Source organism: Lytechinus variegatus, chromosome 19, assembly GCF_018143015.1.
Source record: "Lytechinus variegatus isolate NC3 chromosome 19, Lvar_3.0, whole genome shotgun sequence".
Classification (NCBI taxonomy): Eukaryota; Metazoa; Echinodermata; class Echinoidea; order Temnopleuroida; family Toxopneustidae; genus Lytechinus; species Lytechinus variegatus.
This window is the reverse complement of record NC_054758.1, coordinates 13,785,523-13,929,701: the sequence shown is the minus strand read 5'-3', so window position 1 is coordinate 13,929,701 and position 144,179 is coordinate 13,785,523. Positions and strand designations below refer to the sequence as shown.

Sequence of the window (144,179 nt, the reverse complement as noted above, 5' to 3'; positions counted from 1 at the left end):
CCTCTGCTCCTTCCTTACCACAGCCGCTCCCGTAGCTGGGCAATCCAGAGCTGCTGGGGACTGAGGGCCATTTCTTTCTTTGTGCTGCCATAGTCTTGAGGGGGTGTGGCCTTGACTCACCATGCTGGCCACAGTTGCATGTTTAGATGTGTAGAGAGGTACAATTAACTGTGCTTTGGGGGAGGGAGTTCCAAAGTCTTATCGAATCTGGGAAGAAGCTCCTCTGGTTGACAAGTGTTCTGGCAAAGGGAACAAGGATCTTCTGAGAATGACCTCTATGCATAGATGTGGATGGAGTGAGGAAAGTAGGTGGGATGTCAATGAGTGAGTTGGTAATACAGTAGATCTTGGCCTGTGCCCTACGCTCTTGTAAAGTTGGCCATTTGAGCTGGTTCAACATGGCTGCAACACTGCTTGTCCTACGGTGATCATTACAGACAAAGCGTGCATAGCGTCGCTGCACCATTTCAAGCTTTTTTATATTTGCTTGCGTGTGAGGGTCCCATATTATGCTGGCATACTCCATGATTGGTTGCAGGAGAGCTTTGTAGCACAGTTCCTTGACCTTTCTTGGACATGGCCGGATATTTCTCTGGAGGAAGGCACGCGTGGAGTTGGCCTTTTTGGTTACAGCATTTATATGTTGATTCCAGCTGAGGTTTCTCTGCAGCTCAACTCCAAGATACTTTGCTGTATTTTTATCAGATATAGTCTGTCCATGGATGAAGTAAGGCTTGATGATAGGTTTGCGCTTATTTGTGACATGAAGTACTTGACACTTCTGTGGATTGAATTCCATCAGCCAATCTTGCTCCCATCGTTGCAATGAGTCGAGGTCCTCTTGGAGACGAATGGCATCTTCCTCTGTCTTGATGTTGGCATAAACCATGCAATCATCAGCAAAGAGCCTTACTGTTGAGTTGTTGAAGAGATACTCTGGTAGGTCATTTATGAAGATGAGAAAGAGCATTGGCCCAAGGACACTGCCTTGCGGAACGCCTGATGTTACTTGGCTGGTATTGGAGATGGATCCGTCCAGTACAACGCGTTGGGTCCTATTACTCAGAAAGTCAGCTATCCAATGGTGAGTGTGATCTCGGATTCCATAAAATTGAAGCTTGTGTAACAGGCGTCCATGCGGTACTTTGTCAAATGCTTTAGAGAAGTCAAGGAGTATCATATCCAGTTGACCCTTGTCATCAATGGTTCTAGCAAGATCTTGGACGGCAAGAATCAGCTGAGAAACACAACAACGTTTCTTGCGAAAACCGTGTTGAGCATCAGACAATACATTGTGTTCTTCAAGGTGGGTCATGACGTCACTTAGAACGATGTGCTCTAGAATCTTACAGGTCACAGATGTCAGAGAGATAGGCCTGTAGTTCTCTGGTTTACTACGGTCGCCTTTCTTGAAGATGGGGACAATGTTTGCCGTCTTCCATTCAGCAGGGATAATACCTTGATCTAGGGAGGCTTGAAACGCAAGTTAATATGCCGAAATAAACTGTTTTTTTATTTGACTTTGTTTAGAAAATCTGATACGATAGGCATCTTATTTATATATGACATGATATGTTGTTAATTCAGTTTATATAATCATTGTTTATTCTGCATTAAATTGCAGATTGAACAAGTCGCATTGTGCACACAACACACTGGACTCGGTCTAATTCTTGGGTTTTGTTTATTTTTTTGACGTGCATATATTTTAATCAAAAACGTATAGATTCAATTGCCTTGGGGTCACTGTGATATCCGGAAGAACTTTCCCGTGTTCTGTCAAGCCCCCCCCCCAAAAAAAAAGAATAGGGCCTACAAAAAAATAAATGAAAAGAGGTTACACTTTAACGTAACAAAATATTGTGACAAGCGAAAAAGGGTCATCGAATTTCGATCGGGGGCCGTACGCTTTCGCCTCCTTCAGAAACGCAAGTTAATATGCCGAAATAAACTTTTTTTTTATTTGATTCTGATGTCAAATCTCTATTTGGCTCCTACCATAAGCACAGTCTGTTTGAATGATTAAAAACAAGTTCATATTGTCTACACCTCTATCTAATTAAGTTAGGATCCGTCTAAAATCCAACCCAAAATCCAGGAGATCTTGATTCTTGAATTTGACATTGCAAGGCATAGGAGGGGGGGACGTTCTCATTCGGATATAGTCTGTTTCATTTCCGACATCGGGACCTCCATTCTGTCTGGTAATTTATACTAAAACGTGGATTAACATCTGCCCTTTGTGATCTTTGGATGTGATTATGAGAGGCATGAATATGAGCTGATGTGTGCACGCGCGCTATGGTGTGTGTGCGTGCGTGTGTAGGCGGGACGGTGGGTGAGAGTGTGTGGGGGGGAGGGGGATCATTCGAGAGGGAGAGGCTTTTCCTCTATTTATGAGCTGCTGTGTAAACGCGCACTTAAATGCGTGTGCGAGGATGTGTGTGTGGGTGTGGGTGAGGGAGGGTGTGTGTGTGTGTAGATATGAGGGTGTGTGTGTGGAGGGGTCATTCGAGAGGGTGCCGCTTTTCCTCTATTTTGGATTCTTACTTCAAGATTAATATTCTTCATTGTTTAATTTTTTTTACATTTTCTTCTACAAAATAAATTTCGAGGCTTGGCGATCTTGAATCATATGACTAGAATAACAGTTGCACCCACCTGACTCTATTAACTAGTCATTTTGGCCGATTTATTTTTCGAGTGTGGGAAGAAATTTTTTGTGTGGCGTTGCTTACATTCCATTACATAAAACCTGATACACGCAATAAATGAGAGTAGACATTGTCATTCATGGAATAATCTTTCGCGACCAGCGAGAAATCCGTGCTTTCAAATTAGGCGCTGTGTGGAACGATATATCGTGATCGTCGCACAAAACGATTATGATGTACTTTTTCTTTCCCGCCTTTCTACCGGGCATTTTTAAATATGTAATTGCAAGTTTGTATAACAGAATGAAAAAAAAAACAGTAAATGTATTGAAAATGTCCGTCAAATTGACAACGAACAGCTCGAAGGTTTTTGTTTTCGGAGCTGACGAAAAAGTTTCCAATATGTCTTTTGTCCAGAGCCCAGGACTAAAATACTGTTTTGTTTCATCATATTCGACAGTCTGCCCTTTGTTATGAAGAGCACTGATTGACAATACATTTTCTAGGTTTTCCAAAGCGTTCGGCGTCGCGATGCAGAAACTCCATATTTTTTAAAGTCAGGTTTGTTTCTTCCAAAGATTGAAGAGGATTAGGGTAGGGGGTATGAGGGGTGTACAGTAAATCGTTTTCAGATGCAAAAAGATATCCGTGGTCGTTGTATCGCCGACTCTTGTGTTCGCTTGGCCGATCGTCGAGCGGTACATTGGGGGTTCGATTACGCTCTTGAGGAATCGATTGCATGCGAGGTGGATGCGAAAACCAAGAGAAGGGCTTTTTGAAGTCATCTTTTCGCCTCTCGAATTTTTTATATTTGATCGATCGGGATTTGTAGTCGTCATTCCGTAGGCAAAGTCACGATTAGGGTAAGCCCGGGTGGATTTTGGAAATATGGGATGCATCGAGCTGTGAGGAAAATAGAGAATGAAGTTCCATGATCGAGTGAGACAAAAATAGGATGAAAGAGGGAGAAAATGGAGGAAATGACGGAGAGCTCCTTGAAAGTCGACATTCTAGTGATATCTAGCAAAACATGAGAGGGAGAAAACAGAGAATGAATAAACCTTGACAGGTGTGGGCCCAATAAATTACCGAAAGATCTCTGAAATTTCTTTCCCTACTTTTTAGCGTTTTTTTTTTTATTATTATTTTGTTAGATTGAAAATGTATACAGTACAAAAGATAAAGTGTTAAATTCAGTACTTTATGGGCTTGTGTCATGTTTTTTATGGGCTTGGCGGGGGAGGGTGGGGGTTGGATGGGGGATTTAAAAACGTATTTATCTTTTTTTGCCCTATACCTTTTTTTTTGCGGCCACAAATGCCCCATGCGATATTTTTAGCACCCAAGGTGCCTCGTTGTGCAGTAACTTTACAAGCTCCTGCAAATCTTCGTGATGCATTGAACCTTTTAACACCTGGGTGGGGAGTGGCAAGATTGAAATATTGCCGAATGATGTTGGAGTTCACCTACGATGTTCAAGGGGGGGGGGGGGTGGTCATCTATACCCCGTCAACCCTTCCAAAATGTCTCTCATTTGTCAATTCTCTGCAAACTCTCTATTCTTTCTTCCCTTTCAATACTACAATCTTCTCGTTTGCATAAAAAAACCCCAATCCTTGCTTGTCATATTTAAACTATTTATTAAAGAAACTTTTTAATACCAGGATGGAGAGAGGCAAGATTGAACTTTTGCTTAAAGGATGATCATTTATCAAGTTTCGATAGACTTTTGCTTGTCGACACCTGGGTGGAGGGCGGTAAGAAGGAAATATTACCAGGTATCCTGAACTTCCGATGCAATGTGTATTTTTTTTGGGGGGGGGGAGTCGGGCATCCACACCCCTCTACCCTCTTTCAAATCTCTCCCCACTCATATGACAAGTCTCTGCCGACTCCCAATCGATTCGCTATCCCTTTCCTTTGAATATTTTTCGTCTCGTTTACATAAAGTACGCCGTCGCGAACAGCGCTCGCGTAGCAGGTGTTAAAACAGCCCGGAAATTTGGCGAATTCTGGAAGTATTTTTGGAGAAGAGGGGGGCTCGGGTTGCAATCATTATTCCTAGTTTGTGATGAAAGGAGTGGATCAGTTTTGTTCTTTGATATCCGAAGTGGACAGGGACGAAGGATGAATGACTGGTGAGGAGAGGGGGGGGGGGTTGAGATGGAGCTAGTTAAAGATGAAGTTCAAGAGAAGTAGATTAATAGGCGTAATTCATGATCGAAGTAATAAATCATGATAATAAATCTAACGATTGTATTAATTTCTTTGCCTTCATTTTCTAGAAATTGCTTTTATTATAAATCTGAAATTGTATACTCCATTTCTTATATGGAAAGTTAAACATGTCCAGCAAAAAATCGAGTGCCCTAGATTTGTGTTTATTTTTCATTTCGGCATAAATCACACGAAACCTTATAGAAAATGTTTTTAATACAAATCTGAATTTTATACTCCATTTCTCGTATAGAAAATTAAACATATCCAGCAAAAAATCTAGTGCTCTAGATTTTTGTTTATTTTTCAGTTCGGCATAAATCACACGATACCTTCAGTGTCAAATCTTCGTTCATTAGTTCCGGGTATGCTATACACACACACACCCACGCACACACACACACACACGTTATATTTAACGTCCGCGTCTGTGTCACGGTGTCCGAATATAACAATAATAGTGTTTTTGCTCCACTACTGACGACAGATTCAAGATCGTAGAAAATGTATTGTTAAATGCCCGTCATGACAATCAAGAAGGCTTTGTCAAAAATTAGCATTTTCTTCTTGGACTATGGACAAACGACATAATTGCAATTTTTGTCACTTCCGATACTTAGGGCGATCACTATTTTCCGACTCACGGTATTTGGACAAAGACCTCCCAACTGTTCATTGTCGTTTGACGGGCATTTTCACTATATTTACTATGTTCCTGAATCTGTCTCGCGTGTCGGTGCGAAAACCCGGTAAAGTGACGTTAAAGAGATGCTTCCGGCTGAAGACTTTCATATCTCACTAAATAGAGTAAAACTCACAAAGCAAAATGCTGAAAATAAGATCAAAATTGGATAACAAAGTGGAGGTGCCGTGGCCGAGTGGTCTAAGACGCCTGGATATAAATGGAAAGTCCGGGTGTCGATTCCCGGCCGCGGCACCTATGCCCTATGCCCTTTAGCAAGGCATGTAATATACAATGCTCTTTTATTCTGCTTTTAAATAAATGGAAATGCTAATTCATTAAGTAAGGTAAGTGTGCACTTGTTGATTTAAAAAGAAATGTTATTGAATTTTAAATATTTTTATTATTCCTGTGAAACATTTTTATTCATGTCTTCATGAATATTACTTAATGAGTAAACTAATGATGTGATATCACCACTTGTTATTTTGTACTTTATTATATGAAATCAGGTTTGTTCAAAAATTTTCTATCAAGAACGAAAACAATCGACAACTCATTACGTGCATTAGTTACTTATTGCTGCAACCTATTTCATTATAATGGGGACACATCATATACACGTGTATGAAAAAATGAAACAATTATGATTACATATATTAACATAAGAAAAAGGAAAGTGGGGATGTGACATCATCAGCCCACCTAATGAATATTCATGATGACGTGCGTATAACTGTTTTCACAAAATATTGCTAAATTTTAAATTTCAATAACTTTGTTATTTCATATCCGATTTTGATGAAATATTCAGCATTTTGCTCTGTGAACTTTATTTATTATAGATATAAATATCTTCAGCCCGGAGCATCCCTTTAAGAAACACCACAGATCGACATTAGGATTTTACGTATTCATGTCCACTTAACAATCCTAACCAGAAAAGTTCGTGGTTTTCGAGGCATTGCCCTGAAAACTCAAATAAAGAAAACCACATTCCTTCGTACTTTTAGATTATTTTCTTTAAAAAATCCCGTGAATCTATTTGATGTTTATTTGACGGTTTCAAGTGGCACCGAACGCTTAAAACGGGAGAATATTAACTGAATATCCCAGTTTCTCCCCTATAAACATTTCTGTTATAAAATCTTCAGTCGGTGGAATAATAATGAAACATTTTTGTAGAGCGCAAAATACATATGCAAAATTGCGTGTCTCTAAGACAGATTACTGGATTCATAATAATTTACAAAATGCAAAATAAACACGTTTTCATACTCTTAAAATGAATTATAGAATTATAAGCTTAGGTTTTCAATTCAGGCAATGTATTCAGAGTACAATTTTCGGGCCCACTTTATAAAGAGCTATAACTATTATTGCAACTACCATGGCAACCTTGATCGTGATTGGCCGCTGAGCCATGTTGCCATGGTATTTGTCATAATGATAATGACAAAGTGACGATAGTTGTAACTCGTTATGAATCGATATGTCATGGATTTCACAAAAATCCAAATTGCAAATGCAAATCCAATGTTCGACTGGCCACTATCCACTTTCTCTGATATTTCATTGCTGGAAATGATATTGTATTCCAATTTAAAATATATACCTATATATAAATCGTATATCGTTGGCATGAATGACAATCATAACGGTGGTCTTTAATTTCATGCTATTTGTGGCATTTCTAAGGGAAATTCAGTGCGATTTCTTCCTGAAATTTTACATATTGATAAATGTCTTGATCATCATAGCATTCATTCAGTCTACATCTACGATGTCCACTGTAGGTTTCTCCATTGGCGTTCTACAAGGCTCTGCCCTTTCCACTTTCCTGTTTATTACGGTGGTCACTATTATTCCTTTTACGAGGAAGATGACTGATAACTTAATTTCTTTCTTTGTTATGTCTTTTTCATCACTATTTCTTTTTGTTCTATTTTTCACGGTCATCTTTCTTTCATTTTCATTTCATTTTATTCCTTCACTTCTATCATTCAAACCTTCTTTTATCTGACTATACGCATTTCCTTTCCACAGTCCCATATTCAGTATAATTCCTACCTTTCCGATTACCCTTTTCTATATCCATCTTCTACGCATTCTTATATCTGATATATTCTCTGTCAATTAGTTTTATAAACGGCTGTTATTCTATTCACCCATGAGGTCCTTTGTTTACTTTAAATTATCTGCACCCCCCTCTCTCTTTCTGTATACCCTCTCCTTCCTATCCACTAATATCTCTCTCCCGCACACAAACTCCATTGACTCATTTTTCTTTTTTTATCTTCATCTCTCCTCTCCCTCCCCCTCTCTCTCGCACACACACACATACGCACACCCACCCACTTACGCACACACACACACCCTCACCCAACCACATCCTAACACATTTATCTCGTCTCTGTTCATTATCCCCCATCTCTTCCTCTCGCCCCTGTCCCTCTAACCCATTTCCTCCCTCACCCAGCCCCTTCTCCCAACCGATCGCCATGATCGCGCTGAAAAATATCCTTCTTATGACAAGACAACCATAAAGACATATTGTTCACTACTTTTGAAGTATTACATTCATACATGTAAATTTAAGAATAATCCCCCAAGTTTTGCTCTTTTTAAAACAGTTGTTAAAAAACAACAGGACTTGGAATAAAAAAATAAGTTGCCCGCTCATTTTAAGAAATGGCGATTCACCTTATAATTTGGTTTTCAAAAATGTCAGCAGGTTACATGATAACTAACAATGTATATTTTGTATAACAGGCTTAGTGCCCCATTTTTTAAATAATACTGCACTGTATTGGTTATAAGGTTGTAGACATCAGATCCCATTATTTCAGGCAACTTGTATCTCAGTTTCCTTGATATACTTGTTCGTTTAAAAACCTCCATAATTACGTCGTCTTGGATAACCAGTTTTTTTTAAATCCTATCAATAGTTGTTTGGAAACCACTTCATAATCATAGCTTCTATATTTTGCTTTGTCTACTTTATTTACCAAATCACCTATCTTTGTTCAGATAACACTGATTTTAAGTCATCACTTTGCCACATTCCTATTTTGGGGGTGGGGGATAAGTGGGTAGGTTTTTTTTTTATTATAATGGTTGTTATTTTGTCTTTTTTGTGTAACTAACTTGTGTTTATGTGATTTGCAATCACCTAATAATCATTCGTAAATTTTGTGATTTATTTTATTTTGCTATAATAAAAACATAAATAAAAAAAGAAGAAATATTGTTCACCGAACTGTTTTTTAAAATTGAAGAATACAGGACCTGCATATAAGTAATCGTGATATAAGTAATATCATATTGACTGAGAAAAAATGAAAATGATGACAATTTTCATGCATTTTTGTGTAAGCAACACCTGTCAAATTAGGCCACGGTTAATAGCTTCCGAGTAGTTTCATCTTGAAAAAGCAATTTTCCCATAAACCAAACCATTTCGATTTTCAAACTTAGATAAAAGAACCCCGGGGCAATGCGCATGCTTACAAATGAAGCAGAAAGATCACGAGCGAAGGCAGCCGATTAGGTTTGACTAAAATATTACTGAACTGCGTCAGAAGTATTGTGAAAAAGTATGAAAAGAGGAATGGACGATGGGAAGACATAAAAGAGTGGGGGGGAGGATAGGTAAGGACACGTGTTTGTATGCTTGAGAGGGAAAGGGAGGATGTGTTTATGAGATAGAGTGTGTTAGAGAAAATGAGGAGGGGGGGGGGTGAGCAACAAGAGAAAAAAAGAGAGGGGGGGGGGAGGGGGAGAGGTAGCCTGCTGTGCAAACCATTCACTCGAGTTAAGGGTCTGAAATGGGAAGCCTACTCATGCCTTGTGTACTGAGGCCCTCTCGCAGCAAGTTTTGTATGTGCTAGTCTTTGCGTGGAGACACACTTGCTGATTAAAGTTTCAATCAGGGTCTGTGCCTGCAGACTAGGAGATAGGGTGGGATGGTTACAAATGTAAACCTGCCAATGATTGTGTTTTAAGTAGGCAAATAAAAACTAAAAAACTCGGTATCAATTGCAACAGGTTGTGATGTTTCAATAACACAGATAAATTTGATCACTTTCCTGTGGTTATGTCGTTTGTAAAACAAGCTTTGTTTTGTGAATTTGGAATATAGATTGTCGTCATTATCGGTCATTAGATAGTGTGATGATCATCATGATTGTGATTAATGTGAGTGTTAAGTACCTTCTCTCTATTTCTGTTTTTATTTCTATTTCATTCTCTCTTTCTCATCTCAGTCTCAATGGGTTTCCGTCTCTCTTGCTTTCTCTGTCTTTATTTCTCCATCCTTTTCCCTCGTTGTCTCTCTTTATAGACTACCACTTGAATTGGTGAATACTTGATACGCCCATATCTTGCTCATATATCTCCGTATTAGATTACATGTACGCCTACACAATGATCTTAATGTCATAATAAACTATAATAGTTGATAACTATTTGATGGCCGAAACAATGAGAGGAAACCCCCGACAATGGCTCATTAAATTTCAGAGCTATCAGGTTGAACAATGTCGGAGAATCGACGGAAATTTATCGGATATATTCTCGCTTGCCATGTAGATTTATTTGAAGGCCTGAGTATAGCATAGAAAATGTGATCAAGGATTGTATTATTCAAAGTAAATAATCTAAATACGTTTTCATCATGATCGTACTATTTTTATTTGATTGATTTTATTTGTCAGGTAAAATATAACTAGTATATGAATAATATGTAGTATTAAACAAATATCTTGACAGGATAGCCCATGAAAGCCGAGATGGCTTATTTTCAATGGAGTCCAAACATACTACATCAATTAAGTCTAGACCGCTAATTCAACAAGATGAATTGTAAAACCTAATATATGAAAAGACAAAAACAAATAAGTGTGACATCAAAACTTTCAAGCAATCGACAGAAGATAAGGAAAATAATTGTAAACAAGTTGATTGAAAGCATATAACTCCATAGTTATTTACAAGAATAAAATAATTATATTGATTATGTTTTTCATTAATGGATTAGCCGATTGTTGTTTGGTTTATCCCTTGTTTTCAAAGTTCATACTTTGGCAATAATGACCGCTCTTAAATAAAATACATTTTACGATCGCCACGGGCTAATTATATGATTAACGGACATCGTGCGATCCCCTTACGATTTCCAATGACAATAACTTTACCGTAATTGGCCTTTCGCCTATATGACCAACACATGAGATCCTACGATGGTCGTAAACAATGTGAACATAAAACATAGTATCCCGTAGTTTAAGCGATGCCCCCAAAATGACAATGATAATGACAATAATAAAAAATGAATAAATAAATGAATAAACAATTGAATGAATAAATAGATCGTGGACTTATGCATATGATGACCGTAGCACATGAAACCTCGGGTTGCCAAACCTATTTGTGCAATGATTTGCTGGGTAAAAAAATATTTCTTCGGAGGATGTTGTTGTATTGATTGATTTTTTTTAATTAATCGGGTTTTAACTACTTATCGATTATGCAATTGACCCTTTCAATTGATTGTTCATTGAAAAGGCTGCTGGTTTATCAGCCTTTCGAGTTTCATAATTTTGGCACAAGTCGCCGCCCATTTACAGGCTTTGCCATTAAACTTCAAGTGTCGCTCCGCTGCACGGGGTAGAATGGAAAGCAGCCCGTCTGACGTTCAGACAATACTGGTTTTCTTTTAATCAAGTCATGTCTCGCCTCTCATCTTAAAATGTGTTTTTATGGTCTAGTTTCCAAGGGGGAAAGGTTAAATGTCTTTAGAAAAGCGTGATGGGGAATACTGCACATCTGGTGAGAAAGAGGAGAGTGTTATGAAGGGCGTAGATTAGCATGCTAAGATGCGAAGAAGAGTTGTGCAAGGTGGACGGGGGGGGGGTTAAATTTCCCCCACTCATTCTGTTATTCTTTCTTTTACTTCCATTATTTTCTTCCTTCTGCCTTCTCTATCTTATTCGTGCTTTCTTTGTTTTAAGTCGGTCCGCTTTTCTTATTTTTTTTTGTTGAATTCTTTCTTGCTATTTGTCATTGTTTCTTGATTTCTTTCTTTTTTCTTTCTTTCTTTCTTCTTTCTTTCTTCCCTTCTTTCCTTTCCTTTTCTTTCTTTCTTTCCTTCCACTCTTCCTTTCTTTCTTTCTTCCTTCCTTTCTTTCTTTCTTTCTTTCTTCCCTTCTTTCTTTCTTTCTTTCTTTCTTTCTTTCTTTCTTCCCTTCCTTCCTTCCTTCCTTCCTTTCTTTCTTTCTTTCTCCTGGACCAGTGAGGAGGGGTGGAGACGGTATGGCCCCTTTGGCACCCTCTGGTTTCGCCGTGGAGCGCCGATATATACGAACATATTTTCCTAGTTATCCCTGGTGTTGCTTTAACCTTTACCAATGCAAGACATTTGTCAATAATTATGTTCGAATCTTGTTTAGATCTTGGCCTTATCTCCAAGACACATCTCTCATTTGCAAAACAGTAGAAAACGACGTGGCGCATAAACATTAAGAATTCCCAGTAGAACATTTTGAGTTGAGATTTTTCCCTACGGAGAAGTCAGATTGTGGGGAATTATTAGATTTTGCAACGTATCGATTCAATTCTGTCTGCCTGTTTTTCCAACTTGGAAAACAAGAAGAATGGCAACTATGCAAAGGTCACAAAAATCCCAAAACGTTTTAGGTAAGTTCATATCTTATGACGAAGTGAATATTCTAGATTCTAGTATCTGAATGTTATTACAAGAAATAAACGATTTCGTCTAGTGGTGAAAATTTGACGTTTTGAGTGTGGGAGGGGTCGGACAGTTATGTCAACGTCCCAATCTGTTTAAAAGTCGAATGAGTAAAAATCGTTCTTGTTTGAGCGAGCGAGGCGAGTGTTCTAAAAATTGTTGATAAACACAAATAATGAGTCAAAAAATTGCCAAACTTTCCCATCCAAAATAGGCTCGTAGTTTACAAAATATTACAGTGATTGGTATAAAATTGGGCTTCTGATTTTAAGATCATACTATTGGAATTCGAAGGAGTCGCCCTCGAAGAAAAAAAATGCCCCCCCCCCATGCTGGGATTGTCACCTATATATGGCTTCTTGAACTAAGGCTAGCCCAAAGTGCAAGGTGAAGTGACTATATGAAAGTGCAGACGCCATGAAACCAGTTGATTGGAAAATCATGTAATATTGATATTAATGCCTGTACCACGACAATCGGTACAACCACGTAGTCTCGTAATGCAGACCGTTAGTGATGGAATCACCCTCGACAATCTGTATGGCCTTTAGTACTTGGTCGGATCGTTAGAGGTAAAACAAATGATTGAATTTTTTTACCGGTTGAAAGGGCGGTTTGTTTCAATGTAATGTCACTTTGGATGTTCATTATATTTGGGATTAGAAGATGATTCCTTTTTTTCGGGGGCGGCGCTAAGGATTGAAAATGAAAATAAGTTAAACACAATTCGTACATTTCTAATGTCTCAGGATTGGAATGAATGTAAGAAACAATATCATTCGGCAAGAGCTTCATCTGATTGGTAGAACTCGAATAAAACGCTTGCAGAAACGAGTACACTGCAAAACCCCGGTGCTGATTTAACACCAGCCCGGAATCTATATATGTCCACACTAGAGAAGTATTAAAACAACACCAGTTTGGAATCAAACCGATGCTGTTTAATACTAATTGGTGTTGTAAAATCACCTTTCTGGTGTTAGATCAAAACGAAACTAGTGTTGTTCAACACTTCTCTGATGTGGACATATATAGATTCCGGGCTGGTGTTAAATTAGCACTGGAGTTTTTGCAGTGTAGGCGTAAGATCACAAGGTAAATAAAAAATGATTGTGAAAAGGAAAAAGATGAAAAGACCTGACAAATTATTTTTCGAACAACATGGCCCGCCTTGTTTTTACACTTTCCTGGTACTTGAAAAATTCCCGACAGTCTGATTTCGAAGCCTAGTCGCTACGGTTGAACGGGTAATGAACCCAATATTGCCCCCTTGCGACGGGCTTATTAATTTGCAGCACACGTAATCGCGGTAATACTCGTTATGAAAATTAATGTGCGCGTGGTGCCTTTATTGAGGGCCAAGAGCCTACGATTAAAAAATGCAACATTAATATAGCACCAAATAAAATGTTAAAAAGCACTGCCTACTATTGCCTTTGAATGTCCACCAAAATGAATCATGAAATATTCCCCCCCCCCCCCCAAAAAAAAATACAAACATCTCATGGAACAAATAAATACCAAACTTTCATGTAACGTAGAAATGAGCTGAAAATGGCAATAATCACCACCAATGTAGTTCGGCGGTTGATATATATTTAAATATATGTAATTTTAATTCAGGGGCCACAGAACGATTTTGAACGTGTGTGTGTGGGGGGGGTGGATTGGTGGGGCTGATGAACATGCGTGAGATCACAATTTGACATGTTTGATGGCAATTTTACGTTTCGATACACATTTACTGAAAAAGGTGGGAATAAGAGGGATGGAGGTCCCCCTCCCTCGCTTCGCCCATGAGAAATTTTTGTGCATTGCAGATATTTTGCAAATGCATATACTGTAGGCCTATATTATTAATGTTATTTGGAAGGAAGGAGTTCCTTCTCCCCGGATCGACAACCCCGGAAAGCACTGTACTTTCGAACGTATAGGTCTCAAGATTTTCTTCTTATATTAGAAACCATTTTCTTTAAAAAGCACTTATCTATTTTGGAGGCAATACCACTATTCATCATTTTCCAAGTCAGACAATATTTTGACGGGGCTTTGGGGAAGCATCTATGGACGGGAACAATTTGTTTCGGTACATTAAAGCTTGGTGATCACAAATCTATATCTGTATGTTTTGCTCCATTAGAATCGTCTATTCCATTTGCCATTTAGGACGGGGAAATACATCATGTGGGACTACGTGATATACCGTGAAAGAGAAACGGAGAAAGGGAGAGGGAGGGGGAGTGATGAGTGTGTGGGTGTGTGATTGAGACTGAAAGACGGAGAGCATGTGTGTGTGTGTGTGTGTGTGTGTACGCCCTAGTGTATGAGAGAGGGGGGGGGGGGGTGAGAGGGAAAAAGGAGGGGGGGAATAAAAGACTTAGACTTAGTTAAATTATGAGCATTTGTAAGAGAAATTACGAATGTGCTGAAGAGGAGACCATTGATTGATTTGAGGACCAGGATTAGAAGAGGATGACGAGGAAGAAAAAGGAGGAAAAGAAAGAGTAGAAGTAGCAGTATTAGGTGTAGTAGAAGAAGAGAAAGAAGAAGAAGAAGGGGGAGGAGACGAAGGAGAGGAAAAGAGGAAGAAGTAGGAGGATGAGGAAAAGAGGAAGAAGTAGCAGCATTAGTAGTAGGAGTAGTTGTAGTATAAGACGAAGAAAAAGAAGAAGAAGAAGAAGCAAAAAGAAAAAAAGAAAGAAAGAAAAAGAAGCAAAAGAAGAAAGGGGAGAAGACAAAGAAAATAGAAAGCAGATGAGAAAAGAACAAACGGACATATATATATATATATATATATTATATATATATATGTATAGAGAGAGAGAGAGAAAGAAATATGAGGCAAGGTATGCGTATAGGTGATGAGAAGGTCACGTCACCAACAAGCCATCTCGAAGATTTCATTTGCAAGAAAACGTCTCGTTTTACAAGCTCGTCTTTGAGGGTCCGAATATAACAGTGAACCGAGTAAATTAGATTGGATTTCAAGTTAGCCAGCGCGTAATTTGAAAAGAAAACACACCGTACCAACTGATGACACAGCGAAATCTGATTGCATGGCGAGATTGATATAAATACCTTGTATAGGAAATACCGATGATGGATAGATAGACGGTCGTGGCGCCGGCTACGACCGGTGTCACCGGTCACGGAGTGCGTTGGCATTTTTAAAGTGCGAAATAAAGCTTTTTTTATCTTCTTGTTAGATTCACGAGCATTGATAGAGATGTTTTACGCCTTTCGATATAAGTTTTATTATGTACGCGTTTTTTTAATTGTCATTTAGGGATAGGTGATTATGTCGGCAAAGAGATCTTCTTTAAGATAGTGCCCCTTCAAATCATGCTAATGCGGATTACGCCCAAGGGTAGATTCAGGGATTTCATTTTTTTTGGAAGTTTCCAAATTTCTTAAATAAAGTTCTTTGAAAGACTCGTAAGCAGAAGAGAGAAGAAATGTGTATCTCCGGGGGTTATGCGTTCTGGCAACGAAAAGCTCCCTTACAATCGGCATCTGCACTCTAAAAATTCAAAAGTTAAATCAACATTTGAAAGGTTGGAGGAGTGACAACCTTTTCCAAATGTTACATCCAACCTTGTATAAAGCTGAATCCAACATTTTAAGTGTTGGGTAGAACCATTTAAAGTGGTAAATGCAACATTTAGAAAATGTTGTGACTCCTCCAACCTTTCAAATGTTTAGTTAACATTTCTTTTTTTAGAGTGTATTAAAAAGAATTGAAATTATGCAGAATATTAGAGCATGGGCGGTAAATTCCCTTATCAATCCAGCTCCTACCCAGTACTACTTACCATCCCGCCAACCGGGATATTTCTCATTGAAGTCCATCTCGATCTTTCAAGAGTTCCGGATGGGCATTAACGAGTCAAGGGTGTACCCCAAGGTTACCCTCGCTCTCCCGAAGCTTATATCAGACATCGCCAATTAATCGATCTGTCAATAGCGGAAAGGTCGTGCGTGGCATGCACTGCCATCTTCGAGGCAGCAGTGAGTGTGCACGGAGCTATAACCCCCATATTGTGTGTGTGTATTTGAAGAAGATAGCTAATTTGATAGCGTTCTCGAACAAGATTGAAGCATGGAACTGCGACATCTGTAGTAGGTCCATGATTAAATTACTCGAGTAGTCGTAATATTGGCAACAATTTCGCAAGGAAGTCGTTAAACATGTTAAAGCAATCTAGGTTAATTGTAGATTATACTCACATGATTCAATTTTGACTAGTGTAACTGAACTAAGCGTTGTGGAGTAATGGGGAAAACTACTGTTTGTAAAACAGACTACACCCTGTACATCTTATAATTACCAGTGTTTCCATGATTTGAAGAAAATTATCGGCTTCTTGAAAGAAACTCGAGTAGTCGCGTTGGGCAAATTTTTTTTCTCTTTAAACCTCTTTCGAGGGACTTTATTTACATGTCTATAATACAATTTACAAATCACAAATTATATACAGTAATCAAATTAATCAATCAATAAATGAGTTCCAGCTTCGCGTTGGGCAATGATTTCTCCATGCAGACAGTCGTTGAAACAATCGAGGTTAATTTCATATCCTAGATCTATAAACATAAATAATTTCTGGCATGTTTAAGCTAAACAAAGCGCTGCGAAATAACTGTTCTTAAAACAGGGGTTCACTGAAAATTAATAAAGGGAGAATTACACATCGACGTTTTAGAATATTCCCGTTCACCTCAGTGGCCGGTATTTCCATAAAAACCTAGGGTTAACCCTATTCTAAACTATAATTTTTAACCACACTTCTATAGAATGCTGACCTTCATGATATTTTTTCCTATATCCGTGGCAATGATGATATGTTTCAATTCATTGATAAAAATTCACGATATTTATGTATTTTCCTATTCTTCTCATTTCACATCTCACTTGATTAAATAATAAGAAGAAACTTTTAAACTTTTTTTACAACAAAAGAATAAGATTAATTTAAATTGGTGAATGGGTTGACAACTGGCGCTCCAAAATGTTTGGTTCAAGTTTACCCAGGTTTAACTAAACCATTTGCTATCGGAATACCACCCAGTGGTTTTAGCTAACTTCTACCGAGTCTTGAGGAATACGTTAACGGATGGCAAGGCAATATCTCATTTTAATTCCATTCTTAATGTCAAGAATCCCGTTTTCTTTTGTTGGAACAAAAAATATCAAGAAATTGTTTATTTACCAAAAGGCAATTCCAAATAGTAAGAAATTGGATTAGATGAAAAGTAATTTTTCAACACCATTTCGTTATTTTGAATGGCGTGCCGGTGATTGCTTTAGACATGTTAGAGTCGGGTTCGTTGATGTCATTGTGGCATAGGACTTGCATTGGGCCGCAGTCACAACGAAGAAATCGGTTCCTGACCGATCAAAGCTATTACCTTACTTTGAATGGCGCACCGTCGGTCTGTTCGGAGTCGGTTTCCGTGGTGTGACTTCAGCTTAAGTAGAGGGGATGATAACGGGATGAGTTAACGATGAGGCCCCGGGGTACGATGGGATCAAGATTTCATCGTTACCCTCGAGATGAGCCAACATGGGCGCCATCTACCTGTCAATGTATGAAAGGTCATAGGGATTAATAACCTGTCAGGGAAGCGTTAAAGTGCGTGTAGTTTACCTCCCTTCACCCTGGGCGTTGGCGGGGGGGGGGGGGGGGGTGACAAGGTATGGTGGAGTTACCCTCTCAAAATAGGACGAAAAAATATTAGGTCGCATATCACACGACGATATTCATGCCTCTTTGCAGAAAGGAGGCAAGAAAATTGAGGCGCAGGAGAAGGCGATGATGGGAATAATTTAAAAAAAAGTGCGAGTGAGCAAAGGGAGAGAATAAAAAGTAACCTTCTTGAAATGGAACTCTATTTTTGACAGGTTGTTACATTTTAATGCAATATTCTACCCGTTCATTTCATTTCCTTCGTTCGTTTTACCTTATTATTATGTACGTCTTCTTATTGTGGGGATGGAGGGGGGGGGGGGGATGGCCCAAGTCCCCATTTGTATACCAGTGTTTTCTTCGTTATTATGTGTATGAACCCACAGTGTACGGAAAACAAAATTGTTATTATGTGACAAGGAGTGCTATATTCAGTTCAAAAAGAGGAATATGATCAGAAAAATTCTTTTTTACGGGGTAGGAGGGGTGGATGATGGGTTTGACTGAATGATTTTTTTTGTTTACCTTGCGTCTCAAAATAACATTACACTTTGAACATGTTGAAATGGCTGCTATATATATATATATATATATATTATAAAAAAAGGTTGAGAGGGATAATTGCTGGAGAATCAGTGACATTTTCGACGGTCCTCTCATCGGAGGGGAGGAGGAGGGGGGGGGGGGGGTGGGGGTGGAGGAGGCAACGGAAAGTGGTCCGGTCGCAAGGGCTCGTTAGAGAGAATAGTTTCAATGAAGTCGAAATAAACCAAATATTATAATTTCAGGGCAAAGTAGGCAGGTGCGTGGTACTGCCCCAAGGAGACAATATTGATTTAGGAGGGTTGTCTAATCTGTAAACGGTCATAGAGAGTTTGTATTCTAGAATTTTTAGGACGGCTGCATGCTCGAGGGATTCTACTTCCATCTAAAAATGATTAAAGGGAATTCACTGGCGTGCAGGTATGAGTGGCTAAGCACAATAAAAAAAAAATGAGAAAGGGAAATACAAGAAAAAATGTGAAATATGGTATGTCATTATGTCAAAGTCTCTGACAGTTGACAAGATAAGAATTTCATTCTGTAAAATCGATGTTTTTTTTTTACTTCACTTTTTAAAAGTTTAAAAGTGCCCACTCAAAATTAGTTGCTCATTACGCCACAGGGGAAATGTACAACGCACATTTTTTTTAAAGAAAATAATAGTCGTGCATGGTATATTGTTTATAGGCCACAGACTGTCTAGTTGCTTATTACATGGTGAATACTACTGCCCAATTTTATGGCCAACGCTACTGTTTCAGGAACTTCAGGCCTGGTCACACCGCCCGAGCGTTGTTGGAGCGGTCGTGGAGCGGAGAGAAAAAATCATCACCGCTCGGTACCGTTCACCATTTTCGATTTCGATTGTTTTTTTTTTCGATTTTTCCCCCAATTTTGTGAGCGAAATTCGACACTCTCTCTCTACCGCTCCACGACCACTCCAACAAGGCTTGGACTGTGTGACCAGGCCTTTTAATTTCGCTCATAAAATTGGGGGAAAAAATCGCAAAAAAAACAAAAAAACAATCGAAATCGAAAATGGTGAACGGTAGCGAGTTGGATTGGATTAATTCGGACAATTAATCCAACTCGCTACCCACTTCACAAGGGTTGAGCGATGCTGAACAAGGAATTCGAAACCATGACCCTTGGTTTTAAAATGCGAGAGCCAGAACGTATACTGGACCACGACGCTTGCAACATTATGCATCATTATTTAATTTTTCATTTTGTTTTAAGAAGCATTATAGAGTTACATATTGCCCTCAGACAATAGGCCTACGATAGTTCAAAGATCACAAATGATCCATGAAGGAACGTCGAACGTCGCAAGTGTTTCAGCGTGTTATAACAATTTATATTCCACAGGTGACAAGTAGCGACTAGAGTATATCCCACACTCAATGGACTTGGTATTTACGAAGTACCCCGAAAGCATGTCGAACTACCTTCCCAGCCCAATGACAATTGGGACCTTTCGCAATCATCACGGACGCTAGTATTAGGGTCCCCTAACACAAAAGTTAACGCTTAATCATACACTTGATTTTTTAAGATTGATTGTGCATTACAGTCAATAGAATCAAACGTAGAAAACTGCTCTACGATCAATGCTAAGCTTTGTGTAACAGGGGGGTTACAGGCCCTACAAATCTGCTTTTCGTGTGCAAAATCCCTTTCCGCGACACCCGTACCGCATACATGCATGTATATTACGACTGATGGCTGGAGATATTCAAAATGCAGGACCTAAAATAGATTTATGACATGGAGAAGAAAGTGGTTTTTCAAACAAATCGAGAACATATTGAGTGAGGAAAACTTACTGAATGAAGGCTTAAATATAGATCATTACAGTCCATCGAATCGATATTACATTTAATGTGGATTATTGGTGGATCACTGGCAATTGATTTCATGGATAAGATCAACCTCTCCAGCCGAACATTTCGCATGCGTTTATATATACACATCATATGCGATACCTTTGAACTCGTTTCCTTTTGTTTATTTTGTTTCTTTGTTTCTTTTGTTTACTCCTTATACACAAACGATATGCCTCTCGCGCACGATGTGAGGGGCATTATGTTTTACATTCCCAGAAATGGGGATTAGATTCAAATTCCGGGGGGACCACTTCCATTGATGAGTGGATACCAGGCACGACCATGGGGTTTCGAAAAGTACCCTAAACATGCTAAACAAGGGAAGCAATTCTTTTCCAGATTATGAAAATGCATCTCTTAACAAGTATTTGGCATGTGAAACCCTACAAGTATTGAATATATATCCCTTATTTCAGCATTTTAAACATCGTTTTGACACCCTTATAACGTTACATAGGCCTATATACGTAACGTACCTGCCCACTCTGTCCCCTTTTACGGGTGGTCGCTACTGGTATCCACTAATCAATGGAAGTGGGCCCCCCGGGCGGCCTCTCGAGCTCTAGGAGGAGTCAAATGTGGCTTTGGAAAGTCGTCCTCAATCGGATAAATCGCTGTTACCATAGTAGCAACCAGAATTTTGCACACGAAGCGCTTATTGAATGTTTCCGTCGCAGATGCGAAACGAAAAAAAAATCTCATGTCACATAATTTGCATTGCAGGACTGAGTTTTACGACCATGATGACGGGCCCAAAAAGTCCCTTCCAAAGTCAACGACCGTTGTAAATAAGCGTCCGCGTCCTCAAACGAAAGGTCGGGAATAACACAGACAGGAGAGCGCGGTATTTTCGGAACGTTTGTAGAAACCTTTTTAGCGGGTGATCTATTGGGAGTTGGTTAAGATCAAACAGGATAGCAGGTACATCGAGAGATGACGGGATGTCAGTTCTCTCTCTTCAATTTAAAAATGGGTCTTGCCTGAGAAAAAGGTCTTCCGCATGGACGCGTAGGCGTACTCTCACTGTTAACATAACTAAAAAAAGAGAGTGGTGCTCAAATTTTAAGTGTATAGAAAAGGCGCTACGTGAGTGCGAAAGATAGGGTATGCACCACTCTTCTTTACGACGCGTTCAAGCGGAACGCGGCCGTGCGAAGAGAACAATCTACTCCTGTTTTCTTCGCGCTCCAGAATGCAGGACAACGCCAAACGGCTTAAAACGCTGCTTTTCAAAAACATGTCAGAGATCTATGTAAAGTGATGAATCTAGACACTAGATGATCTTCTTTTCTTGCGCTCAATCAACCCGGGTTTTGCAGAAATGAGAGCACAAGATCGATCGAAAGAAAAGGTCGGAAGGATTTATTTGAGATATGCAAGTAAACTGGAATGAGAACTCGGCCAAGTAGACTCGACTCCGGTTTGTTTGGTATTAGTCAGATGAGCTCCTACCCGCATTGATTTGTAGGTTTGGGGACGGGGTGGGTTGGCTTGAACTACTTCCCATTTATGTTCCGATCCTACATTTGGTGTTTTTCATGAATTTTCAAGTGTGAAAATTCGCAAGGGATTCGCGCCCTCTCTTCACCCTTCATTGTGATAGGCACCGTGCAACTCCGGTGATGCCAAGTAGATCAGTTGGAAAAATAAAACACGCTTTTCGGTTTATTTACTTTTTGTCAGATTCTGGTTCGATGATAGACACTTTCTTTATATCCTCCTTTGTCCTGAAAACTGATTAGAAAAAAGTAGCAAGTCAACTGTTACTTAATCTGTCCGTTTCGTATTTTCTTTTTCTCTCTTTTGCTATAATGTTTTTTGTTCTCCCCCCCCCCCTTCTCCGTCTATCACTCTCTCGCACACTTCGTGTTGACAGTAGACAGTCAGTCAAGGGTATGAACTCTTCTAGGTCCTTTCCGACCGAAGACGGAACTTCAAGAGCCGTGGCCCATACAGCGTATTTCCAGCCAACTCTTAGTCAGCTTTCCACTTATAAAGATCCATCCTGAAATTGTCCAAGATTCCTTGAGAGATATGATCATTTATCATTTCCTTCCTCTTTTCCCTTGTACCGCCTATGAACTTGAAAGTGCGACCCTTTCATGAGAAGTTTCAACTTCACCATGTTAACGCAGGCCATTGACGTTTCACGACGACAAAACGAATAGCCAAGAAAAAAACATATGCATTGGAAAATTGACAATCATTATTCCTGGCCTGGGAAGAATTCTGAAGAATAAAAAGCAATTCAAGAATAAAAATATCAAGAACATGTTTTTTTTTTAAATCATGTATATAAATATCACATTCACCACAAAAAAACGTGTACTTGGGACCGTATAACGTGTGCCGTCCAAAAAAAAATTATCTGAAATCTTTCTTGTTTCTCAAAAAAAAATCGTTTTCATGAATTACCTGTCGTCTAGCCTATGCATACGTTTACAAAAGTGTAGCCCACTCAAACGATAGATTGTTTCAGATTTAAATGTATAAAATGAAACCAATCAAGTAGGACTATGAAAACGAAAATTTGTTCAACTTTCAAATGCAATCATTTGACTCATCCTTTTAATTTTACCACGAGCTAGACATCTTCATCCACTTTAAAATCGGATATTGCATGGCGGGCATAATGCAGACTTTACGAGGTCTAACCATCAACAAGGAAGCTTAATTGATGCATTTTCTTTATCTTAAAATAACCTTAACATCAGCTTTGGCGAGGGGAGTACTTAAGATTTCATGATTTGGAGATGAAAATCACTTTCATTTGGCGACAAAGTGCTAAACGTATTCAAAAGGACTTCGATATTCGTTAAAAGTTGTAACACTCCACATCCTGAAGTAGTTTATTTGCATCAACACAATACACGCAGATCGCACAAAGCTGCAATTTTTCGCATATTAAGTCGTCTAGATTTGGATGGAGAGCCTTAAATTTTGGACAGTGGAAATACGGGACACTTTGATTTCAGATCAGCGGCGCAGAAAGGCCAAACGGAAGAAGGAGGAGGAGAAGAAGAAGAAGATGAAGAAGGAGGAGGAGGAAAAGAGGAAGAAATAGAAGTAGCAGTATTAGTAGTAGTAGTAGTAGGTGGAGTAGTAGTAGTAGTAGTAGTAGTAGTAGTAGTAGTAGTAGAAGGAAGAAGAAGAAAAAGAAGGTGTTTAAAAACACGGGACACTTTGATCAGCGGCGTAATAGGCCGAACGTTTTTTGTTTTTGTAAAATTTATAATGTAGTATATCTCATTTCAATTCCAAAATTGACATTTGTAAAAGACGTTGATATACTAGATGTAGACAAACTATCATTTTACATTATTTCTGAGTATTGATATGAATTTTTTTTTTCGAATATTCTCACATTAATGTGTTCGGGACATATTGCCGAATTGCGGGATTCTCCCTTAAAATCGGGGACGTCTGGTCACCCGGGTGAGCCCTCAGAACGAGTTGGAGTTTGATATTGGAATAAGGCAAGGGGACAGGTTTCGTTACGTACTACCTCTGCATATATAAGTACGGGCAAATAACTTCATTTGACACAAGGATCATAACTCATATAGCGCAAGACAAGAAAATTATTGTATCACGTGACTAACGCAGGAAGGATATGACGTAGTGAAGGACAGTTTCCGCCTATAAATGTTTGTAAATTCTTGTTTTAGTTTTTTACTGGCATAGTAATCGTTTCCTTATTTTGATTGAAAATATTGTGAGCTATCATATAAAATGTTTATAAACGCCAAATAGACCTACTAGAGCTGTAACTTTAGCACACAGCAAAAACTGTGGTGTTAACTGGTGTACATAGAGGACCACACCAGTTATTTTACACCGGTGTTAAAATGGTGGTGTTAGTTTTACACCTATAGGTGTTATTACAACACCTTTTGTTGTTACAGATACACTCTTTGGTGTTACGTTTAATTTCTAGGGTGCAATTTTAGCACCCCAGGGTGTGGTCCTCTATTAACACCAATTGGTGTCAGTTTTAACACCACAGTTTTTACAATGCATGATTATCCTAATCATGCTGATCGGGCGCTCGAACATTCGAAGAATTCCTTATTCTCGTATGTGTCGGGTACCCATGTACACACCAGGGTGGAGAGTGACAGATTCAAATAAATGCATTGGCAAAGGACGCGAGTGCTGCAATGGGATTTGAACCCCGGACCCTATCATATTTCATCCTTTTCATTACCCTTTTCGCTCTTTCTTTATCCTTCCAGTTTTCTTGGTCACCCTAAGTTTGGGGTACAGTCCCCCAAGCTCACCCCAATCAACATGTATATATATCGCCAACAATCGCTGACATTATGAACGATTATCATAGACGAAGGAGAGCTATCATTTTATCACCTTGTGGTACACCTAATGTATTTTAGGAATGCGTGTGGTTTGTTTGGCGATAATGAACGATAAATGTCAGTATTCATGATAATGGCGAAATAAGATCGACATAGATTAATCTCGAAAGGGAAAGGGAGAGAGAGAATGGCAGATAGAGATACTTAAGGGTGAGAGGGGGAGAAGGAGAGAGAGAGAGGGAAGGGGTGGAGTACACTCAGGCCCGAGTGAAGGAGCGAAGGCGTGAGGGGGGGTAATCAAGGAACGGAGGGAGATCGAATGAGGGTGCTGGTAGCATTAGGGAAAATGGACGGGAAAAAAGAGAGAAGAGATGAAAGATAGAGGGTGAGAGGGAAAATGAAAGATGAACAGACATTAGATGGCGCAAGAGCGATGGGGGGGGGGGGGCGTTATCTCTCTCCCTGCTTTATATCGCTAAACCATGGCTAAACCAACAAACCCTCTTGCTCGCTCAGCTCAGTCGAGCGCACGCCACGGTCATGAACAGTAATACCGTGCCAGACGTTCCTCCAATTGAGCAGAAATAAGTCACAATTTATATCAACGCTTCTCCTTTTTCCTATTTTCTCCGCAGATGAGGCAGACCTACTCCCCTGGATTTATACCTAGTGATTAATTCACGCGTGGAGCATACGGAATAGCTATCTATATTTTCTCTCTGTACCGGTAAGTGTTTTTCCTTTCTTTCCCCCCGTTTTCTTTCAATTTTCGAAACGAGATAAAAGCCCCATTAGTAATCTGAAGTTCGATAATGTAAGTGCGTGCGTGCCGTATGCACTTTATTTGTTCGGATCTTTCGGTGCATGACCCGTGCATTATGGGACATTAAACTCATGGTCATGTCCGAATGTACAGAAGAGAGAGATAGAGAGACTGGACAATGTGCTTGGCATGATGATGGATGCATTAAAAACAAAATAGTCGTTGTTCGTTATTTTTCAAAGAAATTCCAATTGACCAGCCTTTTCTGCAGGTACATGCACTATTAATGCAATCCGCCGGAACATTGATATTTCGATTGAATATATATATATATATATATATATATATATATATATATATATATATATACCGATGATTTTCATGTCTTTGATTGTAATACTTATTCATTTTTTCTTTGTTTTTGTATCAAAATATTCATACATTAATGAATGGAGTTACTGAATAAAAATACAATTTTAATGTACACCGAAAATCGACAAAAAGCATTCAAAACGATGATTCAATATCAATATCAAAGTTCAATATTTTGACTGTTCAAAATTGTTTACTTGTAATTTAATGTACATGTATGTAATTAAATGTACGTGTAACTACTGTGGTTTTGTCATGTTTGATTATGTCCTACCACTCAGGTATTGAGATTTTGTAAAGTCTTATATTTGTATTTCCTCAAGCCAAGTTTACTCGAGTAAAAAGTCTCTGCAGTCATCATACAATACATATACAAACATCTAACTTGAAAGCTGCAAGGAAAAATATACAAGACATTTATAGATTTAATCAAACTTTGTTGAAGTACTCAGTTGCGTTATACATCATTAATAGAGCCATTAATATGACAAGCCTGGATTGATAGTCAGACCTGGGGCCAGTATTACAAAGAGTTGCGATTGATCCGATCAATCGCAACTCTGGAAAGCCAGGGAAGTCAACATATAAAATACATGTTGGTTCAAACAAATTTCTAGATATGATGTATATTCATTAATTCATCATTCTTTTTTTTACAATTTGGTGTGTTCCCCTTTGTTTACAAAGGACGTTTTTGCAAAACTCTTGTAGACAAAAATTATGGTATGGATGGATTTCCATTGGATTAATCGTAACTCTTTGTGTAAGACGCGGCCCTGGATATGGTAACTAATTATAATCTTTAGAAATATGATAAAACTCATCGTGTGGTGTACAAGTAGGCGGTTCCTGCATGATTAACAATGAATAATTATAGACTCTAAACTAATTCAGTTTCATGTCATTTTTGTCTCATTTTATTGATTTACTACTTCTTTGTCATCCGATACAAGTGCTGGAAAATGATATAGGAATTTCGGAAGCGAAACAGTACGAGTTCAACGCAATTTGAACACAGAAATATGTTTTCATACCGTATTTCCTTCAAGTTGTTTCCCCCTAGCAAGAGATTTCTCAAGTAATGACATGTATAGTACGATTTCGAAACGAATTCTGACAGAATTATCGAAAATTATTAATACCTATGTAAATGAAGCCAGATAATGTACTGATGATTGTGATGATCATGATTAATTAATACCAAGTTTTTTTTTCGCAATAAATGAATAACAGTAAAGAGAAATGTGAATAATTATAGAGAGAGAGGGAGGGGGGTGAGAGAAAGAGTGAGATAGGAAGAGAGCGGGGGCTGGGGGTCTCCCTAAATTATACTTATATTGCACGCATCAAATTGATTTGCCCCCCCCCCCACTCCAGAGGCCAGTGGACGATATTTGAAAACGGGTGCTGAATCTCGCTCCAAAACGAAGTTGATTTGGGGTAAAATGCCTACATTTTATCATATACCAACCTGATTTCCAGGGGGTTCTGCCTATATAACATAACATACGCAGTACCCCCGCTTCCCAGGGACATGCCCCCCTCCAAGCCCCCTCCCCCCTCTTCCTCGAAGATACCCCGTAATACTTTTCGGGCGGGAGCTATATACGCCGCCAGCGACATCGTGTATTGATTTTGAGGATGTTTGATCAGGATGTCGTGGCCATACATATATAGACAAGATAAGATCAACGACCCATTATGACCATGACCGAGTATCTTTAAATATTGAATCAATAATCATCTCATGTCCATTGGGACTTATATTATTTTTTCTCTCTCTCGAGATAGATATACTTGAAAATGTCTTGTGATATCTAAATATGTTTTGGTTATAATGATAATACTGGCGATGTAACTTTTACTTGCGTGGGAAAAGACATTTTCTAAATGATTAAACTTTGTTTATTATAATGCCAGGAATATCAGCTTCCATTATGTCAGAAGGATGCACAGTATATAAGCATGTATAATAAATACGAAAAATTTGTCGTTTTAAAATGAAAAAAAAATCAACGTAATATTCAGATAAATATACAAATCATCATGTCTTTCCCTCCCATATTTCATCATCTCCTTTTTCCCACTTTCTCTTTTTTGTGTGTGTGTGTGTGTGTGTGTGTGTGTGTGTGTGTGTGTGGGGGGGGGGTGTTCAGAATTGGGGGTCCAGCGCCCCAGGCCCCTCCCCATCTATAAGCCAATCAATAGATTATAAAAGCACTGTTCATAGAGTTCAACTAACTTCCCCTGATTATGTGTATGCTATCCGCTCCTCAGGTTGTTCAATTTTAATCGGAATATTTCTATGTTCATATTATAACACGAAGCAAGGACTAGAATACAGATGGTGTTTCATGAAAGTTGTCAGCACTGACTAAATTGTCGGTGCTGACAATTTCAGTGAAATCCTTGGTTTTGATTGGCTGTGAGGCACTTGCCCCTGACTGTTACTATGGTAACTGTCTGAGAAAGCCAACTTGTCAGTGCTGACAACTTTCATGAAACGCTCCCCAGGGGTATTTCAAAAATTTCAATAAAATCTTGATGAAACGGAGAAAATTTAAGTTATATAACCATAAAGTTCACGTATTCAAACTGCGAAAATTATGTCATACTATTTAAGCTTATGCCTTTCAATAGGATTTAGTGAAATTAATTCCAAGGTTACTCAGAATAAATCGTAAAATAAAACTTTAATTTCACAGCAGAATACATTCTAATCAAATAAAAAGTGTTCATATATTGCGTTGGATTTAAACAATACATAATAACATTGACCGTCGTCAGCTTATTGATTTTTTCTTTGCTCATGTTTGATAGATTTGTCTTTAATCCATTTAACATTATACAAGGGAATGCCCCTAATATTACACAATTTTAAAACATTTTATTTCAGGGCTTTTGGGAAATTTGTAAATCTCAATTGTTACTTTGTCTTCCATTTGGTACGAATGCAGATAACCGAGGACAGTGCAAAGCGAATATTTTATCAAACACTTACTTATACCATAGAGCTATTACTGTAATAGCTCTATGCTTATACTTACTTTTATTAATATCTTTATGTTGAACACGACATTGTAAGTAAACATACCGATAAACCTTCCTTATGGATATGAATAGTTATATCTATGATGTGAACTTGTGAAGACATTTTATTTTTTCAGGTTTGATGGGAGATGCTTTTACAAGAAAACAAAAGACAAAAAAATCCTACTTGTCTCAACTATTTGCTTTCATCCTGTTTATTTCGTGCCTTCGATTAGGAGCTTCGTTACAAGCATGAAGAAAATTATACGAATTTTGATTCATTAGTCAGAAATTAGTGTATTAAGATTCTTATCTGGCCAAACTATTCCGTAATCATGGTAATATTTCAGATTATCAATTTGACTCTTTGATTCATCCCAAATTTGGTCACATAATTTAGGGAATTTTTCGTCGATGTTTCATTGGAAAATTGGATCTCACAATGGTATGACAGATTGAATTTGGGGGCTAAATCGTGTAAATGCCATCTAATCTAATGGCGAGGTAATTCGGGCCTGTGTCGCAGGGATAGGCAGGGGTGACTGTCTACCCCTATAGTTGAAAAGTAGTAAAATTGAAAGGGAAGGACGGGGAAGCGGAAAGAATATCATACGGGAAATGTTATAGATGGAAGATAGAATTAGGATAAAAAACAGAAGAATTATATACGGTTAAGTCTCGAAAAGATAAATACGAATTTGATACCGTAACTATGCTGATGATTTAACAGAAAAGAAAAAATGATTCACTTTCTGAACGCCGTTAATGACGACAGCAACAATTACAAGTATATCACTAAAAGGCTCGTATTTCTTTTTCATTGAGAACTTAGTCACGTTTAACCCACTACCCAACCCCACCTTTTCAAAGCACCCTGGCGCCGCACTGGGCTAATTGTCTTTTTCTTCTTTTTTTTTTCATTCACTAATTACTATGATGACCGTAATTACCCTTGAGTGTGAGGACGGGTTGTTTGTAAGATCAAGGTTGGACAAAGTCGCACGATTCTCTCACCATTCCACCCTCTTTTATCCCAACATGAGATAATTTGATTACATTTCAGGATGCTGTTTGCATTGTTCTTTGCCGTCGTGTCAGATCGTTGTTTGTTTAGAAGTTGCCTTTGTTCTCCCTCGTGCATGTGAAAACCAGCAATTCTACTCATTCCAATACATTGATGTGCTGCTCTGCTACCAATACTAAAAGGGAGTATTCGCATGCGACGCATGACGCTTTCACGAACATAGAAAATAGATTGTCCAATGTCCTACATCAGAGAGAGCAGCTAAAAATGATAATAATAATAACAACACATGGAATTCATATAGCGCTTAATACATGGTCTTTCTATGCACTTTACAGAACGATTAAGTAGCATACATTGATATAATTGAACACTTTAACAAACAAGAAAAGGAAAATGTACAGTGCAGTGTTAAGTATTTTCATATTGCAAATTATAAACTAGCTAAGAAAACGGTCTACTCAAGTTAGGAATTCTTTGTCGAAAACAGGTGAATCAAACAGCAATTTCGTTCTGGACTCTTGACAAACGACCTCTATGCCATTGTTCGTCAGCTCCGAAACTTAGGATGAAAACTGCTGTTCTGGTTCACCAATTTTCGACAAAGACCTCCCAGCTGTTCATTGCATTTAACTTCATTTTCAATACATTTGCCGTGTTGTTGAATTCGTTCTGCTTCACGGAAAACTCACTATCAATGTATTTTTGCAATCACTGCACAGACGCTTCCTACAACGCAGAAATTCCTTTGAAATGCAATGTCGAATCACGATGGACAGTAGAGAGGGTTTTGTCGAGAGTTGGTGGACCGGGGCAGCAGTTCGTCCGAAGATTCGGAGAGGACGAGAAATTGTAAATATGCCGTTAGTCCACAATCCATGCAGGACGACACTGCTGTTTTGATCCACCGATTTTCGACAAAGATTGTTTTCTTTATGAATGACTTTTGACAAAAGATTACCTGCATATAGTGATTGCGAAAATGCCCTACTGGTGTAAGTCACACCAACGATACCGACTCCAGACCGATCACAGATATATCACGTTATTTCGTATGGCATTGGACTATTGTCGATCGGATTGGAGTCCGTTCCGTTGATGTGACTGTAGTAAAGCGTTGCTTCTCTACCCCCCCCCCCCTCCCCTTTGTTCTCCTCGCTCCTAAATGATGTATTTCACTTAGTTATGAAAATTGGACAGCAATTTTGGTTGATTGCCGATAAATCATTTGGAGAGGGGATGGGAGAGAATGAAAGTGGGATAGAAAAGAAAGAGAAGAGAGAGATACAGAGGTGAGAAGATGAGAGAGGGGGAGGAGAAAAAGGAAGGGGAAAGGGTGCAGGTACAGAGAGAAGGAACATGTTTTAAAAGTACCTTAAAAAGAATATACAATTTCAATCTTCCAAAAAGACAGATGACACATTATATCTGCTTGAATGCACTGTGTTCAACGTAGACCCAAGCTAGGGTAAGTCCCACCCATTCACTTTGATGTCAGTGGCAGTACATTCTGTGAAAGGGCAATTTTACATCCAATGTCATATTGGGGCTTTGGGGCTTAGATAATAAATGCCTCAAACGGTGTATTAATACAATAATTGATGTACTCTTTCTAAATTGACTCTTCTCGTCGCTTCCCGAATTTTATGGCTTTTGTCCTCGCCGCGGAGCAATATTGTCTGATACTGTAGTTAATCATATTTCTCATTAAAGCCCGCCGTTGCTCAGCGATATTATAAAAACATCATTTATTTTGCTATCAAACATTTCACATCTCACCGCTAACATGTCAGATATGATTTAGTTACAGTTATGTCAATATTTGATTCTAACGATGAAAAATAGGGATGTAGAAATACATGTAAATTTAGAACTGTTTGCACTTTCCATAAGTTTTTCATACAAAGACATTGTCGCAGATTTCGATTGACTTGGGATTTTGTGTGGAACTTGGTTAACTAGAATTTACATGAACGTTTTTTTTATTATTATAATGCAGCATTGTAGAAATGTATGAGAAAAAAACATAAGCACGATGATGAATTATATTTCCGTATTTAATATTATTTTTGGCTGATTTTGGAATTATTACTTCCTTTCACTTATTCATTTTGTTTCATTTTCTGTATTGCTATTCCCAATTTAATTTATTGATTTATTTTTTCCATTCACTTTTTTAATAGTAGTAGTAAGATTAGTAGTTACAATGTTATTATCATTTATGCCTTTAGAGAAATATCCTACTGCAACTATATATCATCAAGTTTTAGAAATAAAGGCGTGATGTGAGGTGGGGATATAAACGCATTTGCTTTTGATAATATTTGATAGGTTGAGCCTGTTACCATGACAACCACGGACTAGCACGACATGGATTATCCAAATATAGACTAGATGAAATCTTGAGATGGTTTAGCTTTTATGAAAAATTAGGAATTTAAATTGAATATTTATGAGAAATTTTTTGCACAATCGCCCTCGAAAATTGCCCGAATTCGCGTGTTTTGTTGTCTAAACTCATGATTATAGCGTGACTTTCTTATATGCTTTCATTCGAGATTATTCATTGAAAGTGGAACACCAACTCGCTGTTGGATGTAAGTGGAATAACATTAGAGGCATGCAGTGAACATTCGGAGAGCATTTCTCACAATCTGATATGACTTGGGCGGGGAAGTCGAGGGGTTGGAAAATCTGAAGCCCGAAATCTAATTTTAATTTAATACAATGAGAACCGTACCTAAAAGCGGTGTAAACTGGGGGAGGGATAAATAGAAAAGAGGGATTTATACAAATTTGAAATATTGTCGCTTCGGTCGCACAAAGGAAAGGATTTTATTCAGTAATTTTCCATTGTTTCATCAGTGTTAGCGAAATCATCTGGTTTGTGATGTACAGATTTGTGAGTAACGATTTCTTACGACCTCACTAAAGCTCAAAGCCGACCGGGTGGGGGGGGGGGGGGTCAAGACAATCTGAATTGTATACCGGGGGATAATGAACGTGCTTTTCATTATTTTTCCGGATAGCCTATATTAGTCATGATACCAGTGCACGGTTATCAATGGATAATTGCACCATTATGAGTTCCATAGGCCTTGGTAACGTGGTGCCCATTCATTTCATAATCTCGGATCCAACAAGAATTTTCTGTCTAAAACCTCGGTTTAATCAAGTAGTCTCCCGATTGCAGACCTGATTCCACTGTTTCATGAAGGCTGATACATCTAGGTAGTAGGTACAGGTTTGATGGTGGCGTTATTCCATGAGGAGGTGGTAGTCTTCAAGCACAGACTTAACTTTGACACTTTCACAAATAATACCATGCCTGCTGTGGAGACTTAAAGGGGAAGTTCACCCTGACAAAAAGTTTATTGTAAAAATAGCAGCAAAAAATAATGAAAAATATTGCCGAAGGTTTGAGAAAAATTCATCAAATAATTAAAAAGTTATTAGAATTTCAATTATTTGATTTGTGACGTCATATGCGAGCAGCATTCCTACATAGCGAATGGTAAAAAATCAATGAAATTTCATTTTCTCAGAAAATTGAAAATGGTTTTCACTGTAACTTTTGTATATCAATAGACAAATCATTTCATACCCGATCATGAAAAGAAAACAAAATCAAGTCATCAGGAACCATATAAAATTTGAAATTCATGCGTTTTATGTTACATAACACATGGGGCAGCTGCTCGTTTATGATGTCACAAATCCAAAACTTTGAACTCTAATAACTTTCTTACTCTTTAACGGGTTTTCCTCAAACCTTCACCAATATTTTTTACTATTTTTTCTGCTATTTTTACAACAAAGTCTTCTTCAGGGTGAACTTCCCCTTTAACTCCAAATCCAAGCAGCCATAGTACATGATTAAAACTAGTCTCACAAATACAGACTTTACCTTTTCGAAAAACAACATAAGGTCTGTACCCTTAAAGTAAGGAAGTTGAGGGGGGGGCAGGATAGCACCCCTCCGTCGCTTTCTCAATCTTTACCCAAAAGGGGTTTTGGGTAAAAAATAGCAAATAATTGCTGATTGCAAAACATGTGCCATACATGCAGTGCTGTGACCTTAGCAAAATCGCAAGATGGGGCAAAAATTCTTTAACAACCCCCCCCCAAACATGCATAAAATAACAAAAATATGCCATTTCTATTTCGGGAAGTATTTTCAGTCAAAATGTCCTTAGAAGTAAAGACCCCCCCCCAAAAAAAAGTAATAAAATAAAATAAAATAAATAGATAAATAAAATAATAATAAATAAATAATAATGAATAAATAATGTTAATTAAATAAGTCAATCAATCATTCAAAACTAAATAAATAAATAATAAAATGAAATAAAATAAAATAATAGGTCTTCAAACATCTGTCGGAGGACACTCTTACCCGACCCCTCCCCCCTCCATCCGCGGATACGCCAGTTGCAGACATGTAAACTTTATGGATATGTGACCATGCATGTAGACAACAATGACCGTGTGAAGTCCTACGCAAGGTCATGGTTTAGTCTTTAGACAAGGTGAAATATAAAAGAATATTTCGTCGTTTTCTTTTTTATATAAAATCTCCAACGGGAAGTCGTCCTTCCTCTGAACTTTCAAGGAATTCGTCTATATACACGAACCTTGAAGTTCAGAATAAAAGCAAAAAGTACCCAGAATAAAATATACAGTATACACATGCCATTTCATTTTATTTTTGTTTTGGGTTGCTTTGTTTCTCTGTTTCGTGTTTTCATTGATCAACCAAATAACTATATACAAAACCATATTCTCAATCTTAAAAATGACATACATGTTATTTGTCAAATTATATGTTAAATGATATTAACACAGGAAGTGGCCAAAAAAAGCTTGTGTGATTTTTTACTAAATATCTAAGTATTGACCAAAAGATCAATTTTACTTCAATTTATTTATTACGTTAAAAATCACACTGTCCCTTCAGTGTCCCATGCTAGCTTGTTTAAAACAAAGGATACAACTCCAGCGTTTTTCCATTGCCTATCATTAATGAAATATTGCGCATATTTTAACTGTTGATTAATCACGGATATTTTCAACAATTAGGAAATAGGAAGTGGATTTGTTTTTCTATAGCATTAACCAGGATATAATTCAGGACAGTGTTAACTTCAGCGTAACCCCCATATTTTACAATGGCTGAATAATTAAATTTACTACACATAGTCAATTGTTCATTAAAGGGGTGGTCCAGGCTGAAAGTATTTATAGCTTAATAAATAGAGCAGAATTCACTAAGAAAAATGCCGAAAATTCACACAAGTATAAAATAATGAAAGAAAATATGATTTTATGTAATAACATAAGAAAACGGAAAGTGGAGATGTGACATCATCAGCTCTCCTAATGAATATTCATGATTAACGTTTTCACAAAATATTGCTAAACTTTAAACTTCAATAACTTTATTATTTGTCATCCGATTTTGATGAAATTTTCAGCGTTTTGCTCAGTGAATTCTACTCTGTGTATTAAGCTATAAGTATTTTCAGCTTGGACCACCCCTTTAATGAGAGTGAACTTAATTGACAGTAAGGAAGTGGAATATTTTACATTAAAGCAGGAACTTCGTAAGGAAAATGTTTATTAGCAGTGTAAATACCGTCTTTTACATTATATTGTATTATATCATATTATATTACATTATATATAAAAATGATATCTGCACAACGATTTCCAGAAAAAAGAGTTACAGATTGATGAGCAAAAATATCACAAAAAGTTACTGAAAAATACCCCTCCGTTTATAGTTTTGTCCCACTTTTTTTTCCTGAGTGTGTAAGCTCTACCAGTAAAATCACGCGTGGTAGTGAAGTGAATGTAATTTCAAGTAAGCCGGAATTATTTGAAGTGTATTTTTTTCTTCTCAACTTCACATTAAACAAGGATCTAAGTCGTTCTTTTTTATACTGGCAACATGATAAGTGTATTACTCCTCTTTCCAGTGGGCGCGGAACAGTTTGGAATTGTGGGGGTATATTGCCAATTCGTCCACCACCACATGGTCTACCTTCATTTAGTCTAATGCCATTCCGTCCATCAACTTTTCTTCTAACAACCATTTGGTCCATTAACCATTCCGTCTATGACCATTTCGTCTCATAACCAATAGGTCTAATATCCATTTCATTTTCATTCATTTTGCACATTTAACACTGAGTCGAATTAGACCAAATGCTATATGGACTAAATGGCTATTTGACCAACTGGTTATTAGACGGAATAGCATTAGACTGAATGGAAATAGACCATGTGGTCAGTGGACGAAGTGATGGTAGACCATGTGGTCAGTGGACGAACTGATGGTAGACCAAATGATAGTAGACGTGTGACAGTTGGACGATTTGGCATTAGACAAATTGGAAATAAACCGTACCCGGTTTCCCGAATCCTGTTTTTAAACAGCGTTTATTATGACACATTATTCTATGATTGATGAAATGACTTTAATTTGATAATAGGAAAAATACCTGACCAAACATTAAACCAGGAGCCAAATCGGTACACCGTCTACAATCAGTCTAACTTTAATCTCGATTAATAACCCTGTAAGAACACACTCAAGGGTTAAGCTGTCGGCAGCCTTCTTAGGCATCCATGTCGTCTGTGTTTTTATCGATGTGGACTGTCTTACTTTCTCTGATCGATATAGATCGATAGCAGTCCTGATGATATCTCGATCAAAATATGATTTTGGAACAAGTAGAAGTCTAGGTACGACGTAACTACACAGAAAAACTTTCATATTTTCTAAAACCCCCCCCGCCCGTAAACTACGCTCATTATTTGAAAATCAGTATGGGTGTTCTAATGGCTGTTCTTGCCAAAAAGAATGATAACATCACATGATTAATGATAATATAGTGATAGCACAATGATAACACAAGTTCACATAATGACAACAATGAAAAGTTCATTGAACTTTTCAAATATATACTTGGCTGACTGGTTCCCTATAGCTTTGTGTCTAGTGAATGTGATTTGAACATAATATGGCACGGTGTTCTCATAAAGACATAATTTACAGTACCTCAATTGAACCGTGGAAATAATCATTGAGAGTTCCTGCTGGAAATAAGAGAGTATCTTACAGCGTGGCACTCAGTGTGTTCACAGTGTGGAACGCAAAGACAACTCATCTTCACACTGTTAAATGTAAATACATTGTGAACATACTAGGTAAACACATTGTGAACACACTAAAGTAAATACATTGTGAACACACTAGGTAAACACATTGTGAACACACTTGGTGAATATATTGTGAACACACTAAAGTAAATACATTGTGAACATACTATAGGTAAACACATTGTGAACACACTAAAGTAAATACATTGTGAACACACTTGGTGAATATATTGTGAACACACTAAAGTAAATACATTGTGAACACACTATAGGTAAACACATTGTGAACACACTTGGTGAATACATTGTGAACACACTAAAGTAAATACATTGTGAACACACTATAGGTAAACACATTGTGAACACACTTGGTGAATACATTGTGAACATACTAGGTAAACACATTGTGAACACACTAAAGTAAATACATTGTAAACACACTATAGGTAAACACATTGTGAACGCACTTGGTGAATACATTGTGAACACACTAAAGTAAATACATTGTGAACACACTAGGTAAACACATTGTGAACACACTTGGTGAATACATTGTGAACACACTTGGTAAATATATTGTGAACACACTAAAGTAAATACATTGTGAACATACTAGGTAAACACATTGTGAACACACTAAAGTAAATACATTGTGAACACACTAGGTAAACACATTGTGAACACACTTGGTGAATATATTGTGAACACACTAAAGTAAATACATTGTGAACATACTATAGGTAAACACATTGTGAACACACTAAAGTAAATACATTGTGAACACACTAGGTAAACACATTGTGAACACACTTGGTGAATACATTGTGAACACACTTGGTGAATACATTGTGAACACACTAAAGTAAATACATTTTGAACATACTATATGAACACATTGTGAATTAACACACAGTGAACACACTGTGAACACTAGGTGAACACATTGTAAACACAAGTTTATTACAACGTACCAGATCTAGATCTATGATAATATTGTGGCAATTAACCTTGGTTTTAAAGACTTTCTCAATGAATAACACAAACTAGGTGAACACACTAGGTAAACACATTGTGAACACACTAGCTGAATACATTGTAGACACATATGTACCCACTTGTACACATGAACACGCTGTGAACACACTTAACACACTAATACCCTTTTTACACAGGCTAAAATTTCCTTAACCCCGTACTATAGGTGGGGCTAAATTGACATTTAGCCCCACCTATAGTACGGGGTTAAGCTTAGCCCACTTTCTTTTTACACAGCATTTTTGCAAAATGGGCTAACCCCACTTTTAGTACGGGATTATTTGGCCCTGCAAAAAGCAGGGTTATCCCAGCAATTGCGGTGCTAAGAGCGATAGTACGGGGTTAAGATCGCTAGTGTAAAACGAAAGTGGGCTAAGCTTAACCCCGTACTATAGGTAGGGCTAAATGGCAATTTAGCCCTACCTACAGTACGGGGTTAAGGAAATTTTAGCGTGTGTAAAAAGGTACGAGTGAAGTACTTGTACTACGAATGATCGACAAAAACCACTATAGTCCGGGGTTAGCGAGTTTCGTGTGTGAAAAGCAAGCATTCCTTATCCGGGGTTAGCAATAACAATTTGGCATGTGTGAAAAGTATAAAAAAAATAGTACGGGGTTAAGGATAGTACGGGGTTAGCGATAGTCCGGGGCTAAGAAAATCCTGTGTAAAAAGGGTATATGTGAATACAATGTGAACACACTAGATATCGTGTATCGTGTTTCCTTTTCTCACATTCCCATGTTCTCTAAAGCTTTTAGACACGGAGGGGGGGGGGTGCGTCTAGGTGAGAATGTTCTTAAGCATAGTTTGATGTCATTTTTTTGCAGCATGCATGAGATCGAATATTTCCCCCACAGAAACAAATTAAAAAAACCGACTGACTATAATGACACTCCTCTCGTTACTTTGGATTTTCCTCTTTTTTTTTTTTAATTTTCCTCATTTTTACCAGACATAGATATCCAGATTATCGAGAATAAGATTGGGGAGCATGCCCCACCCCCACACACAAACATGTACACCCCTCCTCCCGAACATGCTGAACCCCTTATGATTTGATACCACAACTCAAATGCTTTTAATGTCTGGTCCACTTGACTGACAAAAAGGGAATAAAATCTATTTCGAGCATAGTGCAAGTGGTCATGATATAGCCATATGCTATATCGATAATTTCGTACCCGACGAAAATTGCCCACTTTTCCCGATGTTCTTTTCGACACGCAAGCTCTCAAATCGAGCCAATTTTAGCCTCGATCATGTTTCCAGACGCTTTAAAGTGGCGTACTTTTTAAAGGTAGAAGTCAGGCATGGAGTTGATTTCACGCAGGAAGGATAGGAGCGGATCAGTGAAATTTGATATCGATTCCGATTGCAAAGTGAGAAGTTATGAGTTTTAACTTATATTAAGAAAGCGAGTGATCAACCATTTGACAAGAACTTTTCAATTCACAGTGACATCAATTTCCATCCTCAGAATAAACGAAAGTTAGAAGTAGTCACGGTTAATTTCAATTTAGTCAAATGCCAATTCGTCCATTGCCAACTCGTCTACTATCACTTGGTCTAGCATCAGTTCGTCCAATATCCACATATTTTCATTGCCATTTCGTCCACTCACCATTTCGTTTAATATCCAGTTGGTCCAATAGCCATGTCGACCATATGCCATTCGAGATTAAGTGTTGATTGGGCAAACTGAATGAAATTAAAACGAATATTAGACCAACTGGTTATTAGATTAAATGACCATAGACGAACTTGTGATTAGACGAAGTGATAATTGGACCAAATGGTTGTTGATGGACGGAATGGCATTAAAGTAAATAATGGTAGACCAAGTGATGAGTGTGACGAGTTGGCCTTGGACGAAGTGGCAATTTACCGTAGTTACTATACAATAATATAAACAATTCAAAGAAAAACGTGTCATTATAGATTATGCACGGTCACACCAACGAACAAGACTCTAAACCGGCCGATTATTTTTTTTCATTGTAAATAATGCAATAGCTTTGATTGGTCTGGAGTTGTTTTCCGTGACTGCAGCAAAATAATCGGTCACACCACTATAACCGATTCCAAACCGACCGATGGTATGTCATTGGTAATAACGTAATAGCTTGTAATCGGTTTGTGGTCGGTTTCCGTGACTGCAGCAAAATATACCGGTCACCGACATAACCGTCTCCAAACCGACCGATGGTATGTCATTGTAAATAAACGTAATATCTTTTATTGGTTTGTCATGTTTGTAGTCGGTTTCCGTGACTGCAGCAAAATATATCGGTCACACCAACATAACTGATTCCAAACCGACCGATGGTATGTCATTGGTAATGACGTAATAGCTTTGATCGGTCTGGAGTTGGTTTCGTTGGTGTGAATGATCATCGGGGATGGAAAGTGGGGAATTGGTCGGAATGAGTAAAAGAAGAGATAGAAAGAGGAAGGCCGTCATAATCAATACAATCTGTATCTGAATTTGCACTCAGGGGCGGTAACCGGGGGGGGGGGTTGCACGTTTTTTAAACACAGCAAAGAGCAGGAGAGTATTTCATGTCTGTTCCGACGATGTGGCTTTTTTAAAGAAGAGGGATGGAGAAAAAAAAATTTCCCCTGTACTTTAATTAAAGAAAAAAAATAGTCGATTTCCCCTTCCACCACCCCCCCCCATGAAAATACTCTGGCCCCACCCCGCATGTAATTAATACATTAGATAAATAAAAGTAAAACTAAGGGTAAATGAAATAGTAGAGATATGGAGTGAGAGTGTGAGAGAGAGAGAGAGAGGGGGGGGGGGGGGGGAGGGAGAAAATGGGAAAGAGGGGATAACAATAACATTAAAGTTCATCCATATTTTTTGCTCTGACTCACGTATAACCTTCAAGACCAGTCTGTACTTTTATCATGCGAGATTTCAATCGGAAAAGGACTATGGAAAGCAATATGAGTCATAACTGTAATTCACTTTTCTTTTACATTTCCCCCAAGAAGCACAATAGGAAATATTCGGTAGCGATCATCCAATATTTCCATCATGAACACATTTAGACTTTTGACTTCCACCATTAAATGCACTTCGATAAAAGTGCTCGGCTATTTCATTCAAAATGGAACAAAAATGGTTCTGACAATGACGAGTCGTTCTCCTGATCAACATGACTCAGTGTTGAAATATATTTTCCTCACCACTGTATATTTTCGCTGACAACGATTCCTTTTTCTTCACAAATATTTAATTGTTGATGGTACACTAGCGAACAAAAGCTGAAGCGCGGTGGCAAAATATGAATTAACTATCTAACCTTCGTGGAGAATAAAAATGACACAATTAAAAGAAGACCGCGTTGTTACTTTTGACCGCACTGTCGTTTGTCACAAAAGAACCATTCATCGTTGAAATATGACAAGTGTGGTTCCTCGCACTTCTGGATTTTTTTTGCCGTATGAGATGTTATTATACAAAAGCCCCATTAGTCAAAATCAGAGGTGGGGAAGAACTTCATGAGAGCATATCATTGATATTACGAATAAAACTACAACCTGCATTCCCAAGTTCATACTCACGATATATTAATCATGATAATTATCACAACATTTCAATATCATGTTGAACTTTTGTGATTATCTGATAGCTTAATACAGTGGCGTACCGTGGGTCACGGCATTGGGGGCACCAGCAAAAACTTTGAGTCACCTAGTGAGCGCGCAAAGTGCGCTCAGTTGCTAATTATGCTGACCTAATTTTTAAGGACAATGTCATTAAACGGATATGTATGTCACTGATCACATAATGCGAGCGCGAAGCGCGAGCTGAAATTTTTTTATATTCAGACCTAAAAGGGGAAATTATAAGCAAATTTTTGTAATCATGGTATGTACCTGTTTCGCTAAACAAACAATGCGAGCGCGAAGCGCGAGCTGGAATTTTTGTATATATTGATCCCAATCTCACCATAGTATTCTAATGCAAGTGCCAAGCGCTTGCTCATTTTGTTAGAATTATATGCATCCAAACACATACAGTTTTGTAAAGCAATTGTCATTGTAATTATGATTAAAATGCGCATCTCACTAATCAAATATTGCGAGCGCGAAGCGCGAGCTAAAAATTTAGGAAATTCAGACCTGAAGAGGGACATTTTAAGGCTTTTTTGTAGGAATTCACGACGACCCTACGTATTTCATAAACCAAATGAAGCGAGCGCGAAGCGCGAGCTGAAATTTTTGTATATATTGACCCCAAACATGGATATTTTAAGGACTATTTTTAAAAGAATCCATTAAGAGTACACATATCTCACCATAGTTATCTAATGCGAGTGCCAAGCGCATGCTGATTTTGTTAGAATTACACCTAAAGACATACTTTTTGTAGTCATTGTAGTCATGATTATCATACGCATCTCACTAGTCAAATATTGCGAGCGCGAGCTGAAAATTTTGGAAATTCACACCTAAAGAGGGGCATTCTAAGGCTTGTTTGTAGGAATTCACGTAGACCACTAACCAAATGATGCGAGCGCAAGCTGAAATCTTTGATATTCAGATTTAAAAAAAATTGACATTTTAAGGACTGATTTTAGGAAATCATGAAGAGCAGACATATTATCTCACTAATCCACTAATGCGAACGTAAGCACGGACGGGAAATGTTTTATATTAAGACCTTAAAATGATATGGCACTACATAAAACAATAATAATTCGAAGTGCGAGGAGATATATTTGGTGTATATTGACTTGAAAACGGGAGGTTTTAGTACAACAGGATTATATATCTCGTTAAACAGACAATGCGAGTATCAGGAACAATGAAGACATAGGCCCTGAGCAAATTATGTTTCGTAAAGTTATATATATTTTTTTATTTTTTATGTAATATAACATAACATGATTATAATATAATATAACATAATTAACAATAATTTCCTCTTTCCCACTATGTTTCTTTCACTTTCTCCCTCTTTTTTCTTTTTCCCCGTTTTTTTTTTGCCAGCCGATTGGGGGGGGGCACGTGCCCCCATGCCCCCGTAGTTACGCCACTGGCTTAATATATGCAAGGTCCTGTTAAAGATTAAATTAGCATTTTAGTTGTAAGAAAACATCAACAAAATCAAACAAACATCACAATCCAAACAAAATAAGTGTACGCGGCTATCTCTATATAGGGTATGATGGCAAGCGACGATGTGGTGAGGGGGGGGGGGGCACCCTTTAGCTTCAAATGGACATTGCGACCCCCCCCCCCCCCCGATACGTATCATCCTCTTTTGGTTTTGTTGATCTGTTTTTCTTTAATGTTTTCTTGCTCGTTAGAAAATTCTTCATAAATCGACTCATCTGTTGCGTGTTTTGGAGTGGTATATCATTTCTTCTTTTTTGGGGGGGGGGTGGATGGTGTTGGGGGCGTTACTAACCGCTACTTAAACAATTATTTAGCTTCCCCTTCCCCTCTCCTTTCACAATATCTCCGATCCACCTCTGCCTCAGTTAGGTAAAATGCACGTGTTTAAATTCCAATGACACCCCGATTGTCATGATTGTATGCAAATCGTACACTCATACACCCTGAGGTACAGAATAACTTCATCATATTCACGTGTGCTTCATCATGTTCATTTGACTTGGAGATCCGAATCGGAATCTTCCCTTACAAGCTCTCGTTTTTTTAATAAAAAAATAAAACTACTTTCATTCGTTTATCCCAAATTTGTATTTAAGAAATAGATTTTCTTTTTCGTCTTTGAGATGTTAGGCAAAAATCCTTGCTTTGTATGAATAACTGGTAAATAGTCGTCAGACACTGTCATCAGTATTGCTGTTTTGCGAAGCCTATTCTGTCAGCATTAAAGAGAAAACGAATTATTATGGTTGTAAAGATGAAAACATTAATTGTGTCCGTGGCATGCTAAGATTTGAATCATTCGGTCATCATAATCATGAAAGTGATTCTTGGCTATCTGCTAGGTAAGTTCGAATACTTGTTTGTAAGCAGCCAGGGAACCTACGGCTTTGGGTCTTCTATGAACGACGCGTTCCATTTTGGAATAGTACGCTTGTAGTCTTCCAGTTCCCTGGTAAATATTTACAAAGAGCTGCCATTAACATGATTAAACTCTGCAATCATGATTTAATTTGATATTGATGCTATTGTATTATTGGTCTGCAGTTGATTTGTAATTATATTTGATTTCTATTTTTTTGTGATGGAAAGGAACTAATTTCTTCTTGATTTCTTCACCATTCATCGCCATTGAAACGTTGAAGTATTGAAAAGGCCTGCAATATGTGTTCTACATTTTCCACAAACTGATTTCTTACTATTCAGTAGTGTTTTTAACGGATCTTCAAATCGACTTCAATGTGTCGATGTACATCGTTTGCTATGAAAATATTGTCTCCATTAATGATATTCACATCAGAAATATTTATTTGATCAGAAATGAGGATTTAACGAACGATAAACTCCGGATTAACTGTATAATGGAAAATTAATTAGATGATATGAAGATATCGGCATCCTTTCTAAATATCTCAAATAAATTCAGGCTTAATATTCAATTACACGTTTGTGAAATCGAAAAAAATGAGGATATCTCAAAGGGAGGGCTCAATCTGAAATCAAGATGGTTTTAAGACACGATGATAAATAGAGAAATACTAGCACCAAGAAGGGTCGGCACAAATGCATTCTTAGCGCCTCCATTTTGTGACGTCACATGCGATCAGCCGCCCCATGCATCATGTAAAAGAAATTTATATACCGCACATGAACACAAATAAGTTAGGGTGCCCCTAAAAACAAATATTTCGGCCTAATCACTGAAACTGAGCCTTTATTAAGAGGTGACACTGCTATGGGACGAATGTGTAACAGAAAATATCGCATTGAGACTGGGAGAAGTGACTTTGAAAAATGTCACAACTGGAAGTCCTGGATTCCTATCCCATAATATCAACGCTCATAACGACTTGGTGCAGTATTGAATATCGTATAGCGTTTTCCCCGCGGGCGATATCTTATAATATACACCGATAACGATCAACTAATCAATACGATTTTTTCTTCATTCGAGGATAGGGACTCGATGTTTTCGCTGTGTAAAGATTGTATAACAACATGCTTTCTTTCCGCAAGTGAAGAATAGGGGTCATTTTATGACACAGATTATGGTTCTTACCCCAAAAAGGTTATCAGCTACTGATATTCTTGCCTCTGATTGGCTGAGAACAATTTAGCCGGTGAAGAACACTGGCAAGAAGCTTCATTAAACATGTTCCAGGTATTGACTACGTGATGTAAATACGAAATAATAATGATTATATTGCACTTGTGTGGTGGTATGTTCCAAGTCCTCAGAGCTTGAAAAGGGCGTATGGATTAGGTTCAATGTCATTATTCTAATGTATTTAGACTTATAAAGAGAAAAAAAATCCATCCATATTTTATTGTTCGAAATAGGCATGAAATGAAATACCCGGAAAATACGCTTTAACTATTAAAAACCAATGTTTGAAAGTAGGAAATGGAAGAGGATTTTTTTTTATTTGAGTTAACATCGGTAAATTCTAAACACCTTACTTGATACTTGATGTAATGTTCCCTTTGGCCATGTTGGCAGCTCATACAGGAAGTTATACTGGATGATACAGTACTACAGATCGTTTAATGTTATTAGTGTGTAATCCATTTCGTATTCAATATCCTGCAGACAATATTACCAATTCCTTTGGTTTTTATTACCTTTTGCAAGTTTTAATTAAATGTCAAAGTGAAATTACGTACTTTTCTATTACCTATCATGGTTTAATACTCGTCTGAGAGGATGCATGTAACTTATCTACTTAAGACACGTTTTGAATTCGAAAGCCTATATAGGAGAAACCTATGTAAAGGAAATAGATCGAAGAGAATCTTCGCTGATCTTATTAAGGGCACTCCAAGAAACAATGCTAGAGTCATGTTGCAAAGTACCCGTTTCAAGATCTTGAATGATCATGTAGCGAATGCCACATTTTGTCTTATATTTTTATGTGATGATTTATTCTACTGCCATGTTTGCCTAGTTTTGAAGGGATTGGAAAATGTCTATGTTCCTTTTACTCTCTACCATATTTAGGATCAATTGACACGTTTTTTCATCGAAATTCAAAATGTATTTTAAGGCCTGGTCACACCGCCCAAGCGTTGTTGGAGCGGTCGTGGAGCGGAGAGAAAAAAAATCATCACCACTTGCTACCGTTCACCATTTTCGATTTCGGTTGTTATTTTAGTTTTTCGAAATTTGTTTTCGATTTTTTCCCCAATTTTGTGAACGAAATTCGACCCTGTCTCCCTACCGCTCCACGACCGTTCCCCGGGACCGCTCCAACAACGCTCGGGCGTTGTGACCATTAAATTGCTATATCAGTGTTATCAAAAGTATGTGGTCGGTGATCGACATGGTGAAGATAACGTGGCTTGGTTGCCTATGTAACGCACCTGATGACAACAAACATGAAGGTCCGGGATTCGAATCCATCCCCGGCACTCATGCTTTTGAGGAAGGCCTGTTATTTACAGGTTCGGCTGGTGTCATTCACGGTCGATCCCAAAACGAAAGAAATCATATCGAATTGATACTCTCCTGTGTGCAAGAAAAACTTTAACACATCAGGGGCCCGTTGCAGAAAGAGTTGCGTTCAAACGCTAGCCAAAAAATCAATCGCAAGTCCGAAATAGGCGCTGTTGATTGGTTGAAAATCAAGTTGCGCATGATTTTTAGAGTTGCGATTGATTGCAACTCTTTCTGCAACGGGCCCCAGCCCGTATTCTGAAATCGGGTTCAATCTAAACTCTGGTTAACAGCTGAGGTTTGACTATGGAATGAATAGTGGCATATATATAGTAGAATTCTAATGTATCAGCTCATGAATTCTCTCAAATCATTCTTAACTGTTTGACCATGGTCTCACTTAAACCTGACTTCAGAATACAAGCCATTGGGTTTGTGGATACAGACTAACTTTTCTGTACATGAGCCCAGTTGGTGATCACCTCCTGTGTGACTGAACTCCTTCGAGGAGACTCGGGTGCAATTTCAAATAAGTAACCTATCTCGCACAAAATGAAGGTCGTGCCTCTTATTATTCATGCTTCGCTTTATATACACCTTTGAAAATTCATGGAAACCTTAAGACGATACTACACCTTTAACAGGGTCGTATATCTCCCTTCGGTTGTCTTCACCATTCATTTGAATTGTTGAATATTCATGGGCAAGGAGACGTCCTCAAGTGGGGTATCAAGTGGGTGGAGAACGCCTCAGACATTACCAGGAAGGAGATAAAAGAGAGGAAACAATAGATCACGAGAGATCGCCACTTAAGACACCTAAGATTGTCATCATGCTTGCACAAACTGAGTCTATCTGCCTCCAGAGACAGGAGAGGGAGATCGAAGGATGCGCTGGGAATAGGGGGATTGTGAGGGGGGGGGGGGGGTGTTCCTACTGTAAAGACACAGTGTGTTCACAGTGTGGAACATTGATTGGAGCATTTTAATGGTCCGAATCCCTGTCAACCGGTCAATCCGGTCAACCCTGTGAGCACGCTTTGAACACACTGTGAAAAAATTGGGCAATATTTTACCCAATATTTTGCCCAACGTTGGGCCGATAGTCAATCCTACCAACTACTGGGCAATATTTTACCCAACGTTGTTGGGGCATTAATGTGCCCAACTGTTGGGTAATATTTTGAACTACATTTTGGGGGACATTAATTTGCCCAACTTTTTAATAAAGTTATTAACCCAACATCTGGGCAAGGCCTACACTCACTTCGTGTACCTGGTCCGTGTCGATCCGGAGACCTTATCCGAAAGTGCTTTGCATGCACAATAACGCTGCATACAAGTGCAAGTGCATATCTCAAGTGAGTGAAGCAAAAACAAAACAGCGTCAGATATATGTCATGTATGTAGGCCTATTCTGACAAATTCCTTACAAATTATGCTTAACGTAAAGTCCAAAATAAAAAAATTAAAAAAACGTTTAAGCAACTCATCTATGAAAGATTCAGCGAGGCTCCCCAGCCCCCAGTCATCTAGAAGCTCCTCCATATCTTATCGACCGTGTGTAGCATGCTGCAAGCGCAACTCGTGATCGTAAAGTTTCGCAACATTTACCACTCAGCAGGACAATTACTAGCCCAACAATTGGACATCTGTATTTTGGCAGCGGCAGAGTAAAAATTTGCCTAAGTATTGGGCACATAATGCCCAACCAAACAATAACCAACGTATATATTACCCAACAAAAAAATGACCAACGTAAATTTACTCTTTTTTTTCACAGTGCAGTCACACTGTCGAGGTGAGTGTGAAAATATTTTAACACTGTTGGATTTGAGCATATTAACAGTGTGGATGATATTTTCAGAGAGTTCACTATATTAATACACTGTGAAGCACTATGTTCTTTCCAGCAAGGGGGGAGGGGTGGGTCCAAAATTATTGCGCAATGCCGAGAACCTTCACTTTTCCAGTTAAATGTTTCATATGCCAAATATACTTACGCGATTTCCTGTTTTCACAGTTTTTTTTTACACCTTCATAAAAATCCGAGATGCAGGACACCAGATTGTAACAGAATAAGATAATGAACTGAGCCACTGGGGACTCAACGTCCTAAAGATTTATCTTGCCATTCATGCTCTGTAGGCATTGAGTAATTGACCGGAATTCCCAGACGACTTTTTTTTCTGTCATGGAATCCAGCTTTATTTAAGGATCCCGCAGGACCATTTAACTGAATTTATTCAATCATAATATGCATTGATGGTGACAAACTTTTGAAAAGTTTTATCATAATTTTATTAACGACTATTAGTCTATCCATGTGAACAAAACTTATATGCCGCGAACATAGTATTTCTTGCAAATATTCATTCGACCATACAAAGGAGGGGAATCTAAATTCTGTATGCGGAATGACAAGCTACCTGTATGTCTCGACAGAGTTACATTTTGTGTCCTTTCCTAGTCTCCGTTTTTTCCTTTTTTACACTTTCCTATTTATGCTGATCAGTTCTGTGACTTTCCTGTTCAACCTGTTTGATGGACTATGTAGTTTCCTTCATATATTTTTGTCATTGAAATTATGAATTAATTTCCACAGTCTCTATTTTTTTCTGATAAATGTCACCTTTTCACCATCGCCGTCATGGCCACCAGAAACACATCTCTGCGTTACCATGGCAACGGGATGGCATCTGCAAAACTCCCCGCCCGCATACTCGGTATTATACTCAAGAGAGATATCCAGAGGATCTTATTACAAAAGATGATACACAAAACGTGGTTACGATGCACCAGCGGCTTCTCAGAAACTTCCAACCTTTTCCATCTCTGCTTACGGTAACTTACACCACTACCCCACCCCAGACCTAGCAAAGGTGTGCATCACTGCAACATAATACACGATACTAAAGGCTACAGGGGCTTGGCTAGTCTCACTTGTGCTTTTTAGCCAGCGTATGCAGAAGTATGTATGGCAAGTTGGCAACTCGTTTTCTAATTTATTATTTTTTTCGTGGTATCAAGCATTTATTTCTGTTGAAGAAGGATGGCAATTTGTTAAAAACACAAATATATGTATAAAAAAACAATTATTAATGATTAAAAATCAATTTATACTGTTAATGGCATGTCCCTTAAACTGCGGGTGAACGGAGCCGTAAGCAGGAGGGCACCAGTGCAAAGATCATACCAGAAACCAAATATATTTTGGTGTTTTTAACATTCTTGGTGTCATAGGATATGACTGGTTGTGAAAACGTCTTGCCAATAACACAATAAATTGAATATTCTTCATATGAAAAAAAATCATTTTGTGGATAAACAAATTGTAATTGCTTGTATTCTGAATTATAATTAAATGGAAAAATTGTGTCATACTTGAGACGTGAGAGTCCCTTACAGGAAGACGTCTTCTGCTTGCAACAAATCCCCGTTTGCATCTTTTGTATGTCTGCCTTGTATAATATGGTAAAGAAATGCTTCATCATGTTCATCAAGGTAGCTCTCTGAATAATTCAGCGAAACTCAAGTCATTTTGATACCCTCCACTGGGTATAAAACTTGTGAAGTGAAAATTGGCGCCAAACAGAAACCGCCAAGTTCATGGGGCGCATCATATTACGAAAAGCTACTAGAATCATTAAAGTATAGCAAGCTCATTAAGATTTTTAATTGCTCTCATCTTGAATCAAATTTTAATTTCATGTCTAATATGATCTTTACTGATCTGTACCTTTTTTGCTAACTCTTTTTTCCCTTTATACTGCAAAGTAAGGAAGAATTTATTGGGAATATTTAAAATACATTCACACTTTGTTAGGAAAAGAAAAAAAAGAGAATATGAAAACACAGAAAATTGAAAGACAGGAAAAGAACAGATATCGAAGACCATATAGTCTCCCTCAGCACTTAACATCCTTGTTGCTTCCATTATGCAAAAGTCTTAGGGACAGCTTGATCAGTTGAAATATCCACTATAAGTCTGTTTCATGGAGCGTTGCGTTTAAACGCAACTTGAAAAGTCAAACTCAAATCCCGAATGCGCGCTTCTGATTGGCTGAAATCCAGTTGGGTTTAATTCTCTGGGAGATGCGTTTGATTATAACTCTTTCTGTAACATGTTATTAGGGAATTTTTGCACCGCGATTCAGAGCGGATTAAAGAACATAGAAAATGTATTGTCAAATGTCTTTCATGACAGAGGACAACTAAGAAGTCTTTGTCGAAAATTGATGAATCAAAATAAAACTTTCGTCCTGGACAAACGATATACATGCGTGAGTTTGAATTTGAATTTATTAACAAACTTCATTCATTTGACAGGAACATATAGTTTTAAAATATATACAATGATAACATAAACAAAAATATTCATAACTGTATGTCGTATAAATCAGTTATACATCAATACGTTTCCATAGATTTCCAATTATTATTATTCAGATATACATTGATATACAAAGGGAAATGACGAATTGAAATTCAACATAGAGAAGGTATAGCATAATGAAATATAATGAATTATCACCCGTATCAGACATCTGAGCTGGTCATTTACAAATCCGTATTGCCCTACATTTTCTGAATATCGGGAAGGGAAGGTATATTGTTTGTATTTTCCTCGGTCTCAATGCGCGTATTTACTTTGTACGCAGAGACGACGCAAAATATACCTTTGTATTTTCCCTGGTCTCACATCCGGGCATTTGAAGATGCGTATAAAGAGATACGCTTCATAAGGATCCGCGCACCAACAATATATGTCATAATAAAGACAACGCTGGATCCGAGCGCTTGCAAGTACGTCATAATGGTAAAGTGCAGAGCCTATAGACCGATATTAACATGACACAATAGAACTCTATTTTTAAAAGAAATATCCCCATTATCATGATTTTTGCTCTAGATATCTGATTTGGATGATAATAAAAATATTGACTAGCTCTTCTTTCGGGGAACATCAAATATATTGCCCTTAAATGACCCATATTGCCCTCGTCTAAAGACTCGGGCCAATATGATTCATTTGCTGGCAATATATTTGATGTTCCCCTCAAGGCCAGTCAATATTATATAAATATAATATATAAGTTATCGATTTATCGAACACAGATCAGAAAGTAATAACTAAATGTATTTATATATTGTCAGAGATATATCTTTGATGTACATTGGATTTTAGATGCTTCACTCTAAAAACAAGAAATTTTAACTTAACATTTCAAAGGTTGGAGGAGTGACAACATTTTCTAAATGTTGCATTTACCACTTTAAATGGTTCTACTAAACACTTACACTTAAAATGTTGGATTCAGCTTTATACAAGGTTGGATGTAACATTTGGAAAAGGTTGTCACTCCTCCAACCTTTCAAATGTTGATTTAACATTCGAATTTTTAGAGTGTAATTGAATAACAGAAAAAACGTGTAGTTGATGTGAACTTTTAAACTATTCGTAAACTTAGGACGAAATGGCTGTTCTGGTTCACCAATTTTCGACAAAGACCTCCGAGCTTTTTGTTTGTCATTTGACGTACATTTTCACTAAATGTACCGTGTTTTTATTTAATCCATTGTGCATCGCACTTCGAACACTCATGTGGCCCGTAACACAAAGCTTAGCAATGATCGTAGACACATTTTTCTAAGATTGATTCCACTGACTACAATGCACAATCAATCGTGAAAATCAAGCGTACAATTAATCGCTAACCTTTGTGTTACGGGCCCCTGATTGCATTGTTACCATGGTTACCTACAGTATTAACCTGGTAAACCGATTTATTTCTTACAGCCGAACACAAGTGATATCCTGAATTATGTATTTTCGCTTCGTTATTCGCAGATTAATTTTCCCCACAGGAAAGACTTTGGTATTATGCCACACCATTTGATATCCCCCATGACCAAATCTTAACATGCATTAAAGGTATTGCTTAACTTTGTGAGCAGGCGATTAAAAAAATTCTCAAACCAAGATGAAACATGTGTACAGGAGCATGTATTAGAACTAATAAACCCTGAAAACAACCATTATTGAGAATGAAAAGCTAAAACTACAAGGCAAACCCCGACTTTGTAAATAGGCGTCTTGTAGACACCTAACTAGTACACATAAGTGTACGGGATGAAATTAAGATGGTGTTTCCGGTCACTTGATATTTCAATTTTTGAAGCACTAAATAATCATTTTCGAACGCAATTTTTTCTGGGCTTCATTCATTTTTGGAACATATCACAGACACATGTGATATGTGTGACCTTCTAGCTCAGATTTTTTAAAAGTCAAACCAATGTTAACCAATCACTTTAAGTGATGTTCCGGGCTGAAATTAATCTGATTTAAACATTTAAAGAAAAATCGGACAAACAAAACACTGATAATTTGGTCAAATTCGGACAAGGAATAACAAAGTTAAGGCATTTTAAAGAGTTGCATTATTCCGGTAAAACAATTCTTGGCCTGTCTTCATGAATATTCAATGAGCAACTTGATGATTTCATATCCCCACTTGTTCTTTTGTATTTTATTATATGACATTAGTTTTATTCAATTTTTTCTACCAAGAACTGAAGAAAAAAAATCGACTGAGAACTAGTTAAGAGCAATGGATATGCATTGCTGCAACTTATTTCATTATAAAGGGGATATATGCATTATTCACACATGTATGGAAAAATGAAACAATTATGATTTCATGTAATAACATAAGAAAAGGGAAAGTGGTGATGAGACATCATCAGCCCATCTAATGAATATATACGTCTAGGCCTAAACATAATTATGTCATGACTTTTGTCAATTGTGAAACGAGTTGAATACTTTTAGTAGGGCTATTCTTCAAGCGATAAAAGAAAGCTTGAAGCAACCTGAGCGCACCTCCATTATTCTAATCAGCCACGGTCGAGGTGAATAATTATGTGAATTATTTATCAAAAACTAGTTTGTGATACCCCCTTTGGGTACAGCGCAGCTCTGTGGCGTTGTCTAACAACTTGAAAAGGCGCCTTCAACATGTAGCTTTGATCACGTGATCAAGCTCAAAGGCGTTACATCCGCATGCACCGGGCCCCGTAACACAAACGTTAGCGATTGATCGTACGCCTGCTTTTTACGATTGATTGCACGTTATGGTCAATGCAATCAATCGTAAAGATATCCTTCTACGATGATTGCTAAGCTTTGTGTTACGGGCCCCTGGTCCTTTGGGATGTAAGGTGTACATTGATACCGCTTTGAACTGGGCCAGTGTTACGGTTTAATAGTTACCTATGCTATAGCCACACCAACGAAACCGACTCCAGACCGATCAAATCGATCACGTTATTTCGAATGGCATGTCATCGATCTGTTTGGAGTCGATTCCGATGGTGTTACTGGGCGTTAAAGGAAGTGGTATACCTTTCCTTGCTATGTTCATCCTTGTATGGTGGAGGGAAAACAAGCACGATGATGAGAAAATTCTGAAAAAGGGATGTTTCTTCTAGAGTAAGAGACATTTAGATTGACCCTTCTTCAGATTACATCCGTTTGCTTTTTATGAAATTGGTTTGAGGTGATCTCTTTCAGGGTGAACATGTTTGTAGTAGGTTTCATTAGGAATCGAAGTAGGTGTTGATGGGAATGGAAGGATAGTGGGAAGACGAGAGACAAAATGGAACAAAAAATGTGCTGACAAGAATATAAAAGAAGAAGCCGGAGGACGCAAATGACGACAAAAGCAACAACATTGCGAAGAATAGTATTAAACGATTACTTGATTACTTTAACAACTACGACGTGCACTATGACAAGAGAGGAAGATATAGAGTATGAAGATGTACTGCCGAAGAAAAAATGAATTCGGGAACAAAAACAGCAACATCAATTTTGGTAGAAAATGATGGAGATGACATCGACGACACCGACGATTGTAAATGTAAAGGGAGTAAAGCGAAAATCTGGAAGATGGTATCCGGAAGAACGAGTATAAAATGGAAAACTCGATAATGTGACCATTAGAAAATGTTAATAAAGTATAATGGAAAGTTTATAGCAAAGCAAAAACGAAAAAAAAAAACAAGGAGGGAAAATGGAACAGATAATAACATATACATAAAAAAACATGACTTATACTTCTACAAAAATAACAACGTTCGAATGCCCCACTTGTTGATATTTCCCTTATATTTGTTCGACAAACAGGTTACAATCATCTGATCATTGTTTGGTTTTCCTCTTCAAACAGTCGTGTTGACCTAGCACTTGATAACCGGTCGACGAATGTCAACATTTACTAAATGTAAGCTGATCGGCATACATAATCTCCCTAACTATATTGTTTCAAATTTATTAACTTCTAGTAATATTTGTTATTCCAGGGTGCTGAATGTAGAACATCTCCTAAGCATCGAGAAAAGTATTCGTTATATCTCACACGGTATGGGGAGCATTTCATAAAAGGGTATCCCAACAAAGTATGTTTTATCCGACAGTAGTGACAGTGAGATACTGTCGCTTCTCAGCCAATCAAAGCCAACAGTTGTCAGATCCGACAATGTTTCAGATGACATAACTCATAAAACACTCTCCTGACATGCCTGATGGATATCGTTCCTCATTTTTTCATTAATTCATTTTGTCTACATTCGTTAGTGGTTTTCTTGGTGATGATAGCCATTAACAGTGATTTAGGTATCACAAAATTACTATTATTATGTTTTACCTGCTAAACTTACTTTACAATAATGCATATTAATTGCGATTAGATGAAAATTTTCGTCGTTTTTATTAATTTTTTTTTATTTTCATTTTTTTCATTTTACTTATTCATTCATTTATTTATTTATCCTTTTTAGGGGGGGGGGTAAACTTATAAACTATAATGCTGTCAAATATTTGGTAAAACCTAGGTCTATTGTCTTTTCAGTATCTTGTAGATCATTATTTTTTTTATCGAGAACGAGTACTTTTACCACATATTTTATCCAAAATTATTGACGAAATTTGCCTGTTCTAGCCATTTAGGCCTTTTACAATGATCTCTGATCAAGTATACTAAAAGAAATCCTGAGAAGTGTATTGAAGACATCTATGTGTAATGTATATACGAAAATGATAGAGGCAATGGTATCCCTAAGAACACTGACCAAGGTGGTAAACGAATTTGTGGTCTGGTAAATAAATCGAGTAAGGAGCAAGCTCTTGTTCTCCTTGTCTGGGCTTGACTCATGCGGAATGTACGGAGCTACATCTATATTGGATTAATCACATTTCACCCTGCTCTCTTTCCTTTTCTTTTCTTGGCCGTGATATTATTTTATTCATTTTTTATTTTATTTTGTTTTATTTTACTTTTATTTTCATTTTTTTTTTTTGGGGGGGGGCAAGCGCCCCAAGCCCCCCTTATCTGTTTCATAAATAGGAGTCATAATTATGATAGAACAGGTGCTAGTCAACCCCTTCGAAGCAGTAAAAACATATCAATAAAGATTTAGCGGAAAATACAAAATAAAAATCGACATTGACATGTCAAAGTGTTTTTGCGACGTCACGTGAAATCAGTTTCCCATAAAGATATTCTAGCAAGTGTCATTTTCTCAGATCTTTATAACGTGAATGATAATTTGCTTTTTATATATTACTTTGTTTTACTTATGAAAAAATATCAAACATGTACCTACCACAATTTATATTGTTTGTATAAGTTTCATTTGTAAATGTCTTTATGATTATTTACGACCATTTTCTTTTGTCCTGTTTAAAATGAAATGAAGCAAATTTGAAATTTCTCCACCGTTCTCAGAAAGTTCAAAACCACTGTAGTCAAGATATCACCAAACATTCATTTTCCATGTAAGAATATATGATCATTAATCATGAACCAGATTAAGGAATTGCAATGACTTTAACATCAAGGAACTGCTCGCATCTGACGTCACAACATCAACCTTGCGTTTCTTCGTTAGATTTCTTCAAACCTTTATCTGTAGAAAAGGGCCAATGCGCGCGTTAGTTGTATTTATATTTACAAGGTCAAATATCGTTTCATGGTTAGACTTTTCGATCGCATCGTTTAAAAGTTACACAACCATTAGTTCTTTTTAATACACAACTGATTTTTCATTGACCAATAAGGCTGTATTGGACATGTTGTGGAGACCTTTGACGTATTAGTAAAGATTTTGAGATCCAAGACATGAAGAAGATCTTTTCTCGTCTCCTTGGGTGTGACTCATGTTGGTAGCATATCGTAGTGAAGTTGAACTACCTTTGTTCGTCTGACGTATCAGTCAATAATATGTGCTATCGCATGATTGATGATAGTATCTGCTAACACCGTATGGGTTAAGCATTAATACAGCGCCGGTATTCGCGTTACTGTTTAACAGTAGGCATGGTAGGAAGAAAATGAAGGATGACCACGTGTTCAGATATCTTGCACACATTGTGGTTTTAATTTAAAGGGATATCATAATCATAAGCTCTAAGGAAAAAAGTCACAACAGCGCAACCGATTCCAGACCGACCGATGACTTGTCATTCGAAATAAGATAGATGTGATCGGTCTTGAGTCGGTTTCGTTAAGGTGACCGGAAGGACCAAAACATTTTGTGATAAATCTAATGGGGTGTTCGAGCATAACGAACGTTACATTCAAACAGTTCCAACACTGCAAAAACTCTGGTGTTGATTTAACACCAGCCCTGAATCTATATATACATGTATATGTCCACACCAGAGAAGTATTAAACAACACCGGATTGGTATTGGTCTAACACCAGATAGGTCTTTATACAACACCAATTAGTATTAAAACGGCATCGGTTTGATTCCAAACTGGTGTTGTTTCAATACTTCTCTGGTGTAGACATATATATAGATGCCGGGCTGGTGTTAAATAAACACTGGAGTTTTTGCAGTGAAAGCATCGCAAATTTCCAGTTTTCAAACAGTTCCTGTTAAGGTTATCGGACGCATTGAATATTCAGTTAAAGTTGTAGAAAAAATATGTACTTGGTGTTAGTGTAACGGACTTGACATGAATATGTCTGAAATGTCGTATCCGTTTCTCTCACAAGTATTACAGTTCGATAAAATTTAGTGCGTGCTTTTGTGTGTGTGTGAAATAGATTGTTTAATGTGTCTCCTTGACCTAGTAAGAACTGTTTGAATACTGTAAATCTTAATTTTGCCCTGTTTAAAAAAAAAACCGTCTGAATACCATATACGTAACGCAACTACCCGGAGACACACGAAGCAGCCTGTTCCAACGCGGAAACTACTAGAGTTGACATGCATTGTTATCTTCGCTTGAACGAAATGAAATTATGTTTAAAAAATGTTTATCCTGCGATGTTGGATAAGTGATTGAAAATGTTGGTATAAGCATCATACAAGAAGTTCAATTTTTGCCTAAAAAAATTACTGAGCAAGGCAATGGGTGTTTTCAGAGATTTCAAAATGTAAGTATGATATATCAATTTGATCACGGGAACGGAATCTTCACACGTCAAACTTTACGTAAGAAAGTGTGAACAAGATTTACGGGTTGTTGGGCATACAACTTGCGTGACGCGTGAGTTTTAGTGTAAAATTGGGGCTCTTCAATAACTTGTGTGTACTCATGTAACTGCATACATTCTTCTGCGTCATATTCGTCAAATGATTTTTAATATTTATCCTGTCCTTTCCGGAAAAACAAGACTGCCTTTACTAAACATATCAAAAACCATGCACATCCTATAAGCTCTGAGCACTAAACTATAACATGTATAACCGATGTTACACCGAGCCATTCGAGACGATTATCTAGAGCAAATTTGCACCAGATGATATCGCTGGCCTTTAAGGCAATTAATTTGTGAAGCTAATTGCCTGCCCTCCAGTTATCTGCTATGTCAATTTTATGTCACGCGTTCCGAAGTGTCGCGCTGTCGTGCTCCCGCCCGAAGACGTGAAATATCTCTTTACGACCGACCTAACACCGCGGAGACTCGCGTTTTGGATAGTCTTGCGCGCTTTGCAATTTTGGCGCACAGGTGATTTCGCTTGAACACGAGTACAGTAGTATGTAGTGTTTCGCCTGGAGGCACATGCGACCTTTTACCTATCCTGCCGTCAACATGGTAACCCGTTTCATGGGAGAGTAGCGAGAAGGAATTAACTTTGTTTTCAATCATGTAACGATTAATGTGTCCATTCCACCATGATTTTGCTTGGAGGCAAAAATGATTTTACCAGCTTACAAATGCCAAGGGGAGTAGCATGAAATTGGAACGAAGTTTTTGAGAAATATGTATTATGTACGTCATCTTTTGAGTGTTCGTTTCTGTGTTGGCACAATGAAAGACATGTTCTTTACTTGCTTTCGAGTTTTAGGGTCTACGTTACTTTGTTTCAGCGACTGTAGCCTTCTTCCCAACCAGTATATCTCTATTAGTTGACTGCTGAAAGGAAATAAAAGGCGAGTTGTGGAATACAGAAGATCGTGAGAATGACAAAGTTTTGGATGTTTGAAGGTTTGCACGGTGGCATGTACAATATTGACAAAGTTTTGTTTTAATATTAGAACATGAAATCATGTAAGGAACCTGGTAACAGATTTGTGAATCAAGGAGCCAGCTAGTGTCTGCGGATATCATTGGATCAAATACTGCGAAATTAGGATTACCTGAAAACCAGCAAAAAATTCGAAAAGTTATACATGTGACACTGCATTAAACAAACCTTTTTGGTCAAGTTCAACCAGTATCCGTGGACTACTTCTAGGAGGTAAAGTTGCAGAAGTCGATTTTCTATCTTATAAGTCGAATATTCGCCCAAGTCGAAGTCAATTTTTAGACAAGGTTATGCAAAAAAAGTGTTACATGATTATTCTTCTTCATGAGTCTAAGTTCTCGAAGAGATTATTATCTGTTGTCCCTACAGATTCGACTTGGATAATGTTTGGACAATGTATATAAATCTGACCAGCATTAATTGGGTCGTATGTTATAGCATATATGACCCAATGCTGGTCAGACTTGGTTTGAACATTTTACAAACTATTCTAAGAGAAACTATCTTCTGAAAAGAACGCAGTTTACCACAGTGTGTTCGTTTACTTCGTTCACATGCCGGTCGATGGGGGGAGATCTCCTTCACACGGTTAAATTCTTTATTTTGACAATGTAAAAATAATTTCACAGTGTGGGCTCGTCTACAATGTGAGTGTTCGCACTGTGGACATGTCTCCACAGAGATGAAAATGAAAGTGTTTTTCACACTGTTAAAACGCCCAAATATATCAGTGTTAAGATAATATGGACACGTTTCCAGTGTGAATTTTCACAGTGTGTTGACAACTTCGCATAGTGGTATCTGTGAAATGTAGTTCACACTGTTAAAATGCTCAATCTAAATTGAGCATGTGATTTCACACTGTGCACACAGAGTGTGACACTGTTTTACATGCTGTGATCACAGCGTGCCACACTGATTTCCACTCTGTGGGTACAGTGTGTGACACTGTTTTTTGTCAACACAGTATATGACATAATTACACTGTTTTCTACACCTTGATCACAGCCTGTCACACTTTTCCACTCTGTGAACCTAGTGTGTGACACGGTTTTCCACACTGTGCACACAGTGTATGACACTTTTGACACTGTTAACACAGTGTGTTACACTGTTTTCCACACTGTGGAAACATTGCGTGTGACACTGTTTTCCACAATGTTAACACAGTGTATGAGACACTGTTTTACACACTGTGAGCACAGTATGTGACGCACTGTTTTCCACACAGACTAAACACACTCTGTTCTTTCCAATTTTCCGTTAATAGCGGCAAGGACTGGGATCAATGACCAACAGGTCCCAACAACTCTTGAAATAACCATCATCTCAGAAATTCCGAGATTCCATGTCTCCCTTTTGGCATGTGCAATACTTCAAAAAACATATCACTTGCCCTGTCATCGCTCAAAGCGAGGGAACATCGCCCAAAGCGCGGGAACGATATTTTCTCTTATCACGCTAAACGCATGACGTTTTGAGCGATCAGATTGTAATCGTAATCGCTTCGATGTCAGTTTCGATCTCTCCTATGAGCATTGGATAACGCCAATGCCTGTGTTTAAGGCTGCAGTCACACCAACGAAACCGACTCCAGACCGATCAAAGCTGTTACGTTATTCCCAATGACATTTACCATCGGTCGGTTTAGAGTCGGTTAAGTTGATGTGACCGTATTTTGTGCTGCAGTCACATACGGAAACCGACTCCAGACCGATAAAAGTTATTACGTTATGTCCAATGGGATACAATCGGTCTGTTTGGAGTGAGTGATAGTTGGTATGACTGTTCCTTTACACTGGAATGATTTATTTCATTTCTCTGGTGTTGACAACATAGGGGCATGTCCTGTCAACTTAGATTTAAGCTGTCAAAACTTAACTGATGTAAACGATTTTGAATTGAGATTTATAACGCTTCTTCTAACATCGTGAGATTTAATTACCGCCTGTAGTTGTATACAGTACGATGTTTGTCCAATATGAAACTAATGGAGCAAAATATGTAAGTTTTACGTTACGAAGTAGAAGATAACCAGAGCATGAAGCATTTTACAGGTATGGTCTGTCAACAATATATCCAAATTGAATGGTTGTTTAAATGATTCAACGACTGAAGGTGAAGAAAGCAATTAATACAACTGAATGTGAAAAAAGCATTAGTTAAGACATGCTACATGTACACGAAAATATGTTCAAACTCGCCAGCTCCCATCCGTTAGTTGTCATCACCTCAGGTAATCTGGCTACTACATACTTACTTTATCTATTGTGATATTTATTCCAGGTATTCTCTTCTGTATGCAAACTGCTTTACAAGAGAGCCCCTCACAATATGGAAATAAAATCATATTTCTGCCGAGTCCTGTCGAGTTCCTGTCACTTTTTCTATCGAAATACATTAACCACCCCGCGGGGGTGCATGAGAGTATGAGCCAGTTGACCAATAATTCTAGGTACCTTTAAAGAGAAATTCCAGTAGTTGCAGTAAACACTGATTTCATGAAAAAGCCTGTAAAACAAGGCTTAATTGTCAGTATATCATCGAGGATCTAGATCTGGTACAGTGACATTAACTGAATTTTGTGAAATCTTGAAATCTACGCTGAAAAATGTTCACACCGAAAATCCCCAACACAGATAAGCGCACGTGGGACAATGTATAATTATTGCTTAGGGCGTCGGGCACGACGCTCTACCCGAATCCTGTGCTTATTTGCTGATTTCTCAGCAATTACACAATTTCTTCAAGAATCCTTTGGCACATGCGTTTTATTTAATACAAACAGACACTTTGGTGGTCATTTCATTGGATTCTGTACGAACTCATTTTGACATCGTTACCAAAACTAGCATTTACCTTTAAAGACACTGGGACGTGCACTTTCAGTCAAGCCATCGAAGGTAAATGTCAGTCCCCTGAAATACTGAACGTATTTCTAAGTGGACAGTTATCCTGTATCGCAGTTCCTTGGTTGGTAGGACGGTAAATTGCCAATTCGTCTACTGCCAACTCGTCCACTTACCACATGGTCTGCCTTCACTTAGTGTAATGCCATTCCGTCCATCAACATTTCGTCTAACAATCATTTGGTCCATTAAGCGTTTGGTCCAATCATCATTTCGTCTAATCACTATTTCGTCTATGACCATTTTGTCTCATAACCATTTGGTCTAAATATCCATTTCATTTTCATTCATTTTGCACAATTTAACACTTAGTCCCATTAGGCCAAATGATGTAAGGACCAAATTGTTTTTAGACCAGCTGGTTATTAGACGGAATGGCATTATATAGACTTGATGAAAATAGACCATGTGGTGAATGGACGAACTGATGGTAGACCAAATTCTAGACGAGTTGGCAATTGGACGAATTGGCATTAGACGAATCCATTGAACTGTTGAAGGACCCTTAAGTTTCTATGGGGATTCGATTTTTTTGGGTACTTATCATGCTTATCCATCATCCAAGAAGGGAGTTTTAATTCAAGAAACGAATTCATACCTTAATGCACTCGACCCAAGTGGAGGAAATGATTCAGGAAGGGGTCCGCAATAACACATTTTTTAGCACCTACATCAGTTGCCTAAGTTATAGCTCAGCCGGGATGACCCCAAATGCCCGATTTTTAAAGTGAAAAATAACTGATGTATCTTCGCTAAACTTTGCTAATTTCTATAAGGATCGGCAAAGTCTAACCCCCCCCCCGTGGAAACTGGAGATAATGTGTATCTAATTTGACAAACTTCGTCTTAGCAGGTCGGAAACGCCATTTTGCACTTGCATGCATGTCAGGCTATTTAATTCTCATGATAGTTGTGCTGCATATCAATACTACCCTTATTTCATCATATATAAACCACAATTTTTTTATAAACCACAGCAGCCATACGTCCTGTATTTTGTATTTATATCATAGTCTCTGTGTCCTCGGCTCTGAGCACGTGGCCTTTAAGGCAACGAATACCGCCACCGTCACCCGATCGATCATTGCCTAGACTTGTTTCCCCAAGAGTTCGACTTGGTAATGAAGGTGTAACGATTATGGCGCTTTCCTTGGCTGCATATCCCGCGGTCTTCTCAGCCAGGGAGAATCTCATGTCATCATCGCTCGTGAACTTGTATCCGTCATCCGCAGTCTTCGGAGACGCTCGGCTTCCTGAGTTGGGAAAAGGAATATCCGAGCGTTTTCAAACGGCTTGCAGGGGAAATGGTGGAAAATGAGTTGACATCTAACCAAGATGTCTTCCAACATACGTAACCTCTGAAGGTTAACACATATAACTGTGAAATATCATGAAAGCTCAGTCGGTCTTCTCAGCCGAGGAGAACTCATGTCATCGTTGGTCGCGTTGTATCAGCAATCGGCAGTCTTCGGAGATACTCGGCTTCCTGTGTCGGGAAAAGAACTGTCCCCGGGTTTGCATATGGATTGCAGTTAAAACTGGGAAAAACTTTATTTGAAATTCTGCAAAGTGTCCAAAATGCCAATTACCACATCTATGAAATCTTACTTTATTTAAGAATTGGCTTAGGTCTCTAGGACACAACTAAAGAGCTTTTTAGCTCATTCGGTAGAGGGGAGGTGGGATGGACCTGGCAATCTAGTATTCCCGGGTTCGATTTCCAATTGGTACACTATTGCTTCGGTATGCCTTGTAGACCTACCCTCATTGCCATGTCCCTCGGAGGGTAACATAAGCCGTAACAATATCTCAGAAATGAAAAAGAATATGAAGGAATAGTTCATCTCGAAATAGTCTTGGTAAATTGTTTTTTTAAGCAAAGTTGATTTACTACATTAATATTTCAATATGTAACATACTATTTTGTTTTAGAAAAAAAAAATATGTTGCATGATAAAACAATGAAGCATAAATGGAATTGTATGTCTGGAAGAAAACATAAGACGAAGGAAGACAATTTTGTAAGGATGAAAAGGCGAAAATACTCATTAAAACGCGTGTTACTTAATTTGAAATATAAACAGTTTCAAAGATACCTGATTAATGTCGGATCGTCTCGACGATAAGGCCTATTTGCTTTTGCATATAATGCAGTCTAGACTTATAGTATAGTGGTCTCCGTCTCGTCGCTTGACCTTGTCGGAAGTCTTCTGGAAGGCTTGTTTTTTAATCAGGATCATGTAAAAAAATTGTTAGAGATTGGGGAATCATTAACCTGTACAATATAAACTACAGTGTTAATTCAATGGGTTTAATAGACCCTCACACCTACGCACTCACATACGTGCATTCCCCTCTCTCTCTCTCTCTCTCTATCTATCTATCCATCCATCCATTGGTCGGTCTGTCTGTCTGTCCATCCATCCGTCCATCCGTCTGTCTGTCTATCCATCCATCCATCTATCTATCTTTCACTCACACACACACCCACTCCGCGAATCCATAGCATGGTGGGCACCCCCCCCCCTTGAGGATGTATATTTTTTATCTCAAGATTTTTTTTCACAGTGGTGACAACCTTTCATTTTTGCTTGTCATTCCTTTTTTCAAGTGCCACCCCTTCCTTGGCAAATCCTGGAATACCCCTAGCTGCCTAGATGAATTGGGGGTCGTTTATAAAGCTGTTCGTAAGTTAAGAGCGACTTTAAGAACGACTGGCGATCCTTTCTTACGCGTTAAACCATCGCAAATGAATATACCATTTACCACGAGAAAGGATCACAAGTCGTTCTTAAAGTCGCTCTTAACGAACAGCTTTATGAAACACCCACCAGGCGTTTTTATGTGTATATGATATTGAAAATTTCCCTCAGCAAGCATGACGGGTGGGGGATCTTTGAAAGACTTTTCAGGGTCCCGTAACACAAAGATTAGCAATTAATCGTACGCTTGATATTTACGATTGATTGTACATTGAAGCCAATGGAATCAATCGTAGAAAAAATGTTCTACGATCATTGCTAAGCTTTGTGTTCCGGGCCGCTGGTCCGTTTGAGGAGGAGAACGTATAGAGAAAGATATAACGTCGTGCAGGGAGAAGGCTAAGTAACCTTTGGCAATGGACGAAAGGAAATCGATAGGGGAAATGACGCGAGGGCTACCCACTCATTGGGCTAAAACCGGGCTTTTCTCGCCCACATTTTGAGCGAAACATCAGGGTTGTAAACATGACCAAATACATCAACCGAGACAGAGACGCAGAGATTACATCCCCCTGAACATAACAACGAAATTAAAGGTAAATGCCAGTTTTGGTAACGAATGACGAAATCAAAATGAGTTTGTACAGAATCCAATGAAATGACCACCAAAGTGTCTGTTTGTATAAATAAAACGTATGTGCCAAAGGATTCTGGAAGAAATTGTGTAATTGCTGAGAAATTCGCAAATGAGCACAGGATTCGGGTCAAGCGTCGGGCACGACATTCAAAGCAATAATAATACACTGTCCCGCGTGTGCTTATCTGTGTTGGTGATCTTCAGTGTGAATATTTTTCAGCGTAGATTTCAAGATTTCACAAAGTTCAGTTTATGTGACTGTACCAGATCTAGATCCTCGATGATATACTGACAATTGAGCCTGGTTTTACAGACTTTCTCACGAAATCAGTGTTTACTGCAACTACTGGCATTTCTCTTTAACATGAAACTAAGTGTCGTAGAAGTGAGGGTTTTTATTATTTTGAGAGTGCGAGAAGAAATAAATGACAATAATAGAGTTGCACCTTACTTCTCAGTGTTGAATAATAATGAAGGGGAACTTCATCTTTATTGTGGATACATTGGTTCTTATAAGGCATGGAAATAGAGAGAAATATGAGTAAAGGTTTCATGAAATACGTCAAAGAATAATGAAGTTACGTTTTTGTAAAGTTTCAATTCCGTGACGTCAGAGATACGTCCTGTGATATATAATTATGGAGGAGTTGCTCGTGTAATCATTAGGTCGTCACAAAATAAAATTGTAAGAATTCATATAGGCCTAACTGTATGCCTAACCCTAACGTTGACAGATGTTATCAAACCTTCACCATCTAACTCATAACGCCTCCCTAGCTAGCATAAACATATGCACGGTGTATGGACAAGGCGCATTGGAGCCTGGAAGAAAAGGCACGATAGAGGTGTGAGAGGGTGAAAGTGAGGGTGACCGAGTGCGTGACTATGGTGTCGTGTAAGTAAAATTTCCCATTTCGTTAGAGATCGCTGCCGAATGCATGTTCCTGAAATTCGTAGTAAGGTTCATGCTGAAATAATGTTAATAATCATTACATCATCAAAATCTACTGATATATTTGAGAAACTTTTGTACTTATGCATTTGTAGTGTAATTATATTATGTAATTATCGTTGGTAAGCACTGTGATATAGTCAACTAAGGTCAAGTAAGGACTATTATTTTATTTATTATCATCATTATTATTATATTTATTATCATTATTAGTATTGTTATTATTATTGTTATTTTTTATTTACACTATTGAACTGCTTGAATGTAACAGTGTGGAGGTAACTTCAGATTACGTTCTACAAGGTAACCACACTGTGATCACACTTCCATGGGACACACTGTAGGACGCTATGTTCTCTCCAGCTTTTGTCATATCTCATATACCATTTCTTTCACTTTGTTCCCTTTTGTTCGAAATGTTTATGATATAATCCCAGCCATGGCGTAATTTCCTATGTTCTCTCCAGCTTTTGTCATATCTCATATACCATTTCTTTCAGTTTGTTCCCTTTTGTTCGAAATGTTTATGATTTATAAATTTGGCAAATGCCCCATTTCGCTTTGTTTTGACGGAAACAAAGAGTTTTATTTTGGCAAACGTTTTCTAAAGATATACATTTGTTTTGAACTGATACTTGACCAGTACAAGCGGACAGGGATGATGAAAAATAAGTTGTACAGATGTGATTAATGACGGGAAGTAAATAGTATTCCGTTATTGTATAGTATGATTAGTAATAATTACTCGTTTATCCGTGTTATCAGTAAATCAGTATTTCAATCATGAATAATCATCACAATTATGACAATTCGATGCCAGGACAGTCTAAAAATACATCTTCTATAAAACATGGGTCCATTTGAACCATATGATCAGGGATCATTTGTGTAATAAGATATTTCAATAATGAAAAAAATAATAATTACACACACTGCCATAATTTCATAAGAGGACAACATTTTGTTTTTTTTAAAGCAACATACAGAGCTTTGATTATGATTTTAATATTTTCATTAATTCTATTTCATTGCAAATACCAAGCTATATATTTGAAATTCATTATCAATCACTGTTGCAATTAAATTATTGCATAATTAGCAGCTGGAGCTACAGCCGGGGTAATATTCAGCGCGACATTGAATAGACAACTAGATAAATCGGCGTCTCATAAATGCTATATGTTATTATTATCATAATTAATTGAATAATTGTGTTCGAGCCATTCATTTTCACATTACTCATATTTCCGATATATATGTTCTTCCCCACGAATGTATTTGGTTGGCGTCTTGTACTTTTGAAACCAATATACACTTTAATTAGCAAATCTCTTACTTTTCGATCAGTCCACTAATCATGGTGATATGTTGTAAGTCAATATACTCTAAAAAAAATGTTAACTCAACATTTGAAAGGTTGGAGGAGTGACAACATTTTCTAAATGTTGCATTTACCACTTTAAATGGTTTTACTCAACACTTAAAATGTTGGATTCAGCTTTATACAAGGTTGGATGTAACATTTGGAAAAGGTTGTCACTCCTCCAACCTTTCAAATGTTGATTTAACATTCGAATTTTCAGAGTATATGGAAGTGTATTATATTTCATGGAAGTGTATTTTCTATTTTCATAAATTAATGTATGTAAATTGAATACACTTCCGTTTCATTCCTTGGCTGCAATATTTGTATTTGTATCGGCTATGTTTTAAACTAGATAAACTACGTATATCCAAATATATGTCGATAAAGATCAGATTCCCAACTATAACATGTTTTATCTGTTTACCCAAACCCATTATGCATTTCCTCGGAATTTAATAGCTTGATTGATCAATTGAATCTTTCCTTTTCTTCTTTCTTTTCCAGGCGATCCCAGAAATGCACCTAATCCTCTCTAAATAGGATATAATTAGGTATACAATCGGATAACCTCAAGGAGGACTAGTTAATCATGCTTCAGTGATATTCGAGGTAGGATGATAAAAGTTCAATCTCTCTTTGCAACATAAATTGGGGGATTTTGAGACGTTGATTTTCTCAAATTGGAAGCATTCTCATGCTGAAGCTTTAATACTACACCTTTAAAATATGGAGAATGTACCCATGCATGCTCGTGAAAAGTGTATTCTGACGAATCTTCAAAATTGACATCTTTAGAAACTATCGTTAACTTCAAGGGGTATTTCACAAAGATTTAAATCCATACCTAAAAGCCAACACGCACATAATATTAAAAGGGGTACTCCAGGCTGTAAATGATATGATTTGAACAGATTAAGAAAAATCTAACAACGAAAACACTGATTTTTTAAATCAAAATCGGACAATGAACAACAAAGTTAAGGCATTTTAGAGATCTGCATTATTCCGGTGAAACAGTTCTAGGCATGTCTTCATGAATATTCAATGAGCAAACTGATGATGTCATATTCCCACTTGTTCTTTTGGATTTTACTACATACAATTAGATTTATTCATTTTTCTGAAAGAAATTGGAATAACAACTGATTAAGTACATTAGATATTCATTGCTGCAATTTATCTCATTACAAGTGAGACATATCATTTACACATGTATGAAAAACTGAAGCAATTATGATTTATAACATAAGAAAAGGAAAGTGGAGACGGGACATCATCAGTTCATCTTGTGAATACTAGTAGTCATGACGACGTGCATATATTCTGTTTTCACAATGATAACTTCGCTATTTGTTATCAGATTTTGATGAATTTTTCAGCATTTTGCTTTGTTAATTTTTACTCTATTTATTTACCTATAAATACTTTCAGCCCGGAGCATCCCTTTAACTCGGCGCCATTTAACATGGCTGGGGTTCAAAGTGTAGCTAAGTACGCTGATACATTAAGCAGTTAAGTCATGTTAAGTTGCAAATGAACTCCCAGTGTTGCATTGGAATGGTGCAAAACCGTTTTTTGTTAGTGCATATGCCAGGTTACATGTTTTCCGTCGAAATGTCGCTTCATCACACACTCCAGGGGCTGTACACACAGAACCACTGTCCCATGTCTGGACAGTATTAGGTCCACTATTCTGCAGCTAAAGGTGGTCAATGGGAACCAATTAACTTCCTATTGCGCATTAATGTGCATCCGGGCAAGGGCAATTGGGAAAATAAAGTTCCCTGATCCGGCGATAATCTTCAATAAACATCTTTCATGCATGTCTCTTGGAAACATACACAGCCCTTGGCGATGTCTGAAATATGACAATGTTATATCAGCAATATGTTCATGTTGTTTGAACTCCATGTAAACATGCAATCTTATTTCGTGTTTAATTTTCTGACGAGTTAAAATGTGGCATTAGTTAACGCCTACCTACCATGATAGAAATATATTGATACCTGTCGGTTGCCAAATTGAATAAAAAGATTAATGCCCTGAAGAAGAAAAAGAAGAAAAAAAAAGAAGAAAAGGGGGGGAGGAGGAGGAGAAGAAGAAGAAAAGAAGAGTAATAAGAAGACGGAGAGAAATTAGAAGAAGAAGAAAATGAAGAAGAAGGAAAAGAATTGGAAGAAGAAGAAAAAGAAGGCAACGTAAAGGAGAGGGAATGGAGAGAACAGGAAACAAAATGAATAGGAGACATATGAAACGTCACATGGATTGGCTATTAGGTGACCAAAAATGTATTTTATCTTTTTTTTTAAAGAGAATTTAAAACGATTGACATGATTGAATTTCCTTTTAAGGTCATAATTTTTTATTGGTATATTGAGTGACTATTCGGTTTTAACAAATGCTGTAACACACTGTAATTCTCTTTGTGCATGGCAGGGTTTTTATATTCGGTTGTCATATTCCAATCCAAAAATATATATCCCTGAAGACAATATTGCCATCAAAATACCCCCAAACTATACCTACACAAGAAACAATTCCCTACCGCAACGATACAGATACCATTCACTAGCAATTCCAGAGCATTTGAATGGTGTTCAATATCTTCTCAAGATGTAGAAGTACACTTGTCCGCGCACACAGCCGTGACTGGAAAGTAACGGAGATGGGGTGGATGTCACTCTTTGTGTTTCACCACTTCCACGATATAAGGTGGGAAATGAAACCGCAATGTTTTGAAGTATATGGTTACTTCTTTTTAAACAATATATTATGTAGAAAGAGTATAACCACAGCGACCTGTTCTGTGTTTTTCTTTCAATCCTCAATAAAGTCTTTTTTCAGGAACTGAGAGGAACCGAAAGTTATATCAAGAGAAATAATACTGATATTGTTCATATTTACCACCCTGCTTAAACTTGCATAAAACTTTATCACTTACTATATCAGAAGTCTCAAAGTGTTCACAACAGTAAGAAAATGCAGCTTAAGTACCCTAATTTTAGCAGAGCATCTGTTACGCTCACTGCACTACTAGCAATTCCTGACAGGTCTCCGTCTACCACACCTGGGCTAAGTGCAGCACAATATGGATGAATTCATTGTTGACGAAAATTAATGCTTTGAATTGGACTTGAACACAAGACCTTCTAACTAAGCAACTGGTGTCAACCACTACACCATCGCACTGCCATTGCTGTTAATGCTCCGATTATTCTTTTTGTTCAAGTGGTCACAAATGTTTTTAAGAACTTAAAAGCTACAAAAGGAGAAAATTAAAGGACAGTAAATTATTCCGCGTTTTCTTTTTTCACTGGTCACTTTATTATACAAGAAAACTATGTAAAAGAATATAGGAAAAGAAAATGAATCCAAAGATTGTTTCCGTTGTTTCCTCAACCTCTCGCTACATTTGTAGTGCACCCTTTAATCAGGGTTTATCATTCCATACCTCTTGTCCTACTTGACATGTTGACTCTCTCTATACATCCTGTAGATCGATATCGCTTTGTTCTAGTTTGCTCATAAGTGTTTTTCTACTGCTAATGAAATAGGTTGACGTCTTGATAATTGCCTATAATTGGCAGTCCGCGAATAAAAAAAAAGAATTCGATTTCATGTAGAAAAGATTAGTGGGGGTACCGCAATTTTTTCCTTTAAAATCTTTAGTATGATTAGAGGACAAGTAATTTTCTAGTGAATGTGTGCCGTCTGTCTTGTCTGTTCGTTGAATACTTTACACTCTAAAAGTAAGTAAGATGAACAGTTATTTAAGCGGGCTGTTGTACATCATCAAACAGTTTAATATTTTACTGTCGATGTTAATTACAAACCCAATTATTGGTATATTTTTGTCCAACTACCATTCTACACTCTAGATTCACTTTCTTTTCCTATATTATTTTAGTTTTACTGTACAATAAAGTGACCAATGGAAAAAGAAAACACGGACTAATTTACTGCCCTTTAATTTTCTCTCCATGTGGCATGTATATGTCGCACTTGATAATTCGTAGTCAGTAGGTGAATGTATTGCGTGGACAAGATTCTGTCATGTACTCCATATGTATTATATTTAGGCAAATATTACTTCAGCCATAAACCCTATAGAGAATAGAGCAGATGTCGCCGACAGACATTTTTTTGTACGAAGACGAGGTGACTGACCATTCGGTCTTTTCTATTTCTTTTGATTTATTACGTTAATATATCAAATCTTACCATCACATCCACTCTAAATCTCCCTCTATCCACGTTTTACTACTTCAATCTTCTGATCTATTTCAATCAATCTGGTTACTTTCCAAAATTTATCGTATTTGACAAATCAAATGAAATATTTTTTGTATATATACTAATCTGTCCCATTCCTGAAACTCGTCTTCCATCTACTTTATTCCACGTCACGATTGCTTATCATCGTCCTGCCCATATTTGATCTCCCCCTCTCTTTCTCTCTCACACACACTCTCTCTCTCTGTTCATCATTTGGGAACCCAGAAATGCCCCCCCCCCGGCTCTCTCTTAAAGTTCAGCATTTGGTCACCCAAGACCATGAAGACTGCCCCCAATCTCCATTGCTCTCTATCTCTCCCTCTCTGTAAAGGTCGTTCGTGTTATGAAGACGGATCGTCTCATAACGCGACCAGGCTTTGGTGTTTCCGTTTGGGCATTTATTTTGGGCGAGTACAATCCGTTCCTCACCAGCCAAAGGAAAGGACGTACTTCCACTCCAGCTTTATTCTTACCCTAACCATCCCTAAGTCGGTCGAAGCATGGACCCCAGGGTCCATGGTCGGAGCCTCTAAGGTAACATGAAGGGTTTTTTTCCCAGTTTTTTTTAACTCGTTCCCTCGACTTATAGCTGGTATAAGTCGAGGTGGCGAGTCTTCAGCCGACGGAAGTAGCTTGTAACTAGAGGGAACGAATAATAAATCGAGGGGGAGTTATTAACTAGAGCGAAAGAGTTATAAGTGAGTCGAAGGAAAAAGTTATTAACTCGAATAATGATCAATAATGATAATGACGGCATATTTACCCAAACTGGCCACTTCAGTTCCGAAAACTGTTCTCCCAGCGGGCCCTGCTATTATCATTACCCCGGCCTCAGCATGGCTACCTTGATCGGGCGCTCGAGCATTCGAGGAATACCGGGTACCCATCCACCTCACCTGGGTCGAGTGCGGACAAAGTGGATACATTTCTTGCCGAAGGAAATTACGCTATGGCTGGGATTCGAACCCACGGCCCTCTGTTTCCAAGTCCGGAGACTAATCCACTGGGCCACAACGCTCGAAGGAAAGAGTTATAAGTAAATCGAAGAAACAAATTTGCAACTCTAGGAAAAGAGTTATAAGGAAGTCGAAGGAACAAGTTACAGGTCGAGGGAACGAGTAAGTCGGGGTAAAGAGCAGTAAGTCCAGGGAAAGTCTTTGAAACGAGGTACGGGGGGGGGGGGTGGATGCACGTCATAAACTAATTTCAGATTATGCGAGGATTCAGAATGTTTGACACGATGCGAATTTTCATGGTTGTATACGAATAATCCCGAGCCGCTCCGAATGCCTTGTCGGGCTGTGTCCGAAGAGTGCCGAGCTACGGTATAAAGGCTCAACTCCCTCGTAACTAATCTTAGTGTGGGCAGGGATTCAGAATGTGAAGTATGTGGGGCGCGATACTCGTTGACACAATGAAAGTCGATATTGGAGCGACGACCGATGGAGTGGAGGTCTTCTTGAGTTCTGGATATCAAAGCGGACGAGAACTTGAGACGAAGACCCATAAAATTGTATCGATCTCCCATCCAAATCGAGATCGAGTTGGTCTGAAAGTAGTTTAGCTTCAAGGCGTCTATAAGGAAGATGGGGAAAAGGGTTCCCCTTTGTTAAAAAAAATGAGAAAATACTGAGACGTGCAGACATTACTACTAGTATACTGAATTTTATGATTCGGAATTCAGGTGAATGCGACAAAATTGATAAAAACACCGGTAAAATAAAGACTATGTTTTACAGCGTCTAGAATCATTACATGTATTAAACACTGCAAAAACTCCGGTGTTGATGTACCACCAGCCCGGAATCAATTATGTCCACACCAGAGAAGCAATGAAGCAACACCAGATTGGTTTTGAGCTAACACCAGATATAGGTGTTTATCCAACACCAATTAGTTTTAAAACAGCATCGGTTTGATTCCAAACTGGTGTTGTTTCAATACTTCTCTGGTGTGGACATGTATAGTTTCCGGGCTGGTGGTAAATCAACACCGGAGTTTTTGCAGTTACACCTCTGGTGGAAAGTAATGTGTCACCCGGTGTGTTCACCTTGTGTTAACAACCTCACATAGTGGAGTATGTGAAAATATTATTTACACTGTAAAAACGCTCTTTTTATTTTACACTCTGTTGAACACATTGTGAGTTTTACTGTGGGACACTGTGGGTTTTTTTCCAGTAAGGACAGTTTTACTGTTTTACTCCTACACTTGCTTGAGAGTAATATCTGCTTTCTAAACTTACATTCTTTAAATCTCTGGTATACCATGAATGGACCCGAAGAGTAAAAACGGCGAATTATTTCAGCCTTGGTGTTAGGCTAAGCCTGCTGAGAAATAGTGAAGAGTTCGATGGGTGAAAGAATGGGAATGATTTGAGTGGTTAAATGATGGTGGTAGGTGGGATATAGCCCGTGTTATCGATTGATACCAATATAGATACACATGTTCTCAATGTAAATGGATTGTCATTTATTTGCGCGTCCATACGTTGTTTTATCCACCCCAAATAAATGAATAAATTGAAAATAAATAAGTAGATAAATGAATAAAAAATAACAAATGAATTTAATTAATTGATAATCATGCAAATAAGCCGTGCAATGGGTAAGTGTCACGTCACCACACCACTCCATTTAAAAAAGTATGTGTTTTAAGAAAAGTTTTTTTTTATAACGCATAGTCAATGAGACAAGGCAGTGTTGGGCAGTTAGCAAACACTTTTGCCCGTATTCTGAAGTCGAGTTTAACTTAAACTCAGGTTTAAAGTTGTGGTTTAAGTATGGGAAGCCAAAAGTATCACATTTTTTATTAATTTGTATGTTTCTTATGTTTACTGTGCTCTTTCCTGATTCATCGATGGTGAAGACAATCATCTATTTATACTTCCTACACAATTATGAATGATTTGAGAGCCGAATGAGCTGAGGCATGATATTCTCTACTGTTAGTGATTATGTAACAATTGGCTGTCCATACTTTTACCTTTAAACCTGCGTTTAAGTTAAACCCGACTTCAGAATACGGGCCTTTAACATTATCTTGATTTGGAGTCGATCCCTGACTTTGTCGGGCCAAGTTAATTCATGACCACATAGCCTAACCCTGTCCTCGAGGCAAAGGAATCTATTCGATTATAATTACGCGAAATAAAAGGAGCTTACAGCGAGATCAATTGCCCTGCCTGTGGTCCCATATACCTAAGATTGTGTCACCTTCCATTACATCCCTGTCCGTGTGCCGTTAACACCTCGTCTCATCATTGGAAGAAGTGGGGATCATTGGAATCTAATTTTGCTCGCTCGGTTGATTCGATTTAAAGATAGAGTTCAATCCAGTTCATGTAACTTCAAAAGAAGCAGGTCGGGGAATGAGACATTTTGTGTCCATGTACCTTACGACTTTAGACCTTTCAAAGAGGAAGTTCACCCTGACGCAAAGTATATGGTAAAACTTGCAATAATATAATAAAAAAACTAACAGTGAAGGTGTGAGAAAAGCAATACAAGATAAAAAAAATATTATAATTTTTGTGTTTTGACTTGTGACGACATAACCGAGCAGCTTCCACACAATGTATATCCTTAAAAAAAACCCCATAAAAGATGTATTTATTTTTCAAAATAGATTTATTTTTATTGTACCTTTAGTATATCAACAGAAAATAATTTTACACCCGTTCATGAAGAACACATTTTTAGTCATCATGAACCATTAAAAACTTTTTTTTTTGGAATTTTTTAAAATGAAATATGGCAGGGGCCGCGGAATTGATTGTGATTGTGTTTTTCCGCATGGTCAGCCCCCCCCCCACTTTGAAAACCATTCCGCGGTCCCTGTATGGGGCAGCTGCTCGTATGACGTCGCAAATCAATAACCCTTAAATTATCATAACTTTCTTTAAAAAAATAAGTTATCGGTGATGGATTTTCTGACATCTACAACAATATTTTTTATTGTTTTTTCTGATATTTTTCCAACAAAATTTTCTTCAAGGTGAACTTCTCCTTTTGCCATATCCCTTAGCAGAGCTGCCAAGTAGTACCGATTTTCAGTATTTAGTACTGAAAAGTGAGAAGTTGTATGTGTGGTCCTTTGGTATTTTTTGAAAATACTGATTTCCTCACCGAAATACTGATTTTTCAGCTTCAAAATACTGAAATGGTCCTTTTCAGGTTGGCAGCTCTGCATCAGTACAACGTGGAATGGGATTTGCATGGGCCCTCATTCTCATCCTCAAGCTTCCCCCGAAAATTGGGAATGTGACGTCATCGATTCCCTCATTTGCCAACGACCTATGTTGTGCATAAACTGTTTTAGGAAACTAAGCAAAACTTTAAAACGCCACCGTAAATTCTCCTATTTTTGCATCTGATTTTGAAGAAATTATCAGTGTGTAGAGTTTTTTTTCTATCTCACTAGGGCCTGTATATACACCTCGACTGGTTGGGGTAGTAGTTGTGGAAAAGAACAGTGTCTCACCGTATGTTCCAATGTGAGTCAAGATGTGCTTTACATTGTTCACACTGGAATCTTCTACAGTCTCATGCTAATCACCTGCAGTATGTGAAATGTGATTCAAATTGCTAAAATGCTAAATTTCAATAGTGTGAAGGGGATGTCGTACTATGATCCACACTGGGAAAAGTGAACACACTGTGGAAACACACTTTTGAACTGTGTTCTTTCTCGGGCCCACGTGGCTTTTTAAAAGGGAAAGTTCGTCTTGAAGAAAAGACTATTGTAAAAGTAACAAACAAAAGATATAAAAAATATATTGTTGAAGGTTACTTTGAGGAAAATTCATTAAATATAAAAGAATTATTAGGAATTTATGGTTTTGATTTGTGACGTCATAATTATACGAACAGCTGCCCCATATGTTATGCAATATTTATTTTTAATGGTTCACGTCTCGATTAATATTTTTGTTCCTTTTAGGAGTGGGTATGATTTTTTTTATGTTGACATACTAACTTAAATGTTACAATGAAAATATTTTCATTTTGGGGGAATGACATTTCAGTAATTTTTACTGCATGATATCTGGGGAAGTTGCTTGCACGTGATGTCCGAAATAAAAAATGATAAAGTTGTTAAAACATTTTTAATTTTTGATGGATTTTCCTCAAATTTTCACCCTTAATAATTTTTTTCTGCTATTTTTACACTGAACCCTTTTTTTTGTCTGGGTGAACTTCCCCTGTATTTAATTGAAAGATCATGTCAAGTCAAATCGAATAATGATCATGAAGTTAATGAAATCAGAAACTTTCATGTTTACATACTCAAAAAAGTTCAGATGACACCGCTGGAATGCGTCCATATCAAAAGCTTCAGGAATAGATTTCTTTCCTCGAATCCATATAACCGCATTTCACGCTTGACCAGGATTGTCATATCCCCTCCAGTCCATTCAATTACTGCTAGGTGTCGTCAGACATAGTCCCATCCGTACATCTTCGTGTATGGGTCGATAACCATTCTTGTTGCGCCTTTCGCGCAGAGCCAAATAGGTTATTAGAAGCATGTTATTGACGTGCTGGTCGAACAGTCCAGTACTAACCGCTTATCTCCCCCATTGTCTGGGTATAATAGCGGATATATTCCTTTCAGATTTTGTGAGGCTGCTATTTAGATCCCTTTCCATAAGGAGATAATACTTTCACTTTTTCAACAAGACGGCAAATTGTTTTGAAGTTGTGGTTGAGCATCTGATAGTGCGAGAAGAAATGCGTAATTATACAAACGACAGTGGATGGATGAACGCATATTTGTGGGAGAATCACAAAGTTTTATCGGGGAAATTATTGCTTTCACTGCCAGGATGCATGAAATAAGAAGTGGAGCTGGTTGCTTACTGAGTTAGATAATGTCTCCAGGTAGGTCCGAGTTGTTCGTCTGCATCTTGAAATCATTTTGTCAAAAAATATGTTTATGGCGACAACGGAGCAGAAGGTACATGAACTGTGTGCTTTTCGAATCCTCGGTGTGGATGGCGCCAAAATAGGCCTATTGTTTTCCCTTTCGATATATCTCACAGCTTTCATGGAACATATGTACGTCGCAGGTGTAGGCTTAATTATACTTCAAGGATAAGACTTTCGCACAAGTAATAGTCCTGCACTTGGTCAGAGGATGTATGTGGGCAAATGTTTTTTTTTTGTATAATGGTGCCTGAACCAGGTAGTTTGACTAATAAAGGTAAATTATTTGATATGTTAATGGTATTGCATTGTTATCGGGTACGTATATCGCGTACATCATGAAATTTCTCAATTATTTTCACTGTAAATACGAGAACTCTGATTAAAAAAACACTTGCCGGTTTTGAAAAAAACATTTGTAATATTGGAATGACCGGAATCTTCGTTCCGGTTTAAAAATTTACTGTTGTTTATTACTGTAAAATGTGTTTTCAGAATTTATACTGCAAATTTCACCAGCTATACAGTGTAAAGTACTTTGCCCTAATAAAAGAATTGATCAACAAAAGAATCTGGCAATCGATACTAGTAAGTCGGTTTTGAGTTTTGATTTGGGGCTATTCGGTTGGGAATGGGTGATAGATTCATAAAGGCCTGTAGCAAAATTTTAATTTAGCCATATTAATCTGCCGATACCATCTAAGAATGGGTTTTACGGACTTCATCTTTAACTGGTTTACAGAAAAAAAAATTATTTTGGAAGCGGATGTGGTATGCAATGGTCATGACAGGAAATATTATTTACGGCAGCATATTCCTTCTGGAAACAACCCACTTTCCCAATGTGCGGAGCACAGTGTGATATTACTTTCAGAGTGCTAAATTTGAGCTTTCACATGATCACATATAGACTGAAATATGAACACTCACTGAACACTATAGCACCTCAGATGTACCCACAGTGTGAGATTATCTTTTAAAAATCGTCTATGGATAATTCTTGCTCGAAAGAGTGCGGAATTCCGCAGTGTGTTCACAGTATAGAACACATATGTAAAATCATTTTCAAATTGCTGAATTCGAATATTTGGACAGACTGAACCACATCGATATTAATGTTAATAGTTCAAAACTAGCGTCGATCAAGGTGGCCATAGTGTGAAATTAAGTCCACACTGTGGAATTTAATCATTTAACAGTGTGCATCACATATTCACATTGCTCGCTGAGCGAACACACCGTGAACACACTGTGATAACGCTATGAGCACATATTAATAATAATAGTATGATAATATAGGGTGTTTATAATGTGCACATATCCACCTTGTTAGGTGCTCAAGGCGCTCCTATATTACCCGGCTAAGCATACTGTAAACAAATTATAAATACAATGAAAATACGATGTGACTTACCGTGAGCACATTGTGAACACATGTAAATACTGTGGACATACTGTGTACACACTGTACACACACTATGACTAGGCGACTCCCTAAATGTCACACAGAATACCGTAAAAACGCATTATGCTATGACGGCGCATCCCTATATAACAACCTACCAACTGAAATAAGATCTCAAACTAGCATTGCATCATTTAAATTTCATTTGAAAAAAACATTTAGCATTATCTGATCATGACACATTATAAGCATTCCTCTTTTCAAGCTGTACCTCATTCATTTACATAATTAACATATAGCCCTAGCTATATTTTGATATTGTTCGACTCACAACTTCAACTTGCTCCCCTAATTTTACAGATTTTGGCTCATTGTACTTGTAAAAATACACGTCTTATTACTTTCACGTCATCCGCTTTTTAAATAATTGTAATTATATTGTTAATTGTATATTTCCTTATTTCCTTCACATGTACTTAGTTACTAATCTATTTATGGATCTCTTATGATGTTGCTTTGTATAAAATGAATTGTTATGTTATGATATGTACACTGTCACAGGGCCCATGGGAGACCAACATTTTGTTGAGTGGGCTTCCCTGTTTTTAAATCAATAAAATAAATAAAATAAAATTGTAAACTCACTGTAAGCACACTGCGAAGACACTGAACATATGCACACGTCGTGCTCATTACTCTGAACCTACTGTAAACACACGCTGTATTTTTTCAGTTTTAAAAACATACATTGTATATTGCAGGGTAAAATATTAGTGAAAAGCATAGACCTCCAGGTAAAAGGCACGTTTCGTGGGTAGATATTCACACAACAATGCGTAAAAGTGCACATCAGTTGGGTTATTTCACCCCACAAACAGTATGTTTCATCTAAATACCAAACACTGGGGGAAAACCTGTTTTGAAAGAAGAGTTAAAACCGCACACTGTCAATGTGATACAGTATTACTTCCTTCATTCTTGGCATTGACTACGTTGAAAATCATTACCTGTTTAGCATGAATAGTGTAACATCTCTGAGCAAAAAGGAAGTATGAACTTGAAGCCCATCAATCCATTCCGCTCTTGAGCGCAAAAAGGAGGTAAATGACAAAAGTGGCACTTTGTGAAAGAATTCGCACTGATACACACTGATATACACTGACGTCTCTGCAGTACCATGATACCTTGCCTGAGGAGCCTGACATATCCTGACTAGAAAGAACACAACATCGCACGGTGTGTTCATAGTGTGAAACAAAGTTTGACCGCAGTGTGAAATCACATCCACTTTGTTAAAATCAAGCAGTGAAACAAAGCAAAACCACACTCTTTGAAAACACCGTCTACTATCATGACTATGTGAACCATTCTGTGAAAACGTAAACTGTAGAGATGACCACAGCGTGAAATTATGTTCACACTGTTCTAGAGAGCGTTTACATACAATGTGTATAATGAACTATGTGAGATTGTGATTTTCCCTGTAAAAATGCTAAATTTAGCAGTGTGAACACAATTTCACACCGTGTTCACCTCGACAGCGTGAGTTTGCTGACCAACAACAATGTGCAGGTATGATTAGTAAAGATAAAATGCTCGGTTTTGATATTGTAATAATTCCACATGCAGGTGTTTCACACTGTCTACACTTTGTAGGACACTGTGGTCTTTCCAGTTGTGATGTATGTACACATCTTGGCAAGATTTAATGTGTTATCCAGGCCTTTATCCATTCATTTTTACACAGAAGGGAACGTAACAAGTTGAAAGTATTGGGTAATTTTTTTTACCACCACGAGGGTAGTTATGTGTCCAACCAATTTGGGGCAGTACTTTACCCAATGCGGGAAGCATATTGTCCAATAAGGTTTAAAAAAAAGTAAGCAGCAATTATTTTAGAATGGGCAAACTTTTCACCACACTGGATAAATAAAAATGCCCAAAAGAAATGTCCAATGTTGGTTGGACACATGATTACCCTCATGGAGCACCTTTACACAATATTTGTTTAGAGTGAATTTGGAGTCATCAGTATCCCTGTTTTGGTTCCTGGTATATACTTCCTTCCTACTGCAATTATGCGGGCTTAGACAGTCCCGCATTTCACTTAGCTTCGCAGTCCTCATTTGCTCATCTGACGCGCATAACTGGTAGTGTGTTTTCATTCCCTCTTCTCTTTATCTATATTTATCTAATTTTACAGATCTGTCGATCGATCAGGAATCATGGATTTACTCGTACACATCGTTGGTAAGTATTTTCTCTTTTATTGAAACAGTAGCAAAGGCCAACCAGACTCTAGACCGACAAAAAGTATTATGTTATGGGCAAAGACACACAATTTGTCGGTTCGATTTCAATAACGATGCTGTTGATAATAATAATTATCATTATTGTAATTGTAATAATAACAATGAATATACAACAGTTATATCGCCTTTAATGCAATGTTACTAAGTGCTGCAGACAGTTACCCCGGCTTTAGAACGGCTACCCTGATCGGACGCTCGAGCATTCAAGGAATTCCTTCCTACCGGTTATCCATTTACTGCACCTGGGTGGGGAGAGTGGCAAATGTAGAAAAACGCCTTGCCAAACGACGCGAGGGATGCGATGGGATTCGGACCTCGGTCCTTGTGATTCACAGCCCGTACACTTGCCCACTGAGCCACGTCACATCTCTTGGAGTAGGTTTCGTTCGTGTGGCCGTAGCGACTGTACCGTCATCATAGCTAGTATAGCTAGACTTCTTCGCATGATGTTTATGATCATATCTTGTATGTTTTCGCCATATTTATAAGTTAATTACGTAAAGAGCATTCTGTCTGAAGCGTTTTATGCAGAACTAGCATCGCTTATGAAATCCCTAAATGCTCAGGGATTTGACGGAGTGTAGGCGACACATGTCGCTTTTTATCCTTTATATTGCACCGAGGAAAATTCAAATGTCAATGTTGATAATATCTACGCTGCAGTTTGAAATGTAACATACAGTCTTTTTAAGGGAATGTTAAACCATATACACCTCTGAATTCTTTATTAAGCTTGATATCTTGATTGTCAAGTTATTCTGCAAAACAGTAAAATTGAAATACCGGTTTACATTTACGGTCACAAACATGCATTCAAACTTACAGTGTTTTTTTAATGTGTTGTTAATTCCCCTTATTCAACAACCATTGCGTTAGACGATTAACTAACATCAGTGCAATGGTGTGAGTACCTAACACTAACTGGTGGTTCGTCATTTACCACTACATCCGATTCTAACAGTGTAGGCTCTGAGTTCATGAATATCATTTAATTATTTTCTATACTCCGTGATTAGGAATATCTGCTTTTTTAAGGTCATTTGTCCAAAAATTAAATGCACAAGGAAGGATCATTTCTAACTTCATATCAGTAAATAAGTCGCGTAATATTTTGCCGTTTTGATTCCTTGTTTTTCCCTCAAAACTAAACATATATACGGATGTGATTTTTTTTTTACACCTTGTCGAGAGAAATGAAAATCTTCCATTCAATATAAAAATCTATGCACGCTTAGAGAGTGACTGTAACTTCTTAAGATGTAAATATCACATACTATTTCATAGATTTTGTTTCCCATGTTCAACTGAGCTCCAGACTGGTGTAAAAACAGTGATATAAATCAATACTATCCCTAGTCCTGCGGCAAGGAATTTCCCGGCTAATAAACTCGGATTTCCGTCCTTACGATAATAAAATCCATTATCAGTCACTCCTTTTCAATGTAATTATGACGCCATTTCCTCCAGTAGTCCTTAACCATCTGAAGCTGAAGTCAGAGGGGAAGTCACCGAGTTTTCTTTGACCGCTGAACTTGAGATAAAATCTTTATTGCCTAGGACTGTCTTATATAGTTGATCTACTGTTCATATGATATCTTTGGTTCTGTAATTTTTTTATTTATTTATTTTATATATATATATATATATTTTTTTTTTTTTTTTGGGGGGGGGCTATGTGTGGTTATGTGGGGGTGTTTTGACTGAAGATGATTCACACTTAGTTAATGAATTAATCATAATCATAATGTTCGTATACTGTATTCATATTTAATATTTCAATTGTTTATTTTCATTGTACTGTTGATTTGTATGACATATGATAAGAATATAAATTTGGAGAAAATTATTTGTTTTGAATTGAATTTTATTTTGACTATTCTCGGCTTTAAAACTAAATGTTTTCTTTTTAAAAAAAAAATGGGAAACATTCACCGTACGGGAGACGTTCTCTCCAAAGTTATCTGGTGACCCTTTCCAACAGTACTCATCATGCTCAAATAAAGTATCTTTGAATATCATTTTGCTTTTGTCCACAGCAATACTAACCGTCGTGCAATCAACATGGTCGTCACCTCAAACCAGCACAGCGCCACCTATCGGCAGCCTGAGCCTAAGATACACGAACACAAGTACTACAAAAGCAACTGAAATTAGAACTGAGTTCCCAGTCAGTAGTCCTTCCCAAATAACAGTTAGCAGCGTTGACACGAACCTTGGGACTACATCGTTGTTACTGATGGAAACTTCAAAGGCACATTCCGAGCAAAACTTTACAAAAAGCAGTAGCGATGTTTTAAATACAACAAATTCACCAGCCAGTTCATCGACTTTACAATCTATTGTTAGTGCATCCCAAATGGATCAAACAAGGACTACAGTCGTAAGGACAGATCTCGGAAACGGGTCGACGCCAAGCCCTGATAATATCAGTGGATTGGCTGACACTTCAGCCACTTCAGGAACGTCCTTCACCACAGGCATCACACCAAGTTATATACCATCTAAGAAAGTGACGCAGGTTACTTCAGAGGACCATTCTGGAGCAACTGGTCCTGTAGATAATATCAGCGAGGGACCTATTACTTCAAGTAGTCCAGAGCCGTCTGGCACCACAGTGGTCTCACCAAGTTATGTGCCACCTAAGGAAGTGACACGATTTACTTCAGAGGATAATTCTAAAACCCCCAGTCCTGTTGATAATGTTAGCCAAGGGTCTATTACTTCAAGCAGTCCAATGCCATCAATTACCACAAGGGTCTCATCGAGGTATATTCCTTCTGAGGAAATGCTTGAGGTTACTTCAGAAAACCATTCCAAAACACCTATTCCTGGAGATATCACCCGTCAAGTGGATGTAATTGCAAACAATTCAGAGACACCCGATCCCACAGTGCTCTCATCGAGTTCTGTTCCATCTGAGGAAGTGCTTCAGACTACTCCCAAGGACCAGTCTAAATCCCCTATCCCTGGAGAGCCTGGACTGCGATCCTCGCCAAGGGTTGCCTCAGAGTATATTATCACCTCGATACATGGTGTGACAGAAAGTGATATTGTTTCTAACTCAAGTGCAACTACTGACGCCGATGTTGCCACATATTCTTCAACATCAGTGGCAGTTCTTTTGACCACCATAGGAGAGTTAGATACTGTATCGGAAACGCAAACTCGATTACCTGATGCAACCGTTTTGAAACCTACAACACTCAGACAAATTGTAACCACTAAACAACCAGATTTATTTACGACTGTGAGTCAAGTAGAAACAACAGAAGCAGTAAGTGTCGAATCGCTAGTCACTGGATTTCCTGAGGTTACCGACTTGTCAACTGAGATTTCGAATACGGAAGTTTATCAAACAATGCAAACATCCGCACCAAGTGCACAATCCACAGTCTTGCCAACTGAGCAGCAGCCCTTGGAAATATCAACCATGTCCGATGGAGGTACTGATGGGACGCCCTCTACGTTTGACCCTGTCAGTCTTGAACCAACTACGCAGGTAGACGAGCCGTCCTTCAATACGACCGACGCGAGCAATGTACCGACGACCACAGAATATCCGCTGGAGGTAGGTAGCATTGGGGTTGTTACCGAAGCAGCAACACAGTTAGGCATGACCGATGAAACCGTTCCTGGCACCGATATGGACATGGAAACTGATCTCATGACGGACATGACTGATGTAGCAGAAGGAACTGCTCCTTTAGAGCTTTGGACACAAGAAACATCATCATCTGAAGAGATGGAATTCGTTGGCACTGACAATACGTCAACCGAATCAATGATATACACGGAGGCTACTACAACTATTGAAACACCAGGTATTTTTTTTTATTTCAATGAAGAAAATAGATTTGTTTTTAGGGTCATTTTGTATACTTTGCCTTATATAAACTGTTTTGCACACCACCGATGATGATGTGTAGATTTATAAATGATATATTTTAGGGGAAAAAATTGAAAGTTTTTCACAACAATGGAAAAGTACCAAAATTATCGTCATAATCAATACCTTTACAATGAGCGGTATTTACGAGTAGCTACTTGACCCCATCTACCTCTACTAGTCTTCTAAGAACAAAATCCATAGGTGGCAAAAGCAGGATTTCATCTTTATAGCCCTATTCAATCAAGAGAAAATAAAAAATTAAATATTAATTATGTAGATGTTAATTTTTTTCATTCAACCCTTCTTTCCTGGCTCTTTGTCAGATCAAGAAGAACATAATATAAAAGAATTTAAGAAAAATAGAATATTGATACAACGAAGTTTGAATGATTCTTATTCTATTACCCCTCGTAGTTGTTCCTTGTCCAGAAATTCGAACTGTATATATGCAGAATGGGATATTAATGAAACCTGTTTTCACACGATTCTTTTCGATTACCCCTCTTAGCTGTTCCTGCACCTGCATATTTTCTCCTCCAGAACTACGAACTGTAAAAACATGCAATATGCATATTAATGAAAAACGACGTTTTGGTGATTCTTAATTTATTACCCCTTCCTAGCTGTTCCGGCTCCTTGTCTCTGCGAGGTTGAAACCGCCCTGTTGTCCGCGAGTGTGTGTCTCTGCAACACATCCCTTGCTCTCTCCAACTTCACCTACCACGCCCACCTGGTCCGGCGTAACCATGACAACATGACCCATCCCGAGACCCAGGTGCATTCCTCCCTCATCTCCTCCGGTTCGGGATGTTGGAACATCAGTGTTCCTCTAGGGGGCTCGTACAGGTTGGTGGTCACGGCTGAGGATGGATTAGGAAACATCGCAAGTACTCCTTCAGCTTACTTCATTAGTGGTAAGTTTATTTAAGAATGAGTTCTGAGATGTTTGCAAGAAAATTGGGTCTGGGTAGCGTTTCATGAAAAAACTTGTCCGACGTTTTATCTGACAGTTACCATAGTGACAGTGCCTCTCATCCAATCAGAGTCAGGGAAAGTTGTCAGATATGGCAACTTGTCTAAAAGAGTGGAAGGAAACTCTCCCCTTGGGAGTGTTTTATCATTATTTTGTTGTCTGACATGTCAGATCTGACAAAATTCCTTGTTTTTTTTGTCTCAGAAGCACTGTAACTTCGGCGGCAATAACCGTATTAAATCATAACTCCTGTAAGAGCAGAAAGATTAGACCTGCACCACAACAGAAGAATGAAAGTATCCATCATGGCATTGATTATATTTTAGCAACTTAACAATATGTTACGTACAGGCCTACATTGTTATTAATAATAACTCCTATTTACCCAGGGTAGCTACTCTCAGCTGTAAGGTGTTCTTCCAGCGGGCCTTGCATAACAATACATCTTAGTATTACCCTTATCCATTCTCATACATCGAGCGCCTGACAAGAAGGCAGAAGGTCCCATTTTTTAAAGTCTTTGGCCAGGTATCGAACCCACGACCTCCTGTTCATGAGGCGATACCACAGAGCCACCATGTTTATGAAGTTTACATTTGTATAAATGTGAATGAGAATATCTAAGCATATTTGTTGGTGTATAAATAGAATGACTTATTGATGTGTCCGATCACAATCATACTAAAGTTTCGGCTGCGCAATTATGGCTGGGCGGGGGGGGGGCTATTTCACGCACAAAATATCTGACGGGAGTCGCATTGAAATCTTGGTTGGGAGCATATAATGCCTGTTTTAAATCGCCATATTCATCAGGTCCCGTCTGGGACTGACCTTTAACGGCAACATCCGAAAGACGTGACCAGGGCTCGAACCTCAATCCCTTCAGCAATTCGTAGGGAACTCACGCTATCAGAAGAGGGGTATGTAGGGATTATGGGTTAAAACTGGTTGTAATACCTATGTTAAGTGCAACTTACCCTTGACGTTCAGACACATAAATTCTTCATGAAACCGCTACCAAATGAGATTACAATCGGCTCAGTCGAAGAGCGATCCATAGGGGTAGGCGGAAGGTTCAGAGAGGAAGAGATAGTGAATTGTGTAGGTGGAGGGATGAAATGTTAAAAGCCATGCCACATTATTATGTTTGAATCAATATGAGGGGCACCCTGAAAATATGCAATAGATAAGGGCTTGGGAGAGGCAGTGAGAGCTTTATGTATTTGTAGTTCTCCGACCATTATCAACTTTAAAGGCTGAATCTATAATTTTAGTTGAATCAATTGATTAACATGACTAAGACGTACTTCTAAGTAAATAAGCCAAAAAATAAAACGGCTTCAAATAACAAAAAGCGAAGGGAATTATTTGTGCCAATTCCATGCTTGTTCTGACGTTATGGATGAATGATGTTCATTCCGACTTTTGGCAGGAAAATCATATCTCTTTTTGCTTGGTTGTGTATTTGTTCGAATCATCTCTGTGACACTTTGTCGAATTCCAAGGGATCATGGAGCTGGGAAGCGGGTTGCTGGAGTGTTTCCTTAGGAGTGCTGCGTGTATTATTCTCCGTAGGCACCACCCTGGCCAGGAATTATGGAAGATGTGTAAAAATTGAAAAATGTAACCAAAATGATCTCCATTTTTTTGTGAAAACCTTTTTTTTTTCTTTACAAATTTCTCTAGACCAAGTAGATCTCCATTTTTAGTGAAAAACTTTTTTTTCCCCTTTCGAATTTCTCTGGACCAATTTGATCTCCATTTTATTTTTATTAGTGAGAAACTTTTTTATTCTTTTTACATTTTTTTTGCTTTCAAATATTAAATCGTTCCCAGGGCCCTGCAAGGGATCCATCTCAAATGAAGCCAAAACGCGGAATCCTCGCGGCAGCGTTCCCATTGAAGGCGGTGTTGTTGCAACTGTTTGTTTCTTCACTCTGACATTTGGAAAAAATTTAAAATCAGTTTGAAATCTTTAAATGCGTTTTGGAGGTGTTTTTTGCTGTTGTTTTTATTCTATTTATTCCTTATAAATGATTTTTTAGGTTATTCATGATAGTCATGAAGGCTATTCTGCTAGATTAGCAATGCCAATGTTGTTCAACTTCCTTTACAATTATTCTTGACACGATTCTAATCGGGGGAGTGGATCAATCTGTTGATGATAAATCCGTGTTCATGCTATTATTTTATCGAGATCGAGTATGGTATCACGTGATATGCGCGATAGAACGGAAATCGACCCAAAGTCGATGACTTCGCTATCTTTCAGCGGAAGGCAATGACTTCTTCGACGAGAAAGGAAATGGAATAGAAATCATATCAATCGATATCTCAGGGAGTAGAATACATAATGTCTCGGGAAAGAGGCCAAGTGAATGAAATGAAAGCGATGTCTCAGCTCATTCAGACTACAAAGAAAAAAAAGGAAAAAACCATCCGAGATAATCTTTAATTTTGGTATAAGTATCCCCTATAATGCGTGCCACTATTACAATTCATTACTAGATTAAACCATTGCATTATTTTGCATTGGATGAATTGTGCAATTTCAAATGAACAATAATTTGACAGAGTGCTCGATCATGAACAAAACATATGCGAATATAATTAGCGCCTCAGAAGTTCGACGTATGATTAGCGTTTCACAGACTCGTGAATTCTTTACACTGAACATGCGAAATCGAAATGATGTTAGCCTTGCAGTTGGGGGAATTCTCTTAACGGAAGTGGATTGAGTGGAACGAGAGGAAAGCATATCATGGACCTAGATTTAAAATTCCCAGGTTGATATCCCTTCCCTTCAATAAGAATGGCATTACCTGTGGATAATGAGGGGGGGGGGAGGGTTAGGGGGCGTGCCCCCAAATATTTCTACCACCACCTTGATAAAATGAGAAAGGTTAAAGGGTCAAAATATGTTATTTTCTAAATGTATTTTCAAAATCTATCACAAAATTAGCTTTTCTTTTTAAGAAGGTAAAAAACTGTGCTCGCTCGTGACATTTTCTTTTTTTTCCAATTTTTGCTTCATGTACCATGTTTTGCTCCGCCCATTTTTTTTTTTTTTTGCTCATTACGCCACGAGGGGGTCGGGGCGGCGTTACAGGGGGCAGGGGAAAATGAAAAAAATTAATGAAAATGGAAGAATAAGAAAAGTAAGACTAGAAAGGACAACGTAAAAAGGCGGCATAGGTCGCATAACTTTATGCTACTTCTATTATCAAATTGAAGATAATACTCTTGCGTTGCCCTTGAAATGGGTAGTATAGGCCAGAAGATGAAAGTTTTATATCTTCAAATAAATGTCTGCCTGCTTTATTTTTAGGTTTATTTCTCGACATTTAGGCTCTGTCATATTACTACTGCCGTTTAAAGATGACTTCCGATCGCGGTCTGAGAAAAGAATATTTGAGTTTTTTAGTTCACAATTATCTTGACCATAAGACAATTAAAGAAGGTGCTAGCCGTTTTAATCTATTAATATAAAATGTTCAGATCGTTATCAGGGCCGTCTCACACGTCTAACGACAATGTGTTGAACGGACGCAGATTGCATCTACGTCGACTATATTTGACCGGGACTTTAATTAGGAATATGGTTTCAAGCTGCTTATCAATAATTTATAGGGTTTTTGTGGCTGAATTGCGTATTCCTTTACATAAATCAATTAGCCGATTTGTCATGTTTGTATATGTTCGATGATAAGTGCCAAATGATTTTCACTGTTTTTTATTCACTAAAAAGTGAGCTTGTACTGGCCGAAAAGGAACCTAATTTTCCCCTGGAATCTGGAAAGATTACCTGGGGCAAAAAAATTGAGAACACAGAAGTGTAATAGCAAAACAAACATGCCGAAGCATTAGCAATTCTTAAATTCTTGAGAGAAATATTTGTAAATTATTATTTTCCTAAAGGAATTTCCCAAGTTTGAAGGTCTAGTGTAATGTGCTGATCAAAACAAGTTCCCCGAGATGTCGAAGGTAACAAGAAAAAAAATCCTACAACAAAGATAACATGTGATTACCATAACGTTTATACATATGTATTTACACCGTCAATATATTGATTGATATCGTCTCAAACATCGTTAAAGGTATTGTTTAACTTTGTGAGCAACAGATTAAAAAATTCTCAAACCAAGATGAAACATGTGTACAAGTGCATGTATTAGAACTAATAAACCCTGAAAACTACCATTATTGAGAATGAAAAGCTAGAACTACAAGGCAAACCCCGAGTTTGTAAATAGGTGTCTTATAGACGCCTAAATAGTACACATAAGTGTATGGGATGAAATTAAGATGGTGTTTCCGGTCACTTTATACTTCAATTTTTGAAGCACTAAATAATTATTTTCGAACGCAATTTTTTCTGGGCTTCATTTTTGTAACATATCACAGACACAGGTGACAAGTGTGACCTTCTAGCTCAGATTTTTAAAAGTCAAACCAATGTTAACCAATCACTGGTGATGTAGTTCTCCTACCCCCTCGTCTTTGTTTACAAACTGATGATGACCTACCTTTAGAAGTTCACAATCGCACGATTCACCTGGGTCTTTCTCTCTCTCTCAAGGAATGATGGATGGAAGTCAACGTGGAAGTGAATCATTGTGGTTAAACTTCTTCATCTTCCGCAAGGACGTTGGCATCTTTTATTTATAGAAAGACATGGGAGATTGGAGGAGAGATAGGGGGTTTTATTTCCGAGATTCCTTGCGAGGAAGTGCAATGGGTGCATTAATGTGATTGGCTGTTTGTTAATGTTGTTATGGCGATCATATATTCATTTAGCCGTGAACCAGAATACACTGTAAAAAAACCGTGATTTTACAGAAGAAAAATGATTTTGCAGAAAGCAGTAAGAGAATAATTCTGTAAATTCATAAAGAGGAATTTTTCTGCAATTCAACAGAACATATCTGTTTACATGGTTTACAAAGGGGAAATTGTGTTCTATTCAAGGAAATTTGTACGATTCCATACACCAAATACCAATTTCCTGTAAGATTACGCAATCTGGTAAGATTGCAGGTGTTCTCGAGACTCTGCTGCATGAATTTTAAGGATAAATTTTCTAACAGTGTATAGCCTGGTGGTTCAGTCGCTCACGCTGCCCGGAAAGCAGAAGATGGCAGGTTCCCGGAATCCCAATGGTTCCAATTTTTCTGATTATGATTTTCATTACAGATCGAGCATAGGAGTAATGCCGAAAATGTGTTGACTAAAAAATATAGTTACCGTTGTTGAAGAGTTAAAATTGTTAAGAATTTAGTTGAAGCTCATATGACGGCCGCTACCACTTTGAATAGTAACAACTTATGACTATTTTGGGGATGTTACAAGAATAAATACGATCATTATTGCAAATCGATTTGGATTTCCAAGATCAATCATAGATTATGTAATTATTCGCAGATTTGCTATCGGATGCTGGGCTGCATGCTGCATGCAACAAAGAATTTATAGCCTACTCATTTGCTTCAGTTGAATGTGATATATCGATTGTAAAACAACAACGTATACTTAGGGTGCTTCAAAAAAAAACGAATTTGTGTTCTCTTTATGTCTTTATTCTATTACTCATTTAAAAAGTTTGTTGTTTTAATCTTTTTATCATAGGGCCATTGAGTTTCAGTAAGCTAGATACGATTTTCTATTCATCCATCAAACTGAATAGGTCCTATATGTTGACTTTGATTCATCGTGGTAAATTTGATAATCCTCATGTGAAAATTAGGAATCTGATATTTTTAGAAAACTGGGGGAAATAGATGAAATATATTGCTTCCTTTGGATTCATGCATGATGTCCAAATAGTAATAGACGTGATTATAATGATAGTGGTGGTTAAAATATTGATGTTGAAGTTGCTTGGAGTAGTGGTGGTGATGTTGGGACGATTGTTGGTGGTGGTGGTGGTGATGATGATGATGATGATATATTATGATTATTATTTTTATTTCTGAAACCATAAAAACACAGTGTAACATATTCATAACACTAATACGAGTTGAATGGACGGTTGGATGGATGGCCCATTTCAGAGCTCCTTGCTTTAATTGATCTGTTCTTCATACATGGGGTCCAAAATACATATGAATAATAACGATAATAATGATAATGATAATGATGACGATAATAATAATAATAATATCAGTAATGATAAGGATAATAATATTATGCAGATATTGACTGATGAGGTATGGAATATAAACATTCTTTGGACCGCCGGCGCGCTTCGGGAAAATATGGTCACGAGGGAAACTCTAAGTCCCTCGGGGTAGTCCAATTAATGATATTTTACACACCCCCATCAGTCAATATCTTAGATAGCCTTGAATGATGAAGATATAGTTAGATCTACACAGATCTAGGTCTACGATGCATGCAGCAGATCTAGACTTGTTTATGATATTCACAGTGACTGATGGGAAAGGTATAACGTTAGTCAAACGTTAGGTACAGTGAATGACCCATTTCTAATCAAAGTCAAGTTTGTTTAGATCTAGATCTAAGTCCGGTTCGGGTCCAGGACACAATGTCAAGGCAGATCGAGACTCAATGCACGTTGAGTCATCAACACGTGCAGATTCTGACCTAACTTGGGATGAGAGAAAACATGACTACATCTAGATCTATGTTGGACTAGGTCGCGGCTGCAGACCCTAATGTTGATGGTGGCCTTTATCTCTCTGTTGTCGAACCAGGTCCAGGACCAAATCTAACGTTTCGTTAGCACTAACTTGAACGTTAGCAAGAATTAGATCGAGAATAGATTTCTTTGGCGTTTAAACTCTGTTAGTCTAGATCTACTCTAGATCTAACACGTTGAAAAGTTAGACCTCAGTAACTTATAGATCTTGGCCTAGGCCTAAATCTAGATCTACTTACCCAACTTTATTGTCCAAAAGCTGATGTTATTCCTTATTGCTCATCAGACATCACGGGAGACATCATCACAAGTCTTTGATCTTAACGATAGACCAAATCCCAAACTGGAACTAAGCTTCAATCTCCGCTGAATTACGTTGGCTCCACTCACAAATACATAGGCCTATCCATAAATTGTTCAACAAATCCCCTGGAAAGAAATGACGGTTATTCAAGTTTACACAAATCTAAGCTCCAGTTTAGTAACTGAAGGAAGCCTATAACGTTAGATCTAGTCAGATCTAACGTTAAATCTAACTTGGACGTCGGACTCACTTAAATTCCGCGGTCCGATCCGAAAATTGATTCCTTTTAATGTCGAGTGTTGATCGATTGCAAACGATGGCTACTTCAGTCCCACATGATTATATCCGTGTAATTGGTAACATCTATTGCGCTAGAGGGCGCCATAGACGTAGAAAATACACTGATTTCGATCATATCACATGACGCGCTATGGACATGATGGACCAATCGCGCTTGGCTTTCTGTCTTGGCTATCTAATATTATTAATTAATAATGATAATAATTATAATCATAATAATGGTAATAATAATAGTGATGCTAGTAACGATGAAAATAGTAATAATAATACAGATAAACAGTGCTATAAGGAAATGGAGTGACTCATAATGCTCGAAATGCATGTACGAACTAAATCTAAATCAAGTCTAAAAAAAGAAAGTTTTAAAAAGTAGAAATACGATGATGATGGTGATCATGGTGGTGGTTATGATGATAATGATGATGATGTTGATGTTATTTTTGTTGCTGTTGTTGATGGTGATGGAGATGATGATAACGATGATGATGATGATGATGATGAAGAAGAAAAAGATGATGATGATGATGATATAGTTGTTGCTGTGGATGATGGTGATGATGAGAAGGAGGATGATGTTTTTTAGTTGTTGTTGCTAATGATAATGGTGATGGCGATGAAGGCCATGATGGCGGTGGTGACCACTGACGGTGATTGTGTTTACCTGTAATAATCCACTTTCATGAGTTGGAATCATCGTGCTTTACCATGGTTACATCAATTTACATTCATTGATATTAAATTTTGAATAAAATCCAATAAAATTCTTACAATAATGCTTGAAAGTCGGACGACGCGCGGAGTAGCGCGATGCAACGTATCCCCAGTCATGCCAGTGCGGTCTGCATGCATCCAAGTTTGATTCAATATCTGTCACACCAGCGCATTCGACTCCAATTGACAAATTGTATGTCATTGGTGATAACGTTATAGATTTGATCGGACTGGAGTCGGTTTCCTAAGTGTGACTGCAACACAATGTCAGTCACATCCACTTAACCGATTCCAAACCGATCGATGGTATATCATTGGAAATAACGTAATAGCCTTTATCGGTCTGGAGTCGGTTTCCGTAGTGTGACTGTAGCACGATTTCGGTCACACCAACATAACCGATTCCAAACCGATCGATGGTATATCATTGGTCATGTTGGTAATAACGTAACAGCTTCGATCCGTCTTGAGTGGATGTGACTGAGCATTTCACTGTCAAGTTCCCAATCCAGCAAATGACTCATAATTGGAAATGACCGACCCTGACTTTCGAGATCGTCCCTCAGATTTTTACCCGCGGTATTGGAATATTTCCTGAACGGATAAAAAATGAAATTAGCAAAAGCCAAGAATAAACCTGGTCTGCAGTACCTGGGTTTAGAAGGCCGTGTGTGGCTGCGGTGATTACCATCACTTGTTAGACTAGTGGGACATTTCTTGTATTCCTATGCTTTTCACACCCGATCGATCAAGGGCCATACATAGCATTCCGCTTGGATGAAAGCATTTCAAAACAATAAATATCCCTAAAACAAAATCATGAATATGCTTAAAATTTCGAAAACTTTCGAGAACAAATTTCTGTGCTACCATTACGAGGTCGCGCGAATATTTGCAAGTTTGTTATTATTCACGTCGTCTTGTGGCATTTGGTCTCCTTCTGAGTCCAATACCAAATGGGCTAAACCCTTTCGGTCTAAAATAGCTTCTTGGTCTACACTACAATACCTATATAGCCTCTCTGTATTGGGGTGGCATAAACCCTTTGTCATTTCATTCAGCTAACGAATATATCATTTTTAATTCAACTTTTCGGAAGTCAATTAATATAGAGTCAGGCTGTCTGAAATATTTATGTCATGTTTTGGGGGCGAATGTATGTTGCCATAGCGACGATAAGTATGTTATACATGATGTTGTAGATCGATCCTCATTCTCCTAATACCGAAACAAGGTCAACCTATACATGAACATTAATTTCCATGTTTCTATTTAGATGCCATAGAGTTTCTGTCTTGGCATATTCATACATGAGTGCCTATTTTGTAAAGGAAATTGAACCAAACCATAAGACAACACGCTAAATCGGGGGGGGGGGTCTTATGGGTTTGGTGTTACGTTCACATACAGAACTTCGAGCAAAGGTTGTGCAAAAAATAAAGAAGATGAAATTAATCTCCCATTCAACTCATAGTTTTTCGACATTGGTAAATCGTCACTTTTCTAAATATACGTAGAAATACCCCATAACATAGATCAGAGTTTATTTCAGTGTGGTTTGTTTGGGGTTTTTTTTAGGTGACAATTTTTTTTGTTAGGTAAGGGTATTAGGGTATTACAAATATTTGGTATCTTTATTGTCAGTATTAACGTGTTTAACATCGTGTTTCAGCTTCGTCCCTTTGTTTTGGTGAAATACTGTTGTTTTGATTTCGATTTGACGACATGAGAAAATTTGGAAAAACGAAAAATAGATCACTTACGTCACAATGGGAGAGCGTGACTAAATAGAACCTGTTGTCAAGAGATATAGGTGACTGATAGGAGAGGAAAGGGGTCCCATCTTTTGACAGTTAGTCGAGCTTGTGGTGTTAAGGAAAGAATCCGGAAAGCCTGATGGGATGAAAATATAGTATTCGAAAGCCAAAGGTTCCGAAGAAAATTGTCCTTTAGGGCCTATATTATTCATGCACAGATACTTTTAAGACTAGTCCGCGCTTTTCTCATGCTTCAAAGTGCAAGTTTAGTCAATCTTATATATTGTCATTTATATATTATCATTTGAGTGGCCTGCATGGTTGCCATCTTTGGCCATGGTGAAGTTGGTTAAGACGATCGTACTTTTGTGAGACACGTCCACTTTAATTCATTTCTAGGTTTAGTCCTCCACTGACAAGTTCAATTCTACGTGAAATTTAAGTTTATCCTTGTCCCCGTGATACAAGTCTTGTTTGCTAGGCCTGCTACACTTATTTCCAAGTTGTGTCGGTTTTTTCGGTACATGAAACGCCCGTTTCCTGCAAAAAGTCTCACATCAGTCCCACAATTGCCGTAAGGACATTGTTCTATAATGTGTCTGGGTTAATGTTCTCATATTTCATTTGTCAAAACTTTTTATATTAATATAAGTCAACGAAAGAACATAAAACGTGTTGAACACTTCTTTTAGTGAAAATCCTCGTCCCATTTCATACAAAACCCCTCACACCAATCCCATAACTAGTACGAGGATATTGTTCTGCGAACGCAGGTAAATATGGTTAATGTTCATTTGTCAAAACTTAATGAATCCACACAAAAGACAAAACGATTCTTTTAGTGAATATCAATTGATCCTACAGTCCCCGCGACACTCACCCCATCTCTGTGGGCCTGCTACAACTAAATCCAAGTTACGTCGGTCTTTATTTTAATGTGACACGCCCGTTTCACGCAGTTTTAAACTCACATCAGTCATTCAGTCTCATGGGGACATCGTTCCACAAAATAAGGTAGGTTAATGTTCTCAAATTTCATTTTTAACTCAGTTTTAAAATGAGTCAATGCAAGAGACGGAACACTTCTTTTGTCTCCCACAACTCATCTTCCTTTTTTTATCGATGATGTTCGCAGTGGCCTTGGAAATTGAAGGCTAATTCTAGATGAAACTTGAAAGCGATAACAATAAAGATCTTCACGGATGATTCATAACATTACGTCATTACTGACGATGATCTCTCAATAGTGCTCTGGGGTTTGACGTTTTGGGACCAGGGCCTTGGGGCCTCCTGTCGCCGTATGTTGCTGAAATATTGTAAGAATGTTGTTCTTCCTGTCTGTTACAGAGCGTGCCCCTCATACGCCAAGATATGATTTCTAAATAAATACAAAACCTCACCCTTTTTATTGAGGCAAAAGGGTGGATAGGAAAGACCTGGAGCTCGGTCTCGCACGATATGTTGAGATTATAAGCAGCTCTCAAACAAATCATGCTAAAATTTTAAAGATAATATATTCTGTGGACCAATGACATGTTGTAGTCGAATGACCACTGCCCAATGCTGTGCGGTTATCTCTCCTGATCTAAATCGAAATGACCAAAATATCTCCATGCTGCATTCCGCATATCCTGCTAAAAAGACAATTGCACATCATTAAAAGATTTACAGGGTTATTTTGCATTACGGCAAGTTGTACAGGGGGTGAATAAAGCAGCAAAGATATATATGGCCGCAATGTGCAAACGAAATTGGGAATAGTCTAGAAACATATTAGTTATGTATCAATAATGTATCACGCCCACATTCCGTGGTACGCAATTGCATTATATCACATTCATAGTCTTTGTTAGTGAAATATTCAAAACTATGTGTAACCCTAATGACTTGACTGTTACAGGAATGTAATATTGTCAAAGAAATGTGCTTTGAATTCTACCCTTTCTGGAAAAGTAGTCTTTCAAAAGTCATTCATCGACACTCTTACAAAAACCTGACTCAGGGGAATATTTGCCAAACCCCCTGTTTTAAAGGAAGGGCCGATACATTAATCAGCGTCTACAGGAGCGGCAAGAAGACTTTAGACACCTGGGTCCCTTCTTAAAGAGTTGAGATTACTCCGATCAGCCTCAACTTTATGGAAATCCATCAATGTCATGTTTCTTTCCAACAGGAGATTTGCACAATGCTCTGTTGTAAATATAGAGGAGCATACTTAATTATCAAGAAAACGATGAATGTATGAATATACATCATATCTAGAAAAAAAATAGAAGAAACATCAACTTTATATGTTGACGTTGCTGGCTTTTCATAGTTGTGGTTGAAACCTGATCTTCATGCACTTGACATTTTCTACCTGTGTATCAGGTTGATAGCGGAAATATTAAATGAACGACAAAACATGGCGAGGGGAAGCTGTATGTTAACGCGAAGAAAACAACGAAAGTTGGTTGGTAGGCCTACGTCGGGACAAGCGAAGTTCTTCAAAAAGCGCACGAGAACAGGATAGAAATTGGGGGCGTACGGAAAGGGGAAATCAGGACTGGCATATGCACTCCCGCTCAGGATACTGGAAGCACTTAAAGTATTGGCTCTCGTCAAGAAGTTTTTGCCTTCATCATGTGCCGCTGGTTAGCGTCTGACATCTTGAAATAAGCCAAACTTTGGAAGAAAACAAGAAATCATATAGGCCTACTTATCAAACCCTTAACTTATTGGCTCTTGTCAAGAAGTTGTTGCCTTTAACACGTGTTTCTCGTTACTTTCTGACATCTTGGAACAAGACAATTTGGGAAGAAACCAAAATATACTGTACATAATTCACATGGAACTACAACGTATTGCTCTTGTATATACAACAATTGTATGTGTCTTTTTTTAATTCTTCAAGAAGCAGTACACTTTCCACAGTTGCATCATTCTCGTTGATTTTATCCATCAAAACAAATAAACACCTTACGTCTTTAACACTTCCGAAGATGCCCGTTGGAATAATTGCAACATTTTGTTAACTTCGTTCTAAGGAAAAGCGCTAACATTTAATCATTTCTAATATACACCAGGTGTAGATAGGAGGGATTTACCTTTGATAGTATCAACGAACTCGCTTTTGATTTTGTTAATATTATTTTTCCCGGATCGTCTAGACTCTGATAGCTTCGTTACAATCAAAACAGAGCCCCCGTGAGGACAGTGCACCGTTTTTCCGGTTTAAGAGGAGCCTTGTGAGAGGTGTCCCTAGGGTCCCTGACACACTCCATGTCATTCCCTACACTGCAAGAACTCCGGTGTTGATTTAACACCAGCCCGGAATCTATCATGTCCACACTATAGAAATATTAAACAACACCGATTTCGGTATTAGTCTAACACCAGATAGGCTTTGATACAACACCAATTAGTATTAAAATAGCATCGGTTTGATTCCAAAACTGGTATTTTAGACTGTTTCAATACTTCTCTGGTGTGGACATAATAGATTCCGGGCTGGTGTTAAATCAACACAGGAGTTTTTGCAGTACAGTGAGATAGAATACCGTTAGATTCTCTTCAAATTGGTATCATGAAAACCCCTTTACCTTCCTTTTATCTCTGTAGTCACGCCTATTTTGGAAGCAGTATCCAATAGGATAGACTGTTTTGTAGCACTCTAATTTCAATATCATTCAACCAATGGGAATCCTTTCCGCCAGGATTTGCGGTAAAGGAGTGAAGTTATTACAGACGTTGAACAATTTGGCGGTGCTTATTAGCGAATAAACCTGATGACTTTCGACACTCTGTAGTTGGTCAACCTCGCGTAGCTGTTTAACCTCCAAGACCGTCACTCGTCAGGATATGGATGAATTCGAATCAATAATTGGATAGTACGCGCTGTCAGTCCCATTCGGATTCATTTCTGGTTGAATCCAGTCACCACGTGGTGTAACGGATCTTATGAGGAGGTGGTTGTATTTGACCTGTATTTCCATTGCAACCGTGCCAACAAGTTATACTTTCTACCCGATTGTGCCGAGTGAGGTTCGTTTGTCCATTTTGGTGAGCATTATTTTTGGAATCGTTTGCTTCGGACAAGTCTGCTCAATTCCATAACGGACCATAATGTATACCACATTAGGTCGGAATAATTAGCATTTTGTGTTAAACATTTCGAAAATTGGGGATAAATGGATGTATAGGATATGTGATCTTGATACTTTTCATATCAAGGGAACATTGTCTAACTGTATATGGATACTTTTTACAGGAAACTTGATCTATCTTCATGGACATGATGATGCTGCGTCTTTTAGAACAAATTGCTGAATGATTTGATCAGGGGTTGTTAACCGTTGAATATCCTTTATCGTCTCTGTGCTGAGCAATTTGAATCGTTTAAAGCCTTTGGTCCTAGACCCTATACGATTTGATCGACCTGGATCTTATTTCTGGAGTACTCTGACGCTCTAATTCTAGAGGAGTATATTAACAAAGGAGTCCATCACTGTATCAATTTGAATTACAAGGTCTGGACGAAAGTGCTTTAATAACAGTTTTGCGCATCATTCCCGATCGAGTATATTAACAAGTAAGAGCAAATTTAGCTGTATCCATTGAAACTAAAATTTCTGATCGGAAGTGTATAACATGTTGAAGGAGTGTTTAGCTCGGCTACTGGGAAATCTTTAAAGCTCTTAACTCTCTAAATGACTGATGGCTCAAAGATTCTTTCCATAAGGACTTAATGCGCTATAGGATTTTAGGGAATACAAAGTGATTTATACTGCCATTGAATGTTTTTCTCGTATTTGGGTTGAATAATTTGAATTATGATAGAACCCTTTTTCGAGGAATTTTCCCAGCATGGAGGTGTATAGCTCCGGATACCCTCTATGCCTGACACTATAGTTCGGACACTGTCTTCGTATACTGTCAGAAAGACGTTGCCCAGACTTCCTCTCTGTCACACCCTCGCGCTTACAAGGGACCATGTGATCGTTGTAGATGACCACTGCTTTCATGATCTCTCAGACAGTTGTCTACCAGATCAATGATTAGTCTGTTGTGCAAACCCTTCACTCAAGTAAAGGGTCTGAATTGCAGCTTACTCATACCTTGTGTACTGAAGGCCCTCTCGCTCAATTGAACCATCAAGTTTTGTATGTGCTAGTCTTTGCGTCGAGACACACTTGTTGATCAAAGTTTCAATCAGGGTCTGTGCCTGCAGACTAGTCAATGCTAAAGGAGAATCTGCTTGATGTCTTCGAATAACCATTCTTTCTTTTCTGGAATATATTTGGAGCTACAGTGGATATCAATCTGGAATCAGTACTCATTATGAATGCGAATGTGATGTTTCTCTTAGGTAAGAAGTATGATGATAATGTATTTGATATATAATTATTATGCATTAGGCCTTTTCATTATGAATTAATTTTTGTATCATTTCGCCCACAGTGTGTTCACGGTGTATTTAGAGCGTTACATACAGAATATGTTCACGGTGTATAGTGTTACACACGATGCGACTTCACAACGTTAAAATCATTAAATACAACGTTGCAGAGCCCACTATTTCAATAAACTGTGAATGCTCGCACTGTAGCTGTGTCCACAGTGTGAAATGTCTTGCACAGAGCAAATTTGAGAAATTTAACATTATAATCATATCCTCAAACAAACCCACAATAGGTAAACACACACTGCAAAAACTCCGGTGTTAATCAGCCCGGAATCTATATATGTCCACACCAGAGATCGAAGTATTAAAATAACACCAGGTTGGAATCACATCGATGCTGTTTTAATACTATTGGTGTTGTATAAACACATATCTGGTGTTAGACCAAAACCAAACTGGCGTTGCTTAACACTTCTCCAGTGTTGACATATATAGATTCCGTGCTGGTGTTAAATCAACACCGGAGCATTTTCAGTGCACTGTGAACACGCTATGTGGAACTGTGATCATTCCTACACCAAGAACGCAGGTTTGTTGGAAGGGGTTTAGCAGTACTATAAACCATTGACATCAGCGGAAATGTAAAACATCCAAGACCATTCCGAGTAAATACACCACCCTTACCTGGGAGTGATTCATATGGTTTCCTGGGGTTAGGAAAACTTTTCTCGCAATAATAAGTAGAAATTATAATATTCAAGTACGTACGTGTTTATTCCAACTTTCCTTAGTAAATTTATTAGAACACTGCAACACCAAGGCCCGTATTCTGAAGTCGGGTTTAACTTAAACTCAGGTTTAAAATTGTGGTTTAAGTATGGAAAGCCAATCATTACATAAATCAACAGTAGAGATGTCATATTTCAGCTAATTTTGGCTCTCAAATCATTGATAATTGTCTAGGAAATATAAATAGATGATTGTCTTCACCATCGATGAATCAGGAAAAAGCACAGTAAACATAAGAAACATACAACGTACAATAAAAATTTTGACACTATTGGCTTCCCATAATTTTAGTACAGAGTTAGACCATGGTGTAAGTTAAACCTGATTTCAGAATACGGGCCTATGTGTGGAACTGTCCTTTAAACCTGATCATTCCTACACCATGAACACAGATGTGTTGCAAGGGCTTTAGCAGTACCATAAACCATTGACATCAGTCCATTCCGAGTGAATACACTCCCCTTACCTGGGAATGATTCATAAAGTTTCCAGGGGTTAGGCAAACTTTTCTCGCAATAATAAGTTTAAATTATGATATTCAAGTACGTGTTTATTCTAACTTTCCTCAGTACCTTTGTTAAAACATTGCAACACCAAGTCTCTTGTCTCGCATATACATGAAGTTCAATTGGTAAACTATGCTTTCCATTTATAGAAATTTTGATTTGATATCACTTTATTGAAATCACAATAAACGAAAGAAATTTACAAAGTCGATACCAGAACATAATAAACATTAAGATACACCCAGGTCATGACGCATTACTGTAAATGCAAGGCAGTAGTTTAAAACCCGATGTATAGTTTCGATGTAACAGTTACATAACTTTTGTATACTAGACAAAATTGCAAGAATAATGATGATGTTGATTACAACTAAAGGCCTGTTATTATTTTCGTTATTATAGCTAGTCACTATTAGTGATCATATTTCATCATAGTTATCACAATGATCGCCATATCATCGCTACCGACGTCGTTGTAGTTGTCGTCTACTACATTAGGGTATCTGAGCACCACAATTATTTTTTTCAGGTTTAACCTATTATTTTTAAAACTATTCTAGAACAACCCACCACATCCACAAATAGAAATAAGCTTCAAAATAGAAGTTAAATTCAAGGGCATCCAATGGTAGGGGCGGTTTTATTATTAGACCAGGGATTGAGGTCTGCAGGTCTACTTGATCAAACCGTATTCCGAAACAATTTTGTTGAACACTTTACGGAGGCCAACTGCAAAAGAGCCATTGAAAAATAGGGGCGATGACTGTTTATTTTGATAGGGGGCTAAACGATCTAAGGGGGGTCATTTTTTTTCTCAAATCTTTAAATTGAATTATAGGAGAATGATACATTTGGTCAAGACCTTTCCTTTTGTAAACTATTCTTTTTATCTTCCCTTTTCTCACTCTTTCTCTTTTCTTCTTTCTTTTCAATACTTGAAAGATCGTAGGGGTGGTCTCGCCCCGCCCCCATGGCGTCCCGCCTTATTCAAACTGGTGACACGTAGTAATCTTCCCATACATTTAACAAGGATTACCAACTGTCATCGTATTCATGAATTCACCTTTCCATTTCTGTCCTATTCAGAGCCTACTTTTAGATTCAGGGGGACATTTATAGAAGCCGACAATTTGTAATATCTGTTGAGACCTTAAACAACCTCGGAGATTAAGGTTATTTTGGGTTCCACCAACGTTTAACCAACGGCCTTTACAATGTATACGGAGATCAAAATTCTGAAATACCTTCGGATTTGTTGTTATGGCCTCCCCCAGTGTAAGGATTCACAATTTGACAGGTTGTAAAACTGATATCCTGTTCTGGTATTTTTTTAGTAGGTTTTCGATTTCTCGAGCCACAATGTATATTATATTTATGAAAGGCAATTCTAAAACAAACGATTCAAATTAAAATTCACCATAAAATATCTACAATTTGAAGTATGCCATGCATACTATTTATAGCAAGCAAAGTATTTCCTTTGAATATTGAGATGCACATATTTGGAGATGTTGTACATAAATGTTCAACATAATTATGATAACATGTCTTTAATATGGATTTGAATACGCATATACCTGTGTAGTTTACTGTTTTCTCTGCTCTCAGTTGTGTGCGTGCATGTAGGCCTATATCGCTTATAAACAGACTTGTCAGACTACCATGACACATCGGGGAGATCCCCTGGTTGTCTGCGTACAGACTGCATGTCTCTCACCAACCCCATCTAATTACGTCCGGGAGGCGCAAACTGCTCTCACCACCCATCCCCTTAAAAAGAATTTTAAATGAATAAAAAAGCGAAATCATTATCTTTTTACAACTATGTGACTCCACTATACATCCTTATGGGTCAGGATCAGGTAAAAATGTGTTGCAGAAAATAGTCTTCCGATATCCCAACCTATACAGTGCGTCCCAGAAAAAGGGAAATCTGGATTTCCATTTCTTTTGAATTCAAAGGACAATGAATAATGATATTTCATTTACATAATCTTAATAATTCAATAAATAATTCTTCTTTATTTTGATACCTGATATAAGACGAACATTTTCACGCATTAATGAATAAGACGAGTTGGAAATTTTTATGTCAAAACCAGGTTGCGCAAAAAAATTGGACAAGATTGATTCGTAATACGATGACAGAACATATGCGTCGATTGGCTGATTAACATTTCTTTTGATTTTTTTGTTAAGATTCTCTCACTGATCCCTGAAATGGGAGTGAATTCAGATTCACACGTAGATTTCTGCGCAATTCGTTACTGATATATATGCCTCAATATATACATGTATATATTGTTTGTAATCTGCCAGGCGTGAACGATGTGCTAAGCTGTGGGTTTCAAACAAGATATGAGATTCCACTCTTACCTTATCAATGTATATAAAAAAACACATTTCATAATTGTGAAATCTGTCTCTTAAAACGGGTTTCCATTTTTGTGGGACGTAATGTATAGCATTCTTCCATATCACCCACGTGATGATAGCAGGGGAATGACCGGAAGTTATTAGTAGCCACTCATCAAAATGCTATCCCGTAATTATTAACTATTGAAAGGCCCGGGATGGTGTTTTCCATTGAATCCAAGAAACCCGTAGATCCGGGCATGGGTCCATATATGATCCGGGCGACTGCACCTCTACCTATATATTCCACCTTACTGTGAATTGAAAACAATTTTTAATACTAGTTAAGGACTTATCATAAAACACAAAGTGGATCATATAACCGGTGTGTTGGCTCAGTTGGTAGCACGCCCGTCTCTCAACCAGGAAGTCGGGAGTTCAAACCCCCGCCGGCCAAAAGACTTTACAACATGGACAAGATGAAAGTTGCTGCCACCCTGTTTGGAGTTCAACAGTTCAAGGGATTGAACTAGATCGATCTGGCGCTGCACAAAATGGCTGCCGGGCCCACGATTAATTGGGCAAACAGAATTTTTTGGAGTATTTCAATTTCAGATCTCATTTCGGATTTACATATTAAATCAATTGATCTAGGGATATATAAAATTCGTCCTTAACGAATAACATTTATCCTTTTCTCCATTGATTTTATTGTTGCGCTAATCTGCATAGTTCTTCTAACTCGTCGTCACTGTTGTCAAATAGGGGGTTCGAATGCTGACCAATTAACCATTTGTCACAACATTTCATACAGGATCGAGGCACATTAGATTTGGTCTTCCTCACAACATTCACTAGCTGATTTAAGTTTACTAAACAAGCGTTACCTGGTTTGAACAGGGAATGTAAGGTTATTGGTTTAACCCTAATTCTCCGGGGGGGGCCATAATGGCCCCCCCCCCCACTCAACAATTTTCGCGATATATCTGCTGCGCGAAATTTTTTCACCTCGCAGCTCACTGACTTTTTACATTCAAGTCTCGCGCAAATTTTGAGACCAAAGTTGTGACGCCCGGGTACGCGGTTACGACATTACGCAACATTTTTATGCAAGTGCATGTCAGACCCAAAATTGCTCATAAACGTGATTTCATGTACAAATCCAATGCAAATTGCGTATTTAGCCAAAATTCATAAATGTATCATTATTTCTACTTTTACTGATTAAACTTAATTTTGCCTTGTTTATGATCAGAATTATGTCTGGAACAATTTCCATTGAAAAAACAATAAAAAAAAGTAAAAAAACAAAGAAATACATAAGAAATTCATAAAACAATAAAATACATAAGAAATTTATTTCCAAACCAAAGTTTTTTTGAATTACGATTGTTAAGAATGCTACAAAGAAAATTTTTACCAAAAATTAGCATTAATTTATTTAAGCTTTATTTAGTGAATTAGAGCAAAAAGTATGATTTATGCATAAATTAGCATAATTAATTCATATAAAATAAAATCTCATTATTTTGGAAAATTTTACCATACAGCCTTGTAGATTACATCGCACACTACCAGCGTGCAAATTTTTGCGTCGCTCGCGCGATCGGCGGCCGAGATCTTAAGGGGGGGGGCATAATGCCCCCCCCCCCCGGGAATGACAAGAATCAAAATACCCCGGGAGATTTAGGGTTAAAACTCAGTCTTGATTCTTTAATCGCGGTTGGTGACCATTCCCGTTTCTGTGTGATATATTGGCATTTATTTTACAATTATGTTTTTGGTGTGTCGTGTCTTGTTTTTTTTTATAAATGTATTGATTTAACCTTCTCAAATCGTCTTAATTAAATGGTAATGTGATATTTTGCTTCTTATTTTTTGAAGTTTAGTAAATTATATTAAGTATGTTAACTTACATGGATACTCCATTTATATGACATTTAAGCCGAGTGTATCTTGATCAGCAGATCCTTTAGTTAGCCTACTTTCACACCATGTTTTGTTGCATGCTCTGAAGAAACATTTAATTTTCTCTTACTTGACTTCACACAGGTCTAATGCCGCCTTTCCTTTCCGTGAAGAAGGTACCAGGAGCCATGCCCTCGCTTGAACTGTTCTGGCAGTTCCCGTACCCGACGTACGTGGATTACGTCACAATTTATCGCAGCAGGGACAACGCGCCAGCGACAGAGCTCACGTGGATGCGCGTCGACGATGTGCGCACCACCGGACAATTCACGTTCGTGACCAGTGGTCTTGGGTCCATGTATTCAGTGGCGGTGAAGGTTAACAGTGGGGCAGACGTCGTGTGGTCAAACTTCGATTCTGTTGTTTTGCGTAAGTGGTGTTTTTTTCTAATTGATGGGGACTGTGTATGAGGATTTGGAGAGGAATAGTTATACACAATAATTGTTATAAACCCAACATAATCATGAGTGATTACTCTGGCTTCTGCTTGAAAGAACGAAATGTCCCATAGTGTGTCCAACAATGTATTCACATTGTGAAAAATAGTGTTTACCACACTGTTAAATCCTAGTATTTTAGCAGTGTGAATCACATTTTCACAGGAGTATCCCTTTATGTGAAAACGCTGTGATCACTCACACTCGCTTCCGAGGTTTCCAAAGTGTGGAATCGTCTCCACACTGTGGAATTTAACAGTGTGAATTGTATCTTAACCCAGTCGATTATGAGAACACACTGGTGAGCACGCTTTGCAACTCTGTGACCTTTCCATTAAGGGGATGCCAGATGGGTCGTAGCAACATCACTAATCGACCTTAAGTTGTCACTTGGCAGCATATTGTGGTTTTGAGGACCTTATAATAATAAATAGATTATCAATGGTTTGACTTTCTAAACTGTTATTTCAAATTGGTAATTCTTTGGGAGTTTTCCAATATTCTGGAAAAGTAACTAAAAAATATCATTCTCCTTTCTCTCGCCACCTTTATCACCCTAGCGCCTCCACATCCTGAGCAAGTCGGAGTAGCCAGTGTCACACCGGAGCTCCTCACTGTACATTGGCCTCACGACACCACGTCATGCCGTGGCAACTGTAGCTACCTCGTCCGATACCAACAGACGTCCCCATACCGCTACAACTCCTACCCAATCCGGGAGCGTCACATCTTTTGCCCGAATCTCCTGCCTGCCCAACCCGCTCGCAGTACTAACCCCAGCTCAATAAGCACCTGCACGGCATACTTTCGTGATCTGATCCCTGGTGCTTTATACGACATAGACGTCTACGCGTCAAGTTATAATGTGCTCAGTGTAACAGCTGCGCAACTACGTCAGAGAATACGTAAGTTGAAAATAGATGCATGGTTTTATCTTATTAAATGATCCAATATGTTGTGAATATTTTGGTATGTACAATATCGAGGGGATCAATAAATCAATAATTGATTACCAAAAGAAACCGAGGTAGCAATGACATTTAGCAAAGACATGTAGGGCACACCTAGGAATACACTGTGAGACACAGCTTTAAGCAACTATGTGGACACACTGGATCAAACTGTAGGGTACACTTTGAAATACTGGGAAACACACTTTCACACTGTAGTATACTGTTTGACACACTGCAGTATACTGGAACACACTGACAAATGTGGAACATACTGTAGGTAATATCTAGAAACACACTATGGTCAAGACACACTCTAGAACACACTGTAGGTCATAGTGTGAACCACTGTGGAACTCACTATTAGACACACTGTGGAACCCATGTAGGAATGCTGTAGGACAACTGGATCACACTGTACATAGGGAACACTCTGATACACTGTGGAACACACTGTAGGTAACACCAAGGAACACACTATGGGACAAATGTAGAAACACACTGTGAGGCACATTGGAACACATTCTAGGGTACACCTTGAAACACTTTTGGAACACACTGTAGGAAACACTTTTTGACACTGCGGGACACACTGACGGACACACCTGGAAAAACTCTTTGGCACACTGTGGAACACACTATAGGGAAAATGTTGACACACTGGAACATTAAACACTATACCGTTTGACACACTCCAGTATACTGGAACACACTGACAAATGTGGAACACACTGTAGGTAATATCTAGAAACACAATATGATGGAGACACACCCTGGAACACAATGGAGGACATAGTGTTAACCACTGTGGAACTCACTATTAGACACACTGTGGAACTCATGTATGAACATTAGGAAAAACTAGAACACACTGCACATAGGGAACACTCTGATACACTGTGGAACACACAGTAGGGCTTACTCTGAAACATTGTGGAACACACTGTAGGTAACACCAAGGAACACACTGTGAGACAAATGTAGAAGCACACTGTGAGGCACATTGGAACACATTCTAGGGTACACTTTGAAACACTTTTGGAACACACTGTAGGAAACATTTTTTACACTGGAACACACCGAGGGACACACCTGGAGAAACTCTTTTGCATACTGTGCAACACACTATAGAGAACAGGTTGACACACTGGAACATTAAACACTATACCGTTTGACACACTGCAGTATACTGGAACACACTGTAGGTAATACCTAGAAACACACTCAAGACACACTCTGGAACACTCTGTAGGTCATAGTGTGAACCACTGTGGAACTTACTATTTGACACACAGTGGAACCCATGTAGGAACACTGTAGGACAACTGGATCAAACTGTACATAGGGAACACTTTGATACACTGAAACACACTGAAGGTAACACCATGGAACACATTGTAGGTAACACCAAGGAACACAGTGTAGGTAACGTACACCAAGGAACACACTGTGGGACAAATGTAGAAACACACTGTGAGGCACAATAGAACACATTCTAGGGTACACCTTGAAACACTTTTGGAACGCACTATAGGAAACTCTTTGGCACACTGTGGAACACACTATATGGAAAATGTTGACACACTGGAACATTAAACACTATAATGCTTGACACACTGAAGTATACTGGGACACACTGACAAATGTGCAACACACTGTAAATAATATCTAGAAACACACTGTGATGGAGACACACTCTTGAACACAATGTAGGGCATAGTGTGAACCACTGTGGAACTCACTATTTGACACACTGTGGATCTCATATAGGAACATTAGGACAAACTGGAACACACTGCACATAGGGAACACTCTGATACACTGTGGAACACTCTGTATGCAACACCAATGAACACACTGGGACACATGTAGAAACACAATGTAAGACACACTGGAATACAGTCTAGGGTACACCCAGATACACCGTAGAATACACTGGAACACACTGTAGCTAGGCATACCAAGGAACACACAGGTAGAATCACACTTTGAGACACGAACACAATCTGGGCTACACTTTGATACACTGTTGAATACACACCTAGGAACAATTGTTCCTAGTCACACCAAGAAATACACTTTAGAACACACTGCATGTTGGGCATGCTTTGAGGCACTGTGGAATAAATTGAGGGACACACTCTGGAACTTACTGTAATAGGCACACTGTTTGAAACACTATGGAACACACCTAGAAACACACTGTATTTTACTCTTCTATTAGAATATTACTACAGTGAGGAGCCTGTTGAAAGTTGAAAATAAAAGAATGAGCAAGCAAGATTCACAGTGCATTGTTTCACAGTGAAGATATCAGAAAGAGCTTGTTATTTCAACTGGCAATGTATCCACACTGTGGCTATGGTCATGAGATGACCATCACATTCAAAGCATATCTGAAACCTTACTCTCTGTCACAGAAGTTATGGGACAGGCAAACCAACAAAACCAACTGCAAACGGACTGATGTTAGGTCAATTGAAAGAAATTAGTGGCTTTTGATAGTTCAGGATTTGGTTTCACTGGTGATACTGTAGCATAACTGCCGTACAATGAGCTTGCTGTAAACTTTCTGGAATATTTTCACGAACGATAATGACACAGTGGCAATATCATTAATAATGCTCACACTACTTTTCATATTTTGTTTTCAACCATTATATAACCTCATTTTTTTGTCTCTCAACAGCCCCTACTCCTCCTGTGAACGTCACAGTCACAAACGTTACCGAGCAATCCATCACCATAACATGGCTGCCTGGCCCTGGCTACAGGACACGGTATCACCTACATGCTTTCGCGCCGAGCTACAATGAAGAGGTTGGTCAAGTCCATGGTGACGTCACAGAATTTACATTCCATAATCTCCTGGCGGGAACGAGATACATCATCAGCATAAGAGCGAGCGCAAACTCAACAGAAGGAGAGATGGTCCTGGTAGGGGAGACTACATCACCAACAAGTAAGAGGAAAAGTAACTTGCATGCTTAAACCATTGCATGTTGAGATTGTACATGGAAGATTAAGTTGCCATGTGGATTTTGTAGTGTTAGATATGCAGAGTCTTGAAGAAACTTACACAAACGTTGAATTGTCTCAAAACCATAGCTCAGAAAATGTGAAATTTGAGAAAGAAGAATTCCATAAATATTGCAACTCCCGCCCTTATACCCAATATCTGAAGTTGACGGCACTTTCTTGTCACTTCATGTTATCATAACCCAAACAAATAATTTGATCAGAATTGAGTTGTTTTAATTTTTCAGCTTGAACCATGACAGTATTTTGCAACAAAGACATTACGAAATAGATGAGCATCTGTAAGGTCAAGACAGGAAAGTTATGTTGTTAACTTAATATATATTTATCTTGATATAGTTTTAGATAAATTTACATTTATTCATTCTAGCTTTATACCTTGATGTTTTACTCTCCTCTGCAGGGCCAGGACCAGTGGAACGACTTAGATTGGAACCCCAGATTGATCACCGCCGGATAAGACTGTCCTTCATGTCCCCTATGTGGCATAATGGGGTTCTTGAAGGGTACCAGGTGGAATACATTGGCCATAGAAGTGTAAGAGTTCTTTCATTGCATTTTATATGAGAGAGATGGATAGAGAGAGAGAGAGATAGATAGACAGATAGACAGATAGATAGATAGATACATACATAGATAGAGATAGATAGATAGATAGATAGACAGACTGTCGTTCATGTCCCCTTTGTGGCATCATGGGGTTCTTGAAGGGTACCAGGTGGAATACATTGGCCATAGAAGTGTAAGAGTTCTTTCATTGCATTTTATATGAGTGAGAGAGAGAGATAGATGGATGGATGGATAAATAGATAGGTAGGTAGATAGATAGATAGGTAGGTAGGTAGGTAGGTAGGTTGGTTGGTAGGTAGGTAGGTAGGTAGTTAGGTAGGTAGGTAGGTGGATAGATAGATAACTTTATAGTAACATTGCTTTTACCAAACATTGTTATTTTATATATATAGTTAGAGACCGAAATTCAAGAAAGACACATAAGATGTCTTTCCAGGAGAATAGAACCTGAAACCTGAGGGATATTCTTCAATCTATCTATAGTCCCAACCAAATTTACGTGAATCTCAACTCTCAAAATTTTCACTTTTTCTCTACAGGCAACGTAATGCACATGTTTTGATCTTAACTTTCCATGTTATCCTGTGTCACTAGTTAGATTTATCCTGTACTAAACTTTTATCTATCTCCAGGGAAATCGAACTTGTAACAGAGGCGAGAAGTACTTACCTGTTGCCGAGACGTCGGTTGTTATTGAGGGACTAAAAGGCGGATGCAACTATACATTTACGGTAAGAGCAGTATATACATGTATTCAACAATATGAGAACCTGTGATATGAATCAATCTGCTTATGCATACAGTGATATTAAGGGGCAAGGGTGCATGTGATCATTGCATCATTTTCAGGAGGTGCAAATAAAGGCTAAAGTGAGTAAAAATAGTGCATTGAGAAGAAGAAAAAAAGGTGATAAAATAAACACCGTTTAGGGTGAATTTTATGAAACAATCAAGGTAGTTGTTACTTGTGTCAAGAATTAGGAAAGGGCGCCAATCCTTAGGTCAGATGCTTGTCTTAAGTGAATATAATCATATCTCATCCTTTTTCTTCTTGTTTTCTTTAGTTTTCTCCTTTTTTCAAGAAACTATTGGGGGCCTTGTCCCTCAAACCGTCCTTTATGTCAGTGTATCCAATTAGTTAAAGTGTGCAAAGATTTTTAGGATATATTTTTAATCAAGAACGTGCTTTTTGTGACATCACAGGTGAAAGCTCGGAATGAGGTCGGACTCGGAGCAGGTGTTTCTGATTGGATTCTAACTGCAGTAACCAGTAAGCATATTCACTAGAAATTTACTCTTTTACAATATAATCACCAAGATAGATCATTAAGCAGATACAGTATTATTCTGTTAATAAAGGTATAGATAGAATACATGCAGGTGGAATAAACTCTAAAGATTGAACGATTTGAATGAAATATTGTAAAATAAGTATGTAAAATAAGTAATACAAATATTTGATACAAAGTGAGCTGAAATGTAGCAGATATTTTAATGTAATGCACTTGTCGACTTATAGATTGAAATAAGATCTTAAAGATGGTAGATTTGAAGAGAATAATTTTAGGAATATCACAAAATCTAGAGAATGGAAAGAAAACTAATGATGGGTAGCAAGAAAAAAATCATTTAAATAGTGCAAGGAAAGGTTACACATAGAACAACCTAAGTAAAAAGATAAAATTGGGGCTAGAGAAAATTCAAGTAGGATAAAGAATTATGGCTGTTAAAATAATTAATTCAAATTATCAATCTTCAGAAGTGATTCATTTCATTTTCTATTAATAATGACATGACACATTTATGTCTTTCTTACGAACCATACTTTTTAATGGAGATAAAATTCAAATCTGTTTTTTTTTTCATTGCCCAGTTTTTTTTCTTACAAATTTTACTTCTTAATGGAGATGAATTTAAATCCACCTCTGCTTCATTGCTCAGTTCCACAGGTCCCGGATACGAGACCCCCACCTCCACCAAGCAAGACTATCAAATCAAGAAATTTTGTCGTCAACTTTGACCCCTCTATGTTTGATGACGTCAACGGTGAAATAACCCACGTCGTAGTCATTGTTGCAGAATCAAGTGGTGAGGACATTCTCCATGAAATTACCACCAAAGTGTTTGTATGTATAAATAAAAGGTTTGTGCCAAATAGCTCGGGAAGAAAATGCGTTATTGCTGAGAAATGAGCAAAGCAATATTAATACACTGTCCCGCATAATTAACCTTGATTCAAAAGACTTTTTCATGAAATAATTGTTTGTTGCAACTACTGTCTTTTACCTTACTTATTTTCTTATTTATTTTCCAGCTGCTAATGAGCCCACTCAGAGTAACAGTACTCCACCAAGGATGCTCACTTGGGCAGAGGCTATTTCTAATGACGTTATCCCTCCTTATCAAATCAGTGATCCCATAGCTCTGAGTGATCTTGTGCAAGGTATGAATATAATCCAGGGGGCCCGTCTTACAAAGAGTCACGATTGATGCGATCAATCGCAACTACGGAAAGCCAGCATAGTCAACATATGAAATGCATGTTTGTTCCAAAAAAATTGTAGATATGAATGTATATCCATAAAGTCATTGATTTCTTAAAATTTGGTGTGTTTACCTTTGTTTACACAGGACGTTTTGCAAATATCCTGTAGAAAAATTTATGACATTGAAGGATTTCCATAGAGTTATAATTGATTGCATCAATCGTAATTCTTTGTAAGATGGGGCCCAGATGTTCGCATTCTCTCACTGACTGTTGATATATAAAATATATATATATATATATTTTTTAATAATATTTCTTGCTTGCTTTACTTCAGTTAGCATAAAGTTATATCAACTGCATAGACATCATTTGAAACCTCTGTTTTACAATGATTCGAAAGAAACTTGGACTGATCATTTTCAAATCTGGATTATCTTGTCCAGTCTTCTCTAATCATAAGAAGAAATGCAAATTCCTGTTGAATATGTTTACACTGATCAGATAATTCGAATTGGTGCTAATTCTTCTTCAAAGTAGTCTTTTGATATTGCTGTGATTGATTAACATGTGTATATTTTATTTTACAGATACACGTCGAAAAAGAAGTGTTGCAGACCCAACACAGACTGCACCTACCACTACACAGATATCCATTGGTACAGAGGAGTGTTCATATGACAAAAAGGACGTGTACTGTAATGGACCACTCATCCATGGAAGGTCTTATGTGTAAGTAGAGATTAGTACATAAGACTTATATATAAAAGGTCTTATGTGTATTGATTTGTGCATTAATGTATAATATGTGCAGAGCAGTGTTCATATGCCAATAAGAATTATATTGCAATGGACCACTCATCCATGGAAAGTCATATGTGTAAGTGGAGAATAGTACATAACACTATTCATAACAGAAAAAGAAGTAATTTGTACAGAATTGTTTTCGAAAACCTTATGTTTATGAAGTGATTACATAAGATTGCAAATATGCCAACAATGAAGTACATGTATATTCGGATCATTCATTTATGAAAGGACTTACGCGTACATGAAATTTATTTGTAAAAGGTCTATTGTGTAAAAAAAGTGATTACTTCATAAGAGTTATTTGTAGGTCTTATGTGTAAAAGTGATTGGTACATAAGACTTATCTGTAAGAGTTATAATGTTTAACAGGTGGTTGGAACATTGGCATGTTGGCAAACTTATAAGGAGTTCTAATTTGATAAACCCATTATCAACAAAAAATTTATTGCATTAGGAAATTCTTGTTCATGTTTGTTATCTTTTGTTTTATTCTTCAAATCAGTGTTACAGTACTGCAGACCTTTATTTTTTCAATTTTCCGGTTATTTTCTTTGCTATGGATCAATAATGATCAGTACTTTTATTATCCAACCTGCAGATATCGTTTCCGTGGAATATCGCCAGGTGGTTATGCAGACACAAGGAACTCGCTCCCAGTCTCATTACGTATGTATTAAACGATTTACTATGTATGAAGCAGTTTTATTAACGTCAAGAATATGGCTTCAACATAGGGCGATATCACTAAACATAACAGAAACACACCCATATTATATACACCCACTCCAACACACTCCCATACCCACATCTAAACATGAACCTACCCATATTGACCAATACTCACATTTTACCTCCCAGCATTACCCAAATACATATATATGATGGTGATGTTGATGTTGGTGATGAAGATGATGATTATGGTGGTGATGATGATGATGATGATGATGAAAATAATGATTATGATGATATGATGATGATGATGATGATGATGATGAAATTGGTGATGATGATGGTGATGATGAGGATGATGACGATCATTGGTGATGATGATGACTACAATAAAGATGATGAAGATGAGGGTAATGGAAAAAATGATGATAATCGGTGCCGATGATGGTGATAGTATCATCATGATGATAGTGATGCTGGATTGATTGTTGATGATGATAAAGATAACATAAGTATTGATATATTGACTATATTTTTTATTCAACAGCTGTTAGTCCACATGGCGTGATCATTGGCATAAGTACGGCTCTGTTTTCCCTGCTGGTCATCGTAATCATTCTCTCTATCGTCGTCATTGTCAGGAAGTTCAGGTATGTTCAAACGAAATGTTAATTTATGAAGTGCTGGTATTTGGAGTTATTTCAAAGAGTTGTGTGCGAATTGCGCATGCTTTTCAAAATCAATTTTGGGGAATAAAGGATATCTGTTCAGAACATAGGCCAATCAATATTGCAATCCCTTATTACCAATCTCTAATAAAACTTATGTATTGACACAAATGTATCACTTAATCCAATTAAGAGATTACTTGTATAATCATGGTGCATTACAAATTTCATTGAGATTATTATAGAGATTATATACACACAATATTCGAAATATAAATTTGTCTCAATTCTAAAACTTTAAGGAAAAACAGACATGTTTTTTAGGAAAAGCAGACATGTTATTCTCCATTATACCAGTTCATTTGTATCTTAGTTTATCATAAACTCAGGTTCAACACTGGCAAGGCTTTATCAAATAGTTTATTCTCTATAGTATATTGCAGTCTATGATTGACCTGAAGTTCAAAGATCGTAATTGTACACACAAATGAACTCGTATTTGTGCCTTATACTTTGTTACAACTTCATCTTAAAATTATCCATCATCCATTTTGTCAAAATCATGTTCAAAGCACCAAAACCAAAATTTGCAAATATTTTTTCCTCTTTATTGCCTGAATTCATGTTAATTTATGCATAAGATATGATCATGAAAACAAAATTGTTACGTAATTACTCTATTGTGACATCATCAACAAACCCACAGAGTTCAGAAATGTCTGCGAGTTGTCCTCCAATGCAAGCACAGGTAACCATGGCAACACAATTAGAACCCATTGCATGTTTTGGGGAAAACCTCTTTGATGTTTTTTGTGGCTCTTGTGATAATTTTTATTTCCAATTCTGTGCAGAGTTCCAAAGTGACCTTTATTTAGATTCAACGTTATTCCCTATTTAGTGTCCAGTAGAGGTATAATAATTTAAGGCACTGTTTTTCTATATAGTTCAAAGTTTGTTGTTTTTCGTTTTGTTTTTGTGTTTTTGTTACTAAAAAAGTGTGCATTGTGTTCTAAGTTTATTGTCATGTGGCTTGGTTATATGTTTTTAACATATTTTTTTCAAAGCATTGCCTTAATTTTTATTACATTTCATTCATTGATTTTGTGTTTATGTCGTGCTTCATATCTCATTTGAACATAATGAATTATGATAGTCAGTATGCATTAGCAGAAGTAAAGACAACCTTATCAAACTGGTACTTGTGGATAACAAACGAGTGACTTTTCAAGAAGTAGATTAGTTGAGATCATGTTATTTAAGGGAGACTGTGATATTTTGTCTTTGAATAGAGAGACTCAATAGAAAGAAGAACATTCATATTCATTCATTGCTTGAGTGTGTTTTCTCTGCTTTCAGTTTGATTTGCTCCCCGCCCTTACTTGGTAGTCCAATCCATGCTGAAAGAAACATGTTACACAGTGTGTTCGCAGTGCATTCAGAGTATATTCACAGTGTGTTCATAGTGTGATTACAGTGTGTTCACAGTGTGTTCACAGTGTTTTCACATTGTGTTCACAATGTGTTGACAGTGTGTTGAAAGTGTGTACACAGTGTATTCACAATAATTTCACAGTGTGTTCATAGTGTATTCACAGTTTGTTTACAGTGTTTACAGTATGTTCCCATTGTGTTCAGTGTATTCACTGTGTGTTCGAAGTATTCACAGTGTGTTTACAGTGGGTTTACAGTGTGTTCCCAGTGTGTTCATAATGTGTTCACAGTTACCTCACATTGTGGACTGTAGAAAGATGGGATTCACAGTGTTGCAATGCCCAAATTTAACAGTGTAGAAGAAAATTTTGCACTGTGGACACTTTTGCAGGACAAGTGTACACAGTGAGTTCACAGTTGGTTCACATTATGGACTCTCTGTAAATGTGATATACTATTGAAATGCTTAACCCTATCTAGGCCGGGGGGCCTCGGAGGCCCCCCCTCAACGAATCACGCGATATTTTCGTTGTGCGAAATTTTTTGACCGCGCCGCTCGATGAGTTTTTACTTTCAAGTCTTGCGCAACTTTTGAGACCAATTTTGCGTCACCCGGGTATGTGGTTCCGAAATTACGCAACATTATGTAAGTGCATATCAGACCGAAAATTGCTCAAAAACGTGATTTCGTGTACAAAGTCAAAGCAAATTGTGTTTTCAACCAAATTTCATAAATTTATGATTATTTTTAGTTTTACTACTCTAAATGTATTCATTTTATGCTTTTTATGATCACAGAAGAGTCCCCAACAAATTTAATTGAAAAAACAATGAAAAACAAAAGGTAAAAAACAAAGAAATACATAAGAAATTGCAAAAAACAATATAATACATAAGAAAATGATTTGATATCACAATTTTTTTCATGTACTCTTGCTTAGGACACCACAAAGAGTTTCTATACCAAAAATTAGTACATTTGGAGCTTTATTTAGGGAGTTAGAGGAAAAAGTATGATTTTGCATAATTACGCATAAATTAGCATAATCACTTAATAGCGATTTGCATGAAATAAATTACTATACAATCTTGTAGATTATGTCCCAGGCAACCCGTGTGCCAATTTTCGACGCGATCGCGGTCGATGGCCGAGATCTTAGGGGGGGCCTGGGAGGCCCCCCCCCCCCCGGCCATAGGAACTCCCAAAATACCCCGGCCTAGATAGGGTTAATGTGAAGGCAGTTCTGAACTGTAGAGTCATTTTTTTAATGTGATTATTCACAGTGTGTTCAATTAATACCTAGGATTTTACAGTGTGAGAGACTGTAGACACCCCTTCAATGTGAGTTTTAACATGGTGTTAACATACATGTAGTTTTAAAATGCTCAACTTGACAGTTTGACAATGATTTTACACTGTGATCTACATGTACTGTGGACACACTGTGGTACAGAATGTTCTTTCTAGCAGCGTATAGTAATTCATTGTAGGTTTGTGGCTTAGTAGTGAATGTTGTGTCGCTATAAAAGTGTTGTTGCAATACTAATCATGAGTTTAATGCTCAGCTTGAATGTCTATTGAAATTCATATTTCCTCATTATTCAAGAGAAAATTTTAAGTAATTACATAGTTTGATTACATAACTCTAAAAAAGTGCATTTATCCAGATGAAATTATTTCATAAACTAGTAAACTTTTTTTAGAGCATGGAACCATGCTCATATCTAGAATAAAATTTATCAATAATATTGATACCTATTGAGCGTGATTTTTTCTCTGAATAGAATAGCCTGTTGATTGAATTTTTTTTTTTTACATTTCATCTCCATCAGCTAACACAAAATTGTGTGTTACTTACTTTTTGTTACAAGTCTGTGTTGTTTAATCTTCTAATAAAAAGAATATCATATTCATAGCCTTTGCTTTGGTCTATTTCTTTGGCTACCTTACTGAAAATAGCTTATTCTGTCATTTATCTTCAATTTGTGGACATACTTTTTTTTTAAGCCACCGGTAATATGATGAGATGACCTATTAAATTCTATCCTTTTGTCCAAAAATAAATGGTCCCATTATGTGGTAACAGTGGGTGATTCCACTGCCTTATATAATTGATCTCGACACCATACAAATATATAATTTTACTACAATTCTTATCAGTTATCAATGATCATTTTTCGTTTCTCTGATCTCTACAATTTTACAGACTGGATGGTAGAGGTCGTTATCTCCCGGCAAACATGAAGGATGTGGAGTTAACCCGTGTTGCAAACAATACTCACACAATGTCAAAACAAAAATATTCCAGGTAAAATGTTGATAAATTATCCATTCTTGAAAACACTTCTTATTTTTCATTCGACTAGTGAGAAGAGCTCCCGACTAGTGAGGAGAGCTTCATAACAGAAACTAGTTTTTCTTTTAGTCATCCTCAGGCACTAGTCGGTGGTAATTTCTTCTTCTTGTACATATTATTGTTGTCTTTTGCCTAGAAATAAAATAAATAAAGTGTGTAATCCAATAGTTTTACTTTAGTGGAATATTTTTAGAGCTTAGCTTCTGTTTCGATTTTGGTAAGATGTAAGTTAGATTCATACAAATACACACAATTTATTACTGATAAACCTGCTAAAGAACTTATGGTGTGAAATTTTTGTTTTCTTTTTGTTGTTCTCACTCAAAATGTATAGCAAGGTCTCTTTGAGATCTTGGGGTATCAGTACCCCCCCCCCCAAAAAAAGGGGAAATTATTTGTGTAATATTCATAATTATAATATTAATGCAAACTGTATTTCTGTTATTTCTGGCATGAGTAATGATGAAATTTATAATAAGTTAAGAATAAGGTAACAATAATAATTGTCATTGACTAATCAATAACTTATAACAACTAGTAAAACAATAAAAATGTATATATATTCCCTTTTTTCTAGACCTGTTCGTGTGAGTGACTTTACCCGTGACTGGTTTAGCATGAATGCAGATAGCAACTATGGTTACTCACAAGAATATGAAGTAAGTACAGATTGTCATGATTTACACTCCACTCTAAAACGAATTAATTTTCAAACCCATCAATGGTTTATTATAATTTCATTCCAGGAAAAGGTTGTAATGAATGCAAAAAGAACATGGGACTCCTTAAAATATTAACGAATTTTTCCAGCAAAAATCCCACAAGCATTTTTTTCACTTGATCTTTTCACTCGTAATCCACACATATCATCGGCAAATATCAATGAAGGAATGGAAGATTAAACCCATTATGAAAGACTCACAGCACCTTCACAGTGGCATTCCTGCTTAAAGATGCGGTACATTCTTTTGTTGAAGGGGAAGTTCAACCTGACAAAAATTCTTTGGGACAAATAGCAGAAAAAATAATAATAAATATTGCCGAAGGTTTGAGAAAACTCAATCAAAGAATAAACAATTTATTAGAAGTTTGATTATTTGATTCGTGACGTCACATGCGAGCAGCTTTCCTGCTCGTATGGTAAAAAAATAAATTAAATATAATATTGTCGGAAAATTTTAAATTGTTTTTACTCTACCTTCAGTGTATCAGTAGAAAAATTATTTCACACCTGGGGGGTGTTTCACAAAGATTTAAGTATGACTTAGAGTCGCACTTAAATGCCTTGTTGCGCGCAGTATAAAAGGCATGACAGCATTGGTCAGATCATGCCAGGAGGACGCGCACTACTGCGTATTGATCAATAGGATTGCGCGTTGCATATCTTGTACGCGTCGACATTTAAGTGCGACCTAAGTCATACTTAAATCTTTGTGAAACACCCCCCTGTTCCTACAAAGAAAACAAAAAAGTCATCACGAACCATCAAAAAATTGAAATTTATGCATTTTATATAACATAACATGTGGGCCAGGTGCTCGTTTACGATGTCACAAATCCAAAACTTAGAATTCAAATAACTTCCTTAATCATTAATTGATTTTCCTCAAACCTTCACCTGTGTTTCTTATTATTTTTCTGCTATTTTTACAACATACATTTCTTCAGGGTGAACTTCCCCTTAAGCTGCCCGATGATAATGGTATATAACAAAACGTAGTACTTTCCAGTACCACCTAATTAATGCTTTGGATAACTGAATAAATTTGCTATAACACCTGTGATCCCAGCCCACAATGCAGGCTTCATCTCTAATGTGTTAAAAGAAAATATTTATGTAAAATTGCTCATTATATCAGAGTTTCTGCGATACAGGTAAAACATTACTATTCCATTTTATAAGTTTTCAAAGATCTCTTTCTAACTTCTGACATTTATTTCCAGGCTATTCGTAAAGTAGGACGGAAGATGACAACGAACACCGCAGTCTCTCCAGCAAACGTGGGCAAAAATCGCTACACCAATATTCTACCATGTAAGATTTGTAAACATCTTGTATGATTATTAACCTAAATGCACATTAAAATAAACATTGTGTGATAAATCACATCTGATAAAGTTTGAAGAGCCACTAATAGGCACACTCATTAGCTAGTCTCTCATATTTCATTTCATATTTCAACATTTTTTCAATTTGTTAATTTTAATAAAAATACAATGAAACTCACTAGCTAGTCTCATATTTCATTCAATATTTCATTTTTTCCCTTTCATTCATTTATAATTTTGAACAAAAATACAATCTCAGAAATTAATGCTTTTTTAACAAGTCACAAAGTGGGGTTTTATTTTAGTGATCAGAAAACTGACAAGAAATATATATCATTACTCTTCTTTATTTTCAGATGATCGTACAAGGGTGAAACTGAGTCCTGTTGATGATGAGGAAGGATCTGATTATGTCAACGCAAACTATATACCAGTAAGTCTCAGATTTCTTAATTTTTTATGACTCCTGTGTGTGCTTCTCTGCTCCACTTACTTTATAAGTACCCTATCCATAAGTTGTCATAATGATCACAAAAAGTTCATCAAGATTTTCAGTTACACCATGTGTAACCTCAGTTTGATGATCTTCTACAAATTGAATTCTACAAAATTTATATGAACATGCGGGGGGTGGTGGTCCAGGACTCCATGTACTCTTTAAGAGGAAAAAAAATAAAACTGAAGTGGCCAAGGGGAGTATACTTGTTCATTAGTGACTAACATATTGTTAAAAGTGGAACAGATCCATTAAAAGTGGAACAGATTCAGTTAAACAGATTGTTAAACGTGGAACAGATTGGAACATATTGTTAAAAGTGGAACAGATTCAGTGGCATTTTCCCATTTAATTCTTGATATATCCACATCTTTGGTTTGGTCTCCCCCCCCCTCTCTTTCTTTTTCTTTGTAATTCCTCTTGTCAAACTGAAAAAGAAGAAAATCATTAAGTCTGGCATCTTTTCCTTTAATTATTGATACCCTCAGTCATTTTTATACTGTTCTTTATCTGTCTTGTTCTCTCTGAATCACCCCTTTTAGTTCTTTTCTTTGTGAGAACTGGAACAGACAAAAAACATTTTCAGGAGCATCTTTTCCATAAAATTTTGTTATCTTCATCTTTATTATGAACTCTTTTGCTTTCTCTTAATTATTCTTCAAGGTTTTCATGTTTGTTAAAACTGGAATACAAGAAACTATTTTCAGTAGCATTTTCCTCAAATTCTTGCTATCCTCATCTTTATTATGACCTCTATCACTCTCTCTTAATTATTCCTAGAGGTTGTTAGAACTGGAAAAGAAGAACATCATTTTCAGGAACATCTCCTTTAATTCTTGATATCCACATTAGTATTCTGGTGTCGCTCTCTCTCTCTCTCTCTCTCTCCTTCCAAGAATTCCGCTTTCTTATTGAATCTGGAACAAAACAAAATGAATATGAGTAGCTTCTTCTCCTCAAATTCATGATTAGCTCATTTTCATTTTGGTCTCAACTCTCTCTATCTTTCCCATTCCTGCATGTAGGGTTTCTCTTCACCGCGTGAATACATCGCTTGCCAAGGGCCACTCCCAGGCACCTCGGACGATATGTGGAGAATGATCTGGGAACAAAATGTCACCACGGTCGTCATGGTAACGCAACTGGTAGAGAAGGGCAAGGTGAGAGACATAGCAGTATGTTTCCAGTTTAAGGGAACAGTCTCACTAGCAATACTGATGCCAGACCAACCATATTTATTACATTATTTCCAATGGCAATTCATCAGTTGGTTTGCATTTGGATTTGTAGGTAGGACTGTTGCTTTTACAGGGAATTGGAAATATATATTCTGTACCTTTGTTAACTCTTTGGACACCGAATTGATTTGTTTTAAAATAATGACAATTGTACTCATGATATTTTCTTTGAATATAGAGTTCCAAATTTCACCATCGATATTGATATTTATTGAATAGATGCTACCCGAAAACTATAGCTATTTATCATATTCCTTGGTATTAATGTAAGGTAGGAAAAATAATTATTACTATTGTTGAATTTAATTGTACGAATGTGGAAAATTGCAATATAAGCGCAGCAAGAGTTTAAAAACTTTGTCAGTGATCTTTACTGCCTAGTTTGCTCTCAGCCAATCAGATGCAAGGATTTCAGTAGCTTATAACATTGATATGTCAGTGAAAATGGCATGTTGATGGTGTTTAGGAATATCAAATATATATCTTTGTTGAAAGAAGTTATTAATCTTAATTGGAGCATTTCATGAAATGTATTGCCAGTGATTTATCCCCAGACTGATTTGCTCTTGGCCAATCATGTTCAAGGATTTGCATTAGCTCATAAAGTCAGTAAAACTCACTGACAAAAATGTTCATGAAATGCTCCCCTGAAATGTTTATTTTAAAAAGGTAAAAGGTAAGGCTCAGACAATGAGTTTGCAGTACATGTAGATGTTTTTAAAATGTGTTACCATTTACTGATATTTATTGTTCAATTATCTGTCAAATATATTTTTTGATGAATTTTTAAGAGGGTGCAAAAGTATGTTGAATTATTCTAAAATGTGAAGATGGGTGTATTTAAAGGAAATAAAATTATGAATCTGAACATTTAAGCTGGAATTGTTTGGTGAGTGTGCATCGTTTGATTGGGCGGAGGGTACCATCGGGTCACAGTGATTAAGTTTGCTCTCCTCTTCCCTGGCCACGAACTGATGCACAGGGCAAACTGCTATCAAATATTGCTCGTACCTGTATAATATTTTATTTCATTTTATATAATGATTGATATTTTTTGAAATCTTGAATATGTTTGAAGTGCTGATGAACGATAAATAAAATAAAAATAAGTATGAACATTATTATTCCTGTTAAAATTTTCTTTCCTGTTTAGGTAAAATGTGACCAGTACTGGCCAGATGACCACATGCCTGTCTTGTATGGTGACATCCAGGTCACAATGAACCAAACCATCGAAGAAAATGATTGGAATATCAAAGAATTCGCTGTTCAACAGGTTAGACCATTACTTATTCACTGCCTTTGACTTAATCACTATTGATTTCATGTGATTTTATTCTGTCATTGTCAACATTTCAGATCATTAGTAGATTATTATAAATTATTATAATCATTTAACATGCATATAAATATGTGAAAGAATCATCTTAGAGCTTGAAAATGAATTTAGAAAATTCTTTACTTTTCTTCACTAATTTCATACCTTACTTTTTAATTTGGATTGATATTTCTAAAGTGCAATTATTTACCCACGCTTCAAAAATTTCTGTTGCACAACCCTTTCTTATCCATATCTTGATGGACACAAGATAAACATTTATGATTTACCAAGATTTGCAGTATGTATTGTTTGACTGGTAAGATCTTCTTTCTCAGCAAGTTTGGTCAGCAATTGGTGTTGATTTCCTCCTAAGCCAAATTGTATACCGTATGTAACATTGAAACCAAAAAAAAGGATTTCAAATTATTTTTTGGTCAAATTATGATTATGATCACTTAGATTTCTACTAAAATGATGGAGAGTCTCATTAGTTATGGCAAAATTCTCTTTATCAATTCATATTTTCATGATTTACAGAGAGACCAGCGGCGTTATGTTCGACACTGGAACTTTCTCTCCTGGCCCGACCATGGAGTACCAGAGTCAAGTCAAGCTCTTCTAGCGTTCATCAGGAAGATCAGAAGCACTAAACCACCCTCTAGTGCTCCTATAGCGGTTCATTGTAGGTAAGCAACAAAAGATGTGCTGGATGTGATTGTGTCATCATGATACCAATATAACTGATGATGATGATGACAATGATGATGATGGAGGAGGTGGTGGTGTTTGTGGTAGCCATAGTGATGGTGGGGGTGATCAAGATAAAGATGGTGATAAAGTGGCAGCCATGATGATGATGGTAGTGGTGAAAATGGTATTGATAAGGATTTTGATCGATGATAATGGCAGTAGTGAAGGTGATGATGGTGATGATGATGATGATGGTGGTGGTGGTGTTGGTGATGATGATGGTGGTGGTGGTGGTAGTGGTGGTGATTGTGAAGATGCTGCTAGTATAGGAATACTGTTGCTGACAATGATTTTGATGATGATGGTCATGACGCTGATCACTGATGAGTAAGGAAGAATAAAGATTATTTGAAAGTAGTGAAGATGATACGATAGTGATGATGATGAAAATGACGGAGGTAGTTAATATGATGATGATGACCTTTCTATTCTTTTCGCAGTGCTGGTGTAGGACGTACCGGAACCTTCATAGTCCTAGATCACATGTTACAACACATGGAACAGTATGACTTTGTTGATGTCATGGGTGTGGTCTGCGGGATGAGGATGCATCGGAACTTCATGGTCCAAACAGAGGTAGGCATTTGCGTATACATTCGTAATTCCGAAGGTTCGTTAATTGGAAAGCGAAATAAGGTTTGCTGTTCCGAAGGTTCGACAGTCCGAAAACAAAATGAGGTTTGTTGTTCCGAAGGTTCGCTTATCCGAAAACGAAATTAGGCTCGTTGTTCCGAAGGTTCATTTCTGAAAACGAAATGAGGTTTGTTGTTCATTTTGTTTTCGGACTAACAAACCCTCGAAATTATGAACCTCATTTCCTTTTCAGATTAACGAACCTTCGGAATTACGCCACAAATGTTCGGATTAACGAACCCTTTTTCGTTTTCGGATTAACGAACTTCGAGGTATAGGCAATTTACGTGTTTCGTAATTACGAACCTTCAGAATTAAGAAGTGTAACCAGGCATTTGTATGAATAATACTCATGATAATAATAATAGGCATTTATATAGCGCCATCTATCTAGAAATATTCTATTCCGAGGAGTGTTGTTATTATCATTATTACCCCGGCTTTAGCTCGAGCTGCCTTTCAGCGCTCATGCATACCAGGAATTAATCCTCCGGGGTACCCATTTTCCTCACCTGGGTTGAGGGAAGCACAATGTGGATAAATTCCTTGCTGAAGGAAATTAGGCCATGGCTGGGATTCAAAAACCCACAAACCTGTTTCAAAGTCAGAAGACTAATCCACAGGGCCACAACGCTCCACATGATAAAAGTAGCATTCATAAGGTGCCATGACATTTGGTCCTGAGATAATTGCTCCTACCAAAAATCTACACATTTATTAAACCAAACCCAGGGGCCACTTACATTGACGAGTGGATACCATCCGCGACCAAAAAAACGTAAAAAGGATGTCTTTTTTCAAGATAAGGCATGTTACGTACGTAACATGATAAGGGTGTCAAAAACACTACATATAATCGAAAAGGGGTATCTAGTTTTGCTAGGAGGCTACATGTATAGAGTCAAATTTGCGATGGTATAAAAAATTATGACTAAATTGTTTTATAAAGAATGTACTTTTTGCCCCAAGTGTCAACACTATGTGTTTAGAGTATGATTGGTGCAAGGTGTGGGAGATGGGCTGTACTAAACCCAACGATGTAGGTAAAGGTAAAACTGATGACCAAGGTCCGTGACATTACAAAAATTTGCTGTAATTGTTTAGGAGTTCAATTCAGGGAATACTTGCCAAGAGTATCATTTTGTTTCCGATACTTGTTAAGGGTAGGGTTTCACACGCCAATACTTGTTAAGGGGTGCATTTTCAGAATATTTCAGAATATTAGGGTGCTTTTTGAGACCCAATGGTCATGCATGGTATCCCCCCAGGGTACCAAACATAAACCCAAACATCATACTAAAATTTAACCTTAATAATCTTAATCCTTTCATCATTCTGAATCAACAACCATATCAAAACCCTGACCTCTGCATTATGCCTTCAGATAAATTTACAGAGGAGCATTTGTCGCAGGGGCACACCTTGCTTTTATCATATTGGCACCTTTTCTAAAAAGATACAAAATGCATTAGCATGTATGTTGCAATACGAAAGAGAAGACGTGTTATTTTAGGGGGGGTTTGGTTTTTTTTGCTTTAACAAAGTTTAATGAATGAAAAAGCTGTTTCTCTTCTCTCTTTCTTTTCCTGTGTTTGCTTCTCTCTTTCTTTCGCTGTTTGGGTATTTTTTTTGTTTTGGGGGTGGCACCATCCCCCCCCCCCTCCCTGTACATGCCTGTCAAACCATAATTACCATGTGTCTCGGTACCAATCACAGCACAACCTACATTCCACATGTTTTATTTTGTATACATGTATATTAAATATATGTGATTTATATGTTTTCTTAACACCATAAATGTTCAAAAGGATGTTGCAAGAAATTTAATTGCAGATTAAAGTAAATTTCTCTTGAACATTAAAGCATTATTACTTTCATTTGGCATTTCATATATTTTCCTTTTTTTTTTCCCCTTCACAGCAACAGTACGTTTTCATTCATCGGTGTCTGATGGATGTAATAGAGGAGAGAGGCCTAGCACCTGTACCCCTGATGAGTGGGAGCTTACCCTAAGAGGGGGGCAGAGTCGCACCCCTCCAACCCACTTCCCTCTGGTACTCAAATCATCTTATCCGTAGACTCCATCTCGTGTAGATGTGAACTCGGACACCCATGGGGTGAAACATTTTTTTATATTGTATGTAAAAAAAATATGTATTTAAATAAACATGACCTTAAAAAGTTCAAATTATCGCATTTTTAGCAGGATATAAGATATCCTTCTCTATATTTTGTTTCCCTCTTTTATATTCTTCGTTCTTTTATTCCCTTACAGCTTTCTTTTTTTTTTTAGAATATAATTTTGAGACAAACCATCAACATTTCATGCACTTTTTTTCAAAACATGCCATATTTTGTACTTTTTAATATGGAAATATCAGTCACAGGGCATATGCCATGCGACCAAGTTACATTATTGGGATGAGGAATATCTCAAACTCTTGCTGAGTAGTTGTAATTATGGCAATGCTCGTTTTTGTCAGGCATAAGCATAAGCCCAATTTCATCCCCACACCTTGTAATTTTTTTTGACAATTTCTAACTAAGATTTCATACTCAACATAATGAAACCAGTGGCATAATGAGCCAAAATGTTTGAGGGGCTCAATATGGTGTAACTTGTAAAATTAATAAAAAGTTGCGAGCGAGCAAGTTTTACAATTTTTATTACAAAATTCCAAGTTTGTAATAAATTTTTAACATAATATTCTGAATATAATGTCATATTTCACCCTATCCCTTTCCTTTTTTTTCATGGTCGTGAAAGGTCTGTAGACCAATGAATGGAACCCACACTTTCAAAGTACTTCCAGTCCTAAATATCACTAATACATGTATCTTGCTTACTTTTGTAAAATAAAATTCAGTTACTGTCAAGATACAAATCCAAATTATGCGATTGACCACATGACTCTCACAGAAAGACTTATTATGAGTTTTTCCTTGAATGAGTTTATCACTTGTACATTGTAGTACATATCTAAGTCAACATTTTTTGTATTTTTGGTTGTGTGATTAGGTAACGTATGTTTTATCTGTTTGTATTGTTTTGTATTTATTTGGTGCAATATGATTTTATAGGGTATTATGCACCTCTACTCTCTCTTTGGAAAGGTGTATGTAAGTTATATTTTGTTCATGGTAAGTTATTTTTGTGTGCTTTTGTTCAAGGGTACAGTAGATTACAATTTGTCATTATAGAACTTTAGTGTATTGATTTTTTTGTTTGGAGTACAATTTATTTTGATGAATTGCAATTGTTTATATTTTTGTGGAATCATGATGCATATATCACATATTTGAATGCAATTTCTGAACTATGGCTTCCTTGAAGGAGAAGTTCAGCATTTGGAAAGATAGTTGCAACCACTAGATAAAGATTCCGTATTGAAAAACTCACCATCTGGGTGCAACCAAAAAAGTATAGGTTTCACACTAAAATGCAAGTGTTGCACAAAAATACTAGCTATCTATTGTAAATTGCTGTTGCAATTTTATATTCAATTTTAGCTGTAGCAAATCAGTTAACACACCCCTCGTGAAAAGGAGATCATGGCCCCGTCTTACAAAGAGTTGCAATTGATTCAATCAATCGTAACTATGGAAAGCCAGCAACGTCAACATCTGAAATGATTGTTTGATCACCATATTTTCTAGAAATGATGCATATTCATACATTCACTGTTTTCTTGACAATTCAGTATGCTTCTCTTTATTTTCAAAGGACATTGAGCAAATTTCCCCAAAAAAATTATGACATTGGTGGATTTCCATATACATGAAATTGATTGGATCAATCATTATTCTTTCTAAGACTGGGCCCAGAGATCAATTGCTAATTCGCAATTAGTCGCAAGACATATGATTGATTTGGAGACCCAAAACAGATTTGCAATCGATTGCAAGTCTTGTGCAACACCTTATTACTCACAATCTTTATATGTATGTTGTATTTACTTGCTTGTGCAATGTAATTAAATCTGATCGTTCACTTAAATACACGTATGGGATCGTAGTCCACCAAAGAGATAGATTGATAAACCTCCCTTTTCCTACGATTCTCTCGTTTTTAATCATTTTTTACATATTCTGTAAATACAAAAGACATTCCAATATGCTTGATTGATATTTGCTGCAAAATTTTGTGTTTTTCCTTTTAGACTATCCGTTTGATAGACTAATAGGCCCAAGGCAGTTCAGAATTGTCATGTTTTTTTCATAATTACCAGTCAGTGGTTTTTCCTCTTATTAAAATAGAGTCCAGGGGCCTGTTTCATAAAGAGTTGCAACTGTTGTAACTTTGCCATTAGGGCAGCTACACTACCTTGATTCTGATTGGCTGCTGAGCCCTGTTACCATGGTAGTTGCTATGAAACAGGCCCCAGATGTGATGACTGTTGATGTCACATAAAAACTTTGTTAGCATTTCAGTGTATTTGATACGCAAAATGGTGCGCTATCTATCAGTTCAAGCAGATACATGTAGGCCAATTTCTATGCTCCGGGGTCGACATTGCGCACAGTACTTGTGTACTCTTATGTGATTTTGATGCTTCAGAAATGAAAACCATATGGCACAAGCAGAGGAAGAATTCCCAGAAAACGGTCTAAACTTCGCAAAGACCCTGGTAAACAGCATAATTTCATGCAGGCTGGCCAAACTGCGTCAGCCAGTGCAGCTTAATCACATGCATGCAAGAGCGCACGCAGCAGATGTCGACTTTTTTCCATGAGGCATTGCGAATCTTAGCCCATTCGCCTTAACCGATAGATGGTGCACCGCATTGTGAATTCACCAAAATTAGGTCGTACATACATGTATCTGACAATGATGAAATGATTCCTACCGAAAATGGGCTTTGGATGTTTCCACCAAGATTTCTAAAAACAATGAAATGCAAAATCTGTTATTTTTTATCATGTCACACTTTGGTATCTATTGAGAATGGTTCATATTACTTCGTACTCTTCAGTTCACAGAAATCAAACTAATCAACGAGAAAGAAATATGCATGATTTTTTTTTGTCACTTATCGATGTGACATTCTCTCCTGAATTTTGTTCCCAGTTAATTAATTTTAATTAAAAAAAGGCCTTAATAAATTTTCAGACTTTTTATCAACTAATTATATTCAACTGTATGCATTCTTAAAGGAATTGGGTAATTAGTATAAAACGTGTTTTCAATTTTTATAATGGAAAAATGCTGTATTCAAAAAGAATACCATATCATGTAAAAAATATATATCATATATTTTACAAGAATTTTTTTTCTTTTAATCAAATTGCATAAACCTCACTAAAGCCTGTAATTATCAGTATGCTGAGATAGAATCTTGTATCTCAAAAATGGCAAATATTCAAAATACTGGGAAAATCATGGTGGCCAAGGCACCAGAACATGTGGAATCGCCTTTCTTTTTACTTTTTTGGTGGTTTAATTTGGGGGGGCGTAGGGAGTTGGGATTATGTCAGAACACCACGCAATCTGTGAATTACTTAATTTTGTAAATCCATAGGCTTTGTACAGAGATTGACAAATTCCAGCAGGTAATGGACTGATCACCTTGAAATAAAACCAGGACCCAAATCATGATCTTTTACCAAAATTTGAGGTACAAGGTTTTATCAGCAAACAGACAATTATTATATTTATTAATCATTATTATCAAATATAACCATAGTTTTAAATTATTGGCCAGTGGCTTGCCCTTTTTAGTTTTAAATAGACCTTAATGTATGCTTCAAATTATTTTATTTCTAAGAAAACTGAAATGAATTAAGAATGAATTTATAAGGGGTGACAAAGTAATATGTAGAATGGTCGCTGGAATGCATTTCATTTGTTCATTTCAATGTCTGTGAACAGTTTGTCTAATTTTGTGAAAATATTGTTCAGTACTATATACGCAAACATGCTTTTTAACTTTTTAAGTTTGTGACTGTACTATTATGTGTAAAAATGGGTTTGAATGAGACCGACACCCTTGAAAGAGGTTAGCTTGTGTGAAAACAGAAATATCAAAGAATATGATCAATGAAAATTTGAGTACAGTTAGGCAAACAATAAGAAATGTACGAGCATTTGAATATCAAGACCACTAATACTATGAACATCCACCTATTATCAATGTGACCAAGATCTGTGATGGCACACATGAACAACTCTCTCCTTTTACACAGAAAATTACTCCAAAACATCCATCTTTGCTCGTGCTAATAATAGTACAAATTCTTCCTCCATGATGTGTTCTGCGAAACCTCTATTACAAGTTCTCCCATGAAAATAACACCGAATCTACACACAGACTTGATAAGAGTGAGAATTTGAATAAGAAAGAAAAATTTGTTTATAAATGAGTTGTGAATATGACTTTGTGACATTGCACATCCTGTTCACATTGCTAATGAGATGATCTTGACATTTAAAAGCCCATAGCTTTCTTATTGTTTCTCCAGTTGGTCTCAAAATTTCATTGCTCCTATTTCATTTTTTTTATGTTTTGAAACAAGCTAGAACCAATTCTCAGTGCTCCATTTTGCTCTAAGTGAGAACTGACTGTATATAAACAAATTGTCACAGATTCAATCTTCAGAAAATATTGATGAATTTTAATCGAGTTCCATCAATTTGACATCAGTTAGCGATGCACAATTTTATGGTAGTCACAAGATATCACATCACGATATAGTGTTCTAGCAAAAGAAGAACATGATATTTTGAGAAGACATGATTATGAGATTGAGTGGCAGATGTATATTTTGTCACAAAAAAAGATTTGAGAAAAAACAAAATGTTTTAAGGATTTTTGTATAAAACTGATTACAAAAATAATTCTCTTCGATATAATACATTAAAACAATTTAAAAGATATATCTAGACTGTGCAATGATTTTCTTTTCTATCAACATTCAAACTTAACGAACAAATGGAACCTGGGGGGAATTTCACAAAGATTTAAGTATGACTCAAATCGCACTTAAATGCAGATGCATACATGATATGCAACGCGCGATCTTATTGATCAATTCGCAGTAGTGCGCGTCCTCTTCGCATGATCTGACCAATGCGGTCATGCAACTCGGTATTTAAGTGCAACTCTAAGTTATACTTCAATCTTTGTGAAACATCCCCCAGTTCTTAGCTGCTAAATCAGCTGCGCAGGGATGTATCATATCTAACAAGAAAGGACCACCAGTCTTGCCTACTGTCATTCAAAATCGACAGTTTTATGAAATACTCACCAAGGTAAAATTGAGTGGGTGTTTCATGAAGTTGTTCATATGTTACGAATGACCTGACTGGTGAGCCTTTCTTATTCCACATGATTTAACCCTAAGTAACTGACTTAGCACCTAGAAACAGGTTCCAGTCATGCGCTTGCGTAACATCACAAACAACCTCCTGAAACTTTCTATGGCCTTGTAATACACTGAGCCAATTTTCATCATACACCTCTTTTCCCCCACCATGGACAGACGAATGCATTCTTTTGTCCGGGAAGGGGGGGGATAGAGATGAAAATATGCTGACTTGGATGGCCACTCTACATGTACCTGTAAAGCCAAAGTGTAAAGAAATCAAGAAGGAAACTTAAATCTAAAAATTATATTTTTCCATTTCTTTTCCAATGAACAAATAAGATGGCCATGAACACTGCTCAATTCTCTGAGAAACAAACTACTCAACTTATGATAAAAATAGTTAACCTTTGTACACCAAATATCTTGGTTATAACAGCCGAGGAATGATCATTGTTTGAGTGAAGGAGACAAAATATTATCAGTCCTCCCACAAATATACCAAGAACCCAAAATCTGTTTTTTGTACATGAAATGTCTGTTCTTTAACAATGGTTAATTACGATAATTAAGAACATGGAGAAGCAGTACAATGTTAAGAAAATTAATGAATATGTTTACAAACTTGGTCAAATGTTCATTTGCACAACATTGCTTTATCGTAACCAGCTTGTAACAAAACCTGAAAAATGTTTCAGTGCTCAAGTTTTGTATCCTGTAAAATACAAAGAGAAATTTCAACTCTTGATCGGTTTATATGTGTACTTTAAGAAGGCCAAACTTGCCTTTTTGTGATTGGTAACCTCATTAAACTATCTTGGGACTAATAGTTCTCACTTGTAAGAAATTATCATTTTCTATTTGATTGATCGATTAGAATATGCAATGAATGGTTGATTGAGGGATTGTTGTGTATAATGATTGATTTATTAATTAATTGATTGATTTAATAATTGACAAACTGATTGGTTGATTGATTGATTGTATGATTCATTCATTCATTGATACATTGATTGATTCATTCATTGATTTGTTCATAGATTGATTGATCCTCTAAGCTATGGAATAGCCTCCCTCATAACATCAAACAGTGCTTGACTTCTGAAACTTTCAAAAATTACCTCAAAACGTTTCTGTTCAATTCTTCTTAACTTCATTTATAATTTCCTAAAAAGCGCCTTGAGCATTCTACAGAGTGGATTTGGCGTGATATAAGTCTAATTATTATTATAATTGATAGAATGATTGATTGATTGACAGATAAAATGATTGACTGATAGATAAAATGATTGAATTATTCTATGTCCTATGTTAGTATTAGATTAGTATGCTCATTGAATGATTGATATGTATAATGATTGACTGAGTGATTGGTAGATTAGTGTAATGGTTGATTGATTGTATAATGATTGATCGTTTGATATATTTTTTTCCGATGCTTGAGTCACTGATGTGAGGTTGTGCGTATATATATATATATATATATATATACATATATATATTTGAACATCTACATATATGTATGTAAAGCCCACAGCCATGGGAACAATTTTTTTTTAATAAGGGGTGCTGGTTTGAAAGAAAAATTTGACAAGCTTCCCCATGCAAATCTTGGGGTGATTCAGCCCCAGTACCCCTACTTAATTCCCATAACCGTGGAAAAGCCCCCATATAATAACAACAATGTCCTTTATTTTACCCAGGGTAGCCACTTCAGTTCTGAAAACTGTTCTCCCAGCGGGCCCTTCTCAACATGGTAATGTTATTATTACCACAGCTTCATGGTTGTCACATAGACTTGTCCAATGCAAACTTACAGTTTCATAAACAAAAGTTTGGGGGTTGTTTTACAAAGTATTAAATTTGACAAGTCATGATTAAGTTAATTGCAAGTATGGTTTTAAACACATAATCGCAGTGATTATGCTTACTAGGGCTCATCCCACGGTCTTAAGCTGACCCAGGCAGGATCCCTTCCTTCGGACAAAGGTGCGACTCTCACTTTTCGCAATAGGCCATCTCCATCCTTAACTACAGCATACATTTACCATACTGCACGATGATCCTTGCTTATTTCAAAGTTCATTCTTAGTCAGTGCAGCAAGCCATATTGGCGCCTCATCAGGCAAGCATATTCTTGATCAAATCCTCTTCTGTTCAGTAGCCATCTCTCCTGTTTTCACTGTTCAGGAAGATCACATCGTCTGTCAAAAAAGAAAATGAAAGATTGGTTGAGCACAGGTAATGAAGGCCAGACAAGTTTATAATGAGCTAAAATTCTAATTTTCAAGCCTTGAAAAGGGCTTATTCCAATACCAGGGCCCTGTTTTACAAAGAGTTATTTTTAATCAAATCAATCGTAACTCTATTGAAATCCATCAGTGTCATAATTTTTTATCCAGGAAATTTGCAAAATGTCCTTTGTAAACGAACAAGAACACACCAAATTGTCAAGAAATCAATTAATTTATGGATGTACATTGATATCTAGAACAAACATGCATTTTATATGTTGACTTTGCTGGCTTTCCATAGTTACGAGTGATTCATTCACAACTCTTTGTAAGACGAGCCCCTGAAGTGTTAAAAATGAAAACATCACCAGTGGGCTGTTAAAAAGTTGTGTCTACAAAATTAAAAGAATTTGAATCTGATGACAACTTGGAAAGAACTAAGTAACAACCCTCTTTTGTATTGGATCATTCACAGCTCTTTGTAAGATGAGCCCCTGAAGTGTTAAAATAAAAACATCACCAGTGGGCTGTTAAAAAGTTGTGTCTACAAAATTAAATTTTCCAGAGCTTCTTTTTGAGCACCGCCCCCCCCCCCCCACCCTCGGTGTATTTTTGTTTCCCCGGGACAATATGATCAGCTTAAGGAAAGGGTACCAGGTTGTTTAAAAATAATTTAATTGTGACTAAAATATCACATTCAAATTCCCTGTTGGACATACAAGTACATATTCACATTTTCGCATAAATCATATTATGCTAAAAGGACATGGGAAAGTTCATACTATTCAATGAAATTGCAAGTTTAATATTTTGTATGTGTTGATACTGAAATCTGACTTTAGAGTAGGAATTCAGATATTCAGACGTTACCCTTTTTTGAAACCTCTACCCCCACCACTTATTCAATCTGAAAAAATTACCTGCAATGATGCTTGTCTGATAAACTTTGATTCCATCATTGTTTGTGTACTCACTGTAGTCTAACTTTCCTGTTACAAACAGCCTGTCACTGCAGAAGGATGTAAAAAAAACACATATTAGCTCCAAATAAATTAGTTCCAAAAAAGATCCTGCATTAAGAAAAACAGCTTTCGTTACCATATCTTGAAGGCCCATCTATGAACAAGTTGGCCATGTTCGAAATTGGTCAATCACTGGTTCAAAGACACATATTGAGGCCTTAGGCTTTAATAGTTCGATTTGAAGAGCACAACACTGACGAAGTACAAGGAAGAAGGAATAATGAAGAAAGTAAGCCCCCCCCCCCCCCCCCCACAAAGGGCAAGGCCAAAGACACACATTCTACCCCGAAGTCGAGGTTGTCTTGAAGAGCTGAAGAACATTACATTGAGGCAAAACAAGGAGTAAAGAAGAAACAGGATTAATATATTCAAACAACGAATTTAGCTCCCAGATCACCTTAATACCCTGGTATCCCCCCCCCCTTTTCAATACCTAGTCTGCAGGCACAGACCCTGATTGAAACTTGCTGTTTCAATTCATGAGTAGGCTGCAATTCAGACCCTTTACTCGAGTGAAGGGTTTGCACAGCAGACTATTCAATACCTTGTCAGTCAGATACTTTACCCTTTCTTGCAGTATGTATAGACAATGTCCACAAGTCCAGGTCTAAAGACGCACACACGGTGCCAACTGGTCTTTTGAGTAAATTCACCTGAAAAAAAATTGATAACGCTTGTTAAACTTTGTTTCTAAGCACTTTAAAATGCAATTATTATTACCCCAGTCATTATGGCTGCCCACACACGATGTATTCACTTTCTCCCTGGGGAGCATTCGAACAAGAGTACCCATTTAACACCTGGGTGGAGAGTGTCAAAGTGTGGATTGACGCCTTGCCAAAGGACGTTAGGCCGCGTTGTGATTCGAACACACGACCCTCTGATTGCATCGCGAGAGCCCGAGCTGCTACACCACGCTAAGGCCATAACCTTAAATATCCTTAGCAAGTAAAAGAGAAACAAAAACATAATGGCCTAGATGGAAGGTTTGTTTTGCTTCAAAAGGATTTCCATACATGACATTGAAAATAAATATTGGAATTGTTTAAAGGAGATTAAGTTTTGTCAACTACAGTACATGTATGTGTGCAATTGCTAGAAAAAGATGTCCTAAGTGACGCTAAAATTCCCTTGTAAGGTTTCAAGTATCTTTCTTGAGCAAGATCCTTGATGCTTGCACGCAGTTTACATACATGCTTTAAGCAATCATCAAGTCGAGTGACTTCTAAAGGAATTATTAATTTTTGAAAATAAAATTCTTTCTTGTGGAGAAGTATGAATCTTGGTTACTTTTTTATTATGATTCTAAATAACGCATATAATCACATATTGATTTCCAATGAGGCAAGCTATCACTTCCTCAGCGGGCTAAATATACTCGCTATCTCTCCCCAGCTTCACCTTCCTGGGCCCGTAACACAAAGCTTAGCAATGATCGTAGAACATTTTTCTACGATTGATTGCATTGACTGCAATGTACAATCAATCGTGAAAAGCAAGTGTACAATTAATTGCTAACCTTTTTGTCACGGGACCCAGAGCTACATCCAGCTTGCCTTAAAGAACATGATAGTTTGCCCATCACCTTCACCAACAGTGATTACTTGCTTGAATACGGAGCACTTTTAGAAACGTACATCAACATAGACGAATGGTACGAGATGACGTCATTTTTTGGCCTGCCATATGCCTCAGGTCCTCACAAACGTCCACTATCAGAATCGAGAACCTCGCCACATCCATTCTGCGGTTCTCCTAAATCATAGTCGATGTGCACGTGACATCATTTTCACTGCTAAAGCTCAGCGTGAAGATCAACATTTCCCTATCAAAACACAGTTTTCAGTGACTTTTCACAAAATTAATGTAAGTCGTATGATGCATTATGTTTATCATACTTGAAATTGCTTTCTGATCTCCAAAATATATATCGATATATATCCTAACTAGTATAAAAAGGAATCAAAGCAAGTTAAAGGGCAAGTGTGCACAAGTTGCACCTTCGCATTACCCGGATCGGGCAGAGTGTCATGACCCGCTGGTTATCACGCTGTTTCATGTGGACGTACATACACGTACAAGTCGAGTGAAATCTAAAATATTCGCATCTGTAGTGAACAAGGGTAGACAACGATGTACACTTGAACAGACGACTGCGACGCCGTTCTCGTTCACTGCCCCTGAAACTCTCTATTATCTCCCATGAACACTGTCAGATCCAGGCATTGGTCAGATGTGTGCCCCCCCCCCTTTGAGAGGCATAATCAAAATTTTTATGTAAATATGCCATAATTACCCAAATGTGTCTCCCCTTTTGAACGTCACAGCATATATTTTTAATAGGAATATGTCGTCCAAACACAAGTGAGGACCTTTCTTTTGTCAAAATTTCCTCCGGAAAATGTGCCCCCTCCCCCTTTTTGAAAATCCTGGATCCGCCCCTGCCCATGAATACCTGTTTCATCTGGATGTTTACTCCTGATGTTTTCACTGGTTGCTAAGGAGAACGATGCCATGGGGTGCTCATCGCTTCCTCTCAGCTCTACATCTCGCCCAACCCTACCTAGCAGAGTAACTTGGTTGACGCCTGGACAGATATGAGATAGAGAGATGATGATGAGTACCCACATCATATAAAAAATATGTATTTTTGTTAGCGTAGGAAATACTGTACATGAGGGCCACAGGTGATTTTGCCCTTAAGACAGCCTAAATCACCCCTAAAATTACACAAATAAAATTCTTTGCAGCTATGATGATGACGATGATGATGGTGATGATGATGATGATGATGATGAAGATGATGATGATGATGGTGATGATGATGAGGATGATGATGACAATAATGATTTGATGATGATGGTGATGATGATGAAAGTGGTGATGATGGTGATGAAGAAGAAGATGATGATGATGACGATGATGATGACGATAATGATTTGATGATGATGATGATGATGATGATGGTGATGATGGCCATGATCAAAAAATAACTAACAGGAGAAGGAGAAGGGAAGACGATTACTAGAATTTTTAAATGAATAAAATTACCTGGAAATCCACAAAGTCCTTAAAACCAATTCCATACAAAATTTTGACTGCTGTTTATAATTTTATATGAGGAATGATCCTATGTATCTATTTATTCAAAACCTAGTAAACTCACTCCTCTCTGCCTTCTGCTGTATCTGTCTGCACTGTCCATTCTGAACGGCAGTGAAACAAACCTATGATAATTTGATAAAAGAGAAATACCAGTAGTATAAAAGACAAAAAGAGAAAAATAGAGATGGAGAACGAAGAGAATATTCTCACATTCACAGATTTGATGAAGACTTGAAGTGAAACACTGGTGAACATACATGTAATCATCAAAGAATTTACATCTCTTTTTTCCATTGTTACAATTAGTTTTGATATGGCTAATCTGTACAATGGCAAAATATATCTATATTTTTACTTCCAGGGCTACTCTTCACAACTTATTGGCTATATTTGAAAAAAAAATGTGATTTTCCAGGGTTTTTTTGAACCATTTGGGGAAAAACAGGCATGAGAGCCTGGGTAAGTTTATTCCCCGCTAGACAATGTATGTTTCATTAAGTTTATCTTGAACTTTTAAGCTTCATAATTTAACTGGAGTTTGTTTGTGCCATAATTTACCTGGAGTTCATTTGCCAATGCTGGAGAAAGAAGACTATGTACTCAGAAAAAAAAACTATATTTTGGATTCAAACTTTTCATGACAATTAAAAGATACATTATGAGGCCCTACTGAGCAACCTAACCCCTACACCCCTTTCTTGTAAATCCAAAGACTTCATACCAGTTTCTTTGTACATTGTATAGGTATTATGTCCATAGGATTGCCTTAAAGTTTCTTAGGACTCTCTCATCTCTTGCCATGATGCTTAAAATTTTTCTATTTCTACTAACTGCTCTCCTCCTTTTCAATTTTCACATCACACTTGCATCCCTCCATTCCATCTTTCACACCATCCCTACAAGCTTGAAATAGATTGCTTTTATCAACAATGTTGATCTTTCTTACTTACCCTAAGAAGTTTTGATCTGAACATTCTGAAGGAAGTAGTAACTCAATAATACAAGCCTGCAATAATGAAAAGAAGGAAGTAAACTTAATATTTCATATTTTCATCATTTGTGGCGGTTTATAATGAAGACCCCTACATGGCGACAGTGACGATCATCATCACCACCATCACTATTATCATCATCAACATCATCATCATAACCATAATCATCACCATCATCACCATCTTCATCAACATCAAAATCATCATCATCATGCAAGATCATCATGCAACATCATTGTCATCAACATCGTTATCATCGTCATCACCATCATCATCATCATACAACATCATTATCATTGTCACCATCATCATCATGCAACACATCATCATCATCATGCAACATCATCATCATCATCAACATCAAGCATCATCATCATTGACATCATCATCGTCACTGTTGACAGGGCGGAAATCTGTCCCCAAAGGTAGGGGGACCCGGGGCTGGAAATTGGAATCTTTGACAAGCGAAAAAAAAAATGTTGTCACCCAAAATGTAAGGTCATAACCCAAAAAAATTGACAAGCAAAAAAAAAAAAGATTTTCACCCAAAAATGTAAGGTCATGTAGTCCAAAGTACATGTAGATCTAATTACATCATTTTGATTGTGAATGATGTATTTTTCTCCATCATAAAAAGACCAAAATGGTAACTGTTAGGGGGGATTTTGCCCCCCCCCCCCCCGATTGACTTACGATAGACATGGTAGATTAAACAGCTTTTGGCAAAGCGCTGGCTTGGACTAAATCATACTGAATACTACTGTATCTACATTTGTTTTAGCAGCCAGGCCCACTCACACATTGTACGAGGTTAGTATGTACTAACCTCGTACAATAGACCGTGTTTGACCCTGGATTTCGAAGTAGTCGGCAAACATCGCTTCATTGCTGAAGTAATATTTGCCGAAACTCCTTCTCGCTACGCACCGGGGCTCTTGCCGGAAAGTAGCAATAGTTTATTGAATATGAAAATAATAATAAAATAATAATCATTAAAAAAAAACAAATTTCGCTTACCTCGGCCTCGAAAGTGGCTTCACTTGTCTCTTCCACGGAATAACAAGGAAGCCTGTTGGTGGCGCTAATAATTTCACAACCTTGATTCAGCTCCTCGGTAATTTTATAACTGTATCTAAATTCTTTGAATGCGCAATCCTTATGATTTATTTACTAATTATGGGCAGCAATGAATGAAATACCTTCAAAAACATAATTAAAGATTATTATTGGTGATGATAACACTTATTTGCAATTAATTTAAAAAGATGACTGATAAAAAAAAATGAAAATAATATACGTGCCTGGAAAGAAACCAGCAGTACAAGCTTTGACGAACGTCAATAATACGTATACGGTATACCAAAGTCTATACAATGAAAAGATTGGACACTTCACAGACTTTGCGTAATGCCTTGCGTCGATATGCGTGTAAAATAGTGTAGGTGCCTATTCTTTCCCTTGTCGTCATGGTCATGTCTTTGATATGAATATAAATCGCGCGCCCTCTTCAGGAGAAAATTGATATCCACGCTGACTGATTTCTATCTCCGTGAAATCTTCACTAAAGATCAAGAAAATATACATATTTTTAGAAAGAAACTTCAAGAAGTCACGGAAGGATCTAAATGATTCGGTAAGTGTCATAGCAGGATGTGGAATACCAAATCATACATGATGTTTTATGTGGGCAAAAGCCCACTGTATTTTGGAAGTGTCGTGTGTGTCGCGTGCGTATGACTGATATTCCTTCGCACGCGAGATGATATGAACCCATGGGTAAGCCAGGCCACTCGCATGCCATTGTTCAATGACAAACACAAATATGAGTATGTGGGGCATGCCCCATCAATCGAACACTGCATCAACATTCCATCTTATCCCAACTGATCTCATCAATACATGATTACATTCAAATACTGTTCCCTTTGCTTCAAAAACTTGAAAGCTTCCTAAGCCTAATGGTGTCTCAGTCTGAGTCAACATACCTGAGATATGATCGCAATTCGAAAAAATAGTCTTTCAATTTTGCACGCGATTGTCTTCTGCTAGTCGGCAGATACGTTGAACTCTAGAGGGAGACAAATATTTGAGGCATTCCAGCTGGCAGCTCTAACTTATAGCTAGCTTCAGTGATTCGGAAGCATCTGAAGGGCTCAAATGATGAGCCTGGTATACCATGCAATTTATGCACTGACATAGCAACGCGCCTCGCTCATTGCATAATCCATTGGGTGATTTCAAGTTCAGTGTTGACCTTTTGGTGTTGGTGTTAGGTCAATTTTCATACGATTATAAAACCAAACATTAAATGAAAATGG

At 37.4% G+C, this 144,179-nt stretch overlaps 2 protein-coding genes across 4 annotated transcripts; one reads left to right on the top strand and one right to left on the bottom strand.

Moving 5' to 3' along the window:
• Positions 1–58,685: 58,685 nt before the first annotated feature.
• LOC121405751 (receptor-type tyrosine-protein phosphatase eta-like) lies at positions 58,686–129,446 on the top strand. Of its 3 annotated transcripts, XM_041596705.1 has the most exons (26): positions 58,686–59,438; positions 68,296–68,400; positions 81,602–81,648; positions 83,747–85,531; positions 86,223–86,513; positions 107,388–107,672; positions 108,301–108,645; positions 111,380–111,652; positions 112,133–112,266; positions 112,932–113,030; positions 113,503–113,569; positions 114,241–114,387; positions 114,614–114,742; positions 115,375–115,516; positions 116,193–116,260; positions 116,811–116,913; positions 117,638–117,679; positions 120,570–120,671; positions 121,297–121,378; positions 122,664–122,754; positions 123,125–123,201; positions 124,290–124,424; positions 125,656–125,778; positions 126,361–126,509; positions 127,014–127,149; positions 129,127–129,446. In XM_041596705.1, the coding sequence occupies exons 3-26, from the start codon at positions 81,624–81,626 to the stop codon at positions 129,217–129,219; spliced, it is 4,923 nt and encodes a 1,640-aa protein (XP_041452639.1). In that variant the 5' UTR covers positions 58,686–59,438; positions 68,296–68,400; positions 81,602–81,623; the 3' UTR covers positions 129,220–129,446. The 3 variants fall into 3 exon arrangements, with proteins under 3 accessions (XP_041452639.1, XP_041452638.1, XP_041452640.1); XM_041596704.1 differs by lacking the exon at positions 58,686–59,438 and having other exon boundaries at positions 68,198–68,400; XM_041596706.1 differs by lacking the exons at positions 58,686–59,438; positions 117,638–117,679 and having other exon boundaries at positions 68,198–68,400.
• A 6,811-nt stretch (positions 129,447–136,257) lies between these two features.
• LOC121406012 (single-stranded DNA-binding protein, mitochondrial-like) lies at positions 136,258–143,928 on the bottom strand. Its single transcript, XM_041597012.1, has 7 exons — positions 143,847–143,928; positions 141,820–141,875; positions 140,931–140,991; positions 140,220–140,351; positions 138,330–138,417; positions 137,663–137,751; positions 136,258–136,712 (listed from the first exon to the last, which is right to left on the bottom strand). Exons 2-7 carry the CDS (start codon positions 141,841–141,843, stop codon positions 136,666–136,668), a joined length of 441 nt encoding a protein of 146 aa, XP_041452946.1. The 5' UTR covers positions 141,844–141,875; positions 143,847–143,928; the 3' UTR covers positions 136,258–136,665.
• Between the last annotated feature and the right edge of the window lie 251 nt (positions 143,929–144,179).

Bases quoted from the DNA above. Each gene is read 5' to 3' on its own strand.
- LOC121405751 (XM_041596705.1), top strand. From the start codon at position 81,624: ATGGATTTACTCGTACACATCGTTG. The intron at 86,514-107,387 runs GTAAGTTTATTT...GACTTCACACAG, and splicing joins TTCAGCTTACTTCATTAGTG to GTCTAATGCCGCCTTTCCTT. The intron at 122,755-123,124 runs GTAAGATTTGTA...CTTTATTTTCAG, and splicing joins CTACACCAATATTCTACCAT to ATGATCGTACAAGGGTGAAA.
- LOC121406012 (XM_041597012.1), bottom strand. From the start codon at position 141,843: ATGTTCAGATCAAAACTTCTTAGG. The intron at 140,352-140,930 runs GTGAGTTTACTA...ATATCTGTCCAG, and splicing joins ACAGCAGAAGGCAGAGAGGA to GCGTCAACCAAGTTACTCTG. The intron at 138,418-140,219 runs GTATTCATGGGC...ATTTTTTTTCAG, and splicing joins TAAACATCCAGATGAAACAG to GTGAATTTACTCAAAAGACC.